At 48.8% G+C, this 130493-nt stretch overlaps 2 protein-coding genes and 1 non-coding gene across 3 annotated transcripts; 2 read left to right on the top strand and 1 right to left on the bottom strand.

The window, feature by feature from the left end:
• Positions 1-22501: 22501 nt before the first annotated feature.
• On the top strand, positions 22502-92541 carry HK1 (hexokinase 1). Its single transcript, XM_068547720.1, has 18 exons — positions 22502-22723; positions 41077-41239; positions 52259-52407; positions 57984-58103; positions 61680-61775; positions 62393-62492; positions 62606-62789; positions 69719-69874; positions 72232-72465; positions 74583-74887; positions 76269-76417; positions 76726-76845; positions 78193-78288; positions 79955-80054; positions 83860-84043; positions 85910-86065; positions 89784-90017; positions 91655-92541. Exons 1-18 carry the CDS (start codon positions 22661-22663, stop codon positions 91797-91799), a joined length of 2754 nt encoding a protein of 917 aa, XP_068403821.1. The 5' UTR covers positions 22502-22660; the 3' UTR covers positions 91800-92541.
• TRNAV-UAC (transfer RNA valine (anticodon UAC)) lies at positions 69152-69223 on the top strand. The gene has a single exon. It is a non-coding gene; the product is annotated as a tRNA-Val (tRNA).
• A 1850-nt stretch (positions 92542-94391) lies between the features above and the next one.
• Positions 94392-104125, bottom strand: TACR2 (tachykinin receptor 2). The gene is made up of 5 exons (XM_068547721.1): positions 103734-104125; positions 101977-102171; positions 98499-98649; positions 97678-97873; positions 94392-94767 (listed from the first exon to the last, which is right to left on the bottom strand). The coding sequence occupies exons 1-5, from the start codon at positions 104123-104125 to the stop codon at positions 94550-94552; spliced, it is 1152 nt and encodes a 383-aa protein (XP_068403822.1). The 3' UTR covers positions 94392-94549.
• Between the last annotated feature and the right edge of the window lie 26368 nt (positions 104126-130493).

Genomic DNA, 130493 nt, shown 5'->3' on the forward strand with positions numbered 1-130493 from the left:
GTAAATGCTGTAGTAGTATTCACCATAGCTTAATAGACTGTAAAAGGCCTCTCTCCCCTGAGTACCATTTGCCCTTCTTACTAACCTCAGTGTCTGAGCTGATGCTCTGCTGTTGAAGAAGAGTGTAGTACAGGGGTGGAGAGTGCAGGAGCTGGAGCCAGCTGGATCTCCAATCTCAGCTCTGCTACTTACCTGCTGTGTGAAATTGGGAAGTTACTTTACCTCTTTGAGCCTCAGTTTCCTCATCTGTAAAATGGGACAATATTACTTATGATGTGTTCTAGTGAATTAATGTCTTGACTCATCTGTAGCAGTGCCTGACAAATAATATGCCCTCAATAAATGCTAGTTACAATTACCTCCAAGTGAGTTGCTTAAGGGAAAGATGGGAAGTCAGTTGATTAGGGGGTTCCTGCTCTCTGATAAAGAGCCGAAAACGATTCAAAGAAAGCATAGCTGGAAACCAACAGCCATTGGTAGATGCAAGTGAACAGTGGATTTTTCTGTTATTAAAATGCTGGGATATCAGGACCCCTACATTCAGTTAAATGACACAAGAAATGAAGCTTTTTTTTTATTGAAGTATAGTTGATTTATAATGTTGTGAAGCATCTGTTTTGAAATTGTGTTGTGATGGTGCCTTTGCCAGCTTTTTTGGGAAGGGCAATATTCAGTTTACACAGATGCTTTAAATTCTGAGGAGGGAGTTGTAGGGAGATCTGTGTGAGTCCCAGAGAGAGGATCGATGGGCCCCCTGGGGAATTGAGTGATAGAAGAATGCTGGCTTCCAGCAGGAAGGAGGGTGTGCATGCAGAAGGAACCACGGCGGTGGGCCAGTGGAAATGACACCAATTTCTACATGAACTCTGGGCCAAGGCGTCTTTTGACAAAAAGCAACGCTACTTTGAATGACCTTCAAACTGAGTGCCCTGGGCCAGTCCCTAGGGTTTCTTTTCCCCCTCACTCCTGTCTCCTGGGTAACAGCAGATAGGAAGCCAGTGAAGAAGAGGATGAGAGCATAATCTTCTCTGTCATACGACAGACCCATGGGGTCTTTAAGAAAGAAATACCAATGGGAAAGATGTAAGTTTATTCTCTGTTAAGTTGCTTTGGTGATCCAGGGCAGTGTTTGAACTAGACTTGGGAAGCTGCCCTGGTATCAGAAAGTGTGCATGTGGAATTTGTTGATGAGCAGCTTTGAATGCTAGTGGGCAGCTCAGCTCCTGCAGGCTCTCCTTGTAGAGGGCCTGGAGCTGGGGAGTGTGTGATTCACCCCACCCCAGCATTCAGGATGTTGAGGCGCGAGGAGGGGTGGATGACATGACAGACTCTGGAGGAGAGGCAGCTCGTGGAGTGGGAAGAGGGCTCTGGAGTCTGTGAGAGCTGCACCCATGCTTGTTTTCCCATGTCCTGCTGTGTGACCTTGAGCAAGTTACAGCACCCCTCTGAATGTCAGCATCTTCATTTATAACTTAGGATCATATTATCCCCCTTGTAATGGTGTTACCAGGATCAAGTGAGAAAATGTATAAGTGCAAAAGCAACTCTTTCTTCTTATGGCATTATCAGTGATTATTGTGCAACAAAGTTTCTTTATGGCCAGCTGCCATTCAGGTCGTGCTAATAGCTCCCTTGAGGGATCCAAGTAGCTGTATGTGATCTTCACAATGACCCACTGAGGTAGACAGGAGAGCAGTTGCTACCAGGTGACACTCTGAGGCTTGGAGGGGTGAAGCATTTTCCCTGAGACCATTTAGGTAACAGGTGGTGGACCCAGGACTAGAGCGAGCCGGCTCTCTGACTCTTAACTTAGGACTCTTCTATGACAGCCTGCTCCTGGAGGGCTCAGTCACCTATTGCTGCGTTAAAAAACCACCCCCGTACTTTGTGGCTTAAAACAATAAGCTCATGATTCTCTGCTACAGCAATTTGAGCTGGGCTCAGCTGGGTGGTTGTAAAGGAAGACGTTTCACCTGTGTCTCTCCTTCTCCCTACTCACACTGAACACTTCTGGTCACCAAATGGATGGGGTTTCTTTCCCAAACCAAGCAATTCTGTGACACCAGAATTATAGAATGTCCTCTAATTTAACTCAATTCTGACACCATCTACCGACCCCACAGGTTAAAGGCTCAGTCCCACAAGACTGTCTCCCCACCTCCACTTCAATGCCAGTCACAAATCCAGGTTGTCACCTGTGCTTCTGACCAGTTGACTGTAGATCAGAGTTTCCCACAACCCCCTCCTCAAGTTTGATTAATTTGCTAGAGCAGCTCACAGAACTCAGGGAAACAGTTTACTTACTAGACTACCAGTTTGTTATAAAAGGATATAACTCAGGAACAACCAAACGGGAAAGATTCATAGGGCAAGGTATGTGGGAAGGGGCATGGAGTTTCCATGCCCTCTCTGGGTGCACCTCCCTCCCAGCACCTCCATATATTCATCAACCTGGAAGCTTCTGAACCCCATCCTTTCGGGTGTTCAAGGAGGCTTCAATACATAGGCATGATTGATTAAATCCCTGGCCGTTGCTGATTAATTTGTCCTCTAGCCCCTGTCCTTTCCCCATAGGTGGGCTGAGGGTGGGGCGGAGAGGGGGCTGAAATTCCAACCTTCAAATCACAGGATTGGTTCCCCTGGCAACCAGCCCCATCCTCATTAACATAAACTCAGGTGCGGTTGAAAGAGGCTTGTTATGAATAACAAGACACTCCCCTTTACCGCTTGAGCTGTTTCAGGAATTGGAGCTGTTTGAGGACAAAAGACCAAATACTATAACCAAAGATTCTCCCATAATTTTTTATCACTTAGGAAGTTACAAGGGCTTTAGGAGCTATGTGCCAGGAACAGGGTTGAAGACCAAATATATATTTCTTATTGTAAATCACAGTATCACAATGGTTCTGCAGATCTGAGGCAGATGTGACTGGTCTTGGTCGGGCTCGCTCCTGTGTGTCAGTCAACTCCCTGATTGGCTGGGGGCTGGCCTCAGATACCCACCTGGGATGACTGTTTCTGCCCCATTGTAGCCTCTCATCATCCAGTAGGCCAGCAGGGACTTCTTCCCATGACAGCAGTGGCAGGGCTCCCAAGAGCAACAAGAGAGAGTAAGTCCCTCATGTGTAGGCACTTTTCAAGTTTTTTCCTGTGGCACAGTTGCTATTGGCCAGTCGGCCAAAGCAAGTCATTTGCCAAGCCTGGGTCTTTGTGGATGGGAACTACCCAAGGGCCCGGCTACAGAGAGACCTATCCATGGTTGCAACAATCTACCATGTGTACAGTGTGTACAGTGATGGGGGGAGAAGGTGAGTGCCAGGGCTCCAGTCTTTATCCAACCTAGGGTTCTGTGCCATGGGCCAGAGGTTGGTGTTCTTACTCTGAGAAGTCTTCTTGGATTTCTAAATATATATCGTTCAAAATATAGTTCCCCACTCTTCTCCTGTCACAATGCACTATAATTGCTCTTTAATTGTTATAAGCTCTGCAAGGGCAGGGACCGTGTCCCTCTTTTCCACTACAGTGCTCCTAATATCTAGTACAAAGAAATACTTGGTGAATGGACATTTGTATAAATTCTCTTTTGAGAATTACAGAGAGGTGTTTTCTCATGCTTCATAATGGGGCTATATCTGGCAGCTTGATATCCTGACCCAGGCTTCTTGGGGTTAGAATGATCTCTGGCCCACTGTGAGTTGGTAAGTGCAGATAAAACAAAACATTAATAATAATAATGGCCATTGATTTATATTTAGTACTGATAGTTGTCGCTTATTAAGTACTTACTGTTATGCCAGGCTCTCTGCATTACTTAATCTGCAGTGCCCGTCAGGAGAGTTCTAGACTCTACTAGATCTCCAGATTTAATGATTGCCACAGGCCACACTCGGCCCCATTCTGCGTGCAAGGCTGTAAGACAGGAACCACAGCTTGCCGGCAGGGCAAGGCGGAGCACTTCTTTTCTGAGGGAGTCCGTGTAGCAGTCCACAGACAGGAGGAGACAAGATCTCACTGGGCAGGTGCAGGATTCCTCTCTACTTAAAAGCCTCCTGCCCCACAGGAACCAAATTCTCTTGTAGCAGCTCCATAGGGACATCTTCCAGAGTCCCTGCAGGGGACAAGACAAGAGTCACCTCTCTCAGGAAGCCCAAAGCTATGGCATTCCATCTAGTATTTATAGTTCTTCCAACCCAGAAGCAATCTACCAACTAGGGGTCATCTTTACCCTAGGAGACGTTGCTCAGAAATATATTTGACATACTACCCTTACCAGGTAAGCAGGGGAACAGAGCTAAAGCACTAACCTAAGGCCACATTCTAATGCAAAAGGGGGAGTTCCCTGGTGGTCTAGTGGTTAGGATTCCGGGCTTTCACTGCTGTGGCCAGGATTCAGTCCCTGGTGAGAGAACTGAGATCCTGCAAGCCGTGCCGTGCAGCCAAAAAGAAAAAAAAGTAGAAAAGGGTTATTAATTTTCGCCTATTATTACCCCTGCTTTACAGACAAGGAAACTTAGAGAAGTTCAGTAAGTGGCAGAGCAAGGATTGAGCCCAGGTCTCAGGCTGCATTGCTATTTTAACTGTTAGCCTATCTAGCATAATTAGGAGGAGAACGTCGTTTTATAAAAACAAAGTTAAATCATAATTTACAAAGCAAAATCTTTGTTATGCTTAGATCATGTTCTGCTTTGGACTGTGCCAGTGACTGGAATTTCATTAGCATTGGGTTGATGGAGCCTGTTACCTCCTGTCAGTGTCGGTGGAGCAAACTAATAGAGGAGCTGGGGATAAAACCAAGCAGGCTTTACACTCCCAGCCAGGTCCCTCCAAACCTTTTTTGGTCATGCACTCTATCAGTAAAATATTTTTGTAGACACATTCCCAAATGCATGTGTTTTAATTATTTTGAGATTATATACATGTATGATTCCATATATGTGGAATGTTCAGAATAGACAAATCCCTATATAAAGAAGAAAGTAGATTAGTGGTTGCCAGGGGCTGGGGGTGAGGAGTGAGTGGGGAGGGACTGCTGGTGGGTACAGGATTTCTTTCTTTTTTTTTTTTTTTGGCCATGCCACTCAGCTTGTGGGATCTTAGTTCCCTGACCAGGGATCGAACCCTCGCCCACTGCAGTGGAAGAGACGAGTCCTAACCACTGGACCGCCAGGGAATTCCCTACAGGGTTTCTTTTGGGGTTGATGAAAATGTCCTGGAATTAGATAGTGGTGATGTTTGCACAACCTTATGAATACACTGAAAGCACCGAATTATATACATACTTTGAAATGTGAATCTTTTGGTATGTGAATTATAGCTCAATTTTTTAAAAATTATATACATTTAGTAATGTACTAAAAGAATATACACACTATAAAGAATAGTCTAAAAAAGTTATAGAGTGAGATTTAAAAAGTTGTAAATAAAAGTTCTGATAGTGTCTTCCCTCACCCCAACAAACTGCCTTGTGCTCTCCCTGTGGAGTCACTGCTCTAAACCACCTCTGAACAGGCTGTGCCTCCAATTATGAGCCACTTATGCTCTCAGTAAAAGCCCTTTTGCTTTCACAACTGTTTTGAATTTCAGTACATTTGCTAATCAACCAACAAGAATGATGGTTAACTAACATATTTTGAATACGTGCTAGATGCCAAGCACTATTCTAAGTGCTCTGTTTATGTACACACACCTCATTCCTATGTGGCTCTGTTACTACAGTTATTATCCCCATTTTACAGTTGAGGAAACTGAGGTTCAGATAGGCTAAGTAACTTTTCCAGAGTCAAGGCTATTATGTGGCTGAGTAGGGCTCCATACCAAGCAGCATGACCTCAAGGCTGTGTTCAACACCTACTATGTGCCTAGAACTGGGGACCCACAAAGTCCCTGCACCCTGGGAACTTATCCTCTGATGGGAGAGGGTGGCGATTATCAAGTAAATATCAGACAAGTACTGATATTTCTAAGTTCTCTGAAGGATATACCACAGCCAAGTTCTGTGTCTTTTCTCATCCAGAAATTCTCGGGATGAAGGAATTAAGTATGAACTTAAAATCAGATTTTGTTTAGGTAAACAAATAACAAAGCAGCCTCACAAATTTTGTTTATGCCTCTGAGCTGGGCCACGGAGGCTTTGGGGTGTCAATGGTGCCAGGTATCCTGCCAAGACCAATTCTGGCAGAATTCACAAACTTTGAATCGTTGGGATTCAGTGGCTGGATGCCCAGCTTACGCCAATGTTTAGAAGTTTGGACTCTTGGCTTACCCTCTGAGAACTGAAAAAGCCTCAAATAGTAGGGAGGCTTTTGGATTTGCTGCAGCACACTAATTGTTAGGCAAATCACACAATATTGTAAGCTGTTCATGATATGTAGAGACAATAAAATTGCTATGAATTTTGAGTTAGGCTATTTGACATTTATTGAATAAGGATTCTTGAATTAGCCTTTCTGTATATGAATTATAAAATCTCTACCCAGTGTAACTAATAAAAAATGATGAGATCTTGATTAATTTGACATGAAAAGATTTTCATAATATATTATTCCTTGGAAAAAAGTAGTTTTTAAAAGTATATTGTAGACAGTGTGTGTAATATGCTATCACACACAAGAGGGGGACAGTATATATTAAGATTTGCTTGTATAGGCACAAAATATGCCTGGAAAGATATACCACAAACATACCATTGATTGCCCAGCGAGGGCAACTGGGAGGCTTGGGAACAAAGGTTCAAGGAGGACTTTTCACTATGTGGCTTTTTGCACCTTTTGAATATTAGAGTGAATGTATTTTTTCCAAAATAAAAGAAGAAAAAAAGTATATTATAGCATGGTTCCATTTTTGGAACCATGTTGTTATTGGTATGTAGTCATCTGGAAATATACGGAAAGGATATGTACCAAAATATTAATAGAGCTTGTTTCTACAGGAATAAAGGTGATTTAAAATTTTAAACTACTTGCCTATATTTTCTGGCTTTTTTGTGATGAGTGTGCATTGCTTTTTTTCTAAAATGTATTTATTTTATTTATTTTATTTTTGGCTGTGTTGGGTCTTCGTGGCTGTGCGCAGGCTTTCTGTAGTTGCAACGAGCTGGGGCTACTCTTCGTTGCGGTGCGCGGGCTTCTCATTGTGGTGGCTTCTCTTGTTGTGGAGCATGTGCTCTAGGCGTGCGGGCTTCAGTAGTTGTGGCTCGCGGGCTCTAGAGCGCAGGCTCAGTAGTTGTGGCTCGCAGGCTCTAGAGCGCAGGCTCAGTAGTTGTGGCGCACGGGCTTAGTTGCTCTGCGGCATGTGGGATCGTCCTGGACCAGGGCTCGAACGCTTGTCCCCTGCACTGGCAGGTGGATTCTTAACCACTGCACCACCAGGGAAGCCCAGAAAATTACTTTTTTACCCAGAGATACTCCCTACCGTGTTTAAATTAGACAGGGGAAAAGAGCGACACCGTGATGACAATCACACCTCTGAAACGCTGGCCTTTGGAAGTTGTCTTGGCTAATTTCCATTCCTGCGTGATTTCCTCCCCAGAGCAGCACCCAATTCCAGACCTCTGTGTAAGCAGAGGAGGCTGTAGTTGGGATGAGGCACCACCTGCAGACTAGGTTCCCGGGAATTTCTTCTGGGATGATATCCCGCCAGAAACCTTATGACAGTTTACTTGGGATTACAGACCCTTTTGGAAATAGGGGCCTGCACTCTGCCCCTGGGCCTCAGTATCTGGTGTTTAGCTCCCAGCTGGGGAACAGGAGCGAGGCTGGTGCACCCCCGACACTGCCTCCTTTGGGCTTTGCTTTTCTCCAGGCATCACAGCCCCTGCTGCTGAGAGCGGAAGAGAAGAAAGGACCTAGGCACAGCAGGTGTCCTCCCCACCATGGGGCAGACCTGCCAGCGAGAATGGGTAAGATCTCCTCTAGCTTTTCTCTAACTTCACGTGGTCACAGGCACCCCTGCCCGCTCAGCCCACTCCCTCTGGCAGGTGTTACATTAGGGTCCATTTTATAGGAGGGAAGCCCCAGACCAAGAGCACTGCAGGGACCTGTTATGGAACAAGTCAGGAGCCCCTCAGATCCTGCCTCTAATTCTCTTTGCAGTTTAATTTTCACCAGGGCCAGAAAGGTCCTGACCAAGGGGAGCCCAGAGGATCATTCATGTAACCCCTCCACTTATTTGCTTCTTAGACAGTCATGCTGCAAAGTCACAAATGTGTGATGAAAACAAGAGTGTGGATTTTTCTAAGAGAAACCTTCCTTGGCTGGATTCTCCGTTGCCATGTAAAAGCTGAAGCCCATTCTTACCTCTTACAGAGAGCTTTGCTTCTCCTCTGGATGTTGAAACACACCCTGGAAAACGTTTACAGGACAAATTATGTTCTGAGTGGCTGGCTCATTTTAAATTAACCTGTGCTGCAGAATGCCCCTGTGGGCAAGAACTACAATTGCTCCCTTTTTAAGTTAGGGAAATAGAGGCACAGTGGTGTTTAAGCCCAAGGGACAAACGCAAGGCTAGCGCCCTGGGGACAGAACTCTCTCACAGCAGGGTCTCAGTCACTGCTGTGGCCCAGCCTGTTTGCTTTGTGAAGACTTTCCCCAGGTCAGTGCTTGGATGTCAAATTAGTTCCCAAATAGCATCTGAAAGTGGGGAGGAAGTGCTAGCTCGGGAGGGAGCCGCTTTGGCCTCCAAGTGAGAAGCTTGCGCACACAGCAGGTGGGGTGGGGTGGGGGGACTTTCCCTCAGTCCTGCAGGACTGGTTTAAAATGCCCCCTTCATCATCTCTGAGAAGGGCTTTGCAAAGTGTAGCCCAGACACATCCTTCCTACCTTGCATGGCATTGAGAGAATTGGACTCGATCCCATTTCTAACCCCCAAGTGGAAGCTCAGTCTCAAGAATCCAAGGCACCTGTTTGTTATAGTGGGGAGACTCTCTGTGGGTCCCGGGCCTCCGATGTCTCTTCCTTCTCTTCTTCTCCTTTACTCCACAACCAGAGAGAGACAAGTTTTGCCCGCTCTGGGGAAGGAGGAGCACTTCCACACCAGGAGGTTCGTCTGGGATGTCATTGCCACATCTCCTGGTCCCCACTGTCCCCTTCCTGTGCCCCTGCTTGGCTTTGCCAGCCCCAGGCAGAATGCCACCGAGCCTTTAAAGCAGGCCAGGCCAGCCTTGGAGAGGTGGCACAAAGCAGCCAGTGTCAGAGGCGCCACGTGGCAGTCAGCAGGCTCGGGCACTGGCACTTGGAGTTCAGGGTCAATCTGTGGGTCTAGGGCTGGTCCTCCATGGTACTTGGGGGTCCAGAGAGAGGAACACGGGCTCTGGGGTCTCAGACACAAGCTGAAAACCTATGAGTTGGAGCTTGGTTTGACCCCTCAAGCAGGCCGGTATAAGTTGGCGTTGTTGCCCTGTGCCTCCGTATAAATCCATGATCTTTTCTGCAGCTGCTGCCATTTCAGGAGCAGTACCCCGTGCCAGCCACTTCACTTTACATGGTCTCCTAATTTTCACAAAGGCCCAACAAAGTAGGTATCGTTCCCATTTTACAGATGGGGAAACTGAGGCTTAAATTACTTGCCTAATTTTGCACAGCTGGTCAGTGGCAGATCCAGGACATAAACTCTGGTCTCTCTGACTCCAAGCCTGTACTCTTTCTATCTCCACATCATACTCAAGGCTCAGGGTGAGGCCTGCCGCTCAGACCATAACTTCCTTAGGACAGTTATATTTCAAGTTGTTCCAAGCTTAGAAATGTTGTGCTTTGAATATTGAATTCCCACTCTTAATCTAAGGAAGGGCTAGAAATTATATGGTCCATTCAGTTTCTTTCTCCTTGGCTCCCTGGCTATTCCAAGCCCCAGACAGTATTTTTCACTGTCTCCTTACTCTTGATTCTAGGCCTGTAAGTATCTGCAAGGCTTCATGAGAGCCCTTTCAGCAGGAAGTTTGCTCTCGTGGGGTATCAGTATAAAGCCTAGACTGTTTGGACCTTGGGCATATGGAAAATTTGCCTGGATTGTCCTGGTCATTTTATGCCTTTTCTTGCTTTCCTAGCTTCCCTAGGGTCATGATTTCTATGGGGCTTCTTTGATTTGGGGCCCGCTTAGAAGAGGGCATGGCTTTTCAGTTCATGAGCAGCAAACGTTTACTGAGCACCTGTTCTATGCGAGGCAGGACAAGAAGTGCTGAAAAGATAGGGGCTGCCCTTCAGGGAGGATGCGTGGTTTACCGCTGGTTTTCACAGGGACTGGTTGCATGTCTGTGAGCTGCTATGCAACCTTCTAGAAACCTCAGTCTCCTTCCTTGTAAAGTGGAATTTCCTCTTGTGCTCCATCACTCTGGTTTCCACTCCTTCTCACCCACTGAGAGTGGTTTTGTAAGAGTCCCAAGAACAGCAAGAGAGGGCAAGCCCCAGCACAAGGAATTTTTCAAGCCTCCGCTTTCATCCTGTTGCTGTTGTGCTACTGGCCAAAGCGAGTCACACAGCCAATCCCAGAGTCACTGTGGGAGGAGACAACATGAGAGCATAGATACAGAGAGGTGAACTGTTGTGGGTGTTTTTTGCAAATAATTTACTATATCCTCCTTATCCCTTCAGCTGCCATCGTGAAGAAATCCTCATGGGCCTGTCTCTTGATTGGCAGCAGCTCTCCAAATCTGTGAGGCAGGGGAGGTTGTAAAAAGGTTATGGAAGGGCGGGGTGCTAACTCACCAAGGATGCTCATCAAGCATCAAGCAACTCATCCAGCTGGTCACTGCTTGTTGCCCACATTCCCTCCACGTTCATCTGGGAAGCATCTCACCCTGCAAGTTTGGGGACACGGTGGGGCGGGGCCAGAGGTCCAGCAGAGACAGACCCCTGTGTTCCCATAGCTCCCCTACACGCCCCTCTAGCAGTTCAGCCAGCTGTGCTTTTATTATTGATGAGCACATGCATCTTCTCTAGAGGACTGTGGGTTCCCTGAGGTCAGGGCCACAGTGGTTTTTCAGTCTTTGAATCTCTGCCTCCTAGCACAGTGCCTGGCACATATGTAAGTACCTAACTAATAAACGCTGATGTGAATAGATCTGTGAATCGAAGATTTCTGAGCTCTGCTGCATTTCATCCAGAGAATCATTTATCATTGTAGACTTTGCTTAGGCATTTCAATGTTAATTGTAACTACTTTTGCTTTCTGAGCGTGGTTGGTTAATTATAAGCACCAATATGCTGTGAATGCAAGTTGCATGCCTTTATAACACCTTATCTTGTCCTTTCTTGAAGGGTACAGCAACTGAAAGTCCAATTCAGCCCCCGCTCACTCAAAGTAAGGTAAGAAACCTAAATGTTCTTTCCATTTTCTTCTGTAACGTTTTCTGTAAGAGAAACATATTGTACGGCACTTCTCTTTGGGAATTCTGATCATGGTTTTAGTGAGCAGCCCTGCAATAGATTCTGGGGTGAGGAAGAGCACTTACCTCTAGCTGCTCCCGCTGGGCCCAGCCCACTGCCACAGGACAGGGGCTTTCTGAGGGACCTTTGTTACTAGGCTCCCTTCTTAGCCCTTTCTTAGAAGCAAAATGCTAAGCATCAGAACTACACACAGGGCTCTCCAGCCTTGGAGCTGCGTGGCACACCGACTGTGGGAGAGACTCTGGGGGAGGGACTGGAAAGGTCTCTCCCCTCTCTTGTCTGTTCCAATGTGCAGGATCAGGCATGCCAGGAAACTGGCGCCCATCCCTTCTGCACCAGAGCATGGACACGTTTCAGATTTTCCCTACTGGCATTTCCCTTATGGTTCCAAAATAGAATTTTCTGTGCCATTTGTGGTGGCCTTCCCAACCCTCCCTCCCATTCCTCAAGCTGGCACTTTACAGTGTCTTTAAAATTCAACAGGGAGTTTCCTGGTGGCCTAGTGGTTAGGATTCTGGGCTTTCAGTGCTGTGGCCTGGGTTCAATCCCTGGTCAGGGAACTGAGATCCTGCAAGCCATGCCGGCATGGCCAAAAAAAAAAAAAATTGCAACAGAGTATATCTGAGGTGGATTGCTTCGTGCAAAGGCGGTCAGTGGAGTCTTTTTTTTTTTTTAATTAATGAATTTATTTATTTATTTTGGCTGCGTTGGGTCTTTGTTGCTGCGCACGGGCTTTTTCTAGTTGCGGTGAGTAGGGGCTACTCTTCGTTGCGGTGCTCAGGCTTCTCATTGTGGTGGCTTCTATTGTTGCGGAGCACGGGCTCTAGTGCACGGGCTTCGGTAGTTGCAGCATGAGGGCTCAGTAGTTGTGGCAAAACATCTGTAATAATAAGGAAGTTGAAGAACTCATATTTCCTATTTCCAAAGCTTATAAAGACAGTGTGGTACTGGCATAAGGATAGACATATAAATCAATGGAATAGAATTGAATGTCCAGAAATAAACCCTTACAACTTTACAATCATTTGATTTTTTTTTTTTAAAATATACATTTATTTATTTATTTTTGGCTGTGTTGGGTCTTCGTTGCTCCATGTGGGCTTTCTCTAGTTGCGGTGATCAGGGGCTACTCTGTTGCTGTGCGCGGGCTTCTCATTGCGGTGGCTTCTCTTGTTGTGGAGCACGGGCTCTAGGCATGCGGGCTTCAGGAGTTGTGGTTGTGGCTCATGGGCTCTAGAGCGCAGGCTCAGTAGTTGTGGCACACGGGCTTCGTTGCTCCGCGGCATGTGGGATCTTCCCGAACCAGGGATCGAACCCGTGTACCCTGCATTGGCAGGCGGATTCTTAACCATTGCACCACCAGGGAAGTCCCAATCATTTGATTTTTGACAGGGATATCAAAACAGTTCAATGGAGTAAGAATAGTCTCTTCAACAAATGGTGCTGGGACAATCAGGTGTCCACATGCAAAAGAATGAAGTTGAACCCCTACTTCATACCATATGCAAAAATTAATTCAAAATGGATCAAAGACCTAAATGCAATAGCTAAAATTATAAAACTCTTATAAGAAAACATAGGTATGAATCTTTGTGACCTTGGATTTGGCAGTGTTTTCTTAATACAACACCTGTTATGGACTGTATCCCCCCAAAATTCATATGTTGAAGTCTTAGCCTCAGAATGTGATCATATTTGGAGATAGGGTCTTCAAAGAGGTAATTAAACTAAAATGAGGTCTTTAGGGTGGACTCTAATCCACTCTGCCTGGTATTTCCATGAAGAGGAAATTTGGATACACGAGACATCAGGGATGCGTGCACACAGAGAGAAGAACATGTCAGGAAGGCAGTCATCTGCAAGTCAAGGAGAGAGGCCTCGGAAGAAACCAAACCTGCCAACACCATGATCTTGGACTTCTAGCCTCCAGAATTGTGAGAAAGTAAATTTCTGTTGCTTAAGCCATCCAGTCTGTGGTATTTTGTTATGGCAGCCCTAGCAAACTTATACAGTACCAAAAGAATCCCCAAAGTGGAAACAACCAACTGTCTATTAACTGATGAGTGGATAAACCAACTGTGATATATCCACACAACAGAATATTATTCAGACATAAAAAAGACTGAAGTTCAGATATGCACTACAACATGAATGAACCTTAAAAACATTATGTTAAATAAAAGAAGCCAGTCACCAAAGACTGTATGATGCCATTTATGCGAAATGTCCAGAATAGGCAAATCTGTAGAGACAGAAAGCAGATCAGTGGTTGCCCAGGGCTAGGGAGCATGGGAGTTTGGGTGGGAAGTGACAGTTAATGGATATGGGTTTCTTTTGGGGATGATGAAAATATTCTAAAATTGATTGTGGTAAGGATCTCACAACTCTGCAATTGTATTAAAAATCATTGAATTTTTACACTTTAAATGGGTGAATTATATGGTAGTGAATTATACTCAATAAAATTGTTACCCCAGAAAAGCATTCCTTTTTTATAGCTGAGAAGTATGACATATGGATGTACTACAATTTGTTTAACCACTCACTTGCTCAGGGACATTTGGGTTGCTTCTAGTTTTGGCTGTTACTAATAAAGTGCTATGAATATTTGTGTACGAATCTTTGTAGGGACACATGCCTTAATTTTTCTTGGGTAAATACCCAGGAATGGAATTGCTGGGTCATGGGGTCGGTGTACATTGTACTTTATTAGAAACAGCCAAACAGTTCCAAAGTAGTTGTACCATTTTACACTCCCATCTGTCTCATCCATTTTCATGTCAAACATAGACATTTAGGTATGTTTTATAACATACCTAACGAATTAGTACAGTAGTATGCACTGATAGTTGTAAATTAATATACATATCGAGATATATGATCAAAACATTTTTACTACAGGGGTTTCTGAACAGACAAGTTCTGTAGCCTGGGACTAAGAGAGAGTAGATATTGTGCTAAAGGCATTATATTCGTTTCCTAGGGCCACAAGAACAAACTACCACAAACTTGGTGGCTTAAAATAACAGAAATGTATTGTCTCACAGTTCTGGAGGCCAGAAGACCAAAATCAAGGTGCCAGCAGGGCTGTGCTCCCACCACAGGCTCTAGGGCACTTCTTCCACATCTGGGGGCTCCAGGCATTCCTTGGCTTATCTTCACATGGCATCTGCCTCTGCCTTCACATGACAATTTCTTTTTTCCTCCCTGTGTCTTCTCTTCTGCCTCTTAATCAGGACAGTCGTTGGATTTAGGGCCCACCAGTAATCCAGGATGATCTTGAGATCCTTAACTTAATTACGCATGCAAAGACTCTTTTTCCAAATAAGGTCACATTCACAGGTTGTGAGGGTTAGGACATATCTTTTGGGGGGGGGGGTGCCCTTCAACCCACTACAGTCCTGTTGTAGCAGAACGAATCAGAAGGAGAAGATGGATTCAAGAGAGTTCGTAGGTTTGATTTGTGTTGTGTTTGTTCTCAAGACACAAGTATAAGTAGACTTGATGGGGTTTGGTGACAGATCAGATTAGACTAGAAGGGGTTTGGGAGGGGAAAGAACTCACGGATGGTATTCAGGTTTCCAGCTTGGGTGGCAGGGAGATGGTTCTGCCTGGAACACTCTTTTCCCAAGAGAGAAGAGGAAGCACAGGCATGGCGTACTCCCTCATTTTATTCTGGTCTCTGCTCAAATGTCACATCCTCAGAGAAGCCTCCCTTATCCATCCTATCTAAAGTGATACTCACATTCTCTGTTGTTCTCTATTGTAATTTAAATTTTCTCTCTCAAGTTCTAAAAGTCTGGAGGTAGTCAGTGTGGGGATGATATGGGGCACCTTGGTGACAGGGACACAAGCTCTTTCTATTTTATTTTGTTGCTTTGTTTTGTATGGCTGCCATTCCCAAGGTTATCTCGTAATCCAAGGTGGTTCCTGGATCTCCAGCCTGTCTGTCTGTACTTCAGCCAGCAAGAGGGAAGAAGGAGGGATGGCAGAGGGAAAGCTGCACAATCTTAGGAATGGCTCTTGGAAGCTCCCATGAGACCTCACTTTCCTCTTGTTACATCCTCCCTCCTGATGCACAGCAAAGCCAGTCTACTGACACCGGGTGGCAGTGAATGAAGTACAGCGTGTACAGCATTTACTGCAGGGCACCAAGGGGCAGCTCGTGCTTGAAAGACTTTCAGGCAAGGGTTTTTTGAAGGGAGCATTAGGGGTGAGGGTTGCAGGGTGTGTGATCAGTTAGCAGACATTCTTCTGATTGGTTGGTGGTGAAGTAACAGGGGGATGTTTCAGGAATCTTATTCATCAGCCTTCTGGTTCCAACCAGTCTGGGGTCTATGTGCTTGTGGTCAGCAAGTCACCACCCTCCACTGAGTGGGGGTCTTAATTTCTGCAGAACCACTCAAAGATATGCTTCAGATGCTATCTGTATCCCTTCAGGAGGAACTAGGAGGCCTGTGACTATTGTCCTAATTATTAACTGCTCTTTGGAAATCAGGGAAGGCCAAACAAGAAGGGGGTGAGGGAGCATGGAGGGGCTTGTACCTGGGAAGACCCTGCAGGGGCCTGCTCAGTTTCAGTCCCCCCTTTTCTTTGATATTCCTCAGTCCTGAGGGGAACAGGGGCAGGACAAGAAAGGGGATAAAGTTTTGGATAGAGAGGTTAATCATAAACTCGGCAGGGGAACTCAGTTTTAGGGGAACTCGGCTTTACTCTCTGGCCAGAACTTGGTCCCCTGGCCACATCTAGTTGCAGGGTGGCTAGCCTTTATTCTGGGGCGCAGGGCCAGGGCACCTAAACATTAGAGCATTTGTTAGGACACAGGGGAAATGGAAATTGTAGGATGCAGCTGTGTCACATACACTCTGCTTTATTTTTCCTCCTAGCGCCTGACATAAGGTACATTTAATTTGTGATTTGTTTACTGTCTGTCTCTGTCCACGGAATGTGGGCAGAGACTCTGTTTTGCTCACCTGCACATTTCTAGTGAACTAGGAAGTGCAGGGCACCTTAAGTGCTTCAGAAATATCTGTTGAGTGAATAAATGACAAGGGGAGGAATCGAGAAGAAAGGAAATGTAACAAGAAGAAATAACTGTGATGGGAGACAAATTGAGTTTCAGGTGCCCATGGGATCTAGGAGTTGATATTTACAGGCAGTTGGAAATATGGGTCTGGAGCTCAGGAGAGAGGTGGAGGCCGCAACTCTTGACAAAAGTGATTCTTTGGGTAGGGCACGTTGGGATGGACCCGCAGAAGACTGAGAGAGGAGGGAATACTCAGTCAGCTCAGCTGAATCCACCAAACTAGACGTTCCCCCCTTCCCCACCCCTGCACTGGGAGGGGCAACTGCTTCCACACCTCCCTTATAGGCCCCTCTGTCACGGGATCAGCCTCACCACTTGGTTTGAGAATGCCCTTTGTAAGAGTGAAACCGCTTGGAGGCGATTCTGGGCGCTCCAAGGAGCTCCAGTCCTTTACGTCTCAGCATAGAAAGAATTCAGCGAGAGGCAAAGTGATAGATAAGAGGTGATTTATCAGAATAGGATGCTTGTGAGGCTTACAAGCAGGTGGACGAGAGGGTGCCACACCCTGAGAACTTACTGGGCTACAGGTTTTTTTAAATAATTAATTAATTAATTTATTTATTTATTTATTTTTGGCTGCCTTGGGTCTTCGTTGCTGCGTGTGGGCTTTCTCTAGTTGAGGCGAGCGGGGTCTACTCTTCCTTGCGGTGCGCGGGCTTCTCATTGCGGTTGCTTCTCTTGTTGTGGAGCACAGGCTCTAGGTGCACGGGCTTCAGTAGTTGTGGCATGTGGGCTCAGTAGTTGTGGCTCACAGGCTGTAGAGCGCAGGCTTAGAAGTTGTGGTGCATGGGCTTTGTTGCTCCGCGGCATGTGGGATCTTCCTGGACCAGGGCTTGAACCCGTGTCTCCTGTATTGGCAGGCGGATTCTTAACCACTGCACCACCAGGGAAGTCCCTGGGCTACAGTTTTCTAATCAAAGGAAAAGTGGGGATGGGGAGAAGATCCCCTTCTTCCTCATTCGTTAGTAGACGTCATGCTTCCATCATCAGCTCCTCCTCCAGGTTGGGTGGGGGAGTTTTCTTGTCCCTACGTGGTCAAGCTGGGACTGTCATGGCACTATGGAAAAATTACTTCAGGTCTCAGTACAATGAGGGTCTTTCCCTTTGAAATGTCACCTTTCCATAAATTATTGTTTTTTATGTGTGCAGAGAGCATGTCCTAGGGTCATTAACTTACTGAGCTCACTGGGCAGGATGTGGGTCTCATGCCACCATTGTTTTATTGTTTGGGGGCATGTCTCATGCTTCTGTTGCATGGTTTTGTTGCTAAGCAAGCCTGCTTGGCTTTGTGGTTAAGAAAACTTGCTTTCTTGAGTGATCATTAACTTACAGGGGTCTCCCATATTTTTTTCTTTACTTACAATTTCCTAGTGGGATTAACTATTTAATTACCTGCTTTGTCCCTTTACTCTGTCCCTATCATTAGGGTTCTGCAGAGCCAGGATCCACGTGCCATGTTTTATAAATCTAACCAAGAATGGCTCAGTACACTAGGGGAGAAGCTTCCTAACTCAGGTGCTTGGACCCATCTGTGACTGAGCCGTCACTGGCCCTGGTTAAATAAAAGAAATAAGGACAATATAGTAAAATGAATATTTCACCTTGTTAGAGCAGCAGGGTGGTCTTGAGTCAGACTGCCTGGGCTCAGATCCCAGCTCTTCCATCAGTGGCCCTGTGACCTTGGAGAAGTCACTTAATCTCCCTGTGACTCGGTGTTCTTGTGTATAAAATGGGGATAAAATTAGTTTTTACCTCATTGGGTTGTTCTGTGGGTCAAGCAAGTTAATGTAAGTAAAGAATTTAGAACAATACCTGGTATGTAGTAAGTCCTACCTAAGCACTAGTATTATTATAAGACCAAAGTATTTTGTTTGAAAACCAGCCCGTATGTTTACTTCTCTGGGTTAAAATAGTTCCTCCTTTAGGAAATTATGGTAGTGGGAGATGGAAATTACCATGAAAAAAAATCCTTTCTTAGCAAAATGAAAACCCAGTGCCTAGGTTTTGTGTGTATGTTTAATTTGCTGGCCTGTGCAATCCCATAGCCTGGGAACCCTGCCTAGGTGTTGACACGGACTCTCCTATGTGAGCATTTCCCTCCATATTTTGGAGCTAATTCTAAGGGGTAGGACTGAGGAGGACCTTCTATTGGACCTGTGAGGGTGGCTGTGTGTGGGCACTGGCCTTACTCTTTTCTTTTCTTGCTTTCTCTTTCTCTTTGAGACCTTAAACAAGCTCTTTAAATTCCATAACCCTCATCGACTGATTAAGTGGGGATAATGATATTTGCCCTTCTAACCTCACCAGCCTGTTATCAGGAGAAATGAGGCAATAAATGAGAAACTACTCTGTAAACTGTCAACATTATGCAAGGATTGCTGTTACAAGTGTGCTGCCAGGTGCTGGGGTACAGCTTTGATCCGCTGCAGAGAATTTCTGGTGTAAAGTTCCTAGTGCCATGGGTCTGATGCAAATTGTTTCATTCTGACTTAGCTGCAGCCCTCATTCTCTTACCAGCAGGGGTGTTTTGTGGGTTGGCAGCCCAGCACTGTCTGACCCTCCACCCCCCATCCCAACTCATACAGGAGGAAGCCCAGTAAATGAACAGAGAAACCCAGGGGACTTCTGGGAGAGGGGAGGGCCATCTCGAGGGTGAGGAGAGACCTGTGGAACTAGGTTTCCCATGGTCCAGGTCTTTGCTGCTTTTCCTCAGGGTCTGTGGAGTCATCAGCATAGGGACTTGGCTGGGGTCCAAGAGATACGTGACAGCAAAAAAGAGGCAGAATAATAAAGAAGTGCAAGGGATGATAGCTGGCATGACAGAAAGGGGAGACGGCCCCAGCTCTGAGCCCAGTGTGGGACATAGCAGAGCAGAATGGACTCTGGCCTCAGGAAGCTGTCTGATTGGGGCAGATAAGGCCACCCCCCCAGAAGACAGTCAAAAATATCAGGCAGACTGTTATGACTCAGTGTTACTTATCTGAGAACCAGGCTGCAGTGAGGTGGTGGGGAAGGATGGACAGAGCACTGGCTGGGCAGGATGGCCCACCTGCTGCTTCTCACATTCTTAGTCTGTAAAGAAGAGTCTTGGTCTAGATCTAGATGCACTCTGAGCACCGTCCAAGTTTGCCCTGTGGAGGTGCTGAGGCCTGGGAGACTGCAGTGAGTAGCCGTGGTCAGGGAAGACTTTATGGGGAGGGTGGGAGAGCTGGGCCTTCGGCGAGAGGGACACTGGTCAGGTGGAGGTGAGTGGAGAAGGCCGAGCAAGCAAGGAAATATGAGCAGGGGCTCCAACAGGATGGACGTGGAGTGGGAAGTGCCTTCGCTGTGGCCAACAGTGGAGGAAGAGATAAGTGGGGAAGAGTGGAGTCAGATTACAGAGGGCCTCAGACACCAGGCAGAGACATTTGAACCACTCCATCAGGAAAGAGGGAGCCACCCAGGGGCTTCGGGCAGGGTTATGCTGTGATTAGGCTGCTTTTTAGCAGGAGTAATGTTGCTGGCACCTCAGAATGACTTGGATGGCGGGAAGCCAGGAACCAGGAAGGGCAGCTAGAAGACTCTTGCAATATTTCTGGCATGGGCTGATGAGGACTGAGGGTTGGGAGGAGACGGTGGGGCAGGCCTAGAGATATTTCTCAGGAAATACTGATAGGCTTTGGGACACGGCTGCATTCAGGGGGTGGGGAGGAGTGAGTCACCTTAAGAAGCAGTTTCTCTCTCGAAGGCAGGGAAGAGAAAGCACTGGAAGTCTCCCTGCCTGCAAACAGAACATCTCCGGGCCTGGCCATTGGAAGGGTTAGCTTCTCCCTAGCTCCAGTTCAGATAAGACATCTCAGTTGTAATGGGGGCTTGGTGATGGTGCTGGCTGGGCCTGTGTTAAGGGGTATGTGTGCTCCCGATCGCTGCACTGGGCTCATTCCACCTTCGAGTGCCAGGCTGTGGGCTGAGTGTGAGACAGAGCAATTAACAAAGCACAGTTCTTGATCCTGCTGAGTCTGGCAGAACCACATTCGCAAGACTCAAATGGTACTTGAGAACAACCAAATTGTTCCCATTCACCCAGTTTTGCTTTATGGCCATACAGGTGGTATAAGTGTTTGATGGATGCCAGGAAACCTCTCTGTTTCTGGTTTATAATGATACTATCCAGGGGGCAGATCCAGGTTTTGTGAAGCTTTAAAGCTTAAAATAATTTTGGGGAGCCTCTTTGGAAAATAATTCAAAATTACAAATATAAAATTGATAGGCCCTCTGAGGGCCTAGAATTGGGGGAATGCAAGCAAGAAGCCCTGAAGTGTAAACCTCATCAGCTTCCCAGTCAATCTTATGATAATACCTACCATTTATTAATTGTGTATCGTAAGCAGGTATTTTATTTGTAGTATTTCACAGCAACCAAGGGAGGTAGGTGGGCATTAGTATCTCCATGTTATAGATGAGGAAGCAGGCTCAGAGAGGTGACCCTGGATGCCACAGCCATAAAGCTAGGGGTCAGGGGCTGTGCTCTGGACTGAGGGCTCTGGCCTCAAGGGCCACAACTGAGACCCTCTTCAGTTGGTGATGTCAAAGCCATGCCCCTGAGGTTCCTGAGGGCTGTTCTGGACCTAAACCACCCCCTCCTGACTCCACTGTACCTTTCTTAGGCCTGGCCAGGGGCCCGCAGGATCCAGGGATGGGGTAGAGGTTATGGGGTTGGACACTGGCCATCTCAGGGCACCATGTGATGCAGGCTTGGTTCAAGTATCATGGCCTATTTAGGCAGAGGCTACATACGACTGGGAGGACAGCAAAACCCAGGGGTGAGCACTCGTTTTGAAAACACACAGACCCAAAGTCTAATCCTGGATCTACAGCTTTCTGGTTGTACAGCAAGACACATGGCCTCAGTGAGCCTCCACTTGCTTACCCGTTGAATCAGAATAGTAACCACTTCTTTGTATTTTGAGCTCAATACATGTCCTTTTGTAAGGCAGTAAAGCTCCTGGTGGTGTTTGGCACACAGAAGCAATTAATCTAAGAATCCTGTGGTTGCCATCAGTCCTAGTAGCAGCATAAACACCTCTGATTCCTCACCTTCCTTCCCCCCTTTAAAGCCGAATGGTTTTCTAGGGATTCCTCCCAGCCCGGCTAACTTCCTCCGGGAAGTGAGAAAGGTGGCATCTAGGAGGGGCGCCCAAACCGTCCCCCACAGTCCAGCGAGCCTGGGTGCTCAGGGGGCCGGGGGGGCATGGGGACAGGCCGGGGCCTGCAGCTCAGGTCCCGCCCAGCGGGCGTGCGCCCTTCGGGAGGGCCGGCCGAAAAGAACCGGTGACTCAGGGGCGGACGCTGTTGGGGCGTCGCTCTTGGTTTAGCAACACAAATCCGCCAGCCGGGGATTAGGCCTGGAGGCACCGCAGCACGGGCGGGCCAGGGTGGGGCGGGGTGGAGTGGGACGAAGCTCCGTCGGTGAGGGCCCAGGTGGGGCTCGGCGCTCGGCCCCTTGGCCGAGCGAGAGCCGGTTGGCGTGGTGACCCGATGCGAGGACCGCGAAGCCTCCGCGATCTCGCTTCCGCCGGCACAGCCCCCGCTCGCTTTCCACGCCCACTTCTTCGAGCTCCCCTCCGGGCCTCTCCCCTTCCACGGAACTCCCAGGGGCGAGCCCTAATTTCCAAGGAAGGGGACCGCCCCCTCTAGGCTGCCCCGTTCGGCAGCAAACCGGGCCGGGCGGTGCCTCCTCTCGCGTCCCGAGCCTCCACGCCTGCGCCCCCCCACCCCCTCCCCGAGCAGGGCGCCGCCACGCGTGACAGAACCTCCCGCCCCTGCGCCGGCTCCCTACGTGGGGGACGTGCTGGGAGATGCCAGGCTGTGGGGGATTTCGCGGCGTCGCCCGCCCCCTTTCCGGCGCGGGGAGGAGCAGCCACCGAGCCCCCCCGGCCCTGGCCCGGCCGCGACCGCCCGGCGCTGCAGAGGCGCGCGGCAGCCAATGGGCGCCGAGGAGGTGGGCCGGCTGGAGGCTGTCACCCTCTCGGGGACGGGAGCGCGGAGACTGGGAGCGCGCGAGCCGCCGCCGCGCCCCGGGTCGTGGGGGAGGAGCGGCCGGAGGAGGAGGAGGAGGAGGAGCCGCGGAGCTGCAGCCCTGGGACCACTGCTCACCCAGGCTGCGGAGGACAGACGCCGGCCCCAAGCCTGCCGCCCCAAGCCCCCGACCGCCAGCATGATCGCCGCGCAGCTCCTGGCTTATTACTTCACCGAACTGAAGGATGACCAAGTCAAAAAGGTGAGCCCCCGCCGGCGCCGCCGCCCGACGCTCTGCCCGCAACGTTGCATTCCGGTATCCGCTCGCCGCCGCAGCCGCCTCCATCCTCCCGCGCCCAGCCTCCCCGAGGCCAGCATTGGTTGGACCGCGGGGCGGTGGGGAAGGCTTCGCCCTTTGATTCTTCCCGGGATCGTATACGTGTGTGTGTGTGTGTGTGTGTGTGTGTGTGTGTGTTGGGGGGTGGGGGGGAGACCCCCGAGACTGGGCTGCCTGCTGCAGTGTCCTTGAAACGAGCTGTGGATGTCAAATGGGCCCCCGGGCCATGCGGGAAGGGTGACCGTGTGGCGACTGGTGGGTTGGTCCACAGGGCCTGTTTGGTACGGTCCGAGCGCCGTGGGCGGAGGAGTGATCACAGAGATGCTGGGGAGGTGAGCGCGCAGCAGGCGGGGGTGCTGGCTGGAGGCCATGTATCCCATATTTGGGGTTCCCGGTGGAGGGCGTCGGGTGCCCGGAAAAGCTGTCACCCCGGCTCTCCCAGTTGTTGCGCCTGCTCCTTAATCTGAAGACTTGGGCGACCGGCACGGCTTCCTGGAACAAGGAGACGCGTGGAGGCCACCGGAAACTTTGCTCATAGGCCTCAGGTCTGGGGCGGCATGTCTGAATGGAATTTTTTTATCCCTCTACGTGACCGCTCTGCTCTCTTAAGCTGTAATTTCCAGCCAGCCCAGGGAGCTCAAATAAGAGACTGGTCTTTTGAGTCGGATGGAGGCCTTGATATGTATGCTGTGGCATGTGTGTACTTGCACAAGGACACATTTCCCTACCCTGAGGTATTGCTGCCTTCAACTTCTGTCTAACATAAAATACTGTCTGCTGGCAGGTGTTAAAGGTGTATCTCTCCCTTATACCAGCTTTGGCATCAAGTTTTTGAGAAACAGCCTAAGCTGTAGGGAAAGACGCCCATTTTATCATTGCCACGCCTGACAGATCTCCTGACCCACCCACACCCAGAATGGGTGACATTATTGCTGGGATAAGCTGGGGTGGACAGCAAAGTCAACCTGACTTTGTAGTTCAAACAAAGGAGCTGTACCTACAGGTGAGAGGCAGGAGCCACAGGCCTGCAGCCACAGGATGTTCAGTGCTCTTCCTAACCACCCAAGACAGCCCCCTCCTCTGGCACAATAGGAAACGGGCCTGCTAAGGGCAGTGACCTCATCAAGGTCACCCGAGGAGTTAGAGGGAGAGCCAGGGCGGGACCCAGGTCTCCGCCTCCCTCCACTGGGAACTTCACTGAGGCTCCTCCTGGAAGTCAGCTGAGGGGGAGGTGCCGAGACAAAGGCATTGGGGATGCTGCTTGGATCCTGGGTCCTGCGCTGAGTGGGGACCAGAGTTGGGTAGTTAGGAGACAGGCCTGGGAATCTGCCACGGTCCCTCATGGCTACAAGTGGCAGTGACTATGGAGTTGTCAAACCGTGGGACTCATGCTCGCTCCCATGGAGCACCCTGGAGCCTCCTTCTGACCACTGAGCTTGGGGAGCTCTGCATGTCAACATGTGCATTTCACCAGTTTTCTTCAGTGGTGCTGTGTATCCTTGATGTTCTTCTCATTTCACAGTGGGGGATTTAAGGCATAGATGAGTTCACTGCCCTCTCCCTGCACACGGTGCCCTCTGTAGCTCAAGACAGCAGATCACTGAGGTGGGGACCCGAATGACCTTGTAAGCCTCCAGCATCCGCACCCACCACATCTGTGTGGCCGCCAGGGGCCAAGCTGGGTTGAGGTTTGGACTGCCCTCAGTGGGACCTATTTTATCAGGCACGCAGTATCTAGTGTGGCCCCAGAGCCTTCCACTCTCCTGGTGGCCTGATTCACACTCTATCCACCAGGCTCCTGTAGGCGTCTGACTGTGTGACTTCTGAATCAATTGATCCTCAAGTCCCTCCTCTGAGATTGGCATTCTGAAATTCCCTCCCCGCCCTCCTCTGGCATCAGAACCTTGCTGGAGGTGGGTCTTGAGGCCAAAGCTTCCACCAGATGATATTATTGGTCAAGGAGAGTCTTAAAAACAGGCTGGCTTTCTTGCACCTCATGGAGGAGTTCTCAGGCTGCTTTCTATGGGGAGAGTATGTGCATTCCTGCCAGGGGGTCACCTTGGCCTTCATGATGGGCTGTGTGACTCTGCCATCCATGACTGTGGTCCTCAGGAAGCTTCCTGGGCCTCCTGAGCACATAGTGGGCGCTTGTTCTGATGGCCTAGTCAGTTTTCCCGGCCCCTACTCGAGCAGATCCTGGGAGACTCCATCTGCTCTCCTGGGACTCAGGACTTTTTAGAGACCAGCTTTTCCTACCTACCACTTACCCTGGGACTCCAAGGTAAGTCCTCCACTTGCAGGACTCCAAGCCCTGTTCTTCCTGCGGGAACTGGGCCCTACCTGCAACCTGATGAGGACCCAGTGAAGACAGCCCCCACCCCGCCGCACCTGCCAGCGTGGGCAGCCATGGTGATTCAGCCCTCCAGCCCTAGGTGGCCTCTGGAGCTCTGGAGACAGCTCTGGCATCCCGCACTAATCCTCATCCATCTACTTGCCCTCTGGCCTGGGTGTAGGAAGAGGGAAGATGGGGATGGTGCCAGGAAAGGTTTGTGGGATTGCTCAGGATACAAAAGTGATCATGAAAGGGTATCATTTCTCTCCCCATTGCCTATGAGACACATCAGTAATTCAGCCTCATAAATATATCCTGGGTTGAAATGGGCCAAGCATCTGGCTTCCCAGCCTGGAGTCCCATTTTCCAGACTGCATCTGCATAGTGTTGGATGATGGGGTGCGGTGAAAAGGGTGTCGTGGCATTAGACTGAAGTTAAGTATAAAACATAGATTTCCCTTTTACTCTTCTAGTGCTTTTAGGAGGAAAAGGATGCACATGTGTGCTTGTGAAAGATTCCGTTCATCAGAATACCAGACATCTGTTAATTCTACAGCTAGAGCCTGGGTCTTTTCACCTCCAAGTAACTTTTAACATGCCTCTCATCTTGCCTGCTTCCTCCACTTGGGTTAGCCATTAAGAGCTCGAAGGAGGGTAAAGGATTACGTAGTGCTCTGTTCCTTTAGGAGAGGAAGATGGGTCCAGCAAGGTCAGAACTTGGCCTCTAAAGAAAAACTAGATGTCCTTTTCTCCAGGGTTGACAGATGGTGAGCAAATGCCAGTGGATTTTCTCTGGGAGGGATCCCCATGACCCTAAGGAATCCCCATAAGCAGGTGAGCAACAGGTGTGATTTGTCCAATGGCTGAACCCAGAGTCCTCGAGTGGTTGGCTCAGGAAGGCAGAGGAGAGTATGCTTAGCAGTTAAAGGGCTACCAAGTTCTTTTTGCTTGGAGCCCATGTATTCTAGCAGCAAAAGCAAGCATTTAAAAAATGCCCATTTCCTTATTGCTCGGGGGTGAGAGAGATGAGAGTTAGAAAATTATGAAAACTATCTCATGCACCTTTTGATCTGGTGTTATACAAGCATCCAGTACGAGCCTCACTCCCTGGGGAATCTTCATTTCATAATCCTTGTCCCCTCTACCTTGGATGTTCCTTGGAGTTCTCCCCCTAAGAAAATGCCCAGCACTTCATTTGGTTTGATAATTTGGGATTGTAGTGAGGGAATAAACTGGGAAAGTGGGTGGGTATTCAGGACTTTCACATCTGGCCATGCTGCGCTGTCCTCCCACACTCCTCCTGTTTTCTGGAGAAGGCATGGGCAGCTTTCTCCTAAAAGGACTGATTTGTCTCCATGTGTGTCTGCAGTCAGGGGTTCCTGCCTGATAGAATTAGCCACTGGAGTCAGCTCTGAACATGCCTGAGGAGGCCCTGGAGGAGATGCTGGATAGAGAGACATCCATACAGCTCTGTGTCCAGGAAGCAGTCGTGGCTAGACTACAGGCACCTGCTTATTGCTTTGAGGCCCTTTAGAATCAAATCTGATCATGGGAACTCAATCATTTCTTCAGAAAATGTTTGAGTCCTTTATTATGTGCAGAGTGTTGTGCTAGGATGGGGTGACGACTATAAATCTGGTAGAAATAGTCCCTATTCTTATGGAGTATAAATAATTATTTGCTGTCTTATGATAAGTGCAAAACAGAGAATGCTGTGAGAGCTATAGGGGCCAGTGGTCAGATCTTGGGTGGGAAATCACTAGCCTAAGAGTTGCTTAAAGCCAGGCTGTAAGGAATTCTCTGGTGGTCGATCCCTGGTTGAGGAACTAAGATCCCACAAGCTGTGCAGCACGGCCGAAAAAAAAAGAAAAAACATCAGGCTCTAAATGTACAAATGGAAATATTATGCTTAGAAACTTCGTAAGGGAGAGTCGAATAGATAGTTACCAAAATGTAGCTTTGCTTTCTCTTTTTTTTTAATGGGTTGTTATCACTGAGCATCCCAAGACACCTTCTGGGTGCCACGTCAGATATCAATTGTGTGTGTAGCTATATGTGTGCATATATGTATATATGTCTGTCTATACCTAACAATACACAGGGACACACTAACATGCATGTGTGTATGTGTATGCTTTCATCTGATCTTTCAGAAACCTGAGTGATGGTGTCACGACAGGAAGTATTATCCCTGAGCTCCCAGGGCAGCTCCCTCCCCCTCGCAGCTCCTCCCCTGGACATCCTGCTGCCTTGTGTGCTGTGGACAGAAGGCAGAGATTTTATTCCCCATTTAGAAACAGGGACTGACTGGAGGCCCAGAGGAGATGAGTGACTCTCAAGGTCTCAGAAAATCTGGAATGGCATCCAGAGGGCCATTCTTGCTCCCCCTGCTTCTTTCCTTTAGGAGAAAAACCCATCTTAGTTGATTTGAGTAATTTAACTTGGAATCTGTATTTTAATTCTCTCCCCCACAAGTCAATACATATGAGTTAATTTTTTATTATGAAATATTCGAGGTGCGTAAAAAATTTTGAAGTTAACATAACAAACACTTGTGTATCCACTCCTCAGCTTGCGAGGTAACAGACACAATTACAATTATATTATAGACATGACTGAAACCCCTTCTATGCCCGTCTTCAAGTCACATTCATTTCTCCTCCCAGAGGTGACCTCTGTCCTGAATTTGGTGTTTATCATTTCCTGCATGTTTTAATATTTATATTACATATCATATATCTATGAACAGTATGTAGTGTTACTTTATATGGCTTTAACCTTTTGTAAATGGTGTTATCCTGTTTGTATCCTTGCTTTTTTTAAGCTCAACATTGTATATTTGACATTCTTCCATGTTGATCTGTATACCTTTGTTTCATCAATTTAAACTGCCGTATGCCCTTACATTGTGTGAATACACCAAACTAATTTATCTATTCTTTTGGTAGGCCTTTGAGTTTCTGATTTTTCAAATTTCAGACAGTGCCACCGCGATCCTTCTGTACACACGTAAGTTGCTCTAGGCTGTGCTTCTAGGGCTGAAATTGCTCGGTGGAGGAGTGAGTGCATCTTCCCACTTTTAAGATTTTGCCAAATTGCCTCCGTGGTCATGTCAGGTCCCAGTCCAGTCAGAAGTTTGTACAGGTTCATATGGTTCCACAGCCAACGCTTGGTTACAATAAAACCTTTACATTTTTTAATAGGTAATTTTGAAAGAAACTGTTTCTTCCCAGCCATTTCCATTCACATACAACATTTGAGCTTGGCTTAAAATTAGCCATTTCCTAGTTTACCTTATGAAGGGGAGCCCTTGCTGCCGAGTATTACTGAGTGAGGTTGACAGCTCACTGTGAGCAGTGCCCACCCCATTGGCTGTTAGCACAGTGCCCAGGTGGCGGGGTAGGGCGTACAGAGACAGGCTTGTGAGGGCGCTCTGTGTCCCCTTGTGCTCTAGCATGAATCCGTTAAACTTTTCTGGGAATTAAAACAAACAAGTGTGCTTTTGCCTGCACACACTCTCTTCCTGGGTGGATCTGACTGGGGCAGGGCTGGCTTATCTGTCCCCTAAACGTTTCTCTATTACAGAAAGCTCAAGCCGGCAGCCTCTCTCAGACTATCTTCCGTAAAGGGAGAGGGTGGGGCTTCCCTGGTGGCACAGTGGTTGAGAATCTGCCTGCCATTGCAGCGGACACGGGTTCGAGCCCTGGTCTGGGAAGATCCCACATGCCGCAGAGCAAAAGGGCCCGTGAGCCACAATTACTGAGCCTGCGCGTCTGGAGCCTGTGCTCCACAACAAGAGAGGCCGCGATGGTGAGAGGCCCGCGCACCGCGATGAAGAGTGGCCCCCGCTTGCCGCAACTAGAGAAAGCCCTCGCACAGAAACGAAGACCCAACACAGCCATAAATAAATAAATAAATAAATAAATAAATAAATAAATAAATAAAAAATAAATTAAACAAACACAGTATTTCCTTAAAAAAAAAAAGAGAGGGTGGCTGTGCGCCACCTGGCCCCCCCCCCCCTCCCCCGGCACACTGCAGTGTGAAGTCTGCAGCCCAGCCCTTTGCAAATGCAGTCCCTGGGGAGGCAGAAAATGTCAGATCACGTTCATCTGATTGCATGCTTGGTTACAGGCTCGCAGACCCCCGAGGCCTTGAGGGGGCTTTGGAGGGAAGGGTGCACTGAATGCCTACTAGGGGCCTCTCTTTCCTAAAATGGGTCTTATTCAATCATCAATAGTAACAATACTAATCGAAGCCAACATATATAATGCCTCTCACATTTGCTGCACCAAAGGCATTACATTTTCAGAGGTCCCCCGTGAGGTGGGTACTCTTATGATCGCCACTTTTGGATGAGGACCCTGAGGCTCAGATATAAACAGAAGAGCCAGCATTCAGATGCATTAAGTCTGCTGGCAGAGCCCCTGCTTTTTTTTTTTTTTTAATTGAGATATAAGTCACATACCATAAAACACCATTTAAAAAAATTTTTTTTAATACATTTATCTTTGGCTGCACTGGGTCTTCGTTGCTGCACACGGGCTTTCTCTAGTTGTGGTGAGTGGAGGCTACTCTTCGTTGTGGTGCATGGGCTTCTCCTTGCAGTGGCTTCTCTTGTTGCGGAGCACGGGCTCTAGGTGCGTGGGCTTCAGTAGTTGTGGCACGTGGGCTCAGTAGTTGTGGCTCGTGGGTTCTAGAGTGCAGGCTCAGTAGCTGTGGTACGTGGGCTTAGTTGCTCTGTGGCATGTGGGATCTTCCCGGACCAGGGCTTGAACCCATGTCCCCTGCATTGGCAGGCAGATTCTTAACCACTGCGCCACCAGGGAAGCCCAACTTACCATTTTAAAGAGTGCAAGTCTGTGGTGTCTAGTACGTTCACAAGGTTGTACAACCATCACCACCATCTATTTCCAGAAAATTTTCATGACCCCCAAAAGAAACCCCATACCCATTAAGCAGTCACTCCCCATTGCTCCCACCACCCTGGTATCTACTAATCTACTTTCTTTTTTTAAATGGATTTGCTTCTTCTGGATGTTTCATATGAATGGAATTATATAATGTGTGACCTTTGTGTCTGGTTTCTTTCACTTAGCATGTTTTCAAGGTTCATTCATACTATAACATGTATGAGTACTTCAGTTCTTTTTCTTAGTGAATAATATTGAGTTGTGTCTATATACCATATTTTGTTTACGCGTTTGTTAGTTGAGGGACATTTGGGTTGTTTCCACTTTGCGGCTGTTATGGTAATGCTGATGTGAACAGTTTTCCCTGTGTGGACATGTGCTTTCATTTCTCTTGGGTATGTGTGTAGGAGTGGAATTGCTGGGAGAGCCCCTGCTTCTGTCCACCTGGGGAAGGCATCATCTCCATTTAGAAATGAGGAAACTGAGGCCCCCACGTAGTGAAGTGACTTGCTGACCACACAGCTCATGAGTGATAGGGACAGAAACACTACCAGGTCCTCTGACTCAGAAACCCATGTTCTTTCCACCATAACACATCCAACTCTGATTTTGTTGTTGAGGGAAACAGATTCAAGGAAGGAAAGAGCCAGGGCCAGGGCAGAGCTGGGCACAAGACCCTCCAAACTCCCCCGATTCCCATTCCCCTCCCTCCCCATCCTCCCCCTCCTCCCCATCCTCCCCTTCCTCCCCTTCCTCCCCATCCTTCCCACCCTCCCCCTCCTCCCCCTCCTCCCCATCCTCTTCACCCTCCCCCTCCTCCCCATCCTCCCCTTCCTCCCCATCCTCTCCATCCTCCCCAGCACCAGCACACTGGTTTGTGCCTGCCATCCCCAACCCTCCATCCCTCCACCCACAAGCTGCTCAGTGTTGACCAACTCCCTCCACTTGGGCAGGAAATTGACCCAATAAAGTCTTTTACAGTGAATGTTAGGGGTTTTCTCTGTTTTTCAAATTTTTCTCTGTACCCTTTCCATTTGTCCCCTTCCCTCCATCCTGTTTGCAATTAAAAGAGGACACTTGGGGAGGCCAGTGCTTACCCTGCAAGACCTCCCCATGCTCCCTATAAGGCATTATTATTCTAGCTTTCTCTCCCAGCCTCTGCCTGGCCCTACTGTAAGCAGCTCATTTCCTTGATTGGTTGACACGTGGGGTTTGCCTTCAGCCTTGTTATTCAGTCTGATCTCATTTCTCTAATGTCCCCTGGTGCCTTCCGGGACCCTCTGTGGGTGGGTGGGGTGAGTCGAGTTGGAGACTGCAGGCCATCCTTGTAACAAACTCACATTTGCAAAGTTCTGTTCCACTTTCAAAATACTTTTACATGCTTGATTTAGTGAAGTCCTTCTGGCAAGCTTGGGTGTAGGTGTTTCTTCCTGCATCTTACATGTGGGGCGGGCAAGCTTCAGGAAGTGGAAGTGACGTGATCTTTGGTGGCCAGAGAACAGAGGGCTGGGATGAAGACACAGGTCTGTCTGACACTAGTAGGCAGCTCTCACTGTGCATGCAGATCCAGGACTTCGGTCCAGGGCTTAAGGCTTCCAAAGCAGTGCATTGCAGTGGGCTCCCAGCAGAAATCATCACCCAAGGCTCCATGATGGGGATGTGATTGGAGTGCTAGAGCCCTGCTGTCCACAACAGTAGCCACGAGCCACGTGTGGCTCTTGAGCACTTGAAACGTGGCAAGTCTGGTTTGAGATGTGCTGTTGAACATAAAATACAGGATTTTGAAGACTCTGTATGACAAAGATATATAAAATCGCTCACTGATCATTTAAAAAATATTAATTACATGTGGGAATAATATTTTGGATATTATTGGACCTGGCACATTGGGAACTGTGAGTCTGGTGCCTGGCCCTGCCCAAGCCATTGACCACAAGGCCCAGAATGAAGCCTGTTGTTCTTGCCCCGCCACATTCCAGGGCTGTTCTGTTCCCCTTGAGGGACTGGGTACCTCCTTTATTTTTAGCTAGTTCAGTGTGACAGCTTTGTTCTCGTCTGGGCAAGGGCTTGGTCTCTCACCAGCAGAAAGTGCCTCTTACCGGGAGCCAAGGTCACCAGGAGGACCTTGGGCATGACCTCACGGCCTTCTGCGGTCCTCCTGGCAAGAGGAGTCTGGGGAAGCAGGGAAGGAGCACTGGGGTTGGGGTCTGAAGCCAGAGCCACCCTGGGTGCTGGATGCTCGGGCCTTTCGCTTGGCTTCACGGCCCCGGGTTCTGTGTGAAACAGGGCTGATAACGCCCACCCTGCCAGTGTGCCGCGTGGATCAGGGCAGGTGGAAGTGCCCAGCGGGGGGCCCGTCCTTGCTGACTGTTACATCTCAGCTCCCAAAACCTTGGTTTCCTCATCAAGAATGGGGATCCCGTTTTCCTCCTGATTTGCTGCGATTAAACAGAAGTGTTGTATGAACAGTCCATGGTGCTTAATAGGTGTTCCGTCCATGCTCACTGAATGGAACTAACAGTTCAGAAGCATCAATTAAATGATAGATAAGGTACTGAGAGCTGTGTCTGAATTTTGAAAAGGGACTGGGGAAAGGAAACCTCCCCTTATAGTGTTTCAACATGCTGAAGGGACCCCTGATGCTTTGGGGATATTCGCACACACAGCTTTCACTGAGACGCCTCTAAAGTGGAATTTATTTTCCCAAACACATTTCCTCTTTCAGATATTCCACAGTCTCTGGGAGCCTTGAAGAGTGGAGGCTCCTGATTATCTGTAGAGCGTTCATATGTCCCCTTGGGCCTTGAGGTGCAGATGTTGTGAGGCGAAGCAGGAGTCTGAGAGTGCCTGGATCTCTCCATCGCTCAGGGAGGGGCTGTTGGCTCCACGCAGGTCGCCCGGAGGCTGAAGTGAGGGGCTGGTGCTGGAGAAGGGCTGGGTCATTCAGGGGACAGGAGGCTCCGGCCTTATCTGAGCCAGCAGACCCTTCCGAGAAGACCTCCCAGGCCAGGCGTCTCCAGAGGCCTTCCTGCCCTCCAGAAGAGCAGCCACCTGAGGGGGTGGGGACACAAGGAACCTGGAAGCATGGCCCCTGCACCCCTGGCACTCACGGTCTAGCTGGAGGCGTGCACCATGCACATGTTGCTGCGGCGCGGGCAGATTGCTCCTACGTAGCTCGAGGGCCGAGCGGATGCCGAGGAGAGCGGCAGCTGGTGCTGGGCGGGCGGATCATGGTACCCCCTTCGGAGGAGGTGGGTGTGGAGTGGAGTGCAGAGAGGCAGTTACAGGCCTAGCCAGCCGAGTAGTAGAGGTGGATCTGCGGGGAAGGACCGTCGGGGGTGCAGAAGGCAGGAGGGTGCCGGGAGCAGATGATCCTGGTAGGGAACCCACAGGGTCCAAAATGTCTCTCCTTGTGGCCAGTGCCCTCTCTGCTCAGGTACCAGCTGCCAAAAGCAGGATAGAAAGGTAGGTTCCTTGGGACCGACACCCTTGGCAGTGAGGTGGGGCTGGGCAGGCAGGAAGAGGGTTGGACCTGCAGGAGGAGGGCTTGGGATGGCACCCACCGTGGCGGAGGGTCCCATCGGGCCAGGACCTTGGGGCTTGCTATGGCCTTTGAACTTCCTTCCCAGGATTGTGTGAAAGGGGAAATGAGCAGTTCAGATCCCTGGTAGCTGCTGGAGGCTGAACGAGGCTTCCAAAGTAATCAGGCTGGAGCAGCGTGCTTTCTGCAAGGCAAGGGAGCCATGCTGCTCCTGCAGTGGATGGAGCTGTGGCATTAATGCCACCATGTTCCCACGTCTCGCTGCTCTCGGAAGCCCTGGGCCTGGGTTCGCCCTGGCCTGAGCAAGAAAGGTACTGAGGAAGGACCACAGAACCAGGAACTTGGTGTCTACTCCGGTTTTCTTGCTGACCAGCGGTCAGTCGACCTTGGCCAGTTGACCTTGGCCATTCGAATAACCTCTCTAGCCTCTAATTTTTCCTTAGCTCATTGAATGTGATGGCACCTGCCCTGCTTCTCTGGACAGGATAGTTTAAGGACCAGCATGTGAAAGTGCCGTGCAAAGTAGAGAGGTCAAAGTCAGGTGAACACACCGACATTACAGATGGAAAGACTGAGGTGCCTGCAGGATGGCAAAGCTGGAGTCTGACGCAGGTGTTTGTACTGCCCAGTCCATGCCCCATCATTGAGCCAGGCAGGGTCCTGAGAAAATCTAAGTATGGCTGTTAGTGTGAGTCTTAGAGGCAGTTCCCTGAGGAAATAGAGGAGGAGTTAAGGTTTCAAGGGAGAAACTGTTTATAATATGATCCAATTTTTTGTAAAATGAAATACAAAAAAACCCAAGCCCTGTATGTATGAATGTTTGTTTAGGTAGGAAAACTGTCCTAGAACATAAAGCTCTTTTAGCAGGGATTTCTCTGGGGAGATTGAGGGAAGAACTCAGACTTTTTACTTTTGTGCATTTAGGTATTGTTCGAATCTTTTTAATAATGAGTGTATATTATTTATTGTTACTATAATGTACTGTTTTGTTTTTTTTTTAAGTAATAAAACAATCCAAATGTTTCAGAGGACTTTTGTGAGAATCTTTTATTTGCTATGGTTTCAGGCAAATGACCACCTACCTTTAGTTTTCTTTTCTACAAAATGGGTCAGTGATATTTGGTAATCAATGCATTTCTCTAGGTATTTAGGTAAAAGGAATTAGGGATATGTGATTATGAGTTAGACAGGGGAGTGAGGGAGATGGATTCCCTTTCCGTCATTTCGATGGAAGTGTGGGAAGAGTTCTTGGCACATAACTAAAATTCTCCGAATAGCTCTCTGAGGAGAAAGTATAATTATCCTCATTTAAAAGTGAGAAAACCAGGACTCAGAGAGGTTAAGTAACTTGTCCAAAGTCACACAGCTAATAAATGGCAGGTCCTAGATTTGAACCCAGTTCTCTTCATCCATAGCCCTGTGTTCTTCCCATCATGTAAGAAAGGACCAAAATGAGGGGTTAGAAGACCTGGAATGTAGATCCAGCTGCCACTTATAAACCATGTGACTTTGTGTGAGTCATGGGTCTCAGTTTCCTCGACTACAGGATGGAGATAACGATATCTCTCCCGCCTACTTCGCTGGGTTTCTGTGCCGGGAGAAGGGGAACTAACATATTAGGCACCGCTTCATGCCAGGCCCCTGGCATCCATGAGCTCATTGCTTCTCTTTGTATGCCGTCCAGGTGGGATAATGTATGTGAAAGTTGTGTGTATAAATAGCAAAGCCCTCTGCACACGTGAGCTCTTATTAAAATAATATTAATCCCCCTGGACCCGTTCGTTCCTGAGTCAGTCTCCTTAAGAAAGAGAAGTGAATCTGATGTTGAAATCTCTGCCCTGCCCTTAAGCAAGAGCCCTTCTTAACGCTTCACTGCCAGCTCCCCAATTTCCTTTGCAAGTAAAATGTCTCACTTGGAACATTCACTTCATAGGCCTGTGCTGATCAACTTCAGTCACACCTGTTGCTCTGCCTCGTTCTTGATCCTCACGGAAGAATGGACGAGAGAGGGAGTGAAAATTTTCCATGGCTGTTCCCCCTCCCACAGCGGGTCAGAGTGCCCAGGTCACCAGTGGTTACGGAGCCTCCTGCCATGACCAGCCTGTCTACTTGGGCATGTCCAGTCTTGAATTGTCTTTTTCATACGTGTCTGTTGGGAGCAGGAGGTGGGGCTGGGGTCGGGCACAGAAATGTTTGAGGTTAGACCAGTGCGGGGTCACTGGGCTCTTCCACTGGCCCGACAGCTCTGGGCCAGCGGGGCTTGGTGAGGTTGCGTTCTCTTCTGACATCTCCTCCTGCCTCTGCTGTGTTCCTGCTTCTGGAGCCGATGAGAGCTTCCAGGCCCTCTTGGTCCACAGGAGGGACAGCCCAGGACCAGTATTTGCACAGTAGTAGGGCACCAGTGCCTGCCCCGTGCAGCCGCCTTGGCTCCCACCCTCGGGAGAAGGGCTCTTCCCCTGGTTGGGGGGAGGGGTGGTGGTGGTGAAAGATGCCCTGGGGGCTGGACAGGGTCCTCATCAGTCTGAGCCGAGAGTCTGCAGGACCCAGCTCGCCATATGGTGTCTGGGACCCTGGCACCTCCCCCATTTCCTTCCCAGTCTGACCGAGTCCTGAATGCTTGTGTCAGACACCGTGTGTGAAAGTGAGCCCAGGGGGTTCCTATCACAGACTCCTGGAAGCCTCTGTCTCTGTCTGTGACAGACATCCTATGACAAATGTTCCAAAGGCTTGCAGCTTGAAGCCCACCAGAAGAGGTGCTGTGCCCTCCTGTCACCAAAATGTAGGGCTGGGGGTTGGAGGCACAGGTGGGATTCTTTGGGCACCAGTGTTTGGCCAGAGCAGCAAAGTTTGGGGCAGCGTCCTAAGAGAAGAGCAAGGATTGTGGAAATGTGAGAGGGAGAGAGAGAGAGGGGAGAGGAAAAGATCTGGAGTTGCTATTGAGAGGGGATGGAAGGAAATAGAAATGCCGAAAGGACCACAGACTTTGGCCAAACCTCCCAAAGCCCGAAGTTGTCCTTCTCCGGCCCTGCATCCCTCCTCCATCTCTCCCGCATCTCTCCCCTCCTGGGCTTCTGGGCCAACCTTCTATAAGAAAAGCAGCTCTTATACTGGGGTTCTTGCAGAGTTCTGGAGCAAATGGGCAGGAGGACACCCTTCCTTTCTACCTGCTTCCACCCACCACCCTTTCCCAGCTTCTTTCCCAGGTGGACAGGGGCAGCCCGGCCAGCTGCGAGGCAGGGCTAGTCTGAATGAGAGGAAAGAGGCCCCTTGTTCAGTGAGGTGCTGGGCACTCTGGGCCCCTGGGAGTGTTCTGCAAATGTCTCTTGTTCCAGCGCTTCCTGGGCTGCTTAAAGGGCCACAGTCCAGATGGTGTGGATCTGCTGAGCCCTGCACCAGGTGTCTGCCTGGCTGGGCAGCGTTGGGGGGTACCTGCAGCCCAGCCCCAGGATCTATGCCGTTCAAAGGCCCCTCCTGAGCTCCTGAGGATCAGGAGGGGTGCCCCTTGGCTTATTCTCATGCACCTGAGATCCAGGAGGCTTCAAAGTCAGTTCCAGCTCTGCCCTAAGCTGTATCCTCCTTCTGGCCCCAATTTCCACATCTCTTCTGAGAGGAGTTGTACCACGTGATGATTCATGAACCTGAACCAGAGGGGGAAAGCCCTCCTTCCTTCTACGCTGGGGGGCCAGCTCGTCTTCTATATCCCCAGCCTGTTTTCTTGTTTGAGCTTCTTGCCTCTATTCGGGTGTGACTGGCTGTCCTAACAACGTCTGGCTTCCGGGATCACTGTCCCTGTGCTGAGCTGCGCCTTGAGTTAGGAGGCAGGCTGGCTGTGGAGCCCTGCTTCTTCTAGAAGTTTCTCCCTGTCCAGCTGGAAAATCTCAGCAGCTTTGCTTGGGCCTGATCTCCACACGGTAGGGGGAATGGCCTTCTCCAAGGGATGGGGACGGTTGTAGGGAGAGTGTTAGGCTCTCAGGTATGAGACCTGACTCCCTGGCTGTGTGCTTCGAACTAATCACTTAGCTTCTTGGAGCCTCAGTTTTTACAACTGTAGAATGGGGATTAAGAATGTCCCCCTGGGACTTCCCTGGTGGTGCAGTGGTTAAGAATCCACCTTCCAATGCAGGGGACATGGGTTCGACCCCTGGTCTGGGAAGATCCCACATGCCGCGGAGCAGCTAAGCCCGTGCGCCACACCTACTGAGCCTGCGCTCTAGAGCCCACGAGCCACAACTACTGAAGCCCGTGTGCCTAGAGCCCATGCTCCGCAGCAAGAGAAGTCACTGCAGTGAGAAGCCCGTGCGCTGCAACTAGAGAAAGCCTGCGTGCAGCAATGAAGACCCAACGCAGCCAAAAATAAATAAATAAATTTTAAAAAGAAAAAAAAAGAATGTCCCCCTGACAGGGTCGTTTTGAAGGTTAAATGACATACTGGATGTGAAAGCGCTTGATATACGGTAAACCTTGATGTAATTATAAAGTATTATTTTAGCATCCGGCATTCATTGAATTCCTCTTTTGTGCCAGGCAAAGGTCTCTTCCGTCTTTCCTTTCCTGGGGAACTCACATGTTATCGGAGGAGATGGGCAGGTCAATAGACAGATAATCGTGATGTAGGGTGAGGAGCGTGGTAGTGGAGACATGTCCAAATGCCAGAGCAGCGCCGTGACTGTTACTGCTCTGCTCCTGCTCGCCCGTCCCCTCCCCAGCACACAGCTTGAGCTTCCTGAAACACGTCTCACTGTTGAACACTCAGTAGAGTCACGTTTAGAGTCTAAATTTGTTCACCCAGTGGATAAGACCCTGCAGGCTTAGCTCCTGGCAGTCTTTCCAGTTGCTTCACTTCTTGCAGTGTGTGCTCCATCATCCCGCAGACCACCCTCCCTCCCTCACCTTTGGCCTTCACACACGCTCTTGTCTGTGCCTGGACGCACTCTGACATCACCCCTCCCAGTAGCCTTCTCCAGTTTGTGCTTAGTAGCCCCCGTGTGCTTCTGTGGCTGCTCGTGCACGTGTGACTGCCTCTCCCGACCAGCACGTGGGCGTGGTGACAGCAAGGGCTGCTGATCAGCGCTGCCAGCCTTGGGGGTAGAACAGAGCATGTCTTCTCCTAGGGCTGTGTTCTGGCCATTTCTCTTTCAGCTCTCGGCGGTTTCTGATCGCCCTTCTCTGCATTGCTTTCTCCCGAAGGGGAAAGGAAAAGGTAGTTGCGGTAGAAGAGATGCGGGTGGGGGCAGGGTTGTCTCTGGCCACAGAGGACACTGGGGGACTTCTGCCAGTGCCCTGATTGTCCCTGAGACAGGAGACAGGCAGGGCCTGGGGGAGCACGAGGCATGGAGTCCAGAGCGAGAAGGCTGCCCAGGACCAAAATATGCAGAAATGACTCTGTGTCCTTGAGTCAGACGTTTCCAGCCACCCTGAAAAGTAAGCATGAGATGCCATTGTCAGAAGCGAATCACGTCAAAGGTCTTTTCATCCGCATTGGGTCATAAATCTGTCTGTCCCTCTGCCAGAAACTTGCCGTGTGTGAGGCTGCTTGTGAGACACCGGGAGGTCAAGGTGAGTGGAGCAGACACTGTCCAGGTGACAGGCGTGGAAAGTGATGATCCAAGCTGGACCGTGCAGAGAGATCAGTGCTGAGGGAGGCGTTATCTGCACCCCGAGGGTCTCGACGTCTGCAGGAGGGGTGACATTTAATTTGAACCTTGAAGGGGAGGTGAGCTTTGAGTAGCTGGGAAGAGACGGAAGGGCATTTCAACAGGAGAGCCAGGCACCTCCCAGGAATGGTAGAGGTGGTTTGGCTGGTGTTCAGAGAGCCCGGAGCCACACCTGCAGAGTGTAGGTGCCTCCAATGTGGGAGGCTTTGCAAGGTTTTGAGCAGGGGAGTGAAGTGACCAGGGTCCCAGTTTAAGAAGGTGAAATGTGTGGGGCTTCCCTGGTGGTGCAGTGGTCAAGAGTCCGCCTGCCAGTGCAGGGGACACGGGTTCGAGCCCTGGTCCGGGAAGATCCCACATGCCGCGGAGCAACTAAGCCCGTGCGCCACAACTACTGAGCCTGCACTCTAGAGCCCGTGAGCCACAACTGTTGAGCCCACGAGCCACGACTACTAAAGCCTGCGCGCCTAGAGCCCGTGCTCTGTGACAAGAGAAGCCACCGCAATGAGAAGCCCGTGCACCACAACGAAGAGTAGCCCCCGCTCGCCGCAACTAGAGAAAGCCCGCGCTCAGCAACAAAGACCCAATGCAGCCATAAATAAATAAATAAATTTATAAATTTATAAAAAAAGAAAAAAGAAAAAAAAAAGAAGGTGAAATGTGGCCGTGGTGTAGAGGATGGGTTGGAAGGGAGAGAAATTGAAGATTGAAAACCATTACACTGAATATGCATCAGGCGTCAGGAATCCAGGCACATGGTTATCAGGGCTTCCTAAGGCAGGGAGTGGCAGAAAGAATGAATGGTGAGACAGAGAGACTTCAGTGAACTCCACAGGGTCAGGCGCCATGAGGACAGATGTCTAACCGAGAGCCAGACATGTAGTAGGTGCCCAGTAAACAGAGAGAGTCAGCGGGAAGATACTATGAAGGAAGAACAACAAATGACAACAACGGGGCCTGAGGTTAGGAGCCCGGGATCCTTGAGGAGAGTGGGGAGCCCAGGAAGAGGAGCGGGTTGGTTTAGTCCTGTTGGGTCGGGAGCGGTCTGATCAGGAAGTGTGGGCACATGGGCCCTGGCACACGGGCGTGGGAACTTGGGCTGTCCCATACCTGCCGGGGGTAGTGAGGTTAAGGTCTCTGTGCTCTGGGCCTGCAGCCCCATGTCCTGAAGGGCTCCAGCCCTTCGTCCACCATTTCCACCTACCTAGAAGCTGTGCCCAAGGAAACCCACCAGCACCACTGCCTCACAATGCTAATAATAGCTAATGTTTACTGAGCACTTTCTGTGTTCTAAGTGCTTCTCTGTCTCCTTTGATCTTACAACATTCTGTGAGTTACGTTCTATTTATCATCTCAGTTTTGTAGTTGAGGAAACTGAAGTTCACACAGCTGGTAAGTGATGCAGCTTGGATTTGAACCCCAGGTAGATGGCTCTGGAGCCCTTGTTCTGTGGCACTGCCATCCATGTGAGGATGAGCCAGCCACCTCTCACAGAGGGAAGGAGTCATGTGGAGGCTTAAAGTACCTTTGGCACGTACCTGGGGATTGAAGGGCAGCTTCCATGTAATATTCAAGGATTGGAAGGGACCTTGGAGGTGTCTGGTTCATTTTACAGGGGGGGAACCGGGGCTCAGAGCATTTGCAAGCGTGCTCTGGGTGACATGGTTGATCATAGTTGAATGATGGGCCAACATGGGTGTCCCAGTGCCCACGGGAGCTGGATTGTCTTAGGCAGGCGGGAACCTCACGCTGCCTGCCCTGTCCTACCCCAGCCAGACCTGAGCTGAAACGACCTTCCTCAGCCTTGGCCTCACTTTCTTTCCTTCTCATCCTTCTTCCAGATCGACAAATATCTCTATGCCATGCGGCTCTCTGATGAAACTCTGTTAGATATCATGGCTCGTTTCAAAAAGGAGATGAAGAATGGCCTCTCCCGGGATTTTAATCCGACAGCCACAGTCAAGATGTTGCCAACGTTTGTAAGGTCCATTCCTGATGGTTCAGGTGAGTCTCTCACCCAGAGATTGGGCTCTGAGGGCTGAAAGCTCTGTGAAGCCACCCTTCCAACTTACATTCATTTGTTTGTTCATTCATCTTTCATTCATTTACTCATTCATTCACCATTCCATCCATCTGTTCTCCCATCCATCCATTCATCTATCCATCCATCAATCCAATGTATGTTCATTGAGATCCTACCATGTGCTAGGGGATACCATGGTTGGACCATGCTGACCTGCCTTCATCCGCCTGACTGTCTAGTGACTTATGGTAAGAAAGTGTAGCGTTTATGGATCTTACAGATGCTATGTGAGTTACTCTTATGTCTTCAGAACATGAATGGCTCCAGAACAGATGAAGAGTTCATGTTAGGAGAATCTCTCCATCAGGGCACCAAGGCCTCCTTTTAGTACCCCAGTTAAGTAGCGATCCTAGCGGCCAGGTGGGTCTCAGACTCGGGGGGGAGACTCAAGTCCCCATTTGTACAAATTTCATAGATGCTAAGCCAAGGTAGCCCCTCAAGCAGAGAAATGGTGAGAGGAGTAGGACTGGAAAAAAAAAAATTATCCTGTTGGTCTGCATCGTGTGGCTTATGCCCCACAGTGGGGATCTGGGGGCTCCCTGAGGATTGTCAGTACCCCCTCCCCAGGGAGTGGCCTCAGCCCCTGCTCTTGGCAGAGTGGAGGCTGGGAGGGCACAGCCTGGCCTTGGCCTGCTCAGTGGAGGTCGTTCTGTCTGGCTGACCCAGGGGTGGGTGCTGTGCCTGCCCCAGCTTAGCGCACGCACAGGAATCCTGCTCTGAGCCGTGTTCTGTGCTGTAGGCTGGGGTTCGCCTGCTTTGTGAGAGGGAGGGAGACAGATCATGAAAGTCAGGTTTCTCTTAGGGTTGTGAGTACATAGCCTGAAAGTACGGCCCTTACAACACTCCTGCTGTTGTGTTTCTTCCCTACTCTGGGGACTAGTTTAAAGCTGTGACTTGGGGCATCTGATATGGAGCTGACAAAATGGACATCAGGAAAACTGCAGCTGTTGCGGCTGATGTTTATGAAGGGTGGGCGAGTGCACGGCTTGTTGGAGGACTGGCTGCAGTGGAAAGGTCCTGCTGTGCCTGCAGCCGGCCTTTAAAGTCCTGAACAAGATTGGGACACCTAGGAAGGGCGTGTGCTCTGTTTGCCCTGTGGCCACAGGTGGGGTTTACTTCATGCACACACACTGGTACTTATATCTCTGATGTTTCTTGACTGTTTAAAATCTACTCCACTTTTATCCTTTTGTTTTCCTTGAGGTCTTGGTGACCAGCAGTTTAGGTTTTTTTTTTTATGACTGCTGAAGAGATTCTAGCCATCAGAGTGACCAGACCGTGGTGTCCCCTGGGTTTTGTTCTGATGCCTCTGGCTTTGTAATTCGCTCCTGCTTTTTCCCAGCCCCGAATGGCATCCACATCCAGGAGCATTTGTGCCTTTACAGGGTTAGTTGAGTTCTGTAGGAGAGGTGTGGCCGTGCCTGCTGTCAGCTGAGAAAAGAGGAAGGGGAGGCAAGGTGGGGTGGGCAGCCCCCCAGGGCCCCTGCTCTGGCTTTGCTTGGAGAGCTCAGAAGGATGCCTTATGCCTGGGGGGCACCTGATCCTGTGTGACTGGCCCAGCGCTGGCACATCCCATGAGAGATGCCTTCTCTTTCATCCTGAACGCGGCTTGCAAACCAGCTCCCCTTCCCAGGACCGTGTGTCAGCAGGAGGTGCCCTCCCTCACTCTTTCACACACCATTTCCAGGGTTGAGGGGCTCAAAGTGTGATCCACATACACAAATGGCTAGTAATCTAGCCATTTGTCCCCATTAGTTACTCTTTAAAACAGGGCCCAAAACTCATCCTCATTTGGGAAAGACAACATTCTGCAGCCCCCTCTTAGAGATTCAAAGCAGACACCAACCTATTAAAGGCCCTGAGCAGTCCTGCAGGAGAGAAACCTGTTTAACCCGGCTACCTGCCTTTTCCCCAAACCTGTTTGATCTTTCCCCCCAACATCTATTACTATATTTCATCTATTTTGAGACACCTTTTTGTTTGAGTCCTCTGAAATCAGCAATGCATTGTACAATAGTTGCATCTTTAAGTTATTATTGGCAGTATTTTTTTCTCTTTTCGTATTACATAAAATAATGATGTGTCTACAGTCAGTGGTGTCTTAAATGTGATGACATATGTGGTAATTTGCCCATGTTGGGAAACACTGTCCTAGGGTTTGTGAAACTGGAGCCAGCAGCCTGGGCCCCATGCCTCCTTCTGAGCCTTTCTTATCTCCAGCGTAGGTGGGGCCAAATGTTTAGGGCCTCTTGGGAGCCCAGAACAGTGCTGAGAACAGAAAGAGGAGGAGGGGGAGGGGGAGGGGGGAGGAGCAGGAGGAGGAACCAAAGCCCTGAACCACAAGGGCCCACCCTCCTATGCATGAGGCCCTGGGCCCCCCAGCCTTCCCCTACCCTGCCCACCTCTGTGCTCCTTGGTGACTGTTTCTTCTACCCTGCGTTAGTTTCCCATGCTGCTGTAACAAAGTACCACGAACTGGGTAGCTTTAAATCAGAGTGAATTATCTCACAGTTCTGGAAGCTAGAAGTCCAAAATCAAGGTGTCAGCAGGGCCACGCTCCTTCTGAGACACTGGGTTGAATCTTTCCTTGCCTTTTGCTAGCTTCTGGCGGTGGCTGTCAGTCCTTGGCATTCCTTGGCGTGTAGTAGCGTCTCTCCAATCTCTGTCTCTATTGTCACATGGCATTTTCCTCTTAGAAGGATACCAGTCAGATTAGGACCCACACTCATGACCTCCTCTTAACTTGATTACATCTGCAAAGACCCTATTTCCTAATGAGGCCACATTTACAGGTACCCAGAGTTAGGACTTCCACATATCTTTTGGGGGGGCCACTGTGCAACCTGTAATACACCCTATACTTCTTCTTCCTATGACTGTTCCTAATATTCACGGGTGGGCTCAGGTCATGTGCCCAGGGGCCCACACTCCCCTCGGAATGGTCGCTACAGCCCCACACAGACATTGACATGGATACCAAGGCCTTGGATCCCTGACCCCAGTCCGGCCCCTGCCCCTTTGTGATGGAAGTGCCTCCAACCAGGAGGTCCCCTGGGGTAGCTGGAATGTAGGTCTCCTTCATAGTAAACCGTGGTGCTAGTCCCTTTTCACAATGTTAATTACTGCTTCAACTGTATAATTAGTCAGAGACAGAATTAGTGGTAATCCCAAACCACCAAAGGATAACTTGGACTTACCCAGGTTGACAGATGCCCCTGCCCGTCAAGTGGTGATGTGACTTCCAAGTCAGAGGGAGAAACAAACCTTTCCTTTCCCGCTGACCTTGACCCTCATGACTGGACTCAGAGTTTTGAAACTCTACTGATTTTTTGGAAATGTTATCAGCCCATTTTTATTAATTTTTTCCCCTTTTGACGATTTTTATGGGCAGTGGTTTTTCTTTAATTGCTCTCCAGTAATCTACACACTAGGTTTAAAAAAAAAACAAACAAACCCTAAAGTGACTTTTAGCTGCCGCATATCCTTTCTGGAGTGGGAAAGGTATGAATAATATATAAAGAAGAAAGATATTGAAGCCTTTTTACTCCGATGACTTGGCTAGACAGAAACCCTTCTTCAGAGCTGCCCAGTCGGGGATAGGTGCCTAGCTGCGTCCAGCCTGCCTCAGAAGTCCTGGCCAACACTTTGTCTCACTTGTGAAACCTCCCCTCTTTTCTCCTCTTGTCATTTATCACTCAGGATATTGTATCCATAAATACCAATTAGATCGTAAGCTTCTCAAGGGTAAATTGAGTTGAACATTTCCTTGTTTCTGTTTCATGGTTCCTAGCAGGCTCTTTGCTCAAAGGTTAAGTTAAAAATGTTTGATTTGCAGTGTGGTCACAGTTAAATTCTGGGGGCTTAAAATATACTACTTTCCAGCCAAAGGAAGGAAAATATTTCCTTTTTCCACGGCATTTGGGCTGGTCACTTACCTTTCTCTGCCTGTTTCCTTATCTGGGAAGGTGGTTGGATTGTCTCAGAAATTCTCTCCATCCATGAAATCTCCTGAATGTCTAGCGTTCTGGGTGGGTTTCTGACGAAGGTGTAAACTCTCATCAACTAGCTGGATTGCAGACAGGAGGGAAGGCTTTGTGTCTCATGTACAGAATTAATTCATGGAGCAGACCAAAGGTAGGCATTTCATGAAAGCAGAGTTTTTGTTTGCCCTGTATTCCAGCGCAGGTCTGGACTCAAGAGAGACATCTGTCCCCGTGTTTGTTTTCCATTATTTGCTGGTAATAATGGTTGTCATTAGAAAGTGGAGAGTTGCCGGGGGCCCTTCAGATGTTTTGTTTAATGAGCCTTCTCTAGAAGAGCAGTTCTTCTGGCTTCAGTGGAAATGGGAAATGTGGGATGAAGTCTCAGCAGCGGCCGACAGGAAGGTTGAGGCCAAAGATTTGAAGAGGAAGTTAGAGGGAAGCCAACTGCTGCAAAAAGAAGCTGAACTTGAATTTAAAGGAAAAAATAAAATAAAATAGAAACCCAGAACACTGGATTCATCTCTGGCTCTGCTGCTTATTATCTCTGCGACCTTGGAGAAGTCACTTAACTCTCTAAGCCTCCATTTCCTCATCTGTAAAATAGGTGTGACCGTCCTGCCCTGCCTGCCTTACAAGGCTGTCAAGAGGATCAGATGACAGTGCTTTGGAAACTGCAAACCACCTTGAGAGTTACAGGGGGTCATTGTTCTCCTGATCATCATTGTAACTTAATAACCGACTTTGTAAGAATTCTTTGGGAGGCCCCTTCCCAGCTGATGCCGCCAGTCAAAGGACCCCCACCCATCAGACCTAAATGTGTAGGTCTAGCCCTGGAGGAAAGAGTCAGAGCTTTTCAGAATTCACTGGCATCCCTGTGATGTTACAGGGGGAGGAGGCAGGAAAAAGGGGGAAGCAGAGGCAGGCTGTCTCATCCCCACCCCAATATCCGCACATAATGTGGACGAGCCCATAGGCTGCAGCTCTGGTGCCTCTGCAGCAGGGTGACTGGACACCACAGCTCTGAATGGGGGAACCAACTGACATAAAGGGGAGGATAGATCCTTTATGGAGGGCAAGTTGGTATTTGGGGGACTCATTGCCTAATAAAGAATATTGAACCCAGAAGCCTCTGATTGTAGCTGAAAGAAATCTAACTCAAAGTTGTATAAGCAAGAAAGGGAATTCTAGGTTCACATAACTGGGAAATGGAGTTGTAAGTTGGCTTCTGTTGACAGGGACTCATCTGTCTCTTATTCTTTCAGTCTTTGTGTCGGCTTCATTCGTAGGCCACCTCTCCCTTATGGTGGCAGAGACAGCCCTGGCAGCCCTAGCTGACACCTCACCTAAGAACTAGAGGTCCCAGAGGTGGTCTTGGAGAGGGTAATGATTGGCTGACGTGGATCACTTGCCCATCCTGAACCAATCATGATGGCCAAAGTGGGGGACTCTGGGTGCTCTTGGGTCACACATTGGTTCCCTGGAGCTGGAGTGGGTGGTCAGCCCCACCCCCAACTCAGGTGAAAACCAGGAAGGGTAGTTATCTAAAGAGGTGCTAGACAGCAAACAAAGCTTACCGGAAATCTTGCTGCCCTTTCCAGAAGTTGTTCCTTGGGGTCCTTTGCCTGGCAGAGGATAGGACTGAACAGACCATGCATTTAACCCAGGTAGTTCTTATCAAACTAGCAGCAAACACGTACTGATTTGCAGGACTCAGTACTGGGGGAGGGAAGTAAGCATGTTAAATTGCCCTGGCCTTCAAATGCTTATCATCCAACTGAGGAAGATAAGCCATATATACCTAAAAAATTAGGAGCATCCCAGTATTTGCAAGTACATGAGTGACTAAGGAAAGGGAAGGGCCCTGGCCTTGCCACAGGCGTGACTATGAACAAGTCATTCACCTGGTTTGGTTGGAGCTTCCTTATCCATAAACCGAGAAGGTAAGTTAATATTTGTCTCGCATTTCCTGAGGTGCAAATGTGATTTACAGAAGAGATGCCAACTGCCATTTCTTTTAGCAATCACAAGCACACCCTGGAATCAGGGTCACTGCTCAGGGAAAGATCAGGAACTACGCTGGGCTTAACAGTGACCTCTTGTAAAATGCCTTCAGGGAAAGGCCCCCCTCAAACCCATCAACTCCCACTAGCAGGTGTGTGGAGTATGCAGTATTTAACGTTGTCCTGACATCTTAAGGCCGCCTTTCTGGTCTCCTTCTCTGACCCTAACTCCTTGGAACCCTACTGACCTGTGTTTGTGTTAAAAAAAAAAAAAAAAAAAAACGGGAGCAGTGGAGAGCTGGGGTGGGACAGGGGTCTTGCGGAGCTGCAGAAGTGTGGGCCAGCCCCATGCACCCTAAGGCCAGGTTCCTTCCCGACCTAGAGGCAGCTGAGACCATTTTCACTTATCTTGCTTGAAAACTTCAGGCCTGGGTCCTGCAAAGGTGCTGCTTGAAACCTGATCCCTTTCTGCATGAAGGGCTGAAAGCTCTTACCCGATGTGTGTTGACACTGACACCAATAAGCAGGAGATGCCCGACCATCACCTGGAACTTGAGCACAAGAACCTTTTACTTAGGCCTTTCATTCAACTGAAAATGAGACTTTTGACCCGGCTGGCAACTGAAAAATTTCCCAAGCTATTGTTTTTAAGTTATGATGAAAGCCAGTGTAAAACATGAAATAAATAAATGGTTTTATTTTTTGAAAACCATTAAAACAGTAAATAATTAAATTAAAATGTTGTTAACAAAATAAAAAGTACCCATATTTTCATCCTAGCACGGTGTTTGCTTTTGTGCCTATTATTTCCCTATGCACAAGTGGTTTATAGTTGCTTACCGGAAGGAGTTTTCATTATCTTCATTAAAGATCAAAGCAAAAGAACAGAGTCAGAAGCTGCAAGGAATCGTGGATGTTGACGAGACCCCCAAAGAGAGATGTAGCTGTTCCTGATGTGCTGAAGTCTCACTTTGATGCTGTCCTTGGGGATCCTTGTCCCCGAGGTCTGTCCAGGAGGCAGTTTTATCCAACGGTTATGAATTTGGGCTTTGGATTCAAATTCTGGCTCTGCCACTTACTGGCCGTGTGCTTTGGCAAGTTACCTAATCCCTCCCAGCCTTTACTTGCTCATCTGTAGAACGGGGATCATAATAGTACCTATTTCATTGGGTGGAGAGGGTTAAAAGTAAAATGAGGCATATGAAGTACTTAGCGACTGGAGTACAGAAAGGCTCAATGAATGATGGTTAAATAAAGTGCTTTTGGTGTTCTGGTAATTCTTCCTCCTGAGAGGAAGCACCTCATACCAAATTCATTTTTCTAACTGAGTAGTAGTGTAAGCACCATAGGGGTTAGAATTCTGATGGGAGCCCAAAGAAAACCCTAAACTGATTTGAACAACCTGTAACATCAGGGTCAGAATTTCCTACAAAGCTATGACACCTGCTTCCCAGCATTCTCCCTTGGTCTCTTTCCTTTGGACCATAGAAGCAGTTTTTGTTTGTTTGTTTTGATTAATTAACTTAGTTATTTATTTTTGGCTGCGTTGGGTCTTCGCGAGCTTTCTCTAGTTGCAGCGAGCGGGGGCTACTCTTTGTTGCGGTGCGCAGGCTTCTCATTGCAGTGGCTTCTCTTGTTGCAGAACACAGGCTCTAGGCGCGCGGGCTTCAGTTGTGGCTCGCGGGCTCTAGAGCACAGGCTCAGTAGTTGTGGCGCACGGGCTTAGTTGCTCCGTGGCACGTGGGATCTTCCTGGACCAGGGCTCGAACCCGCGTCCCCTGCATTGGCAGGCAGATTCTTAACCACTGCGCCACCAGGGAAGTCACGATAGAAGCAATTTAAAAACAACGTCATCATGGGGATTTCCCTGGCGGTCCAGTGGTTAGGACTCCACATTTCCACTGCAGGGGGCACGGGTTTGATCCCTGGTCGGGGAACTAAGGTTCTGCATGCCACATGGTGCGGCCAAAAAAACCCCCCCAAAAACAGTGGCATCATGTGGTATATCTATACAGTGGAATATAACTCAGTCGTAAAAAGGAATGAGGTACTGATACATGCTACAACATAGGTGAGCCTTGAAAACATCATGGTAGATGAAAGAAGCCAACCACAGGGGACCACATATTGTAGTCCACTGATATGAAATGTCCAAAATAGGGAAATCTCTAGAGACAGACAATGGATTATTGGTTGTTGGTGGATGAGGGGGTTTGGGAAGAAACGGGGAGTGACTGCAAATGGGTACGGAGTTTCTTTTGGGGATGACGGAAAATTTCTATAATTAGATAGTGGTGATGGTTGCGCAACTCTGTAAATATACTAAAACCCACCAAAGTGTACACTTTAAAATGTGATAGGTGAATTATTTCTCAATAAAGCTATTATTAAAAAAAAAAATACCAACCAACCAGCGGTATAACTGCTTCCTGTTTTATGAACAACAAGCAAGGCTGCCTTGAATGAATGAATGGGCCACCCACCCTTGTGATCAAGCAGCTACCAAGCATTTATTGAGCTGTCCTGGGTGCCAAGGGCAGATGTAAAGAATCCTAAGTTGTGGTTCTTCCCTCAAGGAGCTTGAGAGGGTAAGAACAGAAATTCAGTGTGAGAAGACTTTGGTTCATTCATTGATTCCTTTCCACCCTCATTAGTTGAAGTATTTGTTGTGTTCTTACTGTATGCCAAACAACCATTCTAAGTTCCAGAAATAGAGCAGTGTGTCGGAGCTTAAAGCTTGGTAGAATCAAATACAAAGATGGCGTCAGCTTTATAAAAGAAAAGCTGTTTTTTTAAAAAAGCCAACCACTACTTAAGAAAAAAATTAAAGAGCTCAAGGGACCCAGGATAGCCAAAACAATCTTGAAAAAGAAGAACAAAGTTGGAGGACTTTCACTTCCCAGTTTCAAAATTTCAAAGCAGTAGTAGTCAAGACAGTGTGGTACGGCCATAAGGTTAGACATATAGATCAGTGGATCAAAACTGAGAGTTCACTATGTCAATTACATCTCAATAAAACTGGAGAAAAAAGAATGGGGAGTCCAGAAATACCCATACATTTATAGTCACTTGATTTTTGACAAGGGTGCCAATGAGGGAAAGAGTAGTCTTTTCAACAAATGGTGCTGGAATTTGACAGGGGATATCCACATGCAAAAGAATGAAGTTGGACCTCTACCTCATATCATATACAAAAATTAACTCAAAATGGATCAAATACCTAAATGTATGACCTAAAACTATAAAACTCTTAGAAGGAAACATAGGTGCGAATCTTTGTGACCTTGGATTTGGCAATGGATTTTTAGAAATAACACCAAAAGCACTAACAACAGAAGAAAAAAGTAGATAAGTTGCACTTCATCAAAATTAAAACCTTTTATGCTTCAAAAGTCACCATCAAGAAAATGAAAAGATAGTGAGACAGTGAGAATGTAACATCAGAAGTAAAATTAACAGATTTTAATTGATTTTGGAAGAGAATGAGTGAGGGTAACTAGGGTAAAGAATATTAGATAGTGGCTTAATGGTTTGGAATCTTGCCCATCATGGCCTCCTCCATTGGTGCTGTATCATGGTCGTGGCATACGGTCCTGTCATCTTTCTCTGTCCCACTGAGGTCCACCCCAATCACTGCACACATTGGTCTTCACGAATATAACCGTATCAAGCCAGTTTACTCCTATCTGACCAAGAGAGACTTCTGTTAAAAACATCCCCCGCGGGCTTCCCTGGTGGCGCAGTGGTTAAGAATCCGCCTGCCAATGCAGGGGACACGGGTTCGAGCCCTGGTCCTGGAAGATCCCACATGCTGTGGAGCAACTAAGCCCGTGCGCCACAACTACTGAGCCTGTGCTCTAGAGCCCACGAGCCACAACTACTGAAGCCCGTGTGCCAGAGCCCGTGCTCCGCAACAAGAGAAGCCACTGCAATGAGAAGCCTGCGCACCACAACGAAGAGTAGCCCCCGCTCGACACAACTAGAGAAAGCCCGCGCGCAGCAACGAAGATCCAACGCAGCCAAAAATAAAACAAATAAATTTATTAAAAAAACAAAAAAAATCCCCCGGGTGGAAAAACACAAGTGTCCAGCAACAGATGAATGGATGCACATACAATGCAGTATCATCCAGCCTCAAAAAGGAGTGAACTACTGATACAGGCTATAACGTGGATGAATCTTTGAGACTATGCAAGGTGAAATAAGCCAGACACAAAGGGACAAATACTGCATGATTCCGCTTACATGAAATATCTAGAATAGGCAAATTCATAGAGATAGAAAGTAGAATCGTGGTTGCCTGGGACTAGGGACAGGGGAAATGGGGAGTTAATGCTTAATGGTTATAGAGGTTCTGTTTAGGATGATGAGAAATTTTGGGAATGGTGGTGATGGTTGTACAACAGTGTGAATTTATTTAGTGTCAGTGAACTGTACACTTAGAAATGGTTGCAGTGGAAAATTTTATGTTATGTATATTTTACCACAATTAAAATAAAAAAATCCCCCGGGGAATCAGTGGAGCTCTGGACTAGCTGGAATTGGTGTCTGAGCTGATGGGGAAGGAACCCAAGGCATGGAATTGACCTCAGATGTAGGGTTTTCTCTGACTTGAAATGCTGTTTTTGTCTTTATGGATAACATAGCCATTTGTGAAAAAGGGTAAGAAATTAGAGAAAGATGGGTAGGGCTTGGTACTTAAGTCCATACTTCCATTCTCCTATAGTCGGGAGTGCGCGGGACTGTGTGAAGCTGTCTATCTAGGGACGCCCGGCTGGGAGAGGGTTTCTCTTGCCCACTCTTCCAGGCGGGGCAGTGGTCCGATGGGGTCTGAATGACTCCTGCTTCTGGCCGAAAGCACAGCGCGGTGGGGCCAGACCCTGTTGAGAAGCGGGCAGAGCATGAGACTTTCCCGGAGCACTTGAATCTGATGTGATACTGTTGTCTCCCTAAACAGAAAAGGGAGATTTCATTGCCCTGGATCTTGGCGGGTCTTCCTTTCGAATTCTGCGGGTGCAAGTGAATCATGAGCAAAAACAGACTGTTCATATGGAGTCCGAGGTTTACGACACCCCGGAGAACATCATGCACGGCAGTGGAAGCCAGGTGGGTCCCTGCTCCCTTCTGATCAGCCCCTGTGGCCCCAGCATCAGGCCCCAGGGTACCTCCAGGAACCAGACCCCAAAGCACTGGGAGTCCATCATAGGCACGAGTGGAGGACTCTTGGGTGGAAGAGTGTGACTGCCTGAAGAGACCCCACCATGTGCGTAAACTGGTGGATGGGAGGGGGCTGCTGGGACTCTCAGGTAAGGGGTGCGAAGAGGAGGCCCAGCAGGTAAATGCATCGATTCCCTAAGGATCCTGGGGTTGGTTCCCCAGCAGAGGGGTAGCAGAGCCCTTGGGTGAAAACCCTTCTTCCAAGCCATTGTCGTCCTCACCCAGTTCACCAAAGACCCAGGCCTCATAGGTTATGACTGTCACCTTGTGGGGCAGCAGGAATCTGAGCTCATAGCCCGAGGGCTATTATAAAGGGCTCCTGGCTACCCGATTTAATAGTCTTCTACAAGTCCTTGGCCCAGAAAGCACCGAGGGCAAGGCCTTGCCTGGAAAGTCACCATCCCTTCCTCTCACACTCGTAACCCCTGCCAACGGAAGGGCTGCCTTCCTTTGCTGGTCGAGGCTGTGGGCATGCTCAGAAGGGCCTGTCCACCCTCCCTGCTTCCCCATCTGGTCGTGGTGGGTGATGGGCCGAAGGCTCACTGAGGACCCTGTGATCAGGGTGTGGGCAGCCCCCGGTCAGGTTTTCAGTCATTTCCGGGTCCTGTTCTACTCCTCACCCTCTCCTGTAGGTGTTCTGGCCACTCCCATTTGAAGCTCGCCTCCTGAGTCATGGCCTTTGTCAGGATATGTATTATTCAGAGCTTGCCAAATATTTGCTTTAGGGAGGGTGTGTTCATGGCAAGGTTCATGACTAAGTTCTCCAGAAAACGTATTGGTTCTGGGCTGGACTTTGAGATGAGACCCAGAGCCTTCTCTTGGCTCCACTTTGTTCCTAAATTAACGTGGGTGGGACCTGATGCAAGCTCTCTGCCTTTTCCTTCTACGAGAGAAAAGGGCTAATCCCGGCCTTTAACCTACTGCCGCCGGGTTGGGTTCAGAGCTTTTCAGACCATGTCACGGTGAGCATTGAAGGGGACACTGTCCCTAGGACAGATGGGCCACTTTTCAGTCAGCTGCTGAAAGAGTGCATCACTCATTTGATGGCCCTGCCGGGAGGTCCCCCTGCCTATCCCTCCATTACTGGGCTTCAGAGACTGGCTCATTCATCCAGTGTGTGCATGAAGGCTGCCAGCAAGTAGGTCTCCTCGTCCTGCCCGGTGGTTGCTGCGTTGTTCCTTTATGCAGGTGGCCAGCAGCCTCTGGTTGGCATCCTGCTCTCTCCATTTGCCAAAAGTACTGACCTGTCACTCTGTTCCCCATGGTCTTTGGGTCGAGCCACCTCTGCCTCTTGCTTCTCCATTGGGACTCACACCCTGTGCTGCAGACATTCCTGTGTGCTTTGGCCTGACCTTTTAGGAGCAGGGTTTATAAATTAAGGGATGCCTCCCACCTCAGGTGCACACTTCCTGCGTCACTTCCACAGTGACTTTCTTCTTTTTTTTTTTTTGGCCGCGTTGGGGCATGTGGGATCTTAGTTCCCCAACCAGGGATCGAACCCACACCCCCTGCAGTGGAAGCGCGGAGTCCTAACCACTGGACCTCCAGGGAAGTCCCGTGACTTTCTTCTTATTGCTGCCTCTGGGACCTTGACTCTTCCAGCCTCTGTCCCCATCTTCCCAGCCCTGGGATCACTTTGTTTCCTGCTGTTTCTTCCTCTGTCCCTTTCAAGCAGTCTGCAGAGAAAAGATGGTGATGATGATGATGATAACGATAATGTTATATTGTCATAGCAAAAACTTACATAGAGCTTGTTATGTATGTCACTGATCTAAGCACTTTATTTGGATTAACTCATTTAATCATCACAACAACCCTATGGGGTGGGTATTATTATTATTCCCATTTCACAGATGAGAAAATTGAGGCTTAGATGTTAAGTAACCAGCCCTTTGGGTCACACAGCACATAAGCGATAGAGCTGGGATTTGAACCCAGGCAGTCTGGCTCCAGATGTTACAGTTTTAGCAACATGGGACACTCATAGGCTAGGTTTTGTCTTTGTTTTAAATTAATTAAAAAATTAATTTATATTTTTATGGAAAATGTTTGATGGTGTGGAAATGTGAGGGCTGTGGGTAAGGAGGAAGGTCCAAGTGATTGAGGGAGAAGGTTAGCAGTAGAAAAATAGGGGTGAAACCGTAACCTCTTGTCCAGAAGTTTGGTGTGAGGTTAGCAATAAGTATTAGTGGTCCATTTTTCTGAGATCTCTTATCGACCTATCGAATATTCTAGTAAACCAAGGGCCCCATTTTGCCCATGAAGCAACTCATACTTATAGACTGTGAATTGTGCTGAATTCTTGGGGTTGTGATCTCATCTTCTGTAACGTACAGGAATTTTTGCTAGATTTTTAAACCTTTTATTCAAAATAATTTGAAACTTACAGAAAAGCTTTAAGATAAGCACAAAGAGCTTTTTATACCCTTTATCCAGATTTCCCAATTAACTATTTGCTTTATCCTTCTTTCTCTCTTTCTCTACATAAGCACATACACACACACAGACGCAGACACACACACACACAGACACACAAGGTATCTCGAAAGTTTCAGTGCAATTTTAAGCTTTAATAATTTCAGAAGCATAAATGCAACCTTCTTAAAACATCACTTATTTAGTTTTTGGAATTTTGAATACTAAATAAATAATTTAAATTTATTTAAATTATATAAATGTACATGTTGTCAGGAAAGAAAAAAAAAAAGTTTTTTAGACACTAAAATTTTGCGTGCCGAGAGGCTGGGTAACTTCCCTTTCTGGCTGGTCACAGACGTGGGTTAGCCTAGGGGAACGCCCCTGGGTTGGGGACATTTCCTTCTTAGCAGAGCACTAAGGGGTGGGTGTGTTTGGCTTGAATGGGGGCGGGGGGCTGCTTCCAGCGCCCCAGCCCTGTGAATCCACTTCTGCGGCTGAGCTCTCCCTGCCTCTTCCTGCCCACAGCCTGCCTTCCTTCCTTCCGCCCAGCCAGCTCTCTTGAGGGCCTGGGAGCCTGGAGCTTCTGAGTGCAGATGACGTGGGGCGAGCTGACGGGCTTAGTAATGGGTTTATATTGCTCAGAAATGTAGGTCGCAGGAAGTTTAGCTGGGCTTCTCCGGGGAAGGTGGTCATGTGTCTCCTTAGTCAGTCGCCGCTGTAGCCATGACCTGAGTAATAGTGACTCAGGGACAGAGACTCCCAAGTCAAAACTGACAATTTTTCATTTACCTTGGCAGGAAAGTCAGACTGTAGAGCTGGGTCAAGGACACCTGGGGAAAGATGGGGCTAGGTCTCTCAAGGAGACCCTGCACAGTGGCTGTGAGGGCGGCAGTGATCCCCTGGCCCGCAGAGGCCCCCGTCCCCCAGCCTGGCCCCGCTCTGGCCTGGCCCTTGGCTGGACTCCTCCTATACAGTTTATCTGACGTTTTGTTTTGGTTTCCTCTACCCCGTCAGTCTGTCAGGGAGCCCCGGCAGATTGGCCAGGAGTGAGTGAACCACAACCTCGGTGAAGAGGCCTCCTCTTCTCCCCTCGAACTACAGCCCTGGGTGGGGAGAGGGAGTGGGTGCTGCTTGTGGTCTAGTTTTGTTTCGTTTTTGAATTCAGGCTGGAATCAGAAAGCTGTGGATTCTGGCAGGTGGTCCTTGTGCCCTTCCCCCGCTCCTCCCTGGGCTGGTCCCTTATTCCTCCATAGCCCTTTATCCAAAACATACCCGCACAGACTGGGGACCAGCCCCCTCCCCTGTGTTTCTCCCCAAATCCCTTTAGATGCGGAGGGAAGAGAGGGAGAGGGGAGGGGACCTGCCCCCTCCTCAGGCATCTGGGAGGGACCTACCCCCATGGGCTTCGCTCTTTACTGTGGGCTCTCTCCCTGACACTTTTGTTAAAATCGAGCCTGAATAAAACTGTAAGTTTAATATGGGGGGAAAAAAGGATACCCTGCAAATAAAGCCTTCAGGCAGATGACCTTGTCTGGGAACATGGGCTGGGGTTGCTTCCTGTGACCCTGTGGTTTGGCTCTGCCAACACTGCCTTCTCTGGGCTTTGAGGAGCTCCATTAGCTGTGTCAATCCCATATACAAGGAGGTCTAGTGGTCTGTGTTAGATGACAGCCATGTGAAAAAAACCAGAGAGGTTACCTGGTCTGTGGCATATGGTTGCCGAAAGAGCATATATATGCTTTGGTTACATTAATAGAGGTATAGAGCCAAGGGAAAGGGAGGTTCTTAGTTCAACTAAGCTTTCCTCTTGGTCAGAACACATATAAAATATTATATTCAGTTCTGGATACATTTTAGAGAAGAGGGGAGGTATTGGAGAGATCCAAAAGATTGCCTTAGAGGTGGCGAGTGTCCCGTCATTGACAGTATTCACGCAGAGGCTAGGGAAACAGCGTTCTGGGTTCTTCCTAGTGGAGTCTAAGATACGTATACATATCCCGGCCACATGTTGTGAAGCTGGCAAACTTAAACTGCAATCCACTAAATAAATTGTGGTATAGTCACACCATGGAATACTGTGTGGCAGTGAGAATCAACAATCTACAGAGACACACAACGTAGATGACACACACATAGTGTAGAGGAAAAGAAGGCAGACACCAACGAGTGCACACTGTTGTTCCATTTATACGTAGTAGACAACCAGGCAAAACTAATTGAGGGTGGCTGAAGTCAGAGTGGCTGCCGATTGCCCTTGTGGGGTTGGGTGGCGGCAGCAGTGGCTGCACGAGGTGGGTGTCTGGATGCTGATAACATTGTGTTTCTCGATCTGGGTGCTGGTGACACAGGTGGGTGCAGCTTGTGAGAATCCAGTGAACCCTATACTTAGGATGTCTGCACTTTTTTGCATGCATGTTATACTTGAGTAAAAAGTAAAAATTTGTTAACCTGAAGATTCTGAAATCACGCAAGTGGGCTAGAGGCTAGGAATATATATGTATTACGTGGAGCTTCTGGAATTGACAGAGCGAGGGAGATAGAGATGGAGATAGAGATACAGAGAAGGGGCCAAATGGCCACTCCACCTGGGTGGCTGCTGGTGATCTATGGCCTGTGTGTTATGGACGATGAGCTGGTTTTCTCTTATTTTTACATTTCCTCAGTACCCAGATAATACATCTTAGTGACCACTGAGAGGCCAGTTCTGTGTGAAGCCTTTAAAAGGCTTCCTAAGCCGTGGTGGCCCATGAAGCAGGCTCTTTTCAAGGGACTCTTCTTTGCCAGTCACACACAGTATGGCTTTCCTTTTTACTTTGGCCGTGCCGTGAGGCATGCAGGATCTTAGCTCCCCCACCAGGGATTGAACCTGCGCCCCCTGCAGTGGAAGTCCCCAGCATGGCCTTTCATGCAGGGCCACTGGGTGCCTTGGGTATGGGCAGCTGGGGTAGCCGTGCTCCTTTCTGTGTGGGGCAGAGAATTGTTCACATTTTTCCTGAAATGCTAAGTCCCCTTCCTCCCTCCTGACTGCTCTCTTGTGCTTCCTCCAGCTTTTTGATCATGTCGCTGAGTGCCTGGGAGACTTCATGGAGAAAAAAAAAATCAAGGACAAGAAATTACCTGTCGGATTCACGTTTTCTTTCCCTTGCCGGCAATCCAAAATAGACGAGGTAAGACATTCTGGGATCATAGTGCTCCACAGAAGCCCCATAGGGGAAATGCTAATGAACCCTTTCCCTTGACTACTTTTCCCTTCTGCTTACAGGATGGCTTGTGTATCTTGTATTTTTTAGAAATATTTGTAGAAATTAATGTAAGGTCATGATAATCATGTTTATTTTCTAATTGCTTTAATTATATATGTATTTTTGGAGACGAATCATGGTATTTGTGGCCATTAGGTAGAGAGGACCATTTCTTAAACTCAAGCAAGTGAAGGAAAACAAAGTAGGTTTAGTGACCTTTCACAAGGCCAGTTTTTGGTACGAGTTTCCCTTGCTTTTGAGAACTGAGGCTCGATAGCCACACTCCCTGGGCAGAGACAGGGTGAGACACCCCTCCTCCCACAAGGAGAGGTGGGAGATGGCCTGGGAATGAAGCGACAGTGCTGGCTGTATGCTTGTTCATCAGTGGCTGTGGCCCGAGTGCCATCCCTGTGTGGGCTGGGCTAGGCCCTGGGAAAGAGCTGCACGCAGACATGGCCTGCCCCCGAGAGGTGCAGTCTTTCAGGGAAGGAGGCATTGCAGAAGTGGAGAGGGAACATCCTCAGGGGCACAAAAGCCCCACAGGGCAGGGCAGATGTGCCTGGCAGAGAAGGAGCCAAAAGTGTGCCCCCCACCTGCCAGCCTTGATTCCCATCCGGAGAGGGCTTCCTAAACTGGGCATGCTTCCTGCCAGGAAGCCAGTGGATCACAGGCTCTAATTACCCATCTGGAGGCCTGTGCCCACTCCTCAAGGCTGCCCGGGACCTTCAAGGTTGTCCAAATCTAGACCAGCTGCCTTTTTCCACAGATGAGCAAAGTGGGCCTCAGAGGAGTTGGGGAAACTGCCCACAAGGAAATGGGCAGAAGTGGTGGGAATAGGATCAATCTCCTGATTTCCAACCCACGTTCTTTCCACAATACCATGTTCTCCGAGGGTTTTGGAGGCCTGAGGGTTGAGGGGAAGAAAACAGAGTGTCCAGGGGCTTTTGGAATGCCTGGCTTGGCTGCAGGCTGCTGCTTGCCCTTCCCGGTGCATCCTGCAGGCTGTGTGGCTTTCAGAGCGCGGGGCAGCCCAGTGTGGAAAAGCTCCCCATCACTGCGTCACCCCGGAGGCTACAGGGCCTGAACAGCAGCCCCTCCCAACCCTGCCGCGTTTATAGTGACTTCCTCCATTCGGAGGCAAAGTCAAGTAGAACAATTTTTTTTCTTTTCTAGTATCCTTGATTAAAAAAAAAATACAGACGCAATATGTAAAACAATTGAAATAATATAAAGGTATAAAGCAAAAAGTAAAAATTCCTACCCTTCTACATTCCCAAGTGAATTGGATGTCTGTCCTTAATGTTTCTCCATTAATATACACAGAGAGATGGATCATATTGTATAAATTGCAGTGTCACCGCTTACAAATGGCGGTTAAGTTCCAAACTTGGGGAAGACGCATGAATCATACGTAGTCAGTGTTATCCTTTAATCTCAGGACGTGGCTCTTAGAAGTTCAGTAGCCAAAAATTATCTTAGCATTTTGTTTCCCTTCCCAATTTGGCTCTGACAAAAGTTCATTGGGGCTGTGGAAACCAAGGTCTGGTTTGAAAGTGCAGAAAGGTGATCAGGTAATAACGGCATTTCTCTTGTTCTCTTTTTTTTTTTTTTTTTGCGGTGAAGGAAAGTGCAGCATTTATTGCAGGGTACCAAGCAAGGAGTCCAGGCAGCTAGTACTCCCCAGTGGCTTTCAGGGAAAGGTTTTTTAAAGATAGGGTGAGGAATAGGGTTGCAGGGTGAGTGACCAGCTCATGGAAGGTCTGCTGATTGGTTGGTGGTGAGATAATGGGGAGTCAACATCATCAACCTTCTGGTTCCAACCAGTCTTGGGTCTAATGTGCTTGTGAGCAGCATACAGTTAACTTCTTCCACCTGGTGGTGGTTTCAATATCTGCAAAAAGGATCAAAGAATTTGGCTCAGAATATTATCTATAGCCCTTGAAAAGGAACTAAATGTCCTTGAATTTGTTTAATGGCTAAACTGATACTATTTTGTCTTGCTTGACTGCTTTTCTTTGTTTCTGCATTTTCCCACTTCTCTGATTAAATTTATTCTTTGGAATTCAGGGAAGGCCTAGGAGGTCTGTCCTAGGAAGGCCCCATAGGGTCCTGCTTGGTTTTGAATATTTATAAAACATCTTTATACATTCATTGATGGGCACAGGTGGCTTCTATATCTTGGCTTTTGTAAATAGTGCTGCAATGAACCCAAGTGTACATATATCTCTTTGATTTAGTGTTTTCATTGTCTTCATGTAAATACACAGAAGTGGAAATGCTGGACTGTATGGTAGTTCTATTTTCAGTTTTTTGAGGAACCTCCATACTGTTTTCCATAGTGGCTGCACCAATATGCATGCCCACAAACATGTACAAGGGTTTCCTTTTCTCCATGACGTCTCAAACAATTGTTATTTGTTGTTTTTTGGATAATAGCCATTTTGAAAGGTGTGAGGTGATATCTCACTTTGGTTTTGATTTTCATATCCCTGATAATTAGTGATATTGAGCATATTTTCATGTGTCTGTTGGCCATCTGTATGTCTTCCTTGGAAAAATGTCTATTCAGGTCCTATGCCCATTATTTAATCAGACAGTTTTTTTGTTTTGAGGGATTTTTTTATACTCAGTTGTATGAGTTCTTTGTATATTTTGGATATTAACCCCTTATGGGATATATCATTTGCAAATATCTTTTCCCATTCAGTAGGTTGCCTTTTCATTTTTTTTTTTTTTTAACATCTTTATTGGAGTATAATTGCTTTACAATGGTGTGTTAGTTTCTGCTTTATAACAAAGTGAATCAGTTATACATATACATATGTTCCCATATCTCTTCCCTCTTGCGTCTCCCTCCCTCCCACCCTCCCTATTCCACCCCTCTAGGTGTTCACAAAGCACCGAGCTGATCTCCCTGTGCTATGCGGCTGCTTCCCACTAGCTAGCTATTTCACATTTGGTACTGTATATATGTCCATGCCACTCTCTCACCCTGTCACATCTTACCCCTCCCCCTCCCCATATCCTCAAGTCCATTCTCTAGTAGGTCTGTGTCTTTATTCCTGTCTTGCCACTAGGTTCTTCATGACCTTTTTTTTTTTTTTTTTCCCTTAGATTCCATATATATGTGTTAGCATACTGTATTTGTTTTTCTCTTTCTGACTTACTTCACTCTGTATGACAATCTTGTTCTCTTTTTAAATGAAGTCTGGCTGTGCAGTTGACATCAGTTAGATTTGCGTGCCATGTGACACCACGGCACTGGCCAGCCACTGGCTGTATTTGAGCATGAGCTGCAGGGTTTTTCCCCATGGCAGCCCCCAGAGAAATCCATTGTGTGGACGGATAAACAGGAGATAGGACAGAGTCTGGCTCTGTTACCGAGTGTGATCTGGAGTGAACCTCTTGTCCCCTCTGGGCCTCCGCTTCTGTCACTGTCCTTGAGCAGACCCCCCAGGGACCTCCCAGCCCTCTTCCAACCCCATCTACTCTCCTTTGCAGGCCATCCTGATCACCTGGACAAAGAGATTTAAAGCGAGTGGAGTGGAGGGAACGGATGTGGTGAAGCTGCTTGAGAAAGCCATCAAAAAGCGTGGGGTAACTTCTCACTGGCCACTTGCCTTGACTACCCGGAGGTGGGGGAGTGTGGGGAGAAGGCTGTGTGACCAAGGCTCTTTCAGGGGACAGTAGTGCATGGCCTGAGCCATCACACGGTGGGGGGGAGGGCAGTCCTTGAAGACCCAGGCAGGTGAGTGGTGAGAGTTCACGGTCTAGAAGGTCGGGGCTGGTTCAAAGCAGAGCTGTCCGAGGTGCTGCCCCAAAGAGCCAAGCCCTTGGGCAGGGGATGGCCTCCTTCCAACAGGAGGGCAGCTGTGCAGGAAGCTGGCATTGTCGAGTGCAGCAGGCTGGCGTTGCATCAAGTGCAGAAGGCACATGGATGCAGTGGGGTGGTTTGCACAGGGCTGTGGCTCTGTGCGTAAAATCCATTCTGAAAAGAATCTTAAGCCAGATAATGAAGGGCACCTTGCCGTCTCCACAGCGTGATCACTGCGCTCTAATCCAGTGAATTTGAGTGCCAGCAGTAATGAAAGCAGCACTGCCCACGGGGGCAGTGGCGGCTGTGAAAATAGGAGCCCTCCCGCCAGGCTGTCTTGAAGCTTGTGATCTCTGCTCCACGTGTGAGTGGACGGTGACACCCCCTTTTCTCCCCCAAGGACTATGACGCCAACGTTGTGGCTGTGGTGAACGACACTGTAGGGACCATGATGACCTGTGGCTACGACGACCAGCAGTGTGAAGTCGGCCTCATCATTGGTAACGCCCACCGTGTCCTCGTCCCTTCCTGAAGCCGGTGTTTCCAGAAGGCACCGCCTCTTCTCTCATGACTGCGTGCGGTCACAGCTTCTGATCTCGTCTCTCTCTCCAAGGCACGGGCACCAACGCGTGCTACATGGAGGAACTGAGGCACATCGACCTGGTGGAAGGCGACGAGGGGAGGATGTGCATCAACACCGAGTGGGGGGCCTTCGGGGACGACGGGGCCCTGGAGGACATCCGCACCGAGTTCGACCGGGAGATTGACCGGGGCTCACTCAACCCCGGGAAGCAGCTGTGAGTCCCACCCTTTCTAACTAGTCATATAGAGGACTTAGGGGACACTTAACGGAAGATTTGGGGTGGGAGGTGGGAGGGGCAGGAAGCCAGGTGATCAGAAAAGGAAAAGCCCATCAAGTGTGTGTTATCTCTCACTTCTTTGGAGAGATACACAGCTATGAAGTCTGCAGCTTTAAAAGCGTATTTTATTTTATTTTTATTTTTTAATTTTTTTTGGCTACACGGTGTGGGTTGTGGGATCTTAATTCCCCGACCAGGGATCAAAAAGCATATTTTAAATGATTTTCTCTTTGTTTAATTGCACTGTGATTGTGTCCTTGTAAAACATTTTGAAAATTAAAAGCTCAGAGTCATTAGCACAAAGCTAAGGTTTAAAAGCGTTTCCATATGCTGTCCTCACTAGGGTTGCTGTTCAGGGTGGGAGAGGCCATCCGTTCATTCAGCACACATTTCTTGAACACTTAGGATGTGCCAGCTCTGTGCTAGGCTCCAGGGATACAAAGCAGCACCTTCCCTTCTAGGACTTAAGGTCTAGTTGGGGAGAGAAGTCATACATGCAAATACCTGTCATGCAGAGGAGTGGGTGAGAGCCGTGTGAGTCGTGCAGACCTTGGTGAGACCTTCTTCTTCCATGTCATGTATAGGCAGATGGGTCAGAGCTGATAAAGAACATCACATCAGGCTTCTTGGGCAAGTGGGTTTTGGCCTTGGGGAACTCTGGCTACAGAAGTATGAGTGATATTATTCAGGCTGGTGTGGATATTGCTTCCTTTGAGCTACTTGTTTCCCGAAGTGCACACTCATATTTCTCTGTGATGCTAGCGTGCCGCCAGCTCTCTTTGATCGACCTCCCAGCAGCCTCATCCTGGAGTTGGATGCTGTCAGCCCGCTGGGAGATGTTCATTGACCCTGTTGGCTTAACAGCCCTTATCCTATGTTGGAGAGACACTGTCAGGGAGTTGATTCGTCATTTGGAAACCTATTTTACCTATTACCCAGGCTGGCGATTGGGCTTTCCACCTGAGTTAGTGGAATTGCATAAATGGCCAGCCCCCCTCCACTGGGAGTTGTGGTAGTGAATAAATGAGGTCTCTCACGGAGAGAATTCTGAGTTCTTAGGCCCAGCGTAGAATATCTGCTTTGCATGCCGAAGCACCAACCAGCTTGGTAATAAAGAGCCCCAGTTCTGATAGCCAAAGCTTTTTTCCCCTCAATCTATTGACCTAACCCCCAATTCTAAAACCTGACCCCAGCTGACATGAAACTATTTACTGTGCCTGTTTATACATGTCAGTGGAGATCTATGCTTGATTATACTACTGCCTCAGGCCCCTCTGGGATTATTCTGTACTATGCGGCATATGTAACATATTACATCTCTAAAATCCTCAAATGTCCACGTTCACAAGCACATATGACCCCAGGGGTTTCAGATAAGAAATTACGTACCTGTAGTTACTATCGATCACTTAATCAGAAGTCACCCTTCTCAGCAGAGCAGGTAGGGCAGTTACCTGTGATAACTGAGCAGATATGGCCCAGGCCCTTGTCTGTTTCCTTAGCCTCAGTGTAGGGATCCTACATGGTTTGGGTGGAAACCTGGATTCTCTGCGCTCCATTTTGACGTAGTTCTGAATTTCTCTAAAGGGCTGAACCATATCCTCAGGCTGAACTGTGAACTGGGCTCACAGTTGGCTTTCAGTAAACATTCTTGGAATGGTGGATGGATAGGGGATGGATGCAAGGATGGGTGGATGGATGGATGGGGGAGTGGAAGATGGATGGTGGGTGAGAGGTGTAGCTGAGTGACTGGGAAATGGGTAGGTGGCTAAACAGGTAAATGGATAAAAGAGTAAGAAGGGTGGGGTAAGGTCCATCTCCAATATGCTTCCCTGCTTACTGATTACCATAGGTCAGGTCTTGGTAGGAACAGTTCCAAAGAGATGACAGATGCTTGAGTTGTATCATATATTCCTAGAAATAGGCTATTGGCCAGAGAGTCTTTTGCCAAAGTAAATTTACCTGGTCTCTTAGATTTCTGCCTGATTTGGGGGGTCTTCCCTATGTCTTCTGTGCAATGCCAAGTTCTTCAAAGCCCTTTTGTTTTCCTTGTACAAGGGAAAGGTGTTTGCTTCATTTGACTGATGGGGAAATTAAGGCACTAGGATACGGGGATAGGACAAAGCTGGCCCAAGGCTCTTTGTTGAGGTTTAATCTGGGTTAAGTTTGGGGTTTTCTGTCCTGTTGGAAAGTACTATGTTTTTCATAGTGAACTTCCAGAATGCCTAAGAGGCATCTCATCATTTATGAACAAAAATCATCAAGGATGGTCTAGAGGAATGTTTTTCTTTCTTTCTTTATATTTTTTTCAGGAATAGATATTTTTATTTTAATTTTTTAACATTTTAAAAACTTATAGTACATGCTTCTTTATGTATTTAGGCTTTCTACTTCTTATGATAATTTTCTTTATTTATTTTGTAACCCAAGTATATCTTAGGTCCTGGTCTATGTAATAAAGTCTACGTAAGTCTCTGTAAGTTCAGATTCTGTTTCTATCATACATTTAGTTTTGGCGTCTGATGTATTAATTAGCCCCTTTAAGCCTCAGTTCATTTATCTTTAAAATGAATAGAAATAATACAATTATATCATATGGATGTTTGGGGATCAAATAATCTAAGGAATGTAAAGCATTTAGCAATACCTGGTATCTGGTAAGCATTGACAAACTATTACCAAGTTATTGTTACATAAATAGTTTATCCTGAGCCATCTTGATCAATGGCACCACTGCTCATATAGGAAGGTAACCCCCAAACAAATAATCTATATCAACGTCTGTTTCTCTGCCTTTGACATTAATTAAAAAAATATTTACCAAGGCCATACTATCCTCAAGGTTCTGCTCTAGGCACTGTGGATATGGAAGTGACAAAATAGACTGAAAGGAACAAAAACCAAAACACACGTACAACGCGTTTTCATGGAGCTTTCATTCTATTAACCTTTTAGAGAAATGTTTTTCTTTTCTTTCTTTTTTTTTTTTTTTTTTAGGCCGCGGTACATGGCATGCAGGATCTTAGTTCCCCGACCAGGGACTGAACCTGTGCACCAACCCCCCCCCGCCCCGGCAGTGGAAGCATGGTGTCCTAACCACTGGACCGCTAGGGAAGTCCCCTAGAGCAATGTTTTTCATTAGAATTACCTTAAAAAAAATAATTTTTTTAAAAAAGGGGAATTCCCTGGTGGTCCAGTGGTTAGGATTCTGTGCTTTCACTGCTGAGGGCCCAGGTTCAATCCCTGGTCGCGGAACTAAGATCCCACAAGCCACATGGTGCGGCCAAAAAAATAAAAATAAAATAAAATAATAAAGAAGAATTACATAGAGCCCTTTAAAAAGCATACTGTTGCCCAGGCATCCTCCCGCCCTACTGACCTTCCCTCCCAATTCTGATTCATTTGGCCTGGGCTGAGGCCTGTCTTCAGGAGCCTAAAAGTGATTCCAGTTTTTAACCAGGGTTGAAAACATAGGTGTGTTAGCTCTTTGTAAGGGCTCTGTGCCCAGGTGAGCTCCAGCCCACTACGCACCCCCTCATCTGTTTTGACTGAAGTTTGCATTTACTGAGTACTGACCATACATGGCTGACAGGAGGGGTAGTGGCACAGTGGCTCCTGCCTTCATTGGTGATTGCTGCTTCAGGACGGCAGGGGAACGGCCCTGAGTATTCAGGAACCCCACCCTAGCCCCCAAGCTAGAAGGTCTCTCTCTAAAAGGGATCAGACATGGCCTTCCTCCCTGTCGCCCTCCATCCTGGGCCTTTGTTGTTTTGGTCTCATACCTGTCTCCTACTGTAGATGTCAGCCCTACCTTCTTTCATTTTAAATTCCCTGTCTCCTCTTCCTGTCTTCTTGGGCCTCTGGCTCTTTTTCTCTGTTTTGTCTGGAATTTTGAATCTCATTTCCCTGTGATTCCTTCTCACATCTTTCAAAACAAAGGAGACACCGCCCCACAAAACAGCAGTAGCAGTGATCGTAACAGCAGGAAGGTTTGGTCTGGAAAATTCTTTGGCCTGAGTGGTGGTGGAGTAACTCCACTTCTTTTCAAGTCATCCCCCAAACACCTGCTTACTTACTGCGGCTCTGCCTGCTCCATGGAATCTCTCAGCAGCTCTAATCCTCATTAGGTGGCCACAGACCTCACCCTCCTTCTCTGTCCCTGCGCTGCCTGTCGGAGTAGACCCTGGCTGCCAAGGGAACTCCTGATTGGCGTGCAAGCCCTTGCTCCCCTATCTGAATATGGTCCCCCCCCCAACCCTTCCCAGTCTCCCCCAGGCCTGTGCCCACCAGCAGGCAGTGAGGTTGCAACACCACGGTGCTGCCCACCGGCCTGTGGTTGTAGGCATCCGACTGCTGAGAAGCAGATCACGACTCGCTTGGTTTCACTGGAGGCTCATGAGAAGTGCTGTTTCCTCGTTCTGCTGCTCTGACAGGGACTCTGGGGACTGAGAAAGGACAGGCTCCTGGCCTCAGGCTTCCTTTATCTGGAAAGGAGGATGGCAGTATCTATACGTCTAAGAGACCATCGTGTAGAAATGGGAGCAGATCATTCTGAGTGTCTCCAGATGGCAGAGCAAAAAGCAGTGGGTAGAGGGGTGCCAGGCAGGAGGCTGAGTTTTGTTCATCTGAAGGGGGAAGAATCTTCCTATTGTCATACTTGCCCAACAGGGGGGCAGACTACCTAGAGGAAGTGAGGTGGAGGTGAACAAGCACAGGCTGGGTTAGGGGTGGGGCTAGTGGCTGCTAGTGTGGCAGTAATACAGGTAACATCTAATGATACGGCCTATGAGAGGCAGAACAGCACAGTGATTAGAGCATAGAATCTGGGGCTGGATTTAACTGGATTAAAAATGTGGATTTGCCACTTATCAGCCCTGTGACGATGGGCAAATTATGTAACCTCTCTATGCCTCAGTTTTCTTTTTTTTTAAATTTTCTGTAAACATGTTATGAATACTTTTTTTTTGAATTTTATTTAGTTTATTTTTTTATACAGCAGGTTCTTATTAGTTATCTATTTTATACATATTAATATATATATATGTCAATCCCAATCTCCCAATTCATCCTACTATGCCTCAGTTTTCTTATCTGTGGAATGGGGATAATGATAATGTCTATCTCATAGGGTTGTAATGAGGATGAAATAAGTTAATACATATAAGGTGCTTAGTTAAGTATGAGACACATAGTCAGGGCCATAGCACTCATTAATCAGGCACCGTAGCACTTTACCTATATCAATCCCTATCCTCCATACAACAACCTTAAGGGTAGGCCCTGCCATGAGGCCCATTAAACAGGTAAAGAAACTGAGGCCCAGAGAGGTAAGTAGCACAGTAAGTATCAGGGCTGGGATTAAGCCCAGGCAGTCTGGCTTCTGTCTGCTCTGAGTCTCCAGATTAGGCTGCACAGAGGCTGTTCCCACAGGTGTTTGGGGCAGCAACTGGGCAGGGCAGCTAGGACTCAGAAGGGTGCTCTCCTGCCAGGGATCCTCAATGCAGCTGTGGCTGGGGAGGTCCTGTCTGATCCTGTCCAGAGCAGAACAATGAGAACTAGTGTTTCTCTGCGCCTTGTTTTGGGGCTAGGGAGGGCCGCGTGCTCAGGTCCCAGCAGCATCCCTGGCTCCTGGGCCTGGCTCTGAATGGCACAGATCGTTTTGCTGTGTCACAGCCAGCTCTGGGTGTGCCAGCTGGGCTCCCTCAGAGGAGAGGCTGGCTGCCCGGATGTGGACCTGCCTCTGATCTGTCCTGCTCAGGGCTTCCTCCTGGCCCTTGGTCAGCCAGGATTCGGGACCTGGATCTGGCTCAGATATGTCATCGAGCCCCAGTCCCTGGCGGCCTCTCCCCTGCAGTGTTGGGCTCAAAATGCTGTTGCAGCCACAGAGCCCACACCTCCCACCACACCTCGCAGGGGAGGCAGGAGAGCGGATCCGCTGTGACTGGCCTGTGGCTGAATGTGGCCAGAGCAGTAAGATGAGCCGACTGGTTTTAAGCTGCTTGGAGCCCTCTCCTGGAGTGTAGGGGCCGGTCATTGGGGAAGGAGTGAGTTCCCCCAAAGCACATTCCTGGTCCTTTTGGCTGGAGAAGATCATGGATGCCAGGGAGGTGACCAGCGACAGAGGTCCCATGGGGAAAGGCTGCATTTCAGCCCTGTCATCTTCCCTCGGGGAAGACATTTTCCCTTTCTGAGCTGGGAAATGGAGAGAATACTTCCTGGCCACCTTCCCACAGGAATTGGAGAGCTCCCTGACAGGGTGATGAAGATGAAAGCCCTTTAAAAAGTACAGCATTGGGAATTCCCTGGCAGTCCAGTGGTTAGGACTCTGCGCTTACACTGCTGGGGCCCAGGTTCAATCCCTGGCCGGGGAACTAAGATCCTGCAAGCCGTGTGGAATGGCCAAAAAAATATAAATAAATAAATAAAATAAAAAGAAAGGCATAAAGTTTTGTAAGAGATGATCATATTCTGCTCATTTCTGTCTGGGGGCCTTCTTGCCAACTCCAATCTAAATCCTTATGTTTCCCCCGCCTCCAGGCAGCCTCCCCTGCCTGCCCCTGCCCCTTGGTGCTCTCCTCCTGTTTCCTACCCTGGGGGTGGGTGTGGGGTCCGGATGACCCCTGTTCCCCCGCTGTGTGCTCGCTGTTTGATCACACAAGTGCGTGGTCTTGCCTGACAGTGAGAATGTGAGCTCGTGAGGGGTGATCACACAAGTGCGTGGTCTTGCCTGACAGTGAGAATGTGAGCTTGTGAGGGGTGGGGCCGTGCCTTCCTCTCCTTTTGTGTCTCTCGCACCCTTTAAGAGCTGCCCCACTGGTGGGTACGTAAGAAAGACTGACAAGTGCCTGGGTGCTTTTCTTCTGCAGGTTTGAGAAGATGGTCAGTGGCATGTACATGGGCGAGCTGGTCCGATTGATCCTGGTCAAGATGGCCAAGGAGGGCCTCTTATTTGAAGGGCGGATCACCCCGGAGTTGCTCACCAGAGGGAAGTTTAACACCAGTGACGTGTCAGCCATTGAAAAGTAGGTGCCTCCCCTCAAGGCTTTCTGGGGGTGTGGGGCAGAGAAGAACGACAGGTCCCTTGTTACCACTTAAGTCCTGGTTTGCTGGGCTTCTCAAGAGTGTCAGGGCTTTCTGGGCCAGTCTCCCCTCTCTCTTAGCTCACCCATCCTGGGCTGCTTTCCCTGCGGGCACCTGGTGGCATTAAAGAGCCATCTAGTTAGCGGCAAATGCTTTGTGGATGGTTTAGTTATGAAAGTAGCCTCTTCTCCTTCACTCCGCACCTCCCCCCCACACACACACGATTAGAATGAGCCCGGGCCCGGTTAATTCCCCCTTGGGATATCAGGACCTTCTCCAGACAATGTTCCAGCGAAACCCAGTGACCTCAAGATCATTAGGTGTTCCCTGAAAAAAGGGTTCTGTGACCAATAGGATTGGAAAATACTTAGAGAAGTACAGTATTCATTAGCATATTAAAGAAACCCCAGTTCACCTTGGTTAGCTGGTCATTTCCCAAAACTCCCTTGTGCCTGAAACACCCTCCGCCTCCTCCCTCCCGACTCTGGCTTGGCCCCTACATTCTCTCACTTGTTCACTGCCACAGGTGTTCCCTGGCACAAGTTTGAGAAACATTGGTTAACAGATGAGACAGGACAGATAGACATAGAAGGACAGAGTCCAGCCAGCCACCCGGCTGCTACCTTTTGGCCTCAACATAAGAAACCCAGACTTCCCTGCCTCGATTATTATTTGCAGGCCTTGGGTGAACTTGATGCCAGGCAGTTTGGTGTAGTCAGGCGGCTCCACGTCTGAAGGGCTCCTGTCCTGTGGCCAGTTCCGTGCGCCACCAGGTTCTGTTCCTGGTTCAGGAGACCCCACGTAGCCGTGCGAGGCCACCTGTTTAAGCATAGGGCTAGCTTGGTGCCAGAAATGCCCTTTCATTTCCACACGAGGCGGTCATCCCACCACCCCTGCTGTGGTCCTAGAAATTCAGAGCCAGTGGCCTCATAGCTCTGGCTCCTGGGAGAAGATGCTAATGTAAGTGGAGAGGGGTTTATCTGAACTTACTCTTATTTCCCATCCGAGTCCTGGCATTCGTCCTAGGATCTCTCCTTTAGGAGCAGTTGGTACAGAGCTACAGTCAATAGGGAGGCACAGTACTGAGTTTCCAGTCGTCTCTCTTCTCAAGTCACCTCGATCAACTATTGGGAGGTGGGGGGAGCGAGAGGCTCATGGTTTGTCTTCAGAATCATTGACAAAGTCAGGAAATGTCTGCCTTCCTCTGGGCCTGTTTCTGGTGTTGGCTCTTAGGTTACCAAGAAACAAAACCCACTTGAACTAGCTCAAGAAGGCATCTATATTGTAATAAAGTCTATCTCAAAAAAACCTATTAAAAACATCTTACCAGTGCAGATGTTGGAAGCATTCTCTTTGAAATCAGGAGCAAGACAGTATCACCTGTTTCTATTCAGCACTGTCCTGGAGCCTTAGCCAAATGTTTTTTAGGAAAGAAAAAGAAATTAAAGGCATAAGAATCAAAAAAAGAGGAAGTAAAACTGTCATTATTTGCAGATGGTATTTGTTTGTATGGAACACCAAAAATATCTAGACAAGTGATTAGAATAATAGGAGAGGTTAGGAAGATATCTGAAGATAAGATACAAAAATTAATTTCTATATATTGACAGTAATTAAAATATGTATATATTTTAAAATCTTCTATTTTAGAATAGTTTTAGACTTAAAAATTGCAAAGATAGTACATATCCCTCACCCAGTTTTCCCCACTGTTAACATTTTATCTTAATATGGTACATTTAAAATATGTGTGTGTGTGTGTGTGTGTGTGTGTGTGTAAAGAATATGTATATCTTCTTTTTTTTTTTAAAGACCACATCTACAATAGTAATAAAACTATACCCTGGAGTGAATCCAGCAAAAGATATACAAAGCATGTATGTATGCAGCAAATTAAAATTTGACTGGAAGACATCAAGGAAGAATGTGTAAGAATGCAGGGGCAACTCACAGACCCAAAGAGCAGGAGATTTCCCCCAGGCCTCCTGGGCACTGAGCCCTGGGGTGGAAGCATCTATTTCTTCACCTGTTCAGGGCCCATGTGGTCTGGCTTGTTCACTTCTCTCCGTTTGTCTGACATGTCATAACCCAGCCTAGTATAGTTTTTCCTCTTGCTGCCTCCTGACTTCTTACGGAGGAGACCCTTTCTCAGGCTCTCCTCAGGCATTTGACTGCCTTCATCCCATGTCGTACACACGTGGTGAACGGTGAGTTCACCTCTCCAGGACCTTCAAACCTCAGTGCTTTGCACTGCCTGCTGTGGTCCTTAACTCGCAAGTATTGGCCTCTGACCTCACAGGAATAAGGAAGGCCTCCACAATGCCAGAGAAATCCTGACCCGCCTGGGAGTGGAGCCATCTGATGACGACTGTATTTCGGTCCAGCACGTGTGCACCATTGTCTCGTTCCGCTCTGCCAACCTAGTGGCTGCGACGCTGGGCGCCATCCTGAATCGTCTTCGAGATAACAAGGGCACGCCCAGGCTGCGGACCACGGTTGGTGTCGACGGGTCTCTTTACAAGACGCACCCACAGTGAGTCTGCCCTTTGCTATATAATTGGCACTCAATACCCGCCTGGGCTAAGGACTTTCTCCAGAGGGCAGACTTTTGCACCCAGTGAAGGTTTCTGGCAGACAAGACAATATGTAGTTCTGGGCAGAAAGGTCAGAGTTGCCCACCTGGGGAAGTATCCAGCCCTCAGCTGATTCCTGCTGGTGTTGCTTCTGCACTGCACTGTCATCTCTCCTCATTTCGTAAGTCTTGTTAGAGATTTCTATAGCTGCCAGGAGCACTGGGTGGAATATGTCTGCATCTTGAATTCTCTTGCTTGTCTGCGTTTCATCAGGGACCTTCATCCTCACTGTAGCTCGGGTCATAGGTGTAGTGCCCACATTCCTATTTTAGAAGCTCCGATGAGTTTCTAAAGCCCTTCCAACCCTCAGATAGTACTTTTTAAAAATGGGCAACTTGTTGATGCTTTGCATCTGAGAGCCAGAGAGAGATTAAGTTGTTAAGTGGTCCCCATTGATGCTGCCTTCTTCTCTGTTGGACGCCTTAGCGTCAAAAGCTTTCTGTGGCCACTAAGAACATGGTCTGAATCTTTTAAAAAGGCTAAAGGTGAATTCTAAGTCTTTATGTTCCGAGTTTTAACAATAACTGCCTGTGACGTGATTTTTTTGTACAGGATCTCAGATATTTCTCCCATTGTATGTATAATGTGCCTGTGAAGTGGCCTTGCAGATACTGTGCCTTAATACCCAGTTCTAGTAACAGTTAAATAAAGATCGACTTAAACTGAAATAGTTCAGTGTTGCTGAGGGGATAGGGTTTGAGCTAGTTAGCTGCTATTATCTGCCAGGTTCATAATTTTATTTCTTTATATTCTTAGAGTTTTTGTAAAATTCTTGATAATGCAATTAGGCATCTTTTTTTTTTCTCTTTTTTGTTTTTAAATTTCTTGGCTAATTTTTGGACAAGACAGCTTAGGGATTTACATCACATTAAAATAATTTTCTACTTGTGGTAAAATATACATAATATAAAATTTACCATCTTAGCCATTTTTTGAGTGTACAGTTCAGTAAATTTAAGTACATTCACACTGTTGTGCAGGCATCACCACCAGTCATCTCTAGAACTCTGTCATCTGCAACATCATATTTTAAAAAATAACTTTGATTCAATACTGATTATTTCGGGAATAACATATTTTTGGTGTAGAAACTTCAGATAGTTCAAAAAATTACAAAGAGAATAGAAGTCATTGTTAATCCCATCCCCTGGAGTTGACCGCTGTTAACATTTTGAGGTTCCGGTTTCCCAGTTTCGCATGGCAGGCAGCCTTCTGTACTTACAACAGACCACAGACCTGGAGAAAGTTGTCTCCAAAGTTGTCTGTGTCTCACTGAGTCCTGTCCTAAAGTCCTCTTCTAACCACTAAAAAATATCCCTGGTCTTGGGGGCTGGGGGAAAGGGCCAAGTGAAAATGGAAAACAAGAGCAATTCTTGCTTGATTGAGCCCTTGGCTCAGCGCCAGTTATTCATCGAAGATTTGATGAACTCACTGAGTTCCCACCACATCACTGTCAGCCAGATGCTGTCATCCACCGTGACTCCAAGGCTAAGTAACGGGACAAGGTCCCCTGGTATGGAAGTGGGGGCACTCACCCTGTCTCCTGGTCTGACTTTTAAACACTGGGCTCTTTCTTGACCACTGTGCTGTATTATCTCCTTGTTATGGTGGACAACAACATTTTTTTGGACCCTGAATTTTCTGTATTTGATATTCTTTTTTGTTTGTTTGTTTTGGCCTCGTGGCATGTGGGATCTTAGTTCCCTCACCACGGATCAAACCTGTGGTCCCCTGCAGTGGAAGTGCAGAGTCCTAACCACTGGACCACCAGGGAAGTCCCTCGATATTCATGTAGTACTGAGAGCCCTCTCTTTTTATGTGTCACTGTGGGTGATTTCAGTTTTCCCTTTTTACCTGTCTGCGTTTGGTAACTTTTCTACAGTGGATGTGTTGTGTGACTGGAGTAATGCGGAAAGCAAGTGTAGAAAATGGAACTAAGGTGTGCAAGAAGAGAGAAGGGGGTCCTAGAGGTCCCTACAGTCCGGCTCAGTCGGCTATTGTGGCCTCCCCACCCCAGGTATTCCCGGCGTTTCCACAAGACCCTGAGGCGCTTGGTGCCCGACTGCGATGTGCGTTTCCTCCTCTCGGAGAGTGGCAGCGGCAAGGGGGCTGCCATGGTGACCGCGGTGGCCTACCGCCTGGCTGAGCAGCACCGGCAGATAGAGGAGACCCTGGCCCACTTCAGTCTCACCAAGGATATGCTGCTGGAGGTGAAAAGGAGGATGCGGGCCGAGATGGAATTGGGGCTGGGCAAGCAGACGCATGACAAGGCCGTTGTCAAGATGCTGCCCTCCTTCGTCCGGAGCACTCCTGATGGGACAGGTGAGGACCTCTGTTGGGGGCTGACACGCCCCTCCTGCTTCTCATACCAGTGGCCGAGTCACGGTGGGGCTGCAGGGTGGTTGGCTTCTCCAGGGGATGCTTTACACTGGGGTGGCATGATTTTGGCAAGAGCTAGAAACTCACTCAAACCTCTCTCTTCCATTTTTACCACCGACTTGCCGCGTGTGTGACTCAAGGCAGTCGATTTCCCCTGGTCCAGCCTCCCAGGCAGGTGCTGTCTCTAAAACCACAGCCCTGTTCAGAATTAGAAAGTGTTCTTAAGAGAACAGAGCTGGGCAGATCCCGAAGCACTGAGATTGCTATAGGGCCTCTGATAAACACAGGAAAGCAGAAGAAGGATAAACACTCACTGCCCCCTTCCTAGGTCCTGGTGGAGAGGCACACAGAGGCCTGGGGATTGTTACACCCGGGCAGATTGGAGCTCAGCGTCCAACCCCGTACTGCTGACCTTGCTGGTCCTGTTGGAGCTGAGCACTGGGGGGGGTGCTGATGACTGTTTGTGATATGAGTATGTCCTATGTGTAAGCTACTTACTCTTGCATTATAAACCACCCTGAAACTTAGTGGCTATAAACAGCAACCACTTATTGTTGCTCAGGGGTCCCTGGGTCGGCAACTTATCGTTGCTCATCTGGGCCAGGCTTGGCTGATCTTTCATTCATGCGTCTGCAGTCCCTGGGGGACTCTCCCTTACACATCCAGCATTTGTCTGTCAGCTGGGGTGTAGGAGTGCCCGGCCACGTGTCTCATCCTCCAGCGGGCCGCCGGGCTTGTTCACATGGTAACAGCAGGGTCCACGAGGGAGAGGGAGACCTCAAAGCCTCTTGGAGGCCTAGGCTGGGGCTGGCTCAGCTCCGCTTCTGCCACACTCTGTTGGCCAAAGCAAGTTATAAGGCCAGGCCAGATCCAAGGGGAGGCGGAAATAGATTCCATCTTTTGACGGGAAGAACTGCAAAGTCACTTTGCAAAGAAGCCTGCATACAGGGAGGAGTGACTGTGGCCATTTTTGCAAACACTATACACATAGACATATATTATTAATTTTTATATGAGGTTCCCTAAGATCAGGTCATTGTTGCCAGGCTTTTTAGTAGCCTGGTAAAATTTATTTGTTTACTGTGACAGATGGTTCATCCATGGGCCCTTTTGTCCTTCTAGTGTGGCTCAGAGGCTGCGGTGGTCATGAGTTAGTGCCCACCCTCTCTGAGCCTGGGCTGTGTGCTGAGGGAAGACTTAAGAGCTTCTCCCCTATATTTAATATGCGGCTTCCTCCCTTGAAAGTCTGAAGTCTTGGGGTTACTGGCTGCCAGGAGGTAATACTAACTCTTCTTGACCTTCTTTATGTTCTTGACCACAACAGAGCACGGTGACTTCTTGGCCCTGGATCTTGGAGGAACGAATTTCCGCGTCTTGCTGGTGAAAATTCGCAGTGGGAAAAAGAGAACAGTGGAAATGCACAACAAGATCTACGCCATTCCCACGGAAATCATGCAGGGCACTGGGGAAGAGGTGAGACAGTTTTGCTTTTACACCACCATGGCATATGTGCGTCACAGACCTGGCCAGTGGCATCGTTGGGCCCCAGAACCTGCATATGATACATGCCGCTGTGCAGTTGTGTCTGTGTGGCCCGAAAGCATCAGGTACATTCAGCCATGCTGGGCTTAGGATGCTCAGGGGCTGGGAAGATACTAGGGAGGGGGGCTTGCTCTGCATGTGTCGGGGGCTGGTGTGTGTGTGTGTGTGTGTACTTGTATGTATGCACTGAAGGTATGAAACTAGAAGGTACATGAGTCAGCCCTTCTTTTCTCCTAAAGCTGTTTGACCACATCGTTTCCTGCATCTCTGACTTCCTGGACTACATGGGCATCAAGGGCCCCAGAATGCCTCTGGGCTTCACGTTTTCGTTTCCCTGCAAGCAGACGAGCTTGGATGCGGTGAGTCTCCTTTTTCAGACATCGGGCGGCGCTGACTGTCCCTTGGCCAGTGTGGGTCAGCTCTTGAAGCCTCCTCCAACCTCTGTGTCATCCCTCGATTCTGGGACAGCTTAGCTGTCGCAGTGGGTTGACCCAGGCCTTACGCCACACCCTCCAGTACATCTTAAGACTCTACTCTTCTTTTATCATTTAAAGCATTCACCTCTTCTGGGAAGCCTTCTGGTCCTCCAGGCAAAAAGAATCTCACCCTCGTGAGTGTTCCCTGTTTCCTCGAACGTTGCCTGGTTATAGCACTTCTTACACAGTTTTTAGTGATCTTTGGTGTCTCTCTTTCCTGCGATGTCGTATGCTCCTTGAGCCGAGGACCTGTGTTCCCCACGGGCCCTAGCACAGTGTGCTATCAGAGAAGATGCTTAATAAATGTTTATTCAATAAATGGAATGAACCAGGGCTCAAGGTCAGGGCTTGAGCACCTGCTGAGGACCAAGAGCTGGGCACACAGGTCCTGCCCTCAGGAAGCCGCCAGTCTAGTGGAGCATCCCAGCCTACTCCAGCAACACCGGCACCACGCTTAGGGGTGTTGGCAGGCCCAGGGGGATGTTCTGTGTGGAAGGGACCGGTTGTGCAGAAGCATGCAGGCGAGACCCATCCTCTGTGTTTCACAGGTAGAGGTATGGCCAGGGAGCAGGCCCTGGTGTTGGCACCACATCACACGGGGCCTTATGCCAGGGTTTGAGGCACGTGATTGGCAGCACTTGGCAAGCTGGGCAGGGCCACCTGCCTCTGGAAGCCAGTTAATCCAGACACAGTGCTGACTCGGGTCTTTTTCCCTCTTAATAACTCTTTTGGATCTCAACAGGTGGATCCATGTAAACTTAGTTTTGCAGTTTTTAAAAGGTCTGGTGATTTTTAAAAGCAGTTCACTTATACCGTCATCATAGTGAGTACACACCCAGCAAGTGTATACACTACAGTCCAATCAAACCTAAAGTTTACTTTAGGTAGTAGCAGTGTTACTAAAAATTTGCATTTCTCCACTTATGTTTTTGGCAAGCTGTTCTTCAGAGGAACTAGTTGGTTATACCACGGGCAGCACCATTAACTTTCTATGCCTCAGTTTTTCCATCTGTGAAGTGGGGATTACAAACCAGACCACTGTGAGGACAGTGAGAGGGGCAGGCCTGCGGAGGACCCTTTGTATTTTACTGGTTTGTGCCTCAGATGTTCCAGCATCGTCTCACTGTAAATTCTTAGCAGGTGTTTACTCTGGAAGGAGGGGTTGGGATTTTGTATTCTGCCTAGAAGGATTAATGACACAGGACTCTCCCACTGCCCTTCCTATTGCAGGGAATCTTGATCACCTGGACGAAAGGTTTTAAGGCAACTGATTGCGTGGGGCAGGATGTAGCGACCTTACTGAGGGATGCGGTAAAAAGGAGAGAGGTAACTTATTAAAAGGATGTTTTTAAAAGTCTTTCCTATTTTTTTCAGGTTATAAAAATTGTACTTGCTCGGGAATTCCCTGGCAGTCCAGTGGTTAGGACTCCGCACTTCCACTGCAGGGGGCATGGGTTCGATCCCTGGTTAGGGAACTAAGATCCCACATGCCACTCGGCGGCCAAAAAAAAAAGTACTTGCTTGCTGTAAAGAACTCAAACGTTACAGAACCCTGTGACAAGGGTATTAAGGTTGCCCCAACCGATGGCAATAAAAGAGAGCAGAACAGTTTTGTGTTATTAAAGGATAGTTTAAGGAATGTAAAATCATGGCTCTCCTCCAGCTCAAAAAAGGGAAAAGCAGCCCCTGACCGTGAGGCACAGCCTGGCACTGCCGCGGAGCACAGCCGTCATCACAGCCCCCTTGCGACCGCGATGGAACCAAATGAGCAGGAAGCGCTGCGTCGTCGTGGCAGAACTTGGCACGTGCTCAGAGATGGCCCTGCTTCCTGACAGCATCCAGTCCTGAGCAAAAGCCCACTTCTTAGAACCCTCCCTAAAACCACCAGCACAGGCTCAGATCCTATAACTGTGCTTTCTAGCACTTTCTGGCATGCACCATGGGATGTGTTTGCCCGTGTTGCAACCAACCAGTCAGGAAGCGCAGCTTTGTCCACTGTGGGTATGTTTCTGGTGGTCTTTGGCTGGAGGACATTGACTGACAAAATATAAAATGAAAAATTCTGAAGTTTTTATTTAACTCATTAATTAATGAGGGAATCAGTTAGAAGTTAAAAAAAAAAAAAGGTCCGTTCAAGTGTCTCCAGTTCAGAAGAGCAGATTAATATACACAGGCAGTCAGGAAGGCTGAAATGAATGGGTTGGAAGAGGGGTCGATTGTTCCTGGAAGAGTGTGCTAGACGACAGCTAATATTTCATTGAAAAGAAACCTGATGCCCTCTTTTTGCCCATTTCACAACTCTTAATCTCAGTGTTCTTCAAATGTACTTTCCATGCATATACCAACACACATTTAAAACATGGGAGTCACACCATGTATACTATATTACAGCTGGCTTTGTTCACTTACTATGAAACAGCAGTCTTTCGTATCGCTACATAGAGGCCAACCTCATTCACTTTCTTGGCTGTGCAGGATTCCAGAGTTTGCCCGAACCAGGCCTTACATGCCCCTTTTGATCTAGATTTGGGTTGTTTCTCCTTCTGGCTCATATAAGTCACGCAATAAATACCCTTGTATGTGCCTTTGTGTACCTGCATGTTTGTCTCCGAAGAGCAGATTCTGAGACATGGATTTGGTACTTCCATTTTGCCCTCTGAAAGGCTGTAATACTTTAACCTGCCAAGAGAAAGAGCTACTTGGACATTGTCCCTTGTCTCTTCTCCATTCTCCTGGGCTGCCTCTCTAGGACTCATTGCCATCTGTGAAATGGGTAGAATACTTCCTTCCTTCAGAGCTCAAGCTTCAGATACATCATTAATAGTAGATGTTTAGTGAAGAAGCATCTCATTACCTTTCACAGGCTGGTAAGGAAACTATTGATGCACCAGCAGCTTTCTGACTGCAGTGCAGCAGAGTGACCCTGCAGAACTCAAGCCGGGCAGCGCTGTCCCTCCCCTAAAGCTAAACCTGTGTCTCTTTCTTTCCAAAGGAATTTGACCTGGACGTGGTGGCTGTGGTCAATGACACGGTGGGCACCATGATGACCTGTGCTTATGAGGAGCCCACCTGCGAGGTTGGACTCATCGTAGGTGGGTGTCCTGGAAGGTCTTTTTCTGGGGCAGGGTAGGCTGGGTTTTCCTGTTTTGTGGGGCCCTGAGCCAACAGCTCAGCCCTCGGTGTGAGACAGTATATCTGTCAGCACTGTCCCCTTAACCACCTCCAGAGTTTCATGACGGCCCGAGGCTGCAGGGCTCTCCAGGGGTTTCCCCTCCCAACACCCAGCCCCCGAGGCTTCCAGCTGACTGTGAGCAGATTGTCAGGAACGGAGCTCTCCAGGAGTGCGGCCCCCAGGTGGCTCACACGCCCCGGTGGGCAGGGTGGGAGTGCTTGGAGCTGGCCTGGTCAGCAGGGCTTGTAGGGAGGGACCCGGGCAGGTGTTGCAGGGCCGGGGCCTATGGCTGGGAAGAAAGCAGAGCCTTCTGCTCTCCTGACTGTGGAGAAGGGCCAGAGGGCAGTCTGGGCGCCATTTGGCCTTCAGCACCAATGGTCCCAGCTGCTGAAGTGGGAGGCATATTACGGAACCAAAATCTGGGTCTGCTCACCTGTGCACAGTAAAGCCAATCTACTGACACTGGGTTGTGGTGAAGGAAAAGTGCAGCATTTTTTGTGTTATGTTATGTTTTTGGTATTTTGTGGGAGGGGAGCGGGGATAGACAAAGAGTTAGATTACCACAGGACCGAAAGGGCAGCGTTTATTGTGAGGCGCCATACAAGGAGTCCAGGACAGCCAATGCTCAGAAAGCCTGAACTCCTCGATACAGTTCTCCACAGCCTTTTTAACGGCCAGGTGAGGGAGGGGCGTCTCAGGGTATGTGATCAGCTCATGCACAATTCTCTGATTGGTTGATGGTGAGGTAACAGGATGGTGTCACAGGGGTTAACATTATCAGTCCTTAGGCTCCAGCAGGCCTGGCGCTATGTTCTCAAGGTCATCAAGTAGCTAATATCTTCCATTTGGTGGGGGTTTTAGCATCAGTAAAACAATTTAGGAAATGTGCATCAGACCCTATTATCTAGGTACTTCAGAGAGGAGCTAAAGTAGAGGATATGGGAGAGGGGTCTGTCCCGGGAAGGCCCCATAGGGTCCTGCTCGGTTACAGGCAGAGGGATTATCTGGCTTTGCAGGTTGTTCCCTTATAATCCAAGCACAGTAGGGGTCTGGGCCTTGAGAGCACAAAATTCCGGAAGCTTCTTGATTTAGGCTACAAGAAAAATATTTGCCTAACTGATCCTGCTCCTAGTGCCAGGGATGCTGGGAAAAGGCCCGGTTTCTTAGCTAACACCTGCAGAGCATCCCTGGACGGAGAGAGTCAGCAAGCAGCCTGCTGCGTGGACCTGGGAGATTGGGAGAAGGCCCCAGCAGGCTGCCTTCCTGGTGCCAGGAAGACCTTTTCATTTGTTAAACCACTTTTGGCTCCTGTGGAAATTTAAAAAGCTAGGGAGCAGCTCTGGGTAAATGTTGTTTGGGGCCTGGCTTTGGGGCTCTTTGTTTCTTCCTTTCTTTTGCAAAGCTTTCTTTCTCCACCCGGCCCCTCCCTTCCTTCTGCTTATGAATGGGCTTAGGTGTGACATGCAAAGCTAGAGTGACACAGCACTTTCTCTGCTTCCGGCCTGACCTCACCTTCCTGCCCAGAGGTCAGGCCCGCAAATGCCGGGGGACGGAGGTGGGGGGGGGTCGAGGTAGGGGGTTCTCCTGCTGCCTTCAAAGTCACTCTTTCCTTCTGTCATCAGTTGATCTCTGCTCAGAACGCCCATGAGCGAGAAGTATAATTTACATGTTTTGGCTTTCTTTGCACCCCTTCCATTTCTGGGGCTCCTCTTCTCTCAGTTTTACACTTTGGGTGAAAGGGAGCCGAGAAAACAAAAATAATCCAGTTATGTTACCCGAAAACTGGGTTGACTTCTTGGTGGGTGTCGAGCCAAAAGACACAACCAAACCAAAGATCAGAAGGAAGGCTTTATTACTTGCAGCAAGTAAAGAGAACACTAGGGATCTTTCCCAAAGCAATGTCTCCTCCAACAGAAAAATTGGGGAAGTTTTAAGCTAAGGGTACGTGCATATTCACGAAGGGGCTTAGGCAGAGGAGAATTCAGTATAGAATTGGGGCAAAGGTTGACAGAGTCCAGGCTTCAGTCGATTTAAGTCACGAGGGTCAGAAAAGGTCAACATCACCATCCCTTAGGTTCCACTTGATCTGGTGGTTGAGTGCCCAGCGGGGGTTTAAATTCTGCAAAACAGCTCAGGAAAGTGCTTCAGGCTAATCTTTACCACTGAAACAGAGCTAGGAGTCTTTACAACTGATTTATTATCTTTGCTATTGTTACTTCTCATGCCTGATAACAGTTTGTCCTTTTGTTCCCTTAAAAATCATTATTACTGAGACCTGTTCAAGAGCAAGCCTTGTGGCCAGGCTTAGATCACAAAATGGCTTAGGCCAAAATGGCTCCTCTTATATCAAGAGAGTCATGCCTGTTTGTCTTTCTCTGGGGACTCCCTACCCTGTCTGCTTACAGGTACACAGTCAGAAGCATCTGTGAATTCTACTTAAGTTTCTTTAAAGGGCATAAAGCAGCCAGAGCCCACTTGTCTAGCTGGTAGAGGTGTCCTTGTGTCCCTTAAGGATGTTGAAAATCCATCGACCTCTGTCTCCTGCCCAGGGTGGGTCCACGGTGCTCGAGGGCCTTGCGGCTGCAAGTGTGATCCCTGGCCAGCAGCATCAGAACCACCCGAGAGCATGTTAGAAATGCAGGGTCTTAGGCCTCACCCCAGACCTCCTGAATCAGAAAATCCATCTCAGCAGCTCCTCAGGGGATTCAGGTGTATGTTAAAATATCTGTGTGAGGGACTCCTTGGATAGTTGATGGTTTTTAAATTTCCCGTCCATTCACTGAGACAAGGCCAGGGACCACAAATTTGGATGTCTGGAGATTAAATCTGCTGTGAAAGTTTTAGAACGCTTCCTCTCAGCATCTGTACCTAACTACTCCTAGTCGAGAACAGTAAACAGTTTGTGGTCCAGCCCTAGTCCTTGGGGGGCCACAGTCTGACTAGCCCTGCCCTGGGGAGGTCAGGGATGGAGATCAGAGGCTCCTGACCCCCTGGAAGCCGTTTGTCAGATTGTGTGTATACAGTGTAGGGGTGCACTCAGGGAAACGTCCCTTTTCTCAGGAGAATCATCAGACTTTCAAAGCGATCTGTGATACCAAAATGGTGAGGAACCTTGCTTTAGAAGGGCACCCTTGAGATGCTAAGGACACTGTCCTTCCCTGAACTAATGGTGGGCCTCATTCTGGAACACACAGGAGAGTTTATTCAGGCAGAGTCCACGGCCAAGTTTGATAAGAAAAGATAAATGGACATGCATGGTGGGATAGTAGACAACCCCTCCATGTAATATTTTATATGTATGTGTGTATGTACATAATAAATACAGTATGTGTGTGTGTACGTATATGTGGAGAGAGAAGGAAAGAGAAACAGAAATATCCTTCCAGTCTGAATGCTGCCTAAACTTCCACCGTTGAAAATACATCCCTTTGTTTGACCATCTTGTATTAAACAAAGCCTTGCGTGGGCAGGTAAACACACGAGGCTCTCGGTGTTGACGTCTTAGTATAAAGTAAGTTAATCAAATGCTCTGGGCAGTTTTAACTCTGACTTTGCCTTTATATTTTGAGATTTTCCTGGAAGACATTGGGAAAGTGAAGCTATTACTTTGTTCATCTCAAAAGCGTGCCCCTCTCTGTGGAGCCCCAGGCCCCAAGCCTAGCTGCAGCCCCCCTCCCCACTAAGCACGGTGGTGTGGCCATTCATTCTCCCCTCGTGTATTTCAGGGACGGGCAGCAATGCCTGCTACATGGAAGAAATGAAAAACGTCGAGACGCTAGAAGGAAACGAGGGCCGAATGTGTATCAACATGGAGTGGGGTGCCTTTGGGGACAACGGGTGTCTGGATGATATCAGAACGATCTATGACAAACTGGTGGATGAATATTCTCTAAACGGCGGGAAGCAAAGGTAATCCCACCTGGTGGAGGAGATGGGACAGGAGGGCCTTCTGCCTGTTACAATGGAAGAAGTTTCTAGGAGTGGGGTTTGCACAAAGCCTGGAGACTGTGGTCCCTCAGGTTCACTCCTGACCTTGGCTTTTGGCCCAAGGAGAGCAGAGAACTTAGGGGTGGAGGGCGGCGGCAGCACATGGTACAGGATGGCCCAGGGTTGATGTCCTGTGCAGGTGCCTCTGGGGACAGGGTAGCAGCGGCCACACCACTCCTCTCAGTGACCGGGTTTATCCTGGAACATTCTGGCCTTCTCATTGCTCTATGTTTCTTCCCCATCAGACTAATAGAAATCTGTTGGTCGGCAGGTTTTTGCCATGTTTAGTAGAACACACTTGACCTGCAGTTGTTAAGGGGCAAGGGAAATTAGGATGTTGCCAGTGGGAGTGGGGGGCTCCCCGTCATGGGTGAGGCAGAGGCCCGCCACCGCCAATTCCTCCTTTTCCCACGGCAGACCTCCTGCACCGCCTAGTGGCTATTTGGACCTTTGCAGCTCGGGTGTCAGTGACCCTCCCCGAGATGGCAGTGTCCACCCTTCCCAGCATAGAGACAAATGGCCCCTTGTCTCAAGCTCCCAGGGATCAGGCCATCCTCTGCCATAGCCAAGACGAGGTGGTCTAAGCCGTGCCCCCAGGAACAGAATGAAGAGCTGGGGGTAATACCTCCCAAACATAAGTGATTCTCCAGCTAACCTCAAGATTTTTGTCTTTTCCAAATACCACCTATGCTTAATGTTTTTCTTTAAATCAGCTTGTATTCTTACGTTTAATGAGGGAGGAAAACCAATATTACCATAAAATGGATATAGTGAAGAACAGCGTTATTTCAGTCCTAGCTACTGTGCCTACCAACAGCTCTACAGGAAGACCCCCCCTTGTTATAAGGGAGATCAGTAGGGGTTGGAAGGGGTTAGAGCCATATCAGCATCAAACTTATCAACACCAAGGAGACGTCTCCTTGATGGAATGAAAAGGACTAGATGGGAATTGATGATAGTAGTGCCATTTCGTGTTTTTCCTGTGGACCACCCGAAGTCTTCTGGAGTATCCAGATTCCAGTGGAGTCGTGCCAGCTTGGGGACACTGGGATGGGGTGTGTGCATGGAAGCATTTAAAGCCCATGTCATTTCTTGAGGCTCCTGAGCATGGAGAGGACAGGAATTAAAAGCCCCCAAGAACAGGTGACCCTCAGGGGTGTGGTGGCCGCCTGGGTCCTCCAGCCTGTGTGGCTTTATCACTCTGTGGGTACTTGACCAGCACTCTGGGTTTTGGCAGAACCTTCCAAAAATCTAGTGGGAACTTTCCCTGTGTTGTCTTGTTCCTTTAAGCCGTTTGCTGGTTCTACAGGTATTGATTGAGCACCTGACTGAGAGCAGCGCTGAGCTGTGCTGGGCCCTGGGACTCAAAGCTGAGCAAGACACACATTCTCTGTCCCCTCGAGGCTTTCGCTGCAGGGGTGCCAAGGGGCGGAGGACCTGTGTGTGCTGTGAAGGAGGGAGGGTGCGTGGGAGCTGAGATAGGCAGGGAGAGGACAGACCTTTTGGAGCAGTGCTGGGCAAGTTGAGAGCTGAGAGCTGGAGTGGGGTTTCGCCAGGCAAAGGCAGGGAGTCAGGTGAGGAAGAGGATGGTCCTGCTGGTACTTTGGCGTCTGATCCCGGGAGGGTTGGGGCTTCCTCAGTCCTTCCCGGTCTCACGCTCTGCCTCTGCCGGGGAGCACAGGGCTGGGAGCACGGGTTGGTGATGCCCGTGAAGCACAGTGAGGCGCCCGGGGTTACCGTGAGACCGCAGGCTTCAAAGAGACACCCAGTCCCCTCCTCTCGTTTCAGGTATGAGAAGATGATCAGCGGCATGTACCTGGGTGAAATCGTCCGCAACATCTTGATTGACTTCACCAAGAGGGGATTCCTCTTCCGAGGGCAGATCTCTGAGCCGCTGAAGACTCGGGGCATCTTTCAGACCAAGTATCTCTCTCAGATCGAGAGGTGAGTGGGCAGGGCCCTCCCTATTAGAGGTGGACCTGGCCAGGGGGCTGTGATGGGGGCAGTAGGCAACATAGGGGACATTTTGGCCATTTGTGAGGGTTTTCTTCTTCCTCTGGATTAGTAGGCCCTGAGCAGTTGCATTTTGAAGTTCCATAATTTTACTATAAATCATTTCCTTTTATTCATCCTGTATGTTAGGGCATTATATTGATTTGTTTGAAATCATCCTGTGTGTAAGTAGGTTACATTTCAGGGTAGGAAAGGTGCATCACAGATATTTGTATTGAAGGACCATTGAGTCCAAAAGGGCCAAGCACCCCTGGTCTGGCCTCACTCTCTTTTCCTCTGAAAGGCAGCCTAGGATGCATAGCTCACCGCCCACCGTGCCCCACAGCGAGCTGCTTCTGTCTTCCTCCTGTTTTTCTCATGTAGAGTGAACATTTCATCTGTGCCTTTGCCATCTTCCACAGTGAGCTGTGAGAAGAGGTGCAAAAGTGCTCAGCAAAAGAGCTTGTGCAAAAGCCACCTTCATTTTAGAATGGTCATGATAGCAGCACTGATATTGGCTCGGCTCGGGTCTGCTCCTCGCTTTCGCCCAGGCCTGGGTCTGTAACCTTCAGGTAAAACTCACTGCCCACCAGAACCCACGCGGTGAAGTGCTAGCTGCAGACAGCGGCCCTGCGGCACTGACCCTGGAGGACTTGAGCACGTGGAGTGATGGCATTTCACAGCTGCAGTGAGGGGGGGTGCACCATGATAGGGAACCAAGTTCCCCACTGCTTTCTCTCCTCATTCCAAGTTCACCCAAGAGCCAAGTGTGGAAAATAGGAGCCAGAAAAGAATGAGAAGAAAATATCAGTGACTATTTCGTGTTAACATTTTTTTATTGTGGTAGATATATATATAACATTAAATTTACCATTGTTACCATTTTGGAAGTGGACAGTTCAGTGGCATTAAGTACATTCACATTGTTGTTCAGCCATCGCCACCATCCATCTCCAGAACTTTTTCATCATCCCGAACTGAAATTTTGTACCCATTAAACACTAACTCCCCATTTCCCCGCTCCCCCCAGCCCCTGGCAACCACCCTTCTACCTTCTGTGTCTATGAATTTGACTCTTCTAGTGACTTCATGTAAGTGGAATCATATAGCATTTGTCCTTTCACATCTGGCTTATTGCACTTAGCATAATGTCTTCAAGGTGTATCCATGTTGTAGCATGTGTCAGAATTTCCTTGCTTTTTAAGGCTGAATAATTCCTTGTATGTATACACTACATTTTGTTTATCCATTCATCCATCCATGGACACTTGGGTTGCTTCCACCTTTTGTCTGTTGTGAATAATGCTGTTATGAACATGAGTGTACAAATACACGATCGAGTCCCTGCTTTCAATTCTTTTGGATGTATACCCAAAAGTGGAATTGCTGAATCACATCATTATTTTACTTATTTATTTGGAGGAACTGCCATACTGTTTTCCACAGTGGCTGCACCATTTTAACATCCCACCAGCAGTATATACAAGGGCTCCAACTTCTCCACATCTTCGCCAACACTTATTCTTTTCTGTTTTTGTTTTTCTTTTAATAATAGCTATCCTGGTGGGTGTGAAGTGCTGGGGAAGGTCCTTTCAAGTGTGATAGCAAAGGGAGAGATCATAAAGAAAAAATTGCCAAATTTAGCTGCATAGTTTCTATAAGTTAAAAACAAAATCAGTCATCAAGCTTAAAAGACAAACAGAAAACTAAGGAAAACATTTGCATTATATATGCAAGATGCAGAGCATGGCATGGTGGGCAAGAGCTTTGGCAGGTCTGGTCTTGAGACCTGCTCTACCCCATTGGCTGTGAGCTTTGGGTGAGTTACTCGATCTCTCCGAGCCTCAATTTCCACATCTTTAAAATGGGAATAATCATACATGGATCAGTTGGCTGTTAGGAGGAGGAATGAGGTGATGTATGTAAAGCACGTGTCACATAGTAAGTCCTCAAAAAAGGCTGACTGCTCTTACCACTGCTGTTGTGTTCATCATCAGTCATTGTCAACTCTTTCAGTTTAATGAGAAGGAGACAAATATCTCAGGAGAACAAGAGTTTTGGTATAAGGTAGTTCATATGGCCAATAAACAAAAACAAAAACAGTAATCCTCACTAATAGAGAGGAGCACAGATTAAACCAGTGTGATGCCATTCTTACCAAATTGTCCAGTGTTTCTAATTTTTTAAAAAAATTTATTGACTTTATTTTTATTTTTGGCTGTGTTGGGTCTTCGTTGCTGTGCACGGGCTTTCTCTAGTTGAGGCGAGCGGGGCCTACTCTTCGTTGTGGTGCACGGGCTTCTCGTTGCAGTGGCTTCTCTTGTTGCGGAGCACGGGATCTAGGTGTGTGGGCTTCAGTAGTTGTGGCACGTGGGCTCCGTAGTGGCTCGCGGGATATTCCCTGACCAGGGCTCGAACCCATGTTGCCTGCGTTGGCAGGCAGATTCTTAACCACTGCGCCACCAGGGAAGCCCCTTTCCACTGGGGACAAGTAAGGCCAAATACTCTGTTAGAGACAGTAAAGTGATACAACTTTCAGAAAGGCACTTGGCAATATGTATCAAAAACCTTTGACCGACAAATGCCCATCGACAGACAAATGGATAAAGAAGTTGTGGTACATATATACAATGGAGTATTACTCAGCCATAAAAAGGAACGAAATTAGGTCATTTGTTGAGATGTGGATGGATCTAGAGACTGTCATACAGAGTGAAGTAAGTCAGAAAGAGAAAAACAAATATCGTATATTAACACATGTATGTGGAACCTAGAAAAATGGTACAGATGAACCGGTTTGCAGGGCAGAAGTTGAGACACAGATGTAGAGAACAAACGTATGGACACCAAGGGGGGAAAACCGCGGTGGGGTGGGGATGGTGGTGCACTGAATTGGGCGATTGGGATTGACATGTATACACTGATGTGTATAAAATTGATGACTGATTAAAAAACAAACAAACAAACAAAAAACCTTTGACCGAGAAATGTTATCCTAAGGGAAAAATCTAACTTGCACACAAAGACTTGTAAAGAGGAATGTCATCAGAGTGTTACTTTATGTTAGCAGAAAACTGCAAACAACTTAAATTTCTCTAAACTGGCTAAATAAGTTATGGTCATCCCCAGAATAGAATACTATGGCAGCTTTTACCAATCTCGGTCTCAGATAAGGAGGTGGGAACTTGCTCAGATGTATGAAGCATGGAAGAAAGCAAGAAAGAAAACCATATATAAAGGACAAGCCCGCAACATTGTTAATCAACTACACTGCAATATAAAACAAAAATTTTAAAATAAATAAAGAACAAGCCTATTCACATATCAGAACAATGACATTGTTTAATGATATCCAAGAAAAATAGATTGGAAGGAAATATATTTAAACGTTAATAGTATTTTCCCCAGTGTTGGGATTGTAGATAGTTTTAATTTTCCAACTTTTTATTTTTCTAGATTTGCTAGTTTTTCTACAACTTAACATGTAATACTTTGGGGATCATTAAAAAAAGTAGACAAATAAATGTTATTTTGAAGGGGAGAGAAAACCCCATGCCCCTTTTCGTGGATGAGTGCAGTGATTTGGGGCCGGCTCCTTTGGAGTCGGCGGCTTCTGTGCTGCTCTCGTGGGTCCTGCTTCATCCAGCCTCCTGGCTTTTGTCCCCCACAGCGACCGATTAGCGCTGCTGCAGGTCCGGGCCATCCTCCAGCAGCTTGGCCTGAACAGCACGTGCGATGACAGCATCCTCGTGAAGACCGTGTGCGGGGTAGTGTCCAAGAGGGCCGCGCAGCTGTGCGGCGCGGGCATGGCTGCCGTGGTGGATAAGATCCGCGAGAACAGGGGGCTGGACCACCTCAACGTGACTGTGGGCGTGGACGGGACGCTCTACAAGCTTCATCCGCAGTGAGTGGGGCTTCCGGTGGGGATGGGCGGAGCTTCCTGGGCAGGCAAGGCCCCTTTATGGCTATGGGACATCAGGATGTGATTCCCACCAGGAAAATTCCTCGCCAGGACACAGCCAACCTGCAGGCTGTGCGGTCAGGGTGGGGCTTGTCTGGGACGAGGAAATGAGCTGCTCTGAAGTTTACCTGGGATCCCTGGGGAGGTGGAGGAGCGGCTTCACTTGGCCAGCTCACACCTGTGGCCTGGCATTTCCTGCTTTCCCCTCCCCCTGGGCCTCTCTTATCCAGGTGGGGAGCAGGAAAGGAGGTAAGGGTGGGCGTGGACTTACCCATCAGCCTGGCCCGGAGGTTGTGTTTGGTAAGCGGGAAGAGGGAGTGAAGGAAAGGGGAAGAGGGCCCACTGTCTTGCCCACCTGCTAAATCAGTTTGTCAAGAGCCTTGGAAGGCAGGAGCGGTTTTGGCCCTGGGCTTTGTAGCAGGGAGGCGGGTGGGATGTGACCTCCCTGACATTTTGGTCAGGTGTCCAACACCCCATGCTGGAGGAGGAGAAATGAGCCCCTCTGCTCTTTGATCTACCACACATCCCAAAGCTTGGCTCTTATGAATAGAGAGACCATATTATTGTCGAAACGGAGGTACTTTTGCCAGTCAAGAGAGTGCTACTAATAATCACACTGGACTGTCCCCAGTAAACTGGGCCATTCACTCTACTTAAAAGCAACCTCACCCAACTCAGTGCAGGCATTGCCTGCCTACGTCATGGCCGTGGCTTGGGATGAAAGCATCTGCTCGGCTCCACCCCGACCTCTGTCTCTCCACCTTCATAGCTGTCCTCGTTGTCACTGTGGTTTAGAGCTAGGCTTTGGAGCCGCACATGGACACGCTTGGTTTTAATCTTGGTACCACCATTTAGGAGCTGTGCTCAGTGGTTTCATCTCTGCCAAGTCTCCTCTTCTTCATGGGAAAATGACCACCGGCAGGCCGGACATTACATATATAAAGTGTGGGACACCTAGTAGGTACCTAACAAAGGGGAGTCAGTATTACCTCTAGGACCCCCACTGCCCTGAGCTTCCTCAGCCTGGCGCTATCTCATTTTCAGCACAAAATGCAAGAACCCAGAGTCACCTCTTACTTAGAGATTATAGTTCACGGGGGTGGGGGGCTCCCCCTCTTAGCTTCAGGTGCTGGGCTGGGTTCTCAGAGGGCTGCAGCTGGGGGTGGGTGATGTTCGTTTCCATGCAGCCTGCTGAGCTGACCCAGTGCCGGACCAGCTTGGCCCGCCTCAGTGGTCCACACCCAGGTCCCAGCACCCCTTCTTGGTTTTCGGTCCCCTCGGAGCCTCAGGCTTTGAGGATGGGAGCCGTCTGGGTGTGTTACTCATGCCATAGCCCTCAGAAGGTGTACAGAGCAGCTTGTTTTGGATTCTCCGTTGTGCCTCCCTGCTGCAAATTGTTAACAGGACTGGTTGTAAACCCACTTTCTCCCAGCCATTCTCAATAAGCCGCAGCTGCTTCCAAGCAGCCCCTCCCATCTTGCTTCCCTCCTTATTGTTAGGGTGCTTCAGCGTCTTCAGGTGGGTCTGGCGTCTCTCCTCATATTCCTCTACCTACCCTTCTCTATTTTTGTCCTTTTTAGCTTCTCCAGAATCATGCACCAAACCGTGAAGGAACTGTCACCAAAGTGTAACGTGTCCTTCCTCTTATCCGAAGACGGTAGCGGCAAGGGAGCCGCCCTCATCACGGCAGTGGGCGTTCGGCTCCGGCAAGAAACGAGCAGCTAAGAGTCCTGGACCCCCAGCCTGCTGCCCTTCCAGCACTTCTCTCTTCAAGCAGCGACCCCCTGTTCTGCCCAGCGAGCTGTGCTGGGAGACGCCGGCGCCAGAGCCCGCCAGCACCACCGCGGGGAGGAAAACAGAAGCCAACTACTGGCGCATAACGTAGGGTACAAAATAGAGTGTGTGCTGTTGGTAATCTCCCTGACCTCCAGATCCCTCCTCACCTGCCCTGCCACTTTGCATGATTTGACTTCAGCCTGGTCGTACGTTCCCCACATGTGAAGTTTAGTGGCATCCGTTTCTAACTTATGCATTCGTCCAACAGTTATTTATTGGCCCAAGATGAAAAGTCACACCATCTGACAGGCCTTATGGGCCTCCGCAGCCCGTCCTTGGGGATGTGTCCCCCGTGTGCAATGTATCATCACCAGCAGACACTGCCGGGACTCCTCCTCCCACGGGTGCCTCAGCCGCTGCTTCCTCCCGGCCCCACGCCCATTGCTGTCTGGTGTCCCATCAGGGCGTGTCAATGCCACTGAACTGTGTGTCTGTGGAACTGGTCATAGCCACATTGTGACAGTCTTGCATTCTGTCTGTCTTGGGGAGGGGAGGTGGGCAGTCCTGCGGGAAAGTGTCTTGTCTCCGTTTGGGTAAAACGAACCAATCAAGAAACAGTACGCTCATTGGAATTTCCCATCGCTTTTGTGAGCCATGTTGTATGACCTAGTAAACTTTGTATCAATTCAAAGACCCGAGTGATGCTTAATGGCTGGGGAGTGGGGAGGACATCGGGGGGATGTGGCAGAAACCAAACCCTGAGGGGTTTGGTGGCCTTCTGGGTCAGGGGCAGAGCTTGAAATGAAGGCTGTGTTCTTCAGCGTGCAGCCTTCTTTTGGCTTGAGGACTTCTGTACTCTGTACCCTGCAGAGGGTCAGGAAGTAGCCTCTCCCCTTCTTCTAGCACCTGCCCTTCCAGTTCCCCGCTCCAGCCCCGGGGGTCTACCCCAGGGAGGGACTCCTGCAGCCCCCGCCTCGACACCTCTCAGAAGGTAAAGGGATGGAAGGCCTCCGTCTTCCAATAGCCTGGCTTCCTCACTTGTAGTTGGAACAAAGCAAAAGTCAGCTTGGCTTTGCGGGGGCTGTTGGAAGCCCCATGAGAGGACAGGGCAACGCTGGCCCTCCCTCCTGCTGTGCTAGAGCAGGTCCTGCCCGCATCACCCCCTCTGCCGACTCCAGGACGATGGATGAAGAGATGCCCTGCCCTGAGCAGATGAAGCCTTGCAGCAGCCCAGGGTAGCAGGTTGCCGTCCTCTCCCCAACCCCCATCATAAGCGAACCCCTTCTGTGGGCCCTTGTCTGACCCTTTCACCCCTGCCCCACCGCTGTCTTGAGGGTGCTGTTCCACTCTGTGGCTGCCGTTTTGGGTTCTCCCCCAGCCTGTCTGTGGACCCCACATCAGTCCACATTCTGGTACCCTGTGATTGAGGTGCGATGTGAGTCTCCCAGGCCATGACCACACTTCTGGTGGCTTTTCCCAGGACTGACTGCATGCTCCCTTGGTTTGGTGAGACCAGAGTCCCTTTATTTGTCACTGCCGGTGCCTATGACACAGTGATCTTGTGGAGAACACAGATAACATGGAACTCTAGGTGTGCATTTACAGTGTTACGTGATTCTTCTGGAGGGGCCGTGAGGTGGGAAGGGTGAGTCAGCAAGCAGGGTGAGGTGTGGACCGGGCTGGGCCTGGAGCTTTCTGGGAGACGGGACAGTGGGTGTTCTCTGCCTGCCACCTCCTTGAGCAGAAGTAAGGGTGAGGGCTGTGTCGCTGACTTGCGGAATTCAGGTCAAACGGCTGCCCTGGTAGTAATAAAAGTCACAGCTGCTGGTTGTGAAGCACTTCACCTGTGCTGGGCCTGCCAGTTTATAGGCATCACTCCCATCATCCCCACAGCATCCCTGTGAGGTGGTTTTGCCATTGAAAGAGAAAGGAGCTGAAGGTCATTGTGACTTGTCTGAGGCCACCCAGCTGAGGCTCCTTTTAACCACCACCTACACTGGGGTGGACCTGGGTTCTTAGATGCTAAGGCAGAGAAGCCCTGGATTGGCTCACAGGTTAGGGGCTTTGCAAAACAAGAAGCTTCTTTCCTTGTGTCTTTAGCCTCATAATAGGTCAGTGTCATGGTTGGGTGCTGCTGACAGGTGTGTTTTGTTTGGTTTATGCAACATTTATAAAAATGTGAGTTCAATTTAACAAACCTGGAAGTTTGACAAATTTGGATTTCTGGCTTCTCTTGAAAGGTTTGGAGGATCTGGCAACAGTGGGCTCCCAGCCACATGGCAGCATCTGTCCAGAGCTGATCGGCTGTTGTTCCCTTTGGATTCCTGTGCTCTCCAGTTTGCCACGGTCCCCACCCTTCCTTTTGCCCCAACACTGGAAGTCACTTACCTTTTATCATTATATCTACAGTTTTTCTTTTATACTGGATTCAGTTTACTCATTATGTTGTATGTCCCAGGGAGGCATTCGAGCTTGCAACTCCTGGATTAGCTAAGTGTTAGCTCACACTGTCTTCTTTGACTTATTGGATCCCCTGAAGCACTGTCAGAGGGGTGGCTGGGAGAGTCAGCACCCACTGCAGAGTTCCTGGCCCCATCTTGTTTTTCCACTGATGTACTGAAGGGTGAGGCATGGGCCAAACTTTCCGATGTGGTCCTCTCAACTGGCTACTTCTCCAGGGTGCAGCCAGGCACAAGGGTTCAGGGGTCAGTAGACACTTCAGCTTGCAGACTTCCAGCCTGCCCATTGGCAGCCCCAGAGGGGGCCGCATCCCCAGCCACGAACAAAGTCTCTTTAGTGTGACACCTGTTGACCCTCGTGGAAAGGGATGAGGTGTGAGTCCGCTCAATCTTGTCCTTCTCAGTTGGCGTGACCCATGGGCAGCAACGGAAAGCAAGCCGGAATCCAGAGCGAAACCCGGGGGATGGACAGTCATCTTGAGCAACGGAGTGAGGGCGACAGTTAAGGGAACTGTCCTGTGGCTGCTCCCACCTCCAGGAGCCGATCTCTCCTCCAGAGGAAAGTCGCTGCCTCGCTCCTAAGAGCTCAGGGTCTCTGGGGAGACACGTTCTCTAGTGGATTTGGTTTTTGGAAACGACCAGAAGTAATCTGGAGCTAAGTCCAAGGACTGAAGTGAGCCGAATGAGACCGTTTGCTATTACAAACAAACAAAAATAAACCAAGTACAGTTATAAAGACACAACAGATTTTCTTGTTCGATTTGTTAATTGGCTTCTAAAGGAGTATGCAAAGAGGAGTCTTAAAAACTTGGGGCTTTGGCAAGGTTGGGTAGAATACGGATGCTCCCCCAAGGGGACAGCTTTGAAAGAAAATATACACATGGAACTACTAAGTTTTAGTACATTTGCTTAAAAAATAAACAACTTTCCCCAAGGCAGCAAAGAGGGTCCACCTGTAAATTGGAGATCCGAGGAAGCAGAGAGTGACTGGAAGAAATGAGAAAGAGCTGGCAGAAAGAGGACACTGGTCTGTCAGGAGCAGAAACAGATGAGACCCTGTGTGATGCAGAGGGAGGGAAAGAACTGTAATATGGTCTGTTCCCAGGAGATGCAGGGTTCCGAGTTTCAGAAGAGCAGGCCTGACTTTGGTTCTTCCCCCTGTAGCTCTAAAGGTTCCATGGTGCAGCCCAATAAATGCCTTTATTATGGGAGCTTCATGGCCTCTGCCCACACTCAGCATGTCCCAACCTGAGCTCCCCATCCTCTTCCCCCCACACCCCCCCAGTCGTCCTCGTCTCAGTTCCTGACAGCTGACCACTCTGTCCTTCCACTAGTTCAGGCCAAGAACCTGGGGTCATCCTTGACTCCCTCTCCATCAAATTCTGTTGGCTCTACCTTAGCAATCTCCGGACTCTGACCACTTCTCACATGTCTACACCCACCATCTCTCGCCTGGATTATTGCACCTGCCTAACCATCTCCCTGCCTCCCCCACCTTGCCCCTCTGTGGTCCAGTTCCAACACAGCTGCGAGACTGATTCTTTTAAAAGGGAATCAGAGCATGTGTTTCCCCCGCTCAGAACACTGCAGGGCTCCTCATGTCAGAGAACCAGCCCAAGTCCTTACCTTGACCACAGGGCCCTTGCCTTGGCTGTTCCCTCTGCCTGGAATTCTTGTCCAGACACCTACAGGGCCCACTCAATCCTCAAGTCTTTGCTCAAAAGACCCCTTAGTAAAGCCTACCCTGACCATCCTGTAAAATCACAGCCCTTATGCCCACTACTTCCCCCAGCACTTCCTGTCCTCTCTTACCCAGCTCTAGTTTTTCTTTTTTCTATAGGATTTATCACCTAATACACACTGTATTATTTACTCATTACATTTGCTTATTGTCTATCTCCACCTCCCCACTAGAGGGTCAGCTCCCCGAGGATAGGGATCACTGTTTTTGTTCACCGGGGTACCCCAAGGGCCTGGAACAGTGCCGGGCACACAGAGCCACTGGTGAACATTTTCCGGAAGAATGAAAATTCCACCAGGAATACCAGTCTTCAGAGCTAGTGTCATCAAATACTGAACGATTCAGGAGTTGTAGAGCCCTGGGGTGTTCAGACTCCCAGGGACTGTGTCTCTGGGTAGCAGGAGAGTGACCAATGCACAGACACAGAAGGCTGGGAGCCCCTCCCTGATGTGACAGTCCCTGTCTCCAAGTTCTCACTCCTACAACTGCATGCAAGAGAAATGATGAGATTATAGGCCTTGGAGACACATGGAATTCCTGCTGCATGAGTTTAGGAGAGTCTTCCTTTTGGAGGCTCACTTTCCTCATCTGTAAAATGGGGATAACACCTCCCTCCCATTATGTACTTGCCTCTCAGGAGACAATGGAGGGTTCTGGCAGCCATTAAACAGTCAAAAAAAAAAAAAAAAATTACAGTCTGTTACTTCCTTCTGGCCTGCCCCGGGTGGGATGTCTGAGCAACAAAGATCCTACTGGCATTATGAGTGGCCTGGACATGTGGGCAGGGCGGTGATAAAAGATGTCCAGGGCCAACCTCACCCACATCATTGCCTCGTGAAGGCCAGGACTCGGTGTCCACCTCTCATCTCCTCTTACCTGGCTCCACCATCAAGGCTTTCTGAGGCTGAACGACTTGCTCTGCAAGCGGGACTCCTGGGCTGGGGCTCCTGCCTGGCCCAGCACCTCCTCACCTGTGCAAGTGCCCCTGAGCAAATGCCAGCCCCTCTCTGGGACTACACTTCTCTAGAAGTACAAGGGTTGGGGGGAAGTGAGAACTTGGCTCCTTCCTTTCTGGCAGTCTCTGCCAAGGTCACTTCCTAGCTGCCCTGAAAGCCCCCTCTGTGATCTTCCAGGGAGCAACCTGCTCCCCGTCTAGTCTTGGCCCCAGGCCTCAGGTTGAGTGCTTCGTTCTGCTGGGGCTGGCGCTGTTCTCCTCGCCCAGGGACAGTCCTCAGTTCTTCCTCAGTGTAGGAAGCTCTTAAAACCATCAGTCCCTCCCTCCTCTACCTGGCTCCTTCCTTCCGCCCTCTCTGGCTGTCCTTCTTCCTCTCTCCCCCTCCCTCCATCTCTCTGTCCCTCCCTCCTTTCTTCTCCTTTCCCAGATGCAGCCCCCAGAAGACAGAGCAGGAGCAGGCAGATGTGAGAGCTGTGGCCTGGGCAATGGGGCAAAGCTTTGGGGAGGAGGTGGGGCTCAAGCTAGGCCTGGACCCGAGGGAGGATTGTGTTGGGGGCTCCCTGGGAGGATGGTAATCCCATGGTGGCGGGGATGGATGGGCACAGGCTCAAGCTGTGCAGGGGAGTCCAGATGGAGCCAGGCTGAGGAGAGGGGCTGGGGTGAGGGCTCACCTGTGGTTGAGGCAGCAATAAATTATGGGATTGTACATGGTGAAGCTCATGGCCAGCCAGACGAGCGCCAGGTAGACCTGCTGGATGAACTTGTGGCAGTAGATGTCCTCCTGGAAGCTGCCCAGGATGAAGTAGAGGTGGTAGGGCAGCCAGCAGATGGCAAATGTCACCACCACCGGCACCATGGTCTTCACAAACTGGTCCAGGAGAGATGCAGGTCACTCCTCAGCCTGGAAGCCCCAAGCCCCAGTTTTCCCGAGGGGAAGCACGAGGCACCTCTCGTGCCAGCCTGAGAAGCCCTCAGTAAGCAGGCCCTGTCTACCTCCACAGGCTCAGGCCCCTAGAGCTTCTGCTACCCAGACACTCCTGGGCCTTCCACCTCGGGGCTTTTGCTCAGGCTGGTCTCTCTGTCCACACTGCTGTCTTTCCTTTGAAGTCCTCACTCTTCAAAGCCCAGCTCGGTGGCCATCTCCTCTAAAAGGCATCTTGGATCCCTCTTAAAGCAGAGCAGCTCCCCTCCCTGGAGAGTGGATGAGCTCTCGTTCCTAACCCCATCCTTAGAGGAGACCATGCCAGCTACGGGTTCCGAGGTCTCCCTCTCCCTACAATCTGTGTCTGCCACAGCCCAAAGACCAAAGCAAGTCCGCCCGCCCGGGAAGAAGGAATGAAAGTTCTGGCCAGGGACTTGGGACAAGGGCAAGTTACAGGTGGAGTCTATCCTCCGCGGCGCCCTCTAGGGGACGTGCCCGGAATGGCTGATCCCAAGGCGGGGGCCAAACTTCCGGCCCCGCCCCCCGCCCCCTCCCTGACCCCGGAGTTCACCTTCTTGGCCTGCAGGTGGCGCAAGTTGGCGCCATGCGCCTCGTACCCTGGGACAGTGCGTCTCCAGAGCGTGAGGCCGATGACACTGTAGGCGACGAACATCACCACGAGAGGCAGGAAGTAAAAGAGGGCTATCACCGCGAGGTGGTACCTGGAAGGAGAGTCAAGGGCCTGGGCACGGGGCGACCTGGGGGCGACTCCAGCATCCTCCAGCACTCAATCCCCAGGACCTTGCTGACGCCCCTGAGCTGTCCCTGGCGGGCTACCCTGGGCCACCTCCCAAGGCCTTGGTTTGAAAAAAAAAAAAAAAGGAGTAAAAAAAAAAGAAGGGCAAACTGGCTAGCACATGTGCCCAATGAGAGTTTCCCCTGCTGCAAAAGGGACACCTGTGTTAGCTCTGAGTCCTTCCAAGTGACAGACAAGTTACCAAACAAGGAAATAAACAGGAACGAAAAAGTTAACCAATCAATACATTTGTTTAAAATTTAAAGTGCCAGTAAGCACAAAGGAGGAAGTAAAATTATGTATCTCACCCCCACCACGGTTAATGATTTGGAATATTTCTTCCAGAATCATGTAATATAGGTGTATATGTATATGCACATATGTATTAGATAGATTATGTATATCTTCTATATCTGCATCTGTCTGTCTAGATAGATTTCCTGGAGTTGATGTGGTTCTATCCTGCACCAACATCCCTAGCAGGGAAGGGGGCAGTGGAGACAGGCCACACTGTACATGCTAGTGGAGCATCTCTTCCCGACCATTAGCATTTGGTTGGGAACATGGCTCACATCAGCAGATACTCTTTCACACCACCTGTGAGCAAGTGGCCCAGAACACCACTGATGGCGCTCATCCAGTCCCCGTGGAGGACCCCCCGGGGCTGTGTTGAGGCCTTCTCATTTCCTTTTGGAAAGATGCATGCTGCCCATTCTGGTTTCTGAGCGATGCTGTAGCCTCTCTCTGACAAGGCCCAAGCAGGAGCACCCGGTGAATGGACCCAAGACCCCTGGCCCTGTCATGTGACCTTTTTCTAGGAGAACAGAGGTGTACCCAAGCCCCTCCTTTCTTCCCCGTGTGCCAGCCTTGCTGGGTCCCTTTCAAGAGGTACTGACACCTGAAGGGAGGGGAGTAGGTGGCTCCAGCAAAACGTCTTCCCTAAAGCCTGAGTTTAGAATTCGGCTTGCTTGCTCTTTTGGCAAGCATGCTAATTACAAAAGGTTTGGGGGCTCCTCGACTCCCTGATCATCATCTGTCCTACTGTGGAGCAGGTGAGGCGGGAGGAGCAGCCAGGAGCCAGGCCCTTGTACCTTACCTTCATTGTGAGGTCACGAGTGTCTGAGATAGATAGACCTTGAGGATCAGCAGGGCCACCTGTCTCAGCATCCAGAGTGGGAAAATGAGGCTCAGAGAGGCACAGGAAGTCTGTGTCCTGTGAAACAGCTCTATACGGACTTAACACACAAATGATTTCCCTTCCACTGAGGGTCAACCCTGTGGAGTCAGAAGAACTGGGTTCTTGCCTAGCCTCTAATTTAAAGCGTGACCTTGGGCAAGTCAGATCTCTCCCTCAGTCTGTTTCCCCATTTGTAAAACAAGGAGTTAATCTCTACCATCCTTCCCAAGTATGAGTGACGCCTTTCTGTTGCCTCATTCTTTCTTGGGTCGGTTCAGGATAGGAATTCACTCTGGGCTAGGTTCCCACACAGAAGGGAGTGCCAAGGAGCTCTGGGAACCATCTTCTAGGGCCTGCCAGAATCTCATAGCCTGGACTGCCTTTTTTTGTATTTTGATTTGGGGAGCATATGTGCATTTTCCTAGATTCCTATACACACAGGATGTGAGCCTGTACGCATGGAGCCCCCAGTCTAAATCTCAGAAGCTCCCCAACCCAAGAACGAATAATATATTCTTACACACGAGAAACCAGGCTTTTCCCCAAATCCTCTCAGAATTCGAAGTAGCACCAAAGTATGGCCTTCCTAGCCCACCTCTGCCCTCCTGTTTTCCCCTGTTGCCTGAATCAGAGTCGGAAATCACCATCCCCAGAAAGGTGGTGGTTGGTACCTTAAATTCTTACTGGTCCCCACTTCAGAGAGAAAAGCTCACTGTTAAGGTGGAGAAACACCGCCCCGCAGTGGCCAGTCAGGAAATGTTCTGCTCTCCGCCCCTCCCCAAAGCCAAGAAGGGGGCGGGTCCCTACGTGGACTCCGCCCTTGGAGCCGTGAGTCCCGAGAACGTGGGCTACGGAATGAGGGCAGAGACCCAGGGCAGCAGTTTCCCGGGAAACTCAGCAGTTGCCAGGAACAGGCTTCTCAGAGGAATGGCGCCTTCCCCGAAGGCCGCAGCGTGGCGCTCTCTGGCTGGTGCTCGGGACGGGAGGAGGCCAGGTAGGAGCGGGCGTTGGGGGAGGAGTGTTAAAGGAGGCGGGGGAGGGAGTTGAGTTGTCGCTATGATCTGGCGGCTCTGGGCTCAGAGCGTGCACATCCTCATGCTTGGGGCAGCTGGGCTTTTCTTGGACTAAATCTGCCAGGTTTGTTTTCGTTTGTTCCCCGTTTAAACTACCACCTACTGGGCGCCGGTTCTGTGCCAGGCACCGTGCTAAGTTGCCTCAGGTACATTTTCTCGTCTGTGTTCACAACAACCCCTGAGCAAGGTTCTCTTACTAATCCCCTTTAAGAGAGAAGGAGCCAAAGGGTCAGAGAGGTTAAGTGACTACACAGGGTCCTCCGGCCAGCAGGGGACAGCGCAGGGCTCCCACTCGACTACTGTCTCCAGAACCTCAACCAATTCTTTATCCTCTACCACCAACCCCCGCCGTGCTTGGGGATGACAAAGCCACACCCGCCGTGAGAACTGGGCAAACTGACTCCCAGAAAGGGAAAGGACTTACCCAGGGTCACCCAGCAGCTGCACCATGCCTGAGTTCTGTTTTCTCCCCCCATCCCCCAGCCCACGGTGCCTGCCTCAGCTCAAGTCCACTCCAGGCTCCTCCTGAAAACATCCCAGGCTCTGGCACCTGCCCTTTCTTTCTGTCTTGGTACCCTGACATGTCCCTTATTTAAGTAAGAGTGGTGAGGAGATTGGGCTCTGAAGCAGGATTGCCTGGATTTAAATATTCGATTTACCACTTACTAGCTGTGTGGTCTTAGGCACATTACTTAGGTTTTTTTTAGTGCCTCAGTTTCCTCATCTGAAAAATGGGAATAATAATACATACATACCCATATTGTTAGGAGAATCCAGTGGGTTCATATATGTAAAGTACTTATACCAAACCTGACATTTAGTAAGTGCTAAGTGTTACTTTTAGTTGATACTGTACTCACATAATCCCCAGTTCACTCACAGACACATGTGCACACCCATGCATACACACTGCACATGTGTACGTGCACATATGTGCATGCACGCACACACATGCACGCGTGCACACACACACACACCATGCTCCCCCACCCCCAGGCCTTACAAAAGGTGCATCTTGCCGCCGCTGTCTTCGGGCCAGGCCACCACACGCTTGGTGGCACCCTGGTCCGTGGTGATGGTGGAGTAGAAGCCCTGGGGGAAGGCGAGGGCCAGGGCCACCAGCCAGATGCCAGCAATTACTGCTCTGGTTCTGGGGGCCGAGAGCCGTGGCTGGAAGGCGTGGACGATGGCCATGTACCTGTGAGCAGAGGGCGGTGTGAGTGGTGGGTGCCCTCCCGTCAGACCAGCCCAGATCCGCTAGTCCCATTCCCCGCACCCTGGCTGACGACCTGCAGAGAGCCAGCTGGGCTGGTGCTCTCCCACAGCCATGTGGGACACTAGCGCCCTAAACGCCAGCCCACCCCACCCTGTTCCACCACACGTCCTCCCTCTGAGCGCGGATGTGCTCTCGGATGGCCACAAGAGAGCGGTGTGGCCACACCGGCAGTCCATCTGGGGCCTTGTCCTGAAGCTCAGCCCTGCCGAGTTCCCCAGCCACACAGCCTGTCTTCCGTTTAGAAACCTTAACAGAGCCCAACGGTCTCCTGGACAAAGCCCAAAGCAGCTGCCCACCACCTTTCTGCAGTGGAGGAACTGCTCTACATACACCAAAACGGCTTTGGTCCTAGATGACCCCTGGGCCTTCCTCCCTGGGATTAATCTGAATCTTGAGACTAGGCCAGAACAATAGGACACAGCTCAAATCCCACTCTCACAATAAAGCTGATCCTGACACCCTATCTAACACTACAACCTGCCCTGCCCCAGCACACATACCCTAGTGCCTCGGATCCCCTTTCCACTTCCTGATATTTTTCTATAGCACTCATGACCTCAAAATACAGCATATAATTTATTTAGTCTTGTGTTTATTATTTAAATTCTCACTAGGGCAGGCATCTTTATCTGTTTCTTCCCCCAATGCCCATAACAGTATCTGTACATAAGTAGGCATTGAACATAAGAATGAATGAAGAAATGAATGGACGAGTCTCCATTATTACCATCCTGACCTGAGCCACCATCCTCCCTCACCTGGGTGATTATTCAGTGTCCTCCTGCCTGGTCTCCTGGCTCCCACCCTGCCCTGTACAGTCTGTACTACCCACCCTCCACCCAGCCTTTAAAATGGAAGTTCCACGAGACCATGATTTTGGGACTCTTTCCCCCCTGGTGTTTATTCCCCAGTGCCTGAAACAGTGCCTCAAATACCCGAGTGAATGAGAAGAAAGTCTTAGGGGACTTTCAGATCTGCTGACTAATCACTCCTCCACCCCTCCACCCCTCCTGCCCCCACCCCATCCCCATCAGAACGTCACAGTCTGCAGCCCCAGAGAGCAGCAACAGGGAAGTAATTGGCCCCGTCTTACTTATATAGTAACTGCATGCAGTGTTAAAATTTCCCCTCATATAATATACCTAGGAGTAGGATGACAATATAAGCAATTTCCTTTCAGTAAAACAAAGATCAACTCCAGAGAAGAACACTTCAGAAGGTCCCTAAAACACCGTTGGTCTTCCCCTGTAGCCTTGAACAGCCATCTAGTGCAAAGTTCTTCCTTGTGTCTAACCTTAACCTTACTTGCTTCGGTTCCACAGGCCCCTGTCTTCCAGATGCATAGTTTAGGATCATGATCAGGTTAGGAGGCAATTAATCCACTGGGTTCTACCCTAAACTTGCTGTGTGACTGTGGGCAAGTTACCAGCCCTGTGTGAACCCAGAAAAGCGAGCCGACTCCCCCCCCAGCTGCCCCCTCTTGCCTGTCGGCGGTGATGGCGGTCATGGAGTAGATGCTGACAAACATGGCTGTGATGGGGAAGAGGTTCTGGAAGTAGCAGAAGGCACGGCCAAAGTACCAGATGTTGTGGCTGGCGTAGACGAAGTTGAAGGCTGCGTTGAAGGCGGCCATGCAGAGGTCGGCCAGGGCCAGGTTGACAATGAAGTAGTTGGTGACCGTGCGCGTCCTCCGATGGGCCAGGGTGATCCAGATAACCGCAGCACTGCCCATCACAGCCACCAGCACCAGGGCCGGGTAGGCTGCTGCCCGCAATGCCAGCTGCCAGCCAGGCATGGAGAAGGCTGTGATATCCGTGGTGTTGCTCTCAAGGCCAGACGAGATGTTGGTGTCAGTCACCATGGCACAGGCTCCCATGGCTGCCTCTGGGTCTGGGACAACAGTCTAGCTCCTTGGCTCCTTCCGGGCCCTGGTGCCCTGCCAGATGTGCTGTAGAAGACAAATCCTCTTTGGTGCGTGAGTATGGGAGAGCGAGGGGAGCACTCCTGTGCAAAGCCAGGCACATCTGGGGAGCCGGGGGCACTCCCAAGTCTCAAGCAAAGATGAGTTAGGCTGAGCAGAGAGCCGGGTCCAGAGCCATTGGCATTTTACATTCCCATGTCTTGGCCAGACTTCTCCAATGTCATGTGGACATCTAGAATCCAAGACACGCTTTCAGAGCAAGAGACATCCTTATAAATCATCAGTCAACCCCTTCGCTGCAGAAATGGAAAAACAGATTCCAAGAGAGGACCAGCCCAGGTCACACAGTAAGTTGGTGATAAAGCCAGGACTCAAACCCAGGTCCCTCCTAATGCAATTCAGGGAACGTTCTGGATCAGACACACACACAGCAGCCGTCTTTGGATTCTACAGGTCAACTGCACAGCAGGCTCTCTCTCCAGGCGTTGGGGTGCAGACAGGGCTGCCAGCCCGTGGTTGCCCCCCTGCTGCTCTCCGGGTGGGGCATGCTGGGTGGTGAGGGCCTTGGCGGAGGTGTTTTCTGCTCACGAGGTGGGGCTGCCTCCTGCCCTTCGTCCCACCCCTGCGTGGAGGGCCCGGCCTTGTCTCTTGAGGAAAGATTTAGGACTGGCTGCTGAGGCAGGGAGAGACCCAGGGGAAATGGGAGGTGGCAGCAGCGGGGCCGGGCATGCGGCGCACAGTCCTTGGTAGGGTGTTTACATTCAGTGGGGCTGGAGCTACATCTAGAATGTGATTAGGGGCACGGGCTTGGGAGCCCCAGGGACTCCAGGCAAGTCTTTTAACCTTTCCCAGCTTCGACTTTCCCATCTGAAAAAAATAGGAACAATACGGTGCACATCTCACAGGATATTGGTGAGTTTTAATGAGATAATGTACGTAAAGTCTATTTAGCACAGGAGCTGGCAGGTAAGAAAACGTGACAAGGAGTTGTAGCCCTGTGGGAGGCCCCCAGACAGCCTAGGGCTCTGCTGACCGAGGCAGAACGCAAAGCATTTCTAACACGTTCTCAGGTGATTCCGGTGCTGCTGGTCCAGGGACCTCACTTTGAGAACCACTGTCTTAGCACAAGGGCAGGGCTCGCTGCCTCTTCTGTGAGCTCCAGAAAACCCCGAGGGGCTGCGCACAGACTCTACTCTTGGTCGTTGACTGTGTGCATGTGTGTCGGGTGCTGCCTGAAGCTGCAATGCTGTGTCTGAGTGATTGTGTGTGTGACAGACGTGTGTAAGCACACACACGCTCGTGCACCTGTGCACACCTGTGGGTGTGTGGACCCTCAAGGCCGGGCAGGCTCAGAAGGGCAGGGCGTGTCCCTCATTAAAGCCGAGGAGGGCTTCTCAGTCACCAGCATTGGTGGCCCTGCTGGGCTGCTGTGCTAAGTGTGTGCTTGGTCTCCTGGGAAGCCAGCCCCGTTCCTTGCGGAGGGGCTGCTTCCAGGGGCCCCTGCTCCTCCCATGGGTATGTGTACCGTGGGGCCCTGGGCCTCCTCCCGCCCAGAGTCAGCTTCAGACACAGTTGGCTCCAGCCCTGGCCAGGCCGTGGGGCAGAGGCCTGTTCCTTGTCTGGATTGGGCCACCAGCCTCTGTTTGGATGTCTGCCCTTTGCTGAAGGGCCTCTGCCTTTGATGCCTTTTGGTGGTAGCAGCGGCAGCCACTGAACTTTAGGGCTTGTTTGTCTCATGTTCCACTGACCAGGGTTTTGGAGGTAGAATGTATAGAAATAAGGACGTAACTGCAGGGCAGTCTTCTCTGTTTGCAGTTCTGCCTCCTACTCCAGGAAGCCAGAATTCGTTGAGTTTCAGGTGCAAGCACAGTGCAGGGCTGGGACACCCAAGGCTGTGTCACCTGCCCTAGAGGCCCCAAATAGTACCCTTTCTTCCTCCCCGCAGCGTCCCGCCACCTCCACTGTGTATGTGAGGATTATGTTTTGGAGCTGTGGGATCTAAGAGTTTTATTTCCCCCTTAAATCATGTGCTCTTGTGGCTTTCCAACTATGTGCTCGTGGCCTCGTGGAAGGAGAGGGTGGGGGCCGCCCCGCCTTGGACAAAGGGTTTACCAATCAGCCTTGCCGCTCAGAGCTGGCCTGCTGAGTTCATCGCTAAACAATGTCCTTGAAGGCTGCTCTTTGTCAAAACAGAAAAACATTCGAAATTCCTTCAGCTCCTATGGATGCGTGAAGACTCCAGTTTGCTCTTCGAGCATGTATATGGCAAGTTCCCTCCGCCAGGAAGTGGAGGGGAAGGCTGCCCGTCGGTTCTGGCTGGATGGGCTGAGGTGATGGCGCAGGTTGGGTACCCTTGGGAGATGACTCTGGTTCAGACTTTAGAGTGCAGGATGTTTATTAAGGAGCGCATGGGATCAACCCCTGGGGAAGGGAGGGGAAAGAAGCAGGTGTGGGCGGAAGAGGAAGTTGAGCAGTGACGGTGAGACAGCGGCCTTAGACAGCCCCGGGTTGAGTCACTCTGAGCTAGAATGGCCTGTTAGAGTTACCCTCATGGTTTGTGCTATTGTGGTCTTGAAGCGAGCATCCTGAAGACAAGAGTCGGAAGTGATTTGTGTTTCAGGGAGTTTGGAGGAGAAGGAGGTGGGAGCTGCTGCAGGGATGAGGGAAGGGAGAGAAAAGGGGCTCCGGGAAGCGTTGTAGCCTGGGTGCCCCTCAGCAGTGTCCCAGAGATGCCTTTGGAAGTCGCCTGACCCTGTCTCTGGCTGGGCTTGGGCCCTTGGTCCTGGCTTCGGCGGGTCACATGCAGCTGTGGGTCATCTAGTCACCACGAAGTTCACAGGGCTGTGGGCAAATTGAGGACGAGGACGATGCACTGAGCTTTTTATTCCGGTAAATGAATCCCGTTTGAAGGCTCAGCCTTCATTCTGAGACGATGCCCTTCTTGCTTTTTGGGTTAAAGTGTCCTTTCTTTCATGAAATAATGGTGATGGCAGATGGTAGCTGTGTTCCTGGTTTTTCTTTTTCCCTAATATTTCTTACTCAGTGGAATAACATTCTGGTGAGGTGTGTGGTTCCCTCAATTAGGTTTTTGATATTTTATTGGTCTATGAAATTCAGAGACTCAGGAGCCCTGATCTAGTTCCTCATTTGGAGAAGAGAGGGGGAGCCCCCGAGAGGGGAAGGCTTGCCCTGGGTCCTCTGGCCCTTGAGGGGGGCCGCTTCCTGAGGGCTTCCCTCGTCCTGCACTGGCCTGTCTCTGCTCGCTTGAGGCCCATCAAAGCCACCTGCCGGTTATTTCCCTGTCACACAGGCAGGGAGCTCCTCAGGGCCTGGATTGTGTCTTATTTATGTCTGGTGTCTAGGAGAGTAGTCAGCATATCAGGTGCACTATAAATGTTGATTGAATGAAAATGGTGAAAAAAATTTAAAATATGACTCAGGGGTGAGGGATGATAAATAGTATATATAACATATATCATCTATCTATATCTAATATATATATCTGAAAGCCTTATACTAATGGCACTGGCTCTAATGGTGGGATTTTAGGGAACTTTGAGTGGGCAGGGCAGTATGAAGCCTGGTACGTGGCACACAGTAGGTGCTCAATAAATGCCAGATGAATAAATGAATAACAAATAATGAATAAAGTTTAAAACATCACCCCGTCAGGGATGATGGGAGTAGCATTCTTATTTTCACAGATTCTAAAGCTTAAACTAAAAGAACATGTCCATGTAGGTCGGGCAGAGATTTTGGAGGATGTTAGGGTCTCCGCAGCATTCCAGGATTTATTCCTCACAGATAGCACCCCCTTGTCCACAGACTAGAGGGTCCCAGGCTGGCCCCTTTAGCAGATGGGCTCTGGGCCCTCCACCCCCTGGCCTGAGCATCGGCGGCCCAGAATCTGGGACTTCAGCTGGGAGAGGGAGAGTTGCCCTCTGCCAAGAGCATGGGCTGCAGCTGACACCTTTTTTTAAACACTGTGAGTGTGCTGGGGCAGTGCCTCCCCCTGAAAGCCTGAAGTTTATCTAGCTGGAGAAGAGAGGCCGCGAGTGTTTACATCTGCTGTAGTCCTGGTGTACACAGAGCTCAGAAGCTCTTAACACAAAATGGGTTCGTTTCTCAACATCAGGCTTCTGCAAAATCTGCCCATCTATGGCAGGCAGAGGAGGAACTGGGTGCGGCTTGCCCTAGGAGGGGACACCCTAACACCCGCTTGCTGGTTGCATGACTGGGGTCATCCCAGAGGCAGCCCGGGTGTTGCAGGCAGAGGAGGCTTGGTGTCTGCCCCAGGTGCTGGCAAATATGGCAGCAAGTGCTGTGGTGAGGAAAGGGGGGATGAGGTAAGGAAAGGGGGGTGACGAAGGGTCAGTGCTTCTACTGAAAGGGCTGAGTCCTGGGCCCTGCAGTGGGTGTCTCGACTGGGCAGGTGGTCTGATGATCGGCCCAGAGTTAGGAGAAAATGTCATGTCTCTACCTTCATGAAGCTCCCAGCCAAGTTGGGGAGCCGGGTCCTGGAATAGCAGAGAGAACTCACTACCCCCGATATTATCTGTCCCCCCTCCACTCCATCCTCTGCCACCATGATCTTTTAAAAACACAAATCTAACCATGCATTTCCTGCTTGAAACCCTTCAATGACTTCCCATTGCTCTCTGGGTTAAGAGAAAAATAGCCCTATTCCTTTACCAGGTGCGACTGCTAACTCTCCCTCAGGACCACTTTCCCCTTGTTTCTTTTAGCAATAGAACCTCCCCAGGTGTTACCTGTCACCCGGCTGCCCAGCTAACAACTACATTTCCAAGCCTCCCTTCCAAGCCAGGTGTGGTCACATGATTAAGATCTGGCCCATAGTATGTGGGCAGAAGCGATTTATATGTGTATACGGACAACTTCAAGGTCTCGTTTTTTTTAAATTTATTTTTTATTAAAGTATAGTTGAATTACAATGTTGTGTTAATTACTGCTGTACAGCAAAGTGACTCAGTTATACATATATATCTATACATTCTTTTTCATATTCTTTTACATTATGGTTTATCACAGGATATTAAATATAGTTCCCTGTGCTATACAGTAGGAACCTTGTTGTTTATCCATTCTACATATACCAATTTGCATCTGCTAATTCAAAACTCCCAATCCATCCTTCTCCCACCCCTCTCCCCCTTGGCAACCACCAGTCTATTCTGTATGTCCCTGATTCTGTTTCTGTTTCATAGATAGGTTAATTTGTGTCATATTTTAGATTTCACATATAAGTGATATCATATGGTATTTGTCTTTCTCTTTCTGACTTCACTTAGTAAGATAATCTCTAGTTGCATCCATGTTGCTGCAAATGGCATAATTTCGTTCTTCTTTATGGCTGAGTAGTATTCCATCGTATATATGTACCGCATCTTCTTTATCCATTCATCTGGGTTTTTTTTTTGTTTTTTTGCTATTTTTTAAAAATTTATTTGTTTATTTATTTATTTATTTTTGGCTGCATTGGGTCTTCGTTGCTGCGCGCGGGCTCTCTCTAGTTGCGGCGAGCGGGGGATACTCTTTGTTGTGGTGCGCGGGCTTCTCATTGCGGTGGCTTCTCTTGTTGCGGAGCACAGGCTCTAGGTGCGCGGGATTCAGTAGTCGTGGCTTGTGGGCTCTAGAACACAGGCTCAGTAGTTGTGGCGCAGGGGCTTAATTGCTCCGTGGCATGTGGGACCTTCCCAGATCAGGGCTCGAACCCGTGTCCCCTGCTTTGGCAGGCGGATTCTTAACCACTGCACCACCAGGGAAGCCACATTCATCTGTTGATGGACATTTAGCTTGTTTCCATGTCTTGGCTATTGTGAATAGTGCTACTATGAACATAGGGGTGCATGTATCTTTTTGAATTATACTTTTGTCTGGATATATGCCCAGGAGTGGGATTGCTGCATCATGTGGTAATTCTACTTTTAGTTTTCTGAGAAACCCCCATACTGTTTTCCATAGTGGCCACACCAACTTACATTCCCACAGTGTAGGAGGGTTCCCTTTTCTTCATACCCTCTCCAGCATTTGTTATTTGTAGACTTTTTAATGATGGTCATTCTGAAGGTCTCATCTTTAAAGAGGGAGCCGGTTGCTTTTCACTTCCACTCCCCTCTTCCTACTGGCTGGAAAATGGCAACAACAGGAGCTGCCGTCTTGAATCCAGAGAGGGCAGCCCTGTCTTATGGCTGGCAGAGCCCAGGGCTGTTACATGAAAAAGAAAAAGAAAACAAAACAAACTTCTTTCTTATTTAAGGCACTGCATGTTGGGCTCTATTATAGCACTTAACCCTGCATAATACAGTATCCTTCAAGAACTTCCTTGATGCTTACTCAGGTTAACTGTCTTTGTTCTATACTCCAGTAGCATTTCTGTGCTTTCCTTCTTGTTAACACCCTGACCCATCACAACTGTTCAGAGTGGGTTTTCTCTGCCAAGCTAAGAAATTCATGAGGCCAGGAATCATGTCTGTCTTGATTATGGCCATATCTTCCCTTCCCTCCATTGTGATGGACACACTGTATATGCTCAAGGGTATTTGCTGATTAAGTAAGTGAATGAATACAGTGAAACAACTTGGGTGTAATATTAGGAATACTTTTTGCTATAAGCATCAGTGACTTAAACAAATGGGGGCTTATTTTTCTCATATAACCAGAAGTCTGGAGGTCAGTGATTCCATGCTAAACAGCTCAATGGTTTCAAAGCTCTTTGGGAATTTTGATTTTTCTTGGCCTTTACCTCATGGCTTCAAGATGGCTGCAACAGCTCCAAATATCATGTCCTTACATGACAGCATTCCCATCCCAGGAAGGGAGCAGGAAGGAAAAGAACTCCCCTTCCAGGTCTTTCTCTTTTGTCAGGGAGGGAAATCTTTCCCAGGACCCTCCCAGTAGATGTCCCTTATATCTTATTGGCCAGAACAAGGTCACATGACCACCCTTAGCTACATGGGAAGTTGGGAGAGGAAATGTCTTCCTTCTTCAGGACCCAACTGGGTTTTGGCACTGTGGGACTCACTGGGGCTGGTGGGAAGAATCCAGTTCTAAGAGCCCTTGGCTTTTCCTTACCCACGTGGTACCATATTCAGGAAGTCCCAGGGACCATGGGGTATCATGATGTGGTCACAAATCATGCATTGTTCTTAATGCTTGCTGGAGAATGTTACTTTCTATCTCTTGAAATTCTCTTCTGGACACTGGCCTGCCCAGGAGACTGAGCTCTGCCAATGAGCTCACCTGTTCCAGTACAATCCATCAACTATCATCTCTGTGGTCACAGCAGTAGCTGTGCACCAACCACGTGCCCATGTGCCTGGTGATTGAACAAGTTATATAACCTCTTCATGACTCATCTTCCTCATTTGTCAAATGGGACTAGTTGTCTTATCTCATAGGACTGTTGTTGTGCCAGTACCTGGCGCATAGGGCTAAATAAGGGTTTGCTGTTGTTATTTCATTATATCCCCATTTCACACATGGGAATATATGCTCAGAAGGGTTAAAGAACTCGCCCAAGGTCATGCAGTTGGGGGAGCCAACAGTCAAAGCCTGATCTGTCTGACTCCAGAGCCCACACCCTTTCTTCTCCTACCACAGGGCTTCTCTGAGATGACAAATTTCTCCTGAATGTTCCAAGGGTGGGGTGTCTTGCCACAGACACTATGTATGAATCCTTTTAGGGCCCAGATGGAATGCTGCCTCCTCCTGGAAGCCTCCCTGGATTCTTGCTCTCTACTCCTCACTGGCACATGGCAGCTTTTCTGGAGGACATGGGAGCTGCCCCTTGTCTCTTCCTTGGAGGGCAGAGAATGTCAGTCTTGGCCACTGTTGTGGTCATCAACACAGATACAGTCTTAGCCCTCCGGGGCACCTAGTCCTGATAAGGACACTGATGCCCAGGTAAGACACTCACTCCACGTCAGCCAGCCAGTACTAATAGAGCTGTGTCTGGAGCTCCAGCCTCCGAATTCCCCATGCAGTGCCGTTTCCTCAGGGCTCCCTCCATGACGTGAGCACTTTGCAGAAACAGCAGCTCATCCAAAGGACACCCTCATTCAAGTTGGACTGAGCATGGGGATCACTGGGAGATCCTGGCCTGAGTACTAAGGGGGATCATTTCTGATCTTTCACCTCCACCCCCTGTTCCTACCTGGGCCAAGGTCCTGGGTCCGTCCCCTGCACGTGTGTCAACTGCTGCCTGAGTGCCTGTAATACACAGATGGCGACACTAGAGGACAACATCATTGCTTTAATCCTTGTGAACACAAGGGCTTCAAGCAGCCTCTCCGTCTCAAATGATGACTGATGATGATGATAACGATAACCATGGCCAGGGTTAAGATTTATTGAGCCAAACCTCCTTGTTTTTGGTTTTTTTTTTAAAGTTTAATTTTTATTTATTTATTTATTTATGGCTGTGTTGGGTCTTCGTTTCTGTGCGAGGGCTTTCTCTAGTTGTGGCAAGTGGGGGCCACTCTTCATCACGGTGCGCGGGCCTCTCCCTATCGCGGCCTCTCCTGTTGTGGAGCACGGGCTCCAGACGCGCAGGCTCAGTAATTGTGGCTCACGGGCCTAGTTGCTCCGTGGCATGTGGGATCTTCCCAGACCAGGGCTCGAACCTGTGTCCCCTGCATTGGCAGGCAGATTCTCAACCACTGCGCCACCAGGGAAGCCCCAAACCTCCTTGTAATAAGTGTGTGTAATCTCTAATCAGCAGGTCTTCCCACACACCCCCCTTTCTCCCGCTGTGTTCTGCACCTCAGAAAACTGACCACATCCACCCAGTTCCCCAAGCCTGAAACTGGGGCATCACGATCAGCAACTTCTGCCCTCACTCTCTCCCCACTATCACCTACTCCCATCCATTCTACATCCTAAATCTTAACCCATCCACTTCTCTCCATTCCCACTGTTTGTCCTCCCCCCTCCAATTCCCCGTTCAATCTACTGAGAGCCACAGGCTCTTGCCTCAAGGCTTGTGGTTCCCAAACTTTGCTGCACGTTAGAATCACCTGGGGAGCTTTGAAAACGCCTGATGCCACGTCACACCTCAGACCAATTAAGGCAGGAGGTATGGGGGTAGGAGGCAGGCATCAGTGCTTTTTAGAAATCCCCAGGTGGTTCCAGTTTGCAGCCAAGTTTGGGAACTACTCTTCCCTTGTTCTGAGACCCTCTTCCACACACTTTCACTTGGCCAGCTTCCACTTAATCTGGCAGGTCTCTCTTTCTTTTTTTAAAATTTATTTATTTGGTTGCACTGAGTCTTAGTTGTGGCAGGTGGGCTTCTTAGTTGCAGCTCGCTGGCTCCTTAGTTGCAGCACGTGGGTCCTTAGATGTGACAGGCGGGCTCCTTAGTTGCAGCTCGCTGGCTCCTTAGTTGCAGCACGTGGGTCCTTAGTTGTGGCAGGCAGGCTCCTTAGTTGCGGCTCCAGGGCTCCTTAGTTGCGGCTCACCAGCTCCTTAGTTGTGGCATGTGAACTCTCAGTAGCGGCATGCATGTGGGATCTAGTTCCCTGACCAGGGATCGAACCGGGCCCCCTGCATTGGGAGCACTGAGTCTTATCCACTGTGCCACCAGGGAAGTCCCTGGCAGGCCTCTCTTTAACATTGCTGCCTCCTGGAAGCCTTTCTGGAACAGACAGATCTAAGCAACTAACTGCTCCTCCCCTCGACACTTAACCACTCTGTGTTGTTATTGCTTTTTCAAATGTCTGCCTTCCCCCCCTACCACCACCCACTTCCTGAGTGGAAACATTAATGGAACCAATCCTCACAACAACATGAGAGGTTAGTTTTATTAATCTTATGATTTTGAATATTGCCCCAGGTTTTTATTTTTGCAGTTTATCTGTTTACAGTGTTTGAAGCATAAAGGAAAGCATTTTCTCTTTAAATGTGGATGTAGATATAAAGATGTTTGTTCTTAATACTCTTAAAGCCATTTTTTTTCCTGTTTTCTGTTTGAAATGCCCAAGCCGTAGCTAATAATTCCTGAGGGACCTTGAGACTATGGAAAATACCCCATATTTAATACCATATTTAAAGCTGATTCGTAGATTATGGTTATTTCCTCTCAATCATCTATCGATGTTGCTTTTCTGTGGTCTAGATTCAAGAGCTAAAAATGAAAAATCTAATGTTTGCTTGATACTCTTTTAAGGAACCTGTTCTCTCTGCTGGAAGACTGTAGCTTTTTCTCTTTTCTCTGTGGAATTCAGGAATTTGCCAATTTATACCCTGTGTATAAAAGAGTATCAGTTTTAAATATGGTAGCTTTTTCTCTTTTCTCTGTGGAATTCAGGAATTTGCCAATTTATACCCTGTGTATAAAAGAGTATCAGTTTTAAATATGGTACTCAGTGAGTCCTTTCAGTTTGAAAGCACAAGTTTTTCTTTACAGGGAACTTTTCTTCTATAATTTCTCTATTTCTTTTCATATTATGTAAGAATGTTTTCAGGTATAAGTGGCAGAACATTTGAGTAAAGAATGACTTGAATAAACAGGTGCTTATTTTCCTCACTTCACAAGGCCCTGGGTAGGCAGCTGCTGGCTTGGGTTCTGTCATTCGACAATGTCAGGGTTTGGGCTGGTATCTCCTCAATTCTCTTGGCCTCTCTCTTGTGGTCACAGGACGGTTGCCGCAGCTCCAGGCACTGTGTTTGCAGTCAAGTTTGGAAGAAAGGAGAAAAAAGCGCGGCGCTAATTGCATATGCATTTTATATCAGAAAAGACAAAAATGTTTCTGGATGCTTATGTCTCATGGGCTGGAACGGTGTCATATAGCAAGGGAAGCTGGTAATAAGTGTCCAGCCTCCGTAGTGGAGTCAGAGAAGGGAGGAGGAGGTTAGGCACGGGGTTCAGTTAGTCAGCCAGCGGCATCTGCTACATTTCTTCATCCTGGATCTGGCCTCCACACCTCTTATCTTTTTCTTCTGATTTCCACTTCTTTGCATTTTTTGCTCTGAATTGTGAGGTACTTCTCTCCCTTTGTCTTCCAGACCACTGACTCAATTCCCATCATTGACTGTCTCTATTAAATTGTTATATTTGAAAGTCATACTTTTTAGGGAATTCCCTGGCGGTCCAGTGGTTAGGACTCTGCCCTCTCACTGCCGAGGGCACGGGTTCAATCCCTGGTAGGATCCCGCAAGCTGCACAGCGCGGCCAAAAGAAACAAAAAAAAGAAAGTCATATTTTGTAGTTAGCAGGAATTTTTTTGTGTGTCCTCCAACTGCATCTTCCCATAACCTTTTTTTCTTTCTTTGAAGTCCTCTCTTTCTTGCTAGTTCTACTTAACGCGCTCACCTAGGGCTTCCTCCCTTATTTTACTGAGTCCTTTTAAATAGGTGTGATTTTTCTTTCCTTGCTCATATTTTTTCCCCCTTGGTCCCCATAGAGGCCAGGCTGTTGACATGTCTAGAACAGGGTCCAAGCCAGTAAGCGGTGGAAGACACAGCAGTTTATCCTCTCCTGGGCCTTTGGCGAAGGAAAGGTCTGGCAAACAGTCACTCCTTCGCCTCTGTCCACTCTAGGCGTCCCCAGGGGCTCGCTGGCCACCTGCGACCCATCAGTCCACAAGTGCCGCCCCCTGCTCCGTGGTGGTCAGCTGGGCGGCGCAGGCCCCCAGGACCACACACGGCCTGCAGGCAGAAGCAGCCCCTCCCTGAGAAGAGTTAGGGTTCCACGGGGCGGGGTTGGGGGGGGGGCGGGTCACCTCTGGGAACCAGAAAGTCCCTTCTACCTGGTGCTGAAAGGAGGCTGTGGCCCTTCTCCCACCACTGCTCCTTCAGCTGTAGCTCAGGAGGGTGGAACCCCAAACCTGCTCTTGCCCTTGGAGATGTAGGGGCTCCCTGCGGCCTCAGGTGCTCCTTCCTGGCTTCCGGGTTATGTCACGCAGAGAGTGGGTGGCAGGCAGGGGGAGGGGGTAAGGGATGTGCAATCAGTGCTCAATCAAGGCAATCTCAGGATTCACTTGAGCCCAGTTTATAAAAGTTTGGCTTTTGCTTAATACCTGGGTACTTTCTGTACAAACGTTATAAATCCAGGTGCGACTTACCTGTTTGCTGAAACAGGCCTGGTAGGGCTTCTCTGGAGGCATTTTGTCAGGAGTTTGAATTAGTGATTTCAAACAGTGGGTTATGATTAGTGTTAAAAGGGACAGTATAGAAAATATAAGAACGCATCCTGTGGCAAGGGTGAGTTTTTTTCATGCAACTTTTGCTCAGTTGTGTGTTTTGTATGTACATTGGGCTGTAACGTAAACTACAGTTCTGGGTCATGTTAAGAAAAATGTATAAGCAGGGGAATTCTCTGGTGGTCCAGTGGTTAGGACTCCGTGCTTTCACTGCTGTGGCCCGGGTTCAATCCCTGGTCGGGGAATTAAGATCCCACAAGCCATGCAGCGCAGCCAAAAAAAAAAAAAAAAAAAAATGTATAAGCGGTGTTGAATTGGAGGATGTTCTGGGGACAGTTGTTTTGGCTTCACAAGAGAATAAAATTAGAGGAAGACGAGATCCTTTACTAGAAGAATTCCGTAACTCCCTCCACCCCAGCTGACTTTATTTATTAAAAAAATTTTTTTTAAATTTTATTTATCTTTGGCTGCGTTGGGTCTTCGTTGCTGTGCGCATGCTTTTCTCTAGTTGAGGCCAGCAGGGGCTACTCCTCGTTGCGGTGCTTGGGCTTCTCATTGCGGTGGCTTCTCTTGTTGTGGAGCACAGGCTCTAGGCGCACGGGCTCAGTAGTTGTGGCGCACGGGCTTAGCTGCTCCGCGGCATGTGGGATCTTCCCGGACCAGGGCTTGAACCCGTGTCCCCTGCATTGGCAGGCGGATTCTTAACCACTGCACCACCAGGGAAGCCCCCCCAGCTGACTTTAAATGCAGGTTCCTGTGGCATTTATGATACACTAGAACTAACTACTATTTAGCAGCCTAAACTCATGGTGTTTTTTCCCCAGCCCCTACTTGACCCTCCAGAAGTCAGACTAGCCTGCTTTCTCTGCAGTCCTCATGAAATCTCGGGGCCATTTGCTGGGGCAGAGAGGGAGCCAGCATTGCTCCAGGGTTTGGAGGGAAGCTTGAGGAGGCTGAGCAGGAGGTGGAAACCAGCCCCGGGTCCGAGTTCCTGCGCGGACTCTGAAGGGCTGTGTGACTTTGGGCGCACACTCCGAGACTGTGTCTCCTTGTGAGTAAAGCAAGAAGTATCCTCCTTGTCTTGTTTCCCACACAAAGCGATTCTGATGACCCACAGAAAAGGAAAAAAACCACATTTCAGTCAACACATGTTTGTAGCAGAAAATGGCATTTTGCTAGTGGAAGGCCTTTTGTTTTCTCTGAGCGGGGCACAGGGGGACTTGGGAATGTAAGACAGAACGTAGGTGCTGCAGCTGATGTGAATTTGCTCAGCAAACAAGAGAGAGGAAGTTGAAATGGCCTGAGGGGAAATACCGGAAGTAGGAGAAAGGAGTCGGCGTTTCTCGGAGAAGAGAACTGGCTCCCCCCAGAACAAGTTTTCCTCAAATGACTGGCTTTCTGGCGGGAGCCCGGGGGAGGACGGAACCTGCAGTCTGAACGGGGCTGCAGGCAGAGCCGGCCCGCACGGCGAGGGACAGCTGAACTGTGGCTTCCATGTTTAATGAGCATCTACGTGTGCCCAGCAACCCCCCCCCCAAGGCCCCCAGATACCAGGTGGTGAGATGGCCCCTGCCAACAACCCAGTGGGGAGGGGGGCGATATCCAAGTAAATCTGGGGGTGGTGAGGGTTCTAATATGTGGGTGAAAGCACTTTGTCAGCTGTAAACTGGGCAGTCTACCTTTAAGGGGGTCCCCTAGCAACCAGCACAGGGCAGGATGCTGTGGCCTATTAACCTTCCTGGCATAGGCCAGCAGATCCATGTACGTTTTATGAGTGTAAAACCTTACACCCCTTCCTCAATAGCTGCAAGATCAAGTCCAGACCCCACTTCTGTGTCCCCCAAGGCCTGTTCCTGGTACCTTCTGACCACCCTGGGGACCCAGCCACCTCCTCTGAGGTTCCCCTCCCCCAGCAGCGCCCAGCATTCCAGAAGCAGGTGCCCTGCCCTCCTGAGTGACAGGTGGAGCTATTGCTGCCGCCATGATGCCTGGCACTCACCACTCCCAGTGAGTCACGCAGGCCTGGCCCAGCAGCCAGTGTTCCCACGCTGCTTTCCCAGGATGCCTGGCTGGGCCCCGGCGAGACCAAGCCCTACAGGTGGCCGGCTCCGGCTCCTAGACTTCTCCTCTGTCAAAGCTCTGTGAGGCCAGCCTAGAATGTCCTCCAGAAGGGCCCCCCCCCCCTCCCCTTTATGAGGAGAAGAGATGGGAATGGCGTTTTCTCAGTCTGTCAGCCCTTGGCATTGCCCACTTAAAACAATCTATTACTTAATTTAAAAATGTACAAAGGATAAAAACAGAAAATTTATAGAACCACCAATGGCTGATCAACATGTAAAAATACACTTGACCTCACTAATGATCAGGGAAATGCAAAATAAAAGGGAATATTTTTCTTTTTAAAAAACATTTATTGTGCAATATAGCACACATGTAGAACAGGGCATAAAGCATAAATAGGTAACTGTGAACAGGATTCTGGCCTTCTTTTAGCTTGAGTTCCTCTGTCCATTTATGAGGGGGGTGGACCTAATGATATCTGAAGATCCTCCCAGCTCGGGTACTCCTTGAATCACCACTGTCAGCCTTGGTTTACTGCTAATTCCCTCTGTGGCCAGGGGAAATATCCTAACCTCCCTCTTTTCTCATTTGTAATTGGGCATACAAACACCTATCCAGCCTACCTCCCAGCGCTGGCAGGTGGCTCCAAAAATTTTGAAGGAGAAAACCAGCCAGAGGATAAATGTCCTAGGAGGGTGGATGCCAGGCTCAGGGCCAGCACCTGGGCTGTGAGGAGACGGAAGGGGTTCTGGTGGTTTCCGAGGCCTGGCCCCCTCCATGTCTACTGGTCCCCATTGGACTGGACAGAGGCAGGCCAGCTGTGGGCAGATTTGACTCAGTTCTTTAGGACCTGTTTTGTTTTAGGTACAGTGCTTGATCATTTCATTTGGTTACCTTGAAGCGTCCCATTTCACAGATGGCATTGGTGTCCCAGGAGGGTAACGAAAGTTCCCAGTGTCCTCATTCAGAGTTGGCTTGCACGTGGTAGGTCTGGCATGTAACCTGCCCCCTGACTGTGAATCAAATGTTTTTCATGAAGCTGTGCTGCTTCAGGGAGCTTGACTCACCCTCAGCAGGTCCCCTTCGTCCCACTTCTATCCCAAGGGATCCCTTAGAATGAGTTTTCCTCTTTCCCCCATGATAACCTTCAGATAGCTGAAGACACTGGTCCTATCCCCTGAGTCTTCCCTTCCTCTTTCTCTGACTTTTCCTCTGAGGGCATAGTTTGAAGCCCTCTCACCACTGGCTGGTCCCTTCTGAACATCTGTGAGATCATGGGAAGAGTAGAAAGAAATAGGATGACCATCTTGTCCTGGTTTTGCACAGGACTCTTCTGGTTTTAGCACCAAAACTCCTAGATCCCAGGAAACCCCTCAGTCCCAGGTGAACTGTTAATGGTTTCTAGGGACTGTCCCAGTTTTAAAACTGAATGTGCCATGTGCCCCAAGCCACTGATAGATACTAGTTATTGAGATGTTAACACCTGTTGTCTGGGGGAAATAGGATTGTGCAGTCAAATATAGTTGGGAAAAGCTACACCCCCATCTTTCCTCCTGGAGAGAAACAATATCCATTCTCATGTTAAAGGATATGAAAAAGTCCTGCAGCATTTCCCAGACTTTTTTGATAGATCCTTTTTAAGGAAACACGTAAAAGCTCACAGAACTACTATCTTGCAGAAACACACAATAATGCTATGTAAAGTTTCAACTCTGATCAGTATTGAACTCTTAATGTTTGTGCTGTTGTGTATTATTTCTAGTTGCTTTTTAAGGCACATAGTTAACTCATTTCATTCATCATTTGCTGGCTCAGAGTATTTGAACTTCCCACTGGAGAAAAGTCAGTTTACTTCTCTGAACCTCAGTTTCCTCATCTGTAAAGTGGGATTCATCACATCAAATTCCATCGGTGGTGGGGAATTAAGAGGTGATTATGTGAGGGACTTCCCTGGTGGCGCAGTGGTTAAGAATCTGCCTGCCAGAGGGAGGAACACTCCCAAACTCATTCTATGAGGCCACCATCACTCTGATACCAAAACCAGACAAAGATGTCACAAAGAAAGAAAAGTACAGGCCAATATCACTGATGAACATAGATGCAAAAATCCTCAACAAAATAGTAGCAAACAGAATCCAACAGCACATTAAAAGGATCATACACTATGATCAAGTGGGGTTTATCCCAGGAATGCAAGGATTCTTCAATATATGCAAATCAATCAACGTGTTACACCATATTAACAAATTGAAGGAGAAAAACCATATGATCATCTCAGTAGATGCAGAGAAAGCTTTCGACAAAATTCAACACCCATTCATGATAAAATCTCTCCAGAAAGTAGGCATAGAGGGAACTTTCCTCAACATAATAAAGGCCATATATGACAAACCCACAGCCAACATCGTTCTCAATGGTGAGAAACTGAAACCATTGCCACCAAGATCAGGAACAAGACAAGGTTGCCCACTCTCACCACTATTATTCAACATAGTTTTGGAAGTTTTAGCCACAGCAATCAGAGAAGAAAAAGAAATGAAAGGAATCCAAATTGGAAAAGAAGAAGTAAAGCTGTCACTGTTTGCAGATGACATGATACTATACATAGAGAATTCTAAAGGTGCTACCAGAAAACTACTAGAGCTAATCAATGAATTTGGTAAAGTAGCAGGATACAAAATTAATGCACAGAAATCTCTTGCATTCCTATACACTAATGATGAAAAATCTGAAAGTGAAATTAAGAAAACACTCCCATTTACCATTGCAACAAAAAGAATAAAATATCTAGGAATAAATCTACCTAAGGAGACAAAAGACCTGTATGCAGAAAATTATAAGACACTGATGAAAGAAATTACAGATGATACAAATAGATGGAGAGATATACCATGTTCTTGGATTGGAAGAATCAACATTGTGAAAATGACTCTACTACCCAAAGCAATCTACAGATTCAATGCAATCCCTATCAAACTACCACTGGCATTTTTCACAGAACTAGAACAAAAAATTTCACAATTTGTATGGAGACACAAAAGACCCCGGATAGCCAAAGCAATCTTGAGAAAGAAAAATGGAGCTGGAGGAATCAGGCTCCCTGACTTCAGACTATATACTACAAAGCTACAGTAATCAAGACAGTATGGGGCTTCCTTGGTGGCGCAGTGGTTGAGAATCTGCCTGCCAATGCAGGGGACACGGGTTCGAGCCCTGGTCTGGGAAGATCCCACATGCCGCGGAGCAACTAGGCCCGTGAGCCACAACTACTGAGCCTGTGCGTCTGGAGCCTGTGCTCCGCAACAAGAGAGGCCGCGACAGTGAGAGGGCCGCGCAACGCGATGAAGAGTGGCCCCCGCTCACCGCAACTAGAGAAAGCCCTCGCACAGAAACGAAGACCCAACACAGCCAAATAAATAAATAAATAAATAAATAAATTAAAAAAAAAAAAAGACAGTATGGTACTGGCACAAAAACAGAAATATAGATCAATGGAACAGGATAGAAAGCCCAGAGATAAACCCACACACATATGGTCACCTTATCTTTGATAAAGGAGGGAAGAATATACAGTGGAGAAAAGACAGCCTCTTCAATAAGTGGTACTGGGAAAACTGGACAGCTACATGTAAAAGAATGAAATTAGAACACTCCCTAACACCATACACAAAAATAAACTCTAAATTTTGATTTTGAATGTAAGGCCAGACACCATCAAACTCTTAGAGGAAAACATAGGCAGAAAGCTCTATGACATAAATCACAGCAAGATCCTTTTTGACCCACCTCCTAGAGAAATGGAAATAAAAACAAAAATAAACAAATGGGACCTAAGGAAACTTAAAAGCTTTTGCACAGCAAAGGAAACCATAAACAAGACGAAAAGACAACCCTCAGAATGGGAGAAAATATTTGCAAATGAAGCAACTGACAAAGGATTAATCTCCAAAACATACAAGCAACTCATGCAGCTCAATATCAAAAAAACAAACAACCCAATCCAAAAATGGGCAGAAGACCTAAATAGACATTTCTCCAAAGAAAATATACAGATTGCCAACAAACACATGAAAGAATGCTCAACGTCATTAATCATTAGAGAAATGCAAATCAAAACTACAATGAGATATCATCTCACACCGGTCAGAATGGCCATCATCAAAAAATCTACAAACAATAAATGCCGGAGAGGGTGTGGAGAAAAGGGAACCCTCTTGCACTGTTGGTGGGAATGTAAATTGATACAGCCACTATGGAGAACAGTATGGAGGTTCCTTACAAAACTAAAAATAGAACTACCATACGACCCAGCAATCCCACTACTGGGCATATACCCTGAGAAAACCATAATTCAAAAAGAGTCATGTACCACAATGTTCATTGCAGCTCTATTTACAATAGCCAGGACATGGAAGCAACCTAAGTGTCCATCAACAGATGAATGGATAAAGAAGATGTGGCACATATATACAATGGAATATTACTCAGCCATAAAAAGGAACGAAACTGAGTTATTTGTAGTGAGGTGGATGGACCTGGAGACTGTCATACAGAGTGAAGTAAGTCAGAAAGAGAAAAACAAATACTGTATGCTAACACATATATATGGAATCTAAAAAAAAAAAGAAAAAAAAAATGGTCAGAAGAACCTAGGGGCAAGACGGGAATAAAGATGCAGACCTACTAGAGAATGGACTTGAGGATACGAGGAGGGGGAAGGGTAAGCTGGGACTAAGTGAGAGGGTGGCATGGACATATATACACTACCAAACGTAAAATAGATAGCTAGTTGGAAGCAGCCGCGTAGCAGAGGGAGATCAGCTTGGTGCTTTGTGACCACTGAGAGGGGTGGGATAGGGAGGGTGGGAGGGAGGGAGATGCAAGAGGGAAGAGATATGGGGACATATGTATAGTATAAGTGATTCACTTTGTTATAAAGCAGAAACTAACACACCATTGTAAAGCAATTATACTCTAATAAAGATGTTAAAAAAAAAAAAAAGAATCCGCCTGCCAATGCAGGGGACACAGGTTCGAGCCCTGGTCCGGGAAGATCCCACATGCTGCGGAGCAGCTAAGCCCGTGCGCCACAACTACTGAGCCTGTGCTCTAGAGCCCGTGAGCCACAACTACTGAGCCCATGCACCACAACTACTGAAGCCCGCGTGCCTAGAGCCCGTGCTCCGCAACAAGAGAAGCCACCGCAATGAGAAGCCCATGCACTGCTACGAAGAGTAGCCCCCGCTCACCACAACTAGAGAAAGCCCACACGCAGCAACGAAGACCCAATACAGCCAAAAAATAAAAAAAAATTAAAAAATACAAAAGAGGTGATTATGTGAAGGCCCACAGCTCAGTGCCTGATGCTAACTAAATAACTGGTCAAGAATAAATGGAGATCCTTGAGAGTTAAGATGGGATGGGAAGGAGAAGTGGCCCAAATTCTGAGCCGCGAGATGGCACTAAAAGGAGTCAAGGAAAACCTGAAGGACAACAAAAGTCTCTCCTCAAGAAGAAATATATAGACTCAAAATACAGTACTTCGGGGGAAGAACTGGAGGAAGAGGAAAAAAGGAGATGGGTATTAGAGTTTAAAAATTTTTTTGGCTCTAAGAATGTACCAGTTAGCTTCTGCTGTATAACAAACCATGCCAGAATTTAGTGCCTTAAAACAACAATCTCTAAGTTGGTTCTCTAAGTTGGCACATTTAGGCTGGGTTCAGCTGCTCTTGCCTGGACTCATTCGCATAGATATAGTCAGCTGTGGCGTGGATGGGCTGGATGGTCTAAGATGGTTTCACACACATGTCTGGTGGTTGGGGACTGCCAGCCAGGAACCTTGCTTCTGTCTCATGTGGTTTCTCCAACTAGCTCATACTTGTTCCCATGGCAGTGTCATTCCAAGAGGGACCAAAGCAGGAGCTGCAAGCCTCTTGATTCCTAGGCTTGGAACTCAACCAACCTCACTTTTGTCACATTCTGTTGGTGAAAGCAAGTCAGAATGCCAGCATAGATTCAAGAGGTAAGGAAACAGATTCTACCTCTTGATGAAGAAGCTGCTGAAATTCCTGACCATTGAAACTCTTCCACATAGGTGCTAACTCTTGCATATTTGGCCTGGGAGGCTGTTTGGTGGGTTGGGAAGAAGTCCACGTATGCACTCCCATGTGAATGGCTTCGTACACCTGCCTGCTAGTGTACACTTCCCCGTGTTGTCTGCACTTACCGCCTCCATTTCTTCCCTTCCTTTCTCTCCTCCATCCACTCCAATCAGGATTTTGTTCCTATTGTTCCATTGAAAGAGCTCTTATCAAAGTCACCAGTGACCCACATCTTGCAAAGCTGATGGTCAGTTCTCTGCTGTGCGCCACCCACCCCCCGCCGCCCTCTCAGAACATAGTTGAAGCCTCAGCGTATTAAGGGGGGGTTCCCAGGACATTAAGTGCTGTTGAGCATCTCTTAACTTCTTGAAGGCCTTTCTTCTCCAGGCATCCCTGTCACCTTTCTGGCCTCATTTTCCTTCTACCTCACTGGCTGTACCTTTTCTGTTTTCTTTGCCAGCCTCTCTTCCTCTCAAAGGAAGGGGCCCTAGGGTCTGTCTTTGTCCCTCTACTTTTGCTACATTTTCTCCCTAGATGATCTCACATAGGCCCATGATTTAAATTGACCTGATGACTCTCAAATTTATATCATCCAGCTTAAACCTCACCTCTGAGTTCCCTGGACAATTCCACCTGGATTTTGAAAAGATAGCTCAAAAAGTTAAATGGCCAAACAAAGTAATTGATTTTTTTTTTTTAAAGGAAAGCTTTTTTCTTTTTTTTTGGCCGCACCATGCGGCATGTGGGATCTTAGTTCCACGACCAGGGATCGAATCCGTGCCCCCTGTAGTGGAAGTGCGGAGTCTTAATCACTGGGCTGCCATGGAAGTCCAGTAATTGATTTTTTAAAAAATTTACTTATTTTATTTATTTATTTATTGGCTGTGTTGGGTCTTCGTTGCTGCACGCGGGCTTTCTCTAGTTGCAGCGAGTGGGGGCTACTCTTCGTTGCAGTGCGCGGGCTTCTCATTGTGGTGGCTTCTCTTGTTGTGGAGCACAGGCTCTAGGCACGCGGGCTTCAGTAGTTGTGGCACGTGGGCTCACTAGTTGTGGCTTACGGGCTCTAGAGCACAGGCTCAGTAGTTGTGGTGCATGGGCTTAGTTGCTCCGTGGCATGTGGGATCTTCCCGGACCAGGGTTCGAACCCATGTCCTCTGCATTGGCAGGCAGATTCTTATCCACTGAGCCACCAGGGAAGTCCCCAGTAATTGATTTTTGACCCACTTCCCCCCAGCAGCATTCTTTGTGACCTCCCTTGCCTTTGTAAATGACAGCAACATTTACCTAGTTGCTCAAGGCAAAAGCACTTGGGAGCATCTTGATTTCTCTTTTCCTCACATTCTACACCCAATCTGTCAGTAAGCTCTATTGGTTCTATCACCAAGATATATCCCCAATGCAGCCACTTGTCACTCTTCCCAGTGCTGTACCCCTAGTCCACAGCCTTTTGCACTGAGACTGTGCAAGGGCTTCCTAACCAGCCTCCCTCACCCCCAGCCCTGTCTCCTGTCTGTCCTCCATGCTGCAACCTTCTTATCTATTTATTTATTATTTTTTTTTGTGGCCACCATGCGGCATGTGGGATCTTAGTTCCCCGACCAGGGATCGAACCTGCGCCTCCTGCAGTGGAAGCTCAGAGTCTTAACCACTGGACCACCAGGGAAGTCCCAGCTGCAATCTTCTAAAGCTTAAATCAGATTCAGTATCACGTCCCTGCTTAAAACCTACCAGTGGCCCTCACTAAAACTGGAAACAAATCTACACTGTTTACGAAAGCTGTGAGGCTTCTTCCTATGCCTCTGGTCTCTCCTTGTTCTACTCTCCCGAGGTCCTTTCATGAGCCACATGGACCCTCTCAAAGCTGCTTCTTCTCTCATGGCCTTTGTACCTGCTGCTTCTTCCACTAGAAGCTCTTCTCCTGCATCTTTAGCACATACCCTTTTCATGTAGTAGTTGTCATGCGTGTTGCATGTCCCTGCCCCCCCCCCCGCCCCCTACTCCCCCTTCCCATGCCCCAGTAGAAGAGAATAGAAGCTCTTGTCTATCTTGTTTACAGCTGTATCCCCAGAGCCTGGGGCAGGGCCTGAGTCATAGTAGAAGCTCAGTGTACATTTGCTGACTGATTTGTCTGTGAGGACTATAGCTAAGATTGTTAGAACTAGAAGAAAAACAGTTCAGCCTCATGGTTTCACAGATGGGGAAGCAGAGGCAGGGATGCAAACTTATGAGAGCCAAGTTCATTGTGTACAATCCGTAGGTTTCTTTTTCATAAGCAGTAGTAGCCGCTAAAGGTGAGGTTAGTTATTTCCCCCTACAATCTCCCTGCCAGGTTATCATGATAATAGATCTCAGAACAAATTCTGCTACCCATACAAATATGTATACAACAAGCATTTACTAGCAGGAAGCCACAAAACCGGTTCATACAATCTGTTCTGTAAAGTCAGTGAAGGCTCAGCCCTCTGTCCTTTTAGGTGCTCTGTCACCTTGCATGAAGGGTCCACTCAAGAAAGATACAACATTCTAGATGCAGGATTCAGCTAGACAGATGGTCACATCAGGCAACCAGAATCCCTCAGGATTTGGGATGCCTCAAGGATTTAGCCCAGTGCATCATCCTTAAGTGAGATTTTTTTTTTTTTTTACTCTGAAGAAGGAATGGATGGCGCCCTGCATCATTTTAGCCAATCTACATATCTCGAATGCTACAGGCACACCTTGTTTTATTGCACTTCGCTTTATTGTGCTTTGAAGTTACTGCGTTTTTTTACAAATTGGTTTGTGGGAGCCCTGTGTCAAGTCCAGCAGCATTGCCTCATTTCATGTCTCTGTGTCACATTTTGGTAATTCTTGCAATATTTCAAATGTTTTCATTATTATATTTGTTATGGTGATCAGTGATCTTCAATGTTACTATTGCAAAAAGATTATGACTCGAAGGCTCAGATGATGATTAGCATTTTTTAGCAATGAAGTATTTTTATTTATTTTTTAAAAGTTTTTTTTTTTTTTAAAGGTATTTCCTGGGCAGCTCCTGTCTCTTTTTTTTTTTAAAGCTTAAGTTCTTTTTTTTTAAAAAATAAGTTTATTTATTTATTTTTGGCTGTGTTGGGTCTTCGTTTCTGTGCGAGGGCTTTCTCTAGTTGTGGCAAGTGGGGGCCACTCTTCATCGCGGTGCGCGGGCCTCTCACTATCGCGGCCTCTCTTGTTGCGGAGCACAGGCTCCAGACGCGCAGGCTCAGTAGTTGTGGCGCACGGGCTTAGTTGCTCCACAGCATGTGGGATCTTCCCAGACCAGGGCTCCAACCCGTGTCCCCTGCATTGGCAGGCGAATTCTCAACCGCTGCACCACCAGGGAAGCCCTTTTTAAAAGTTTATATTTTTATTTTTTAAAAGTTTACTTCTTGGCTGTGTTGGGTCTTCGTCACTGGGTCTTCTAGTTGTGGCGAGCGGGGGCCATTCTTCGATGCGGTGCACGGGCTTTTCATTGTAGTGGCTTCTCTTGTAGCGGAGCACAGGCTCTAGGCGCTTGGGCTTCAGTAGTTGCAGCATGCGGGCTCAGTAGTTGTGGCTTGTGGGCTTAGTTGCTCCATGGCATGTGGGATCTTCCTGGACCAGGGACTGAACCCATGTCCCCTGTATTGGCAGGCGGATTCTTAACCACTGCGCCACCAGGAAGTCCAGCAGTGGAGTATTTTTAAATTAGGTATATACATTGCTTTTTTAGACATAATGCTATTGCACACTTAGTAGACAGTGGTATAGTATAAACGTATCTTTTATATGCACTGGGTAACAAAAATTCATGTCGCTCGCTTTATTGCGATATTGGCTTTATTGTAGTGGTCTGGAACCCAGCCTACAATATCTCCAAGGTATGCTGGCAGTAATTTCACCAAAAGATAGCTTATTTCTAATACCTGTTGTGCTAATTAATAAGCCATGAATTTCACTGATGCATTCATTATGGCGCTCTTCTCTATGCTAATCATTATTGAGATAGGGAGAGCTGCAGGGCTGTGCTGAGCTGATTGGGTGTGATTGTGTACATCTCAGACATGGTGGAAGTATTTACACTATGGAAAGTGGCAACAGGGTTTCCCTGCCCACCCCACCAACCAGAGAGCCAGTTATTAAACATTGACCAGCACACCACTGGATAGCTTAGAGCCCTCTGGACTGTGGCCTTTCTGATAAATTCTGGCTCACCACCTCACCCTCATGACTACCTCTAGACTTGGTGATACTCAGTCATAGCTGCCCTTTAGAAATTACCTGGCACCTTTACAACAATATTGATTCCCAGGTCCCGGTTAGTGGAGATTCTGACTTAACTGGACTGGGATGGGGCTTGGATATCAGGATACATTTAAAGCTCACCACGTGGTTCGAAACTGCAGCCAGGGTCACACTCCCACTTCTGTGTCATACTATTTATGCCACATATTCTAACAAAGTTAATGGCAAAGCCAGGCTTGGCACCAGGCCTGCTGACCCCCAGCCCAGAGTTCCTGGCAAAAGGAGAGAAAAATTGAAAATAGGTCATTACTTCTTCTGAGATTTCAGTATTTGCAGATGTGTCTGAGGAGCAGCCCATAGTGCTTGGGGTTAGGTTGGGGGTGGGAGGGACAACGACGTTGCTCAGGAGCCCGGGAAAGGCTGTGCTAGCCCCAAAGAGCTCCAGGCTCCCTCTGCGGGGGTGTCTCAGCCTCATCTCTCAGGGCGTCATCGTATAGGGGCTCAGGGAGAGCTGAGAGGGACCACTCAGATGTGTTCGTGTCACTAGGGAAGATTTGAAAGAGGAGAGAGTGCAGCTAGCTAGAGAGGTCAGGACTAAGGTGGGGGCAACTGAAAGAAAACCGGAGTTGGGAAGGAGGATAGGAGGGGAACCCCCAGGGAGAGGGAGACAGACAACCCCTCCGAGGGCAAGGTGCTGAGCTAGCCCTCCTGGGGATGGAGATGAGCACCTCCATGAGTAGGTGTAAGCCTGGCTCTATGGGGCTGGTGAGGGAAGGTAGTCCTGCAAAGAGGGGTAAAGAGTTAATTTCTTCCTCCTTAAAGGACAGAAAGGATGACTTCTAACCTTGAGGTAGGATGCCTTCTTAGCCCCCAGTTATTCATTTGAAGGTGACCCTCAGCAGTTCCTGGTTCCAAGTCTCTACCCAACCTTACAAGGCTTGCTTCCTAGTACCAGGAAACTGGCTTCCTTTTAACTCCCTGGGCAGGGCATTGCCTCCCTCCCCACCCCCACCTTACTTTCTTCTTTCTATGGCAGAGCCCTGGGGGCTGGGCCAGCCTGATCTCTATTTCTCTCTGGGAGGCTTGGGAGTCCAGGGCAGGGGACTGGGACAAGTGCGCCGTTCCTGCAGTCACCACCAGGGACCCCACCTAGTGCTGCCGTGAGCTCAGAACCTCTGGGCCACACATTTAATTCCTGAATGGCACAAACACTGATTGCTGGCCTCCTCCGAAGCCCCAGGCTGAGCTAGGCCTGCAGGGAAAGGAAATAGCAGTGAGTCAAGGAGGGGCTGTGGGAAACAGACTCACAGCCAGGAAGACAGATTCTGACCCCAGGCAGGGGAAAGGCTGGGTGCGAAGAAGCTGGGTCAGACCTGGGCTGAGTGTGTGCAAGGGAGGGGGCTCCTGAGTTGGGGCGAGGGGGTGAGGGCTTCTCAGAGGAGGAGGCCACTGGGGCAGGGTTGGGATCTCACCTGGCCGCAGAGAAGGGGAATCTCAGAGACTTGGGGAAAAGCCTCCAAACTGTTACAAAAGGAAACTGCGGGCCTCAGCTCCACGAGGGCCCCTAGCCGCACCCTCGTCTGCGGCACCTTCCTAGATGCGGCTCTCCCAACCCCCTTAGGCTGAGGCACTCCACTTCCTTATTCCATTCATGCCTTGCACACTCATTTGCACATTTTAACACCTTAGCCGTAAATACCTGCTCTTTTCCCATAGTCTTCTCTCTTGACAGCAGTGGAAAGCGAGCATTTCTGTGTACCCTGA

The sequence above is a fragment of the Eschrichtius robustus genome, chromosome 7, assembly GCF_028021215.1.
Source record: "Eschrichtius robustus isolate mEscRob2 chromosome 7, mEscRob2.pri, whole genome shotgun sequence".
NCBI classification, from domain to species: domain Eukaryota; kingdom Metazoa; phylum Chordata; class Mammalia; order Artiodactyla; family Eschrichtiidae; genus Eschrichtius; species Eschrichtius robustus.

Excerpts from the sequence above, each read along its gene's own strand:
- TACR2 (XM_068547721.1), bottom strand. The coding sequence starts at position 104,125 with ATGGGAGCCTGTGCCATGGTGACTGACACCAACATCTCGTCTGGCCTT. Across the intron at positions 97,874-98,498 it reads GCCACCTGCAGGCCAAGAAG|TTTGTGAAGACCATGGTGCC; the intron begins GTGAACTCCGGG and ends CTCCTGGACCAG. Across the intron at positions 94,768-97,677 it reads TTATTGCTGCCTCAACCACA|GGTTTCGCTCTGGATTCCGG; the intron begins GGTGAGCCCTCA and ends GTCCATCCCCCG.
- HK1 (XM_068547720.1), top strand. The coding sequence starts at position 22,661 with ATGATCGCCGCGCAGCTCCTGGCTTATTACTTCACCGAACTGAAGGAT. Across the intron at positions 58,104-61,679 it reads GGCAATCCAAAATAGACGAG|GCCATCCTGATCACCTGGAC; the intron begins GTAAGACATTCT and ends TCTCCTTTGCAG. Across the intron at positions 72,466-74,582 it reads CTTTACAAGACGCACCCACA|GTATTCCCGGCGTTTCCACA; the intron begins GTGAGTCTGCCC and ends TCCCCACCCCAG.